Raw genomic sequence first — 142,648 nt, forward strand, 5'->3', positions numbered from 1 at the left:
AGGTGGTCTGGGCCGAAACCGGTTTGGCTCAGTGGAGCGTCGGCCTGCGGACTGAAAGGTCCCAGGTTCGATTCCGGTCAAGGGCATGTACCTGGGTTGCGGGCATATCCCCAGTGGGAGATGTGCAGGAGGCAGCTGATCGATGTTTCTCTCTCATCGATGCTTCTAACTCTCTATCTCTCTCCCTTCCTCTCTGTAAAAAATCAATAAAATATATTTAAAAAAAAAAAGAAGGTGGTCTGGTTTAATTTTTCTACATGTTTCTGTCCAATTTTACCAATACCACATATTGGACAGGTGGTCTTGCCTTCTTTGTCAGATATTAATTGACCATATAGATGTGGATACATTTGTAAGCTCTCAGTATGGTTCCATTGTTGTCTGTCTATTTTTATACTAGTACCATCTTGTTTTTATTACTATGACCCTGTAGCATAGTTTGATATCAGGTAGCGTGATACAGCCAACTTGGTTCTTTTTCTAAATTGCTGTTGCTATTTGGGGTCTTTTGTGGTTCCAAATAAAATTTGGAGTGTTTGTTCCAGTTCTGTGAAATACACCATTAGTATTTTGATAGGAATTGCATTGAATCTATAGATTGCTCTGGTGGTATGGACATCTTCATGAGGTTAATACTTCCTATTCATGACCATGACGGTATATGCTTTCATTAATTTGTTATCTTTTTCAATTTTTTTCTTTGGCATCTTATACATTTCTGAGGACAGGTCTTTTATTTGCTTGGTTAAATTTATTTCTAGTTATTTTTTAATGAAATTGTAAATGGGACTATTTTCTGGGACAGGTTCTGGGACAGGTGATATATCCTTGTGGTTTTAATTTGCATCTCTCTGATAATCAGTGGCATTGAGTATTTTTTCATACGTCTATTGGCCATCTGTATGTCCTCTTTGGAGAAGTGCCTGTTCAGGCCCATTGCCCATTTTTTAATTGGATTTTCTGTCTTCCTTTAGTTGAGTTGTATGAGCCCTTCATTATAGTTCATTATTGGTGCACAAAGTGTGATTAATTTCTAAATTTTTAAACTTATTTTGCTACTGTATTGAATTTATTTATTAGTTTTAGTAGTTTTTTACTAAACTCTTTAGGGTTCTCTATATACATTACCTTGTCATTGGCAAATAATGACATTTTTACTTGTTCCGTTTTTTTATTATTTGAATGCCTTTTATTTCCTCTTTTTGTCTTATTACTATAGCTAGGATTTCCAGGACTATGTTGAATATGATTCATGAAAGTGGACTTCCCCATGTCATTCTTGATCTTAAGAAAAATGCCTTGCCCTAACCGGTTTGGCTCAGTGGATAGAGCATTGGCCTGCAGACTGAAAGGTCCCAGTTTCAATTCTGGTCAAGGGCATGAACCTTGGTTGTGGGCACATCCCCAGTAGCAGGTGTGCAGGAAGTAGCTGATCAATGTTTCTCTCTCATCGATGTTTCTAACTCTCTACATCTCTCTCCCATCCTCTCTGTAAAAAATCAATAAAATATATATTTTTAAAAATGCCTTGAGTTTTTTTCCAGCTGAGTATGATGTGAGCTGTGAGTTTGGCATACCTGGCCCCTTAATATGTTGAGGTGCCGGGGTCCAACCCCAGCAGGTCCAGGGGTTCCCAAAGGCGTAGATGGAGTCGGCGAAGAAGGAATGACACGGAGACAGCGTTCAGTTGATCAGCAGCCTAGCCAGGATCTCCAGCCAAGTTCTGGTCTCGATCTCCAGAGAGGTTCTGCTGTTTATTGTCTTGTTACATCCGTATTTATCCCAGTTGATTTTAATCCTGTCAATTTCTATTACAAAGGTTAGGGCGTTTCTTATCTCCATTCCAGGGAGTAAAGATTATGTAGCTTAAGCATGATTGTTTGTAGTGATTAACTACCCGCCTGGCACTTAGTTAAGGAGTTTCATCCCCTCCCTGACTTCAGGGAAAAATTCCTACCTGGGGAAACAACCTTTCTCGGAGAGGTGACCTTGGTTAAAACACACAGCGCTGCCGAAACCGGTTTGGCTCAGTGGATAGAGCGTTGGCCTGCGGACTGAGGGGTCCCGGGTTCGATTCCGGTCAAGGGCATGTGCCTGGGTTGCGGGCACGTCCCCAGTGGGAGATGTGCAGGAGGCAGCTGATCGATGTTTCTCTCTCATCGATGTTTCTGACTCTCTGTCTCTCTCCCTTCCTCTCTGTAAAAAATCAATAAAATATATTTAAAAAAACAAAACAAAACAAAACAAAAAAAACAACAAAAAAAACACAGCGCTAAGGGGAGCAAACATATTAAGAACAGTATGCTATATACGCCAGGTCCCTTGAAACATATGCTGTGCAGATGTTTCTTTCCTGCAGCGACTGTGTCAAGCAGCAAGGATGGACCGGCTTCCGGCACTGAGGTATGTTTCATCTATTCCTACTTTGCTGAGAGTTTTTATCTTGAATGTGTGCTTGATTTTGTAATGCTTTTCTTGCACCTATTGATATGATCCTATGACCTTTGTTCTTCATTTTGTTTATGTGGTGTGTCATGTTAATTGATTAGTGTGTATTGTACCAAACTTGCATCCCAGAAATAGATTCAACTTAACCATGGTGTATGATCTTTTGAACGTATTGCTGAGTTCAGTTTGATGATATTTTGTTGAGAGTTGTGGCACCTATGTTACTCAGAGATATTGGCCTATAATTTTCTTTTCTTGGTAGTGTCTTCATTTGGTTTTGGAAGTAGAATAATGCTGGCCTCATAAAATGTGCGTGGGAATCTTCCCTCCTCTTGAATGTTTTGGAATAGTTTGAGAAGGATAGGTGTTATTTTTTCCTGGAATGTTTGTGAAAACCCAGCTTTGAAGCCATTCAGGTCAGGACTTTTGTTTGTTGAGAGATTTTTTTTTTAAATTATTATTACTGCTTTGATTTCGTTAGTTGTAATCAGTCTGTTCAGATTTTCTATTTCTTCTTGATACAGTTTTAGCAATGGATATATTTCTAAGAATGTATCCGTTTCTTTCAGATTGTCCAATTTGTTGGCATATGGTTGTTTGTAATATTTTTTTAGTAATCTTTTTTGTTTCTGTGGTGTCTGTTGTTACTTCTCCTTTTTCATGTCTGATTTTATTGATTTGGAATCAAAACTTAACATTACAGCAAAGGAATCCAGCAAGAGAAAATAAAAAGGAATTCTTAAAAGCCAGAAAACAATGGACAAAATGGGAATGGTAAATCCATAACTATCAAGGATTACCTGGAGGGGGTCAATGGGGGGAAAAGAGGGACATATGTAATACTTTCAACAATAAAGAAGTATTTAGGAGAAACCAAGATGGCAGCATAGGTGAACACCGGAGTTTGCTGCCTCGAACAACCACTTCAAAAATACAACTAAAAGTCGGAACGGACATCATCCAGAACCACAGGAAGGCTGGCTGAGTGGAAATTCTACAACTAGAAGGAAAGAGAAAAGCATACCGAGACTCAGAGGAGGCGCAGTGTGTAAGTAAAATACTAAGGTACAGAGGCGCACAGGGAGCAGGCTGGTGGCTGAGGGCACGGTTTTGTTTTCAATCAGGAGGGAGTCTCAGGCTCTGGAGACCCAGACTCATACAGGAGAAGCGGGACTGTCTGGCATCAGTCAGAACTCGAGGGCAGCTTTCTCTCAGAGGGGCTTGCAGCAATTTCTGGGACACTGAGAAGTGGGGTCTCTGAGAGCAGCCATAACTGCTAGCCCCGCTCTGTTGATCCCATGGGACCCGCCCCACTCAAGCCCTTCAGGGAGGCTTTTGCTGGATAGCCTAAGGCAGAGGCTAGATTAGCACCTCCCTAGAGATCCAGGAGCCAGTGTGCCCAGTGGTCAGAGTGGGACCACCCAGATTGCAGCTCCATGGAACCATAAAGGACACACTCAGGGGGCAGACTCAGTGAGCACCAAAGCCCCACTGAAGCAAATCTTGCCCCGGAGGGGTGTCTCCAGCACAGAAGTTCTCCTACTGCAGACACAGCTGATTCTCACAGCCAATTGGCCTGGAGATCAATTCCTCCCAGTGATACCTACAACAATCAAGGCTTAACTACAACAAGACTGTGCACAAAGACCACAAGGGGGTGCACCAAGAGTGTCCTCCTCAGGTAATTGGGGAGGCTGAACGACTGGGAGGACACTTAGCACAGAAAACCACTTTATCAACACAGGGAAGCATAAAAAATGCAGAGACAAAGAAAAAGGACACAAATAACAGAAATGGAGGAAAGCAAACTACTGGATATAGAGTTCAAAACCACACTTTTAAGGTTGTTCAAGAATTTTCTAGAAATTGCCGATAAACTTAATGAGACCTACAAGAAATCTAATGAGACCCTCGAGGTTATGATAAAGGACCAACTAGAAATTAAGCATACACTGACTGAAATAAAGAATATTATAAAGACTCTCAACAGCAGACCAGAGGATCGCAAGAATCAAGTCAACGATTTGAAATACGAAGAAGCAAAAAACACCCGACCAGAAAAGCAAAATGAAAAAAGAATCCAAAAATACAAAGATAGTGTAAGGAGCCTCTGGGACAGCTTCAAGCGTACCAACATCAGAATTATAGGGGTGCCAGAAGATGAGAGAGAGCAAGATATTGAAAACCTATTTGAAGAAATAATGACAGAAAACTTCCCCTACCTGGTGAAAGAAATAGACTTACAGGTCCAGGAAGCGCAGAGAACCCCAAACAAAAGGAATCCAAAGAGGACCACACCAAGACAAATCATAATTAAAATGCCAAGAGCAAAAGACAAAGAGAAAATCTTAAAAGCAGCAAGAGAAAGACAGTCAGTTACCTACAAGGGAGTACCCATACAACTGTCAGCTGATTTCTCAACAGAAACTTTGCAGGCCAGAAGGGAGTGGCAAGAAATATTCAAAGTGATGAATGCCAAGAACCTGCAACCAAGATTACTTTATCCAGCAAAGCTATCATTCAGAATTGAAGGTCAGATAAAGAGCTTCACAGATAAGAAAAAGCTAAAGGAGTTCATCACCACCAAACCAGTATTATATGAAATGCTGAAAGGTATCCTTTAAGAAGAGGAAGGAGAAGAAAAAGGTAAAGATACAAATTATGAAAAACAAATATGCATCTATCAACAAGTGAATCTAAGAATCAAGTGAATAAATAATCTGATGAACAGAATGAACTGGTGATTATAATAGAATCAGGGACATAGAAAGGGAATGGACTGACTATTCTTGGGGGGGAAAGGGGTGTGGGAGATGCGGGAAGACACTGGACAAAAATTGTGCACCTATGGATGAGGACAGTGGGTGGGGAGTGAGGGAGGAGGGTGGAGTGGGAACTGGGTGGAGGGGAGTTATAGGGGGTAAAAAGAGGAACTAATGTATTAATCTGAACAATAAAGATTTAATTAATAAAAAAATAAATAAATAAATAAATAGACTGGGCATGCCCTGCCTGGTGTGGCCCAGGTGGTTGAGCATCAAAAAAAACACAAAACAAACAAAGAAAAACAAACAAACAAAACAATAAAGAAGTATTTAAAAAAATAAATACAAGACCCATTTATATGCAACCTAAAAGAGACTCCTTTCAGACTGTATGCTGTAGGCATAAAACATCCTCCATGAGTAAACATGTAGTCACAAAAGCAAATGTTTATTTTCTGAGTACATACAGACCTTTAACTCAGCGTGTTTCAGTGTTAAACATTTCACAACACAGAATCACTCCTGCTCATAACTCGGAGAAATTGTAGAAAGGATGTAAAATTCATGCCTCGGAGTTATCTATTGGCCTCAATACATTAGCGAGCCCTTCTGATAGAGCAGCGGTTCTCAACCTGTGGGTCACGCCCCTTTTGGGGGTTGAACGACCCTTTCACAGGGGTCACCTAAGACCATCAGAAAACACATATATAATTCCATATTGTTTTTGTGATTCATCACTATGCTTTCATTATGTTCAATTTGTAACAATGAAAATACATCCTGCATATCAGATATTTACATGACGAATCATAACAGTAGCAAAATTACAGTGATGAAGTAGCCATGAAAATAATTTTATGGTTGGGGGGTCACCACAGCATGAGGAACTAACTGTATTAAAGGGTCTCAGCATTAGGAAGGTTGAGAACCACTGCAATAGAAGATTAAAAGTCTTGGTTGACCCACCTGAGTCTTAGCTCCCAGGAACAAGTAAACTCCTGGAAGGAGAAAAATCAGGCAAGGAAATCATTACGAGCTCATTTCGTGTTAAAAGACTGTACACGTTCTGCCCAGACCTACACGTGGGAACATCAGACACACTGCCAGTCATGGGTAGATGTGGCCCAGACATTTTCAACGGACCAAAGAGAGCACAAATCGAACCTGACTCTCTTAGAAAATTGCCAAAAGGAAGTTAAGATGAGAAAGAAACCATCAGCTGGATTCATGGACAAGGGCGACATGGCTGAGATGACAGTGTCTTTAATAGGTCACAGTGCCACCCAAGGCTGATGAATGTAGGGCACGCTCTCCCTCCTCCAGGAACCAGCTGGATAAAGGAGACCATCAACCTGCTCCACACCAGGGTGGGTCCCAGCTGGGCGCCGTCTGTGGTCAGCTGGGGCCGTTCACCGTGTGTGGAGACCCGGGCAGGGCTCGAACTTACCAAGCAGCAGCAAGACCCATGCTCCTACACCTCCCACCTCCCCGTGCAGCTCTTCCCCAAGTCACCCTTCACGTCCAAGGCCAAGGTGAGCTCACTACGCAATGTCCTTTTGGATCACTCCGCGGGCTGTCCTGGATTCCCGCATTTTAGACCACGGCTAACATGTGACTCGGTAAAGTGAGATGGTTTAAAACCTTGTTCCAAGGTACAGTGCCCCGAGCACACTCGGTCGGTAGTTAACCAGCATTTGTATTTCAGGAGAAATGAAGGATTGCCACCCATCTTTTGAATATATATATTAGAAGCCCATTGCAGGAAAATTTCTGCAAGAATAGGGGTTCCTCGGGTCAATCGCGTCGCCAGGCCCCACCGCCCAGGGCCACACACGGGGGTCCTGGCTCAGGGCGGGGCTTAGGCGGCACACGGGGCGCGGATGGCAGCTCGTGCTGGCCCACCCTGCCTGCAGTATGCAAATTAGCCGCCATCTTTGTTGATGGTTAATTTGCATATCGTGCTGATTAGCCAATAAGAGGCGTAGTGAAGGTATGGTCAATTACCATCTTTGTCTATTATTCGATAGGGTAGATATTTTTTAAAATATATTTTATTGACTTTTTACAGAGAGGAAGAGAGAGGGATAGAGAGTTAGAAACGTCGATCAGCCACCTCCTGCACACCACCTACTGGGGATGTGCCTGCAACCCAGAATCGAACATGGGACCTTTCAGTCCACAGGCTGACGCTCTATCCACTGAGCCAAACCGGTCAGGGCCAGAAGGGAAAGGGAAATCAGTGGGACTCTTTCCCCTCCCCACGTGGGAGTCTGTCCTTGTTCTTCAATAAATCTTCACCTTTGCTATACTACCTTCTGTCCGTGGGTTCATTCTTCGATTCCGGCGGACAAAGAATCCGGGTTCCAGTCCAAAAATTCCGTATCGGTGGCAGACACAGAGATCACCACCGATAGGAGATCGTATGCCTCACGTTTTCCGAAATCAGGGCACCCACCCCTCCAGGCAGGGCCACCTGCAGATGCACCCGGTTGGGTCAGGAGGCAGAAAAGAGTGAGGGGGAAGCGTGGTCTTTATTTTGTTGCGTTTCCCTGGGCCAGTGGTTCTCAACCTTTGTAATGCCCTGACCCTTTAATGCAGTCCCTCATGTTGTGGTGACCCCCATTTTCATTGTTACAAATTGAACATCATTAAAGCATAGTGATTCATCACAAAAACAATATGGAATTATAGATGTGTTTTTCCGATGGTCTTAGGCGACCCCTGTGAAAGGGTCGTTCGACCCCCAAAGGGTTCGCGACCCACAGGTTGAGAACCGCTGGGGAAGGTCAGGTAGGGCAGGGCCAACAGCTCAGGGTTCACTGGTGTGAACAATGTTGGCCGACAGGGCGGGATATGGGGGGTGGTCTCTGCTGCCGCCTAGTGGAAGCCTCCCGACATTGCATTGTCACTGAGGAAAGTAACTCAACTATCCCTTCTAAGCCACAATTCAGAGGAAATACTAGGGGTGTTCACATTTGAAACCCAGCTGGCCCTGTGTTGATTTAGGACAGGGAAGGCCTGGCCGGTGTGGCTCAGCTGGTTGAGCGTGGTTCCATGCACCCTGAGGACACCGGTTCGATTCCCGGTCAGGGCACATGCGTGGGTGGTGGGCTCGATCCCCAGTGGGGGGTGTGCAGGAGGCAACCGATCAATGATTCTCTCTTATCATTGATGTCTCTCTCTCCTTCTCCCTTCCTCTTTGATATCAATAAAAATATAAAATAAATACAAATCAACAAACGACAAGTGCTGGAGAGGATGCGGAGAAAAAGGAACCCTCGTGCACTGAAGATGGGAATGCAACTGGTGCAGCCACTATGGAAGACAGTATGGAGTTTCATCAAAAAACTAAAAATGGAGCTCCCATTTGACCCAGTGATCCCACTTCTAGGACTATAGCTCAAGAAACCAGAAATACCAATCAGAAAGGATATATGCACCCCTATGTTCATAGCAGCACAATTCACCATAGCTAAGATCTGGAAACAGCCTAAGTGCCCATCAGCAAATGAGTGGATTAAAAAACTGTGGTACATCTACACAATGGAATACTATGCTGCTGTAAAAAAGAAGGAACTCTTACCATTTGCCACAGCATGGATGGAACTGGAGAGCATCATGCTAAGCGAAATAAGCCAGTCGGAGAAAGATAAATATCACATGATCTCACTCATTTGTGGAATATAATAAACAACATAAACTGATAAAGAAAAACAGATCCAGAGACAGAGAAGCATCAATCAGATGCTCAAACCTAAGAGGGAAGGTAGGGGAAGGTGGGGGTAAGAGGGAGAGATCAACCAAAGGACTTGTATGCATGCATATAAGCATAACCAATGGACACAGACACCAGGGGGGTGAGGGCATGAGTGGGGAGATGGGGGGAGGGCCCTGGGTGATAAGGACACATATGTAATACCTTAATCTATAAAGAAAAATAAATAAGCTGAAGCTGGTTTGGTTCAGTGGATAGAGCGTCGGCCTGCGGACTGAAGGGTCCCAGGTTCGATTCCAGTCAAGGGCATGTGCCTGGGTTGCGGGCACATCCCCAGTGGGAGATGTGCAGGAGGCAGCTAATCGATGTTTCTCTCTCATCGATGTTTCTATCTCTCTCCCTTCCTCTCTGTAAAAAAATCAATAAAATATATTTTTAAAAAATAAATAAATGTTAGTGGTGATTGCACATACCTATGAATAGATAAAGCCATGGAATTGTATACTTTATATGGTGTCTAATGATAATGGTGTACAACCTCAAGAAAGCTACCCTTTTCCAAAGGATGTTGTGGGAGGGTGAACGTCCGGTGGAAATTGCTGACACCCTTCTCCTTCCCTACCCAGCAACCACCTGGATGTCGGAGATCATCCACTGAAGGGAGGGCCCAGCCGGGCACCCTCTGGTGTCAACCAGCCTCAATAACCATAGATAGAAAATAAAAAAAATAAATCCAGGCCGGAACATGTAAAGAATCAGAAAGGCCCATGTTCCCGTGCTCACATCTCTCCATTCAATTTTTCCCCGAGTCGGTTTTTTTTTTTAATCCTCACACTAGGATATTTTTCCATTGATTTTTAGGGAGAGTGGAAGAGAGAGGGAAAGAGAGAGAGAAACATCGATGTGAGAGAAATGCATTGATGAGTTGCCTCCTGCACACTCCCTGACCAGGGCCTGGGCAACGGAGGTACATGCCCTTGACTGGAATCGAACCCGACGCTCTATCCACTGAGCCACACCAGCCAGGGCCCCAGAGTCATTCTTCAAGTCCAAGTCCCAGGCCAAGGGGAGCAAATCATGCAAGGCCAGTTTGGATCACCCCTCGGGCTGCCCTGGACGCCTGTGTGTGAGGGACAGATTCAAAACCCGATTCATTCAGTGAGCATGTTAGGAAAGTTTATCCAAAGCTACACATTCGCGCACTACATCGTCTCCTGGGTGTGGCTCCCCAGAATGAGCAGATTTCATGCGCTACGTGGACCTCTGCTGCCACCTAGTGTCCGTCGCTGGGGAGAGCAACTCGACTGTCCATCCTAACCCCCGATTCCGAGGACATGTGGGGTGTTCACATTTGTTTTCTGTGTGAGTGTGTATGTAAAAAAAAAAAAAAAAGCTCTATTTAATAGAACTTAATTTCTTTTGTTAATGTATATCTTTTTTATTGATTTCAGAGAGGAAGGGAGAGGGAGACAGAGATAGAAACATCAATGACGGGAGAATAATTGACCGGCTGCCTCCTGCGCGCCCCACACTGGGGATGGAGCCCGCAACCCGGGCATGTGCCCCAAAGGGGAATCGAACCGTGACCTCCTGGTTCATAGGTCGACGCTCACCACTGAGCCACACCAGCCGGGCACGGTTGTTTGCATTTGAAACGCATCTGGGCTCCTCTGGCGGAGACCTCTATGGTAGGGCGTTTCCTTGCCAATCAACAGCTCCACACACCTCTGATGCATAATCCCAGGAGTGCTTCGCTATAGGAGGGAGATATTCTCACTTTGAATATCCCTAGGTGTGTGGATCCAAGTCGGTACTCCTCTTACTTTAAATGATAGGACATAAAGCAAGCTATCTAAATTACACGAATCACTTCCCATCCATCTTACGTGCTGTGGTGGTGGATGGATGGCGAAAATATCCGTATATCACAGTGTGTTATGGGTGAAATATGTTACCTGAATGCGTCATCCTATATAATAAAAGGGTAATATGCAAATAGACTGAGGGGTCGCTATAATGTGCACTGACCACGAGGGGGCAGATGCTCAGCGCAGGAGCATCACACTCGGGGCTGATGGTGGTGGCGGGAGCCTCTCCCACCTCCATGGCAGCGCTAAGGATGTCCGACTAAGCCAGTGATGGCGAACCTATGACACGCGTGTCAGAGGTGACACGTGAACTCATTTTTTTGGGTTGATTTTTCTTTGTTAAATAGCATTTAAATATATAACATGAATATCAAAAATATAAATCTTTGTTTTACTATGGTTGCAAATATCAAAAAATTTCTATATGTGACACAGCACCAGAGTTAAGTTAGGGTTTTTCAAAATGCTGACACGCTGAGCTCAAAAGGTTCACCATCACTGACCTAGCCAGTATGGCTCAGTGGTTGAGTGTCGACCTATAAACCAGGAAGTCACAGCTCGATTCCCGGTCAGGGCACATGCCCTGGTTGCCGGCTCGATCCCCAGAGGGGGGCATGCAGGAAGCAGCCAATCAATGATTCCCCTCATTGATGTTTCTATCTCCCTCTTCCTCTCTGAAATCAATTTTAAAAATCAATAAAAATATATGTATTTTTAAGAAGGAATTCTTTTTTTAATATATTTTATTGATTTTTTACAGAGAGGAAGAGAGAGAGAGAGAGTTAGAAACATCCATGAGAGAGAAACATCAATCAGCTGCCTCCTGCACATCTCCCACTAGGGATGTGCCCGCAACCCAGGTACATGCCCTTGACCGGAATCGAACCCGGGACCCTTCAGTCCGCAAGCGGACGCTCTATCCACTGAGCCAAACCGGTTTCGGCAAAAATATATTTTAAAAAGCCCTAGCTGGTTTGGCTCAGTGGATAGAGCGTCAGCCTGCAGACTGAATGGTCCCAGGTTTGATTCCTGGTCAAGGGCACATGCCCAGGTTGTGGGCTCCATCCCCAGTAGGGGGCGTGCAGAAGGCAGCTGATGTGTAACCCTCTCCCTCTCCCTTCCTCTGAGGAAGGAAGGGAGGGAGGGTGGGAGGACATTTTTAAAAAATGTTTTTATTGATTTTTAGAGAGAGGAAGGAAGAGGGACAGAGAGAGAAACATGGATGAGAGAGGAACATCATCCATCAGCTGCCCCCTGCACGCCCCCTACTGGGGATCGAGCCCGCAACCCAGTGATACCGAATTTTTGGACAGGAACTCGGATTCTTTGAGGGAATCGAAGAATGAATCCTTGGACAGAAAGTGGTAGAGTAAAAATGGAGAATTTTTTAAGGACAAGGACAGACGCCCACGTGGGGAGGGGGAAAGGGTCCCACTGAAGTCCTGTTTCCATGGCTTTTAAAGGCTGCAGAACCTGGTGCCCCCATATCCCCTCTGATTGGTCACTATTTCCTTGGACTGGTTACTATAGTAACTCCTGGGCTCAAAGGTTGAATATCACATGGGACATGTGAGGCTCTCCCCTCCCTCCTTCCTTATTGTTTTCCTATTCCCTTTGGGCTTTCCTCTCCTTCTGGATGAAGGGCTTCCTTCTCTTTATTTTGTAAATATAGACTTGGTCTACTCCCAGTTCCTTTGTCTTATGGAAATAGATCTGTTAATGCCTCCTTGTCTTATGGAGATATGACTGCACCTGGCTTCCTTGTGTGATGGAAATATACCTTCTCCCAGTGTTTTTTACCATGGACCCCAATTCTTAAAAAAATATCCCTAAGCCTGCCTAGATCCCCCTAAAATTCGTGCTTCGCCAGGAATCGCACCAGGCACGTGCCCTGAACGGGAATCGAACAGGTGGCATCCTGGTGCCTGGGTGGATGCTCAATCGCTGAGCCCAGCAGCAGCAGGATAAATACTTTAAAAATTCTCTACAGGTTCCAACGTTCTTGCCATTTTGCAAAAGCGGACACAAACACCCACAAAAAAACCCCAAAACAAACAAAAAACACGCCCACAAGGCCAGGCCGGGCAGCACCCCACTGCTCTCCCAGACGCACGATCTCACAGCCGTCGCCTGACGCGTCGCCATGGCAACGAGCCGCAGGGAATCCTGGGAAATGTAGTTTCGGCGCCGCTCAAAGAACTCTAGGCTCCTCGATGGATGAAGGCGCCAATGAGATTCCACCCCGGGCCTGAGGACCATCCCTCCGCCCCTCTCCCGGGCCAGTCCGTCTCGGGGAAGAAGAGATCGCAGCCCGCGTCGCCCGGCTCTCCCCACCGCACGCCAGGGCGTGGCCGCCCGGAGCCGCGCGGCGCCCCGGAGGTTTCTGGGAGTGAGTGCGCAGTGCGCATCCGCGGGTGAGCGCGGCTCCGAGTCCCGCGGATTCCGGACCGGGACGCGCAGGTGCGGAGGCCGGGACGGGCGGCGAGGCGGAGGCTGGGTCGGGTGAACAGACCAAGGGCGGGCCGCAGCGCCGGAGAGCGTGTACATGACTTCACCTGGGAGTGCGGCCCGGGCGGGGCGCGCGGCCGGCCTTGCGTGCCACGTGGGTTGGCGCGGAGGCGGCGACGCCCCCTGGACGGCGCTGATCGCGTGCGTGCTGGCGTTTGCGGTTACGTGAGAAGGGCGGGGCCTCCGGCCTGCGTCCGTAGGATGTCCCGGGAGTGTTGGTTGCGGAGGGGACCCGCGTGGCTTTGTTTAGGGGCGGGGCGAGGAGGCCCTGGGGCCAGTCCCGCGCATGAGGGGGCGGGGCCTCGCGTTCCTGAGGCGGTGTGGGGGCGGTCCCGGAGCATGAAGGGCGGGGCCTCGCGCTCCTGAGGAGGCGTGGGGGCGGTCCGGGGCGTGAGGGGGCGGGGCCTCGCGTTCCTGAGGTGGCGTGGGGGCGGTCCCGGAGCATGAAGGGCGGGGTCTCGCGCTCCTGAGGCGGTATGGGGGCGGTCCCGGGCGTCAGGGGGCGGGGCCTCGCGCTCCTGAGCTGGCCTGGGGGCGGTCCCGGAGCGTGAGGGGGCGGGGCTGAGTTCCCGGAGGTGAGTACGCAGGCGCGCAGGGAGCGCGGGGGTGTTGGCGCCGGAGTCAGGTGGGCGCCGCTGGGAAGCGACCCGGGAGGACGCAGGTGAGCGTGTGTGGGCGGGGTCTGTGCTCCCGCTCCCCCGTGGGGTCGTGAGGCTGCGTTGGGAGGGGCGGGGTCCTGCGCCCCAGCCTGTGTGCGGCTGTGAGCCCGACGCTGCGTGTGAGGGGAAGGACCGTCACGGTGAGAAACGTGTGATGGCGTCGGTGTGCGGTGAGGAGAGGATACGCGTATGTGTCTGTGTGAGAGACGGAGCCAGCCGTGGGGGCGTCCCCGGTGCGTGGGGTCCCCGGTCCGTGTAATTTTACTGTGGTCCGTGCTCTTCACCCGGGAGAGCGGTGCCCGCACCCGGAGGGGCCGGGAGCGGGCCCCTGAGGGGGGCCCTGAGGATACGTGTGCTCGGAGCGCGCATGCGCGGGAGGCAGGCAGGTGCGTTCACCTGTTGCCTGGGCGACTGAGCGACCCGGCGTCCGCGCTTCTGCCGGGGCCAGTGTGCGTGGTGCCGCCCGGGTGCGGGCCCCGGTGATACCGAATTTTTGGACTGGAACCCGGATTGTCCGCCGGAATGCACGGACTCCCACGTGGGGAGGGGGAGGGATCCCGCCGAGGTCCCCTTCCCTGCGGCTGAGAAAGGCTGCAGACCCTGGTGCCTTGATGTCCCCTCTGATTGGTCGCTGTTCCCTTAGGCTGGTTCCTATAGTAACTGCTGGGCTCAAAGGGGGAAGCTCACATCCACATTGAGGTTCCACCCCCCCCCCTTCCTTATTGTTCCCCTATTCCCTTGGGGCTTCCTTCTCTTTATTTTGTAAATATCGGCCTTTCTGGGCTACTCCCAGTTCCCTAGCTCATGTAAATAATGCCTGTTGGCGCCTCCTTGTCTCATGGAGATGTGACTGCACCTGGCTTCCTTGTGTTACGGATGTGTACCTTCTCCCTGTTTTTTTTTTCCACGGACCCCAATTCTAAAAAAAAAATCCCAAAGCCTGCCTGTGTTCCCCCCAAATTCCTGCTTCCCTGGGGAAGGCAGCCCGCGTTCGACTGTGCGAGGCTTCCCTGGGGGCCGGGAAGTTAAGCAAGCGGGGTATCGGGGTGAGACCCCCAGCATTGTGCTTGCTGAGCCCTGTGGGGGGCTGGGTGTCGGTGGTGATGCCCTGCAGAGGCTCGGAGGCAGGGGTGCCGTGGTGATGCTGAGGGGTGTCCTCCTCGAAGCCCAGGGTCTGACCTCCCAGTTGAGCAGCGGCGCCCCAGTCGTCGAGCTGCAGCTGGTTGTCTGCCTTTGAAAGGAGGGTGGCCCCAGCCGGTGTGGCTCAGTGGATAGACCTTGGGCCTATGGACTGAAGGGTCCTGGGTTTGATTCCTGGTCCGGGCACTTGCCCAGGTGATGGCTTGATCTCAGTAGGGGGTATGCAGGAAGCAGCTGAGCAGTGATTCTCTCTCATCATGGATGTTTCTATTTCTCCCTCTCCCTCCCCGTCCCTCCGTCTCTGAAATCAATAAAAATATATTTTTTAAAAAGCAGAAGAGAGGAGGCTGGGCGCTCAGCGTGGCCTCTGGATCCCTTGGCACTTGGACGCTGACTCTGGCTTAGTCACTCGCTGGTTGTGTGACTTTGGAAAAGGTCACATCCACGGCCCTCGGTTTCGCACCCAAAATCGGAATGAAAACGCGAGCCCTAAGTGGACACCAGCCGTGCGTGAATGACAGTCGCTCTGTCAGTGACATCATAACGGGAAGGACGCCCAGAGAGGTTCTGAATTCCCTCGCCTGGGTTCCGGGAGGACAGAAGCAGGGTGGCTTCCTGGGTGGAGGTGACCCTTGGGACCCCATAGCACGGTCTGGAGGCAGCTCTGAGTCTAGAGCCAGTGGCCAGCAAACTGCAGCTCTTTGGCCCCTTGAGTGTGGCTCTTCCTAAGCCTTAGAATCACCCTAATTAAGTTAATAACAATGTACCTACCTATATAGTTTAAGTTTAAAAAATTTGTCTCTCAAAAGAAATTTCAGTCGTCGTACTGTTGATATTTGGCTCTGTTGACTAATGAGTTTGCCGACCACTGGACTAGGCCAGTGATGGTGAACCTTTTGAGCTCGGCGTACCAGCATTTTGAAAAACCCTAACTTAAACTCTGGTGCCGTGTCACGTATAGAAAAAAATTTTTTTAATATATTTTATTGATTTTTTTACAGAGAGGAAGGGAGAGGATAGAGAGTTAGAAACATCGATGAGAGAGAAACATCGATCAGCTGCCTCCTGCACACCCCCCACTGGGGATGTGCCTAAAACCAAGGTACGTGCCCTTGACTGGAATCGAACCCGGGACCCTTGAGCCCGCAGGCCAATGCTCTATCCACTGAGCCAAACCAGTCAGGGCAGAAATTTTTTGATATTTGATAGTAAAACAAAGATTTATATTTTGATATTTATTTTATATATTTAAATGCTATTTAACAGAAAAATAAACCAAAAAAATGAGTTCGTGTGTCACCTCTGACACGCGTGTCATAGGTTCGCCGTCACTGGTAGACCAATACTCACTATGGGTACTTTGGGCCAGATAATTGGGGGGTGGGGGTTCCATGTATTGTAAGATGGCCCCTGGCCTCTACCCACCAGATGCCAGCATCACACACCCTGCCCTGGGGGTGAAAGCCAAATGTCCCCCGATGCTGCCAGGCATCCCCCAGATGGACAGCAGCATCACCCCAGTTAAGAGTCACTGTGGACAGGCCGGTGATGAGGGCACCTGATGGACAGTCCCAAGATGGGAGGCAAAGGAGGAGAGGAGGGGCCCGGAGGGGAGAGGCGCTGAGGGGTGACGTCCCCAGAGGTGAGGGCGGGTGTCTGTGGCCTGCAGCCCTGAGAGGCTCTAAGAGGCAGTTACTCATTCAGCAGGCACCTGTCTGCCATGGCCAGGTCCCTGCAGGTCACGGACAAGACAGACCAGGCTCCTGCTCAGCTGTGTTAGAAATGAGGTGAGCCCCCAAGTCAGGGGTCCTGGTGGAACACAAAACACTCGGGAGCCAGGCAGCAAGGGAAGCATCTTTTTTCCGCCCCCCGCTGTCAGCTATTTTATTTACTTTTAATTTCTTTATTGATTAAGGTATTACATGTGTCCTTATCCCATTACCCCTCCACACACACACACACACACACACACACACACACACACACTCTCATACACTCATGCCCTCACCCCCCTAGTGTCTGTGTCCATTGGTTGGGTTATATGCATGCATACAAGTCCTTTGGTTGATCTCTCCCCCTTCCCCCTGCCCGCCCCTGCCTTCCCTCTGAGGTTTGATGATGCTTCTCTGTCTCTGGGTTTGTTTTTGTTCATCAGTTTATGTTCATTGTATCTCACAAATGAGTGGGATCATGTGATACTTAATCTTTCTCCAACTGGCTTATTTCACTTAGCATAATGCTCCCCAGCTCCATCCATGCTGTTGCAAATGGTAAGAATTCCTTCTTTTTTTTTTCTTTTTTTAAAATATATTTTTATTGATTTCAGAGAGGAAAGGAGAGGGAGAGAGATAGAAACATCAGCGATGAGAGAGAATCATTGATCGACTGTCTCCTGCAGGCCCCCCACTGGGGATTGAGCCCCCAACGCAGGCATGTGCCCTTGACCGGAATCGAAACTGGGACCCTTCAGTCTGCAGGCCAACGCTCTATCCACTGAGCCAAACCAGCTAGGGCAAGAGTTCCTTCTTTTGTACAGCGGTGTAGTATTCCATTGTGTATATGTACCACAGTTTTCTAATCCACTCATCTGCTGATGGGCACTTAGGCTGTTTCCAAATCTTAGCTATGGTGAATTGTGCTAAGGCAAACATGTTTACTTCTACGTAAAAGGGTGGGCACACATGGTCTGGAAGCTGCCCTCATGGAGCAGTGGGCTGCTTGGTTTATAATCCCTGACGCAGGTGACCTGTCCTTTGCTTTTTTTTTTTTTTTTTTTTTTAATTTATTTTTTACAGAGAGGAAGGGAGAGAGCCAGAGAGCCAAAAACATTGATGAGAGAGAAACATCGATCAGCTGCCTCCTGCACACCCCCCACTGGGGATGTGCCCACAACCAAGGTCCATGCCCTTGACTGGATTCAAACCTGGGACCTTTCAGACCACAGGCCGACGCTCTATCCCAGGGGTCCTCAAACTACGGCCCGCAGGCCACATGCAAGTACAAATATGGTATGTGTTCCCGTTTTGTTTTTTTACCTCAAAATAAGATCTGTGCAGTGTGCATAGGAATTTGTTCATAGTTTTTTTTTGAAACTATAATCCGGCCCTCCAATGGTCTGAGGGACAGTGAACTGGCCCCCTGTTTAAAAAGTTTGAGGACCCCTGCTCTATCCACTGAGCAAAACCAGTCAGGGCTGTCCTTTGCTCTTGATTGGAGCTCAGGTGCACAGTCTTTCCCGATTGGCTAATTCAAAGGGAGGTTGGCCTTTGCTGTGTTAATGTAAAAAAACACACAACATTGAAACCTGTAAAGAGTTTTTCTGAGTTTTTTTGAGCCAAACTGTTGACATATGCCGGGAAGCAGAACCTCAACGAATTGAGCTAATGCTCCAGAGAATAGCTGGGTTACATTTGTATTTATACGTTGCAATCAAAGGAGGAACATAGGTGGGTTACGTGAAATTCATTGGTGACAGATTTAAGGAGGGGGGATAAGCAAAGCAGGGAAACGCCTGGGATTGGATAAAAAATAAAACGATGGACACACACTTAGGTGGGTGCAGGATCAGTTAATATGATAATGAAGGAATCTGTGGTATCTGTCCTGGGACCCAGCACATTTGGTTGTGCCCCAGGGGCTCCAGATAAAGGGAAGTTACAAGTCACCCAGACATTTCACAGGGATGTTATCATAGATGCAAAAAGACAGACAGGCTCAGTTAAGGCAAAGGTTGACCTGGTCAGTGAAGATACTGGCCCAGGACGTAACTGCCCACCATCACTGCTTTAGTTAAAGTTTAATTTCAGACCATCCTTTGTGGTGACTTTAGGTCTCTGAGTTTGCAAGACCCCCATGCAGGCCTCCCCTGAGCTTGTCAGGTCAGCATGTGGCCCCTTCTGTCCACAGCTGTTTGAAGATGGCGGCGGTCTAAACTGCTCTTTGACAGAAAAGATGACTTGTTTGTTCTCACACCTGGAGCTTGCATTTAGCAAGGAGACCCGGGTTAAACCTGTAACAGGTGGCTCAGTGGCTGGGCATCGACCTAGGAACCAGGAGGTCGCGGTTCGATTCCCGGTCGGGGCACATGCCCAGGTGGTGGGCCCGCTCCCCAGTGTGGGGCCTGCAGGAGGCAGCCGATGCATGGTTCTCATCATGGATGTTTCTCTCTCCCTCTCCCTTCCTCTCTGAAATCAATAAAAATATACTTCAATAAATAAATAAACCTATCACAGGTGACAGTGAGTATTTTGAAAAGTAAAGTAGGGTCCGGCCAGTGTTGCTCAGTGGTTGAGCGTCCGCCTATGAACCAGGAGGTCGAGGTTCAGTTCCCAGTCGGGGCAGATGCCCAGGTGGTGGGCTCGGTCCCCGTTGGGGGGCAGCCGATCAATGATTCCCTCTCATCGTTGGCGTTTCTAACTCTTCCTTCTTCTCTGAAATCAATAGAAAATATTTTTAAAACGAAAAGTAGAGTAGATGAAGGGATTATGGGATGGCAGTAGGTGCTGTGCTCCGATTCAGCGCCCAGGATCCCCGTGGGCATCCCGGTCCCTCCAAAGCGGGAATGGCCACCAGCAGTGGCTGCGAGCCCTTGGGCCGAAGTCCAGGCTTCCACAGAGGGAGGTCCCATCTCCGGCCCCACCTGGAGGCCCAGAGACTGAGGCTGGGGTTCTGGACCCTGGCTCCGCCTGAGCGTCACCTTGGGAAGCTTAAAAAAAAATTAAAAAGAGGCCCAGGTTCAGTCCTCAGAGATTCTGTTCTGATGGGCCTGGCGTGGGGCACAGCTGTCACCAGTCATTAAGCAGCTCCCAAGGGATTCTGGGGCACAGACGGGCTCCGCCCGGGCATCTGGCTGTGAACGAAATGAATCTGCTGGAGGGGGGGCGGGGGATGAGTGGCCGGTGCTTTCGGGATCCGATCGGGCAAAGGCAGCCTGACCCTGCGTCTCCCCGTGGTGGGGACATCCCCAGCCCCAGCCCGCAGGCGCAGGCGGGGAAGGCTCTGGGAAGGAGAAATGGCAGGGCCCTCCTCCACGTGTTCTGTCGTAGCGGGACTCGGGCCTGTAGAGAAGTATCTGTGCATGTCACTGGATACTTCTGGGCCCCGGCTGCGGCTGCGAGGAAGCCAGAGGCTGCCTGTGTGAAGGGACGGGGGTGGGGGTGGGGGTTGGCCACGTGCCAGGAGCCGGGAGCCAGCTCAGGTCCATGCCTAGCAGCCGGCGGAGCCAGGCTTCCTTCACCCCATCGCGCAGATGAGCAAACTGAGGCCGAGTCGCTGCCCCACAGCGGGCCGTTGGCGGGGCGAGCTTCGCACCCGCATCCCCTGCCTCAGGCTGCTGCTCTCTCCTCCCCAGCCCTGCTGAGGTCCTCGGAGAACTTCGTCTTGTGGACAAGAACGTGCTTCTCCAGCGAGGGCTGCCGGGTGCGTGGCCATGAGCAACCACAGGACAGCGCTGCTGGGAGCAACCTCTTCCACCTGAGCAGCGCAGGGCGAGCAGGCCATGTACTCATCCGGTGAGCAACTTCGAGCGCGATTCTTTTCTCTTTTACCTTCACACGGATCAGATTTGTCAGGATGCAGAACATGAAACAGAAACCACCAGCACGAGTTTTCCTGCTGTGAGGCAGCCGGGCAATCTGCCGCCTCTGCTGTTGGGGGATGTTTGTCACAAGGGTGCGGCCTCCCGGCCCAGGCTCCCAGGCTCCCAGGCTCCCAGGCTCCCAGGCTCCCGGCCGTCCCGGGGTCTGAGGAAGGAGCCGGGAGGCCTGGTGCCATGTTGACCACAGCCCTGGAGAAGGACAGCCAGGTGTGACCACTGTGTTGTCAGCTGTGTGACCTTGGGCCAGTCACTTAACCTCTCAGTGCCCGTTCCCTCCCCTGTTAGACAAGGACCACACGGGACTGCGCCCAGAGTGGGGCGGGTTAGGTAAGAGTCTGTGTATGACGTTTGGCCTCCCATGTGCTACGAGTCTGGGCCCTACAATATCCCCTCGGGACCTCACGGCTCTCCCCAGCCTCGGTTCCTCCCTTCCCCTCCACCTTCGCTCTGGTCTCACCTTCTCCAAGAGGCTCACCATAACCATTCTTTTTTTTTTTTTTTTTTTTTGTATTGATTTCAGAGAGGAAGAGGGGGGAGCGAGAAAGAAACATGAGAGAAAATCATTGATCAGCTGCCTCCTGCACTGGGGATGGAGCCCACAACCAGGCTTGTGCCCTTGACTGGAATCAAACCTGGGACCCTTCAGTCCACAGGCCAATGCTCTGTCCACTGAGCCACACCCGCCTGGGCATCCCCATAACCATTCTACTTACTGGTGCCACCGGCCTCTGCCCGCCCACCAGTCCCGAGCTTCCTCACCCAGCCCTCACTGGTGTCTAAGACGCTACGTGTGTAACAATAGGGGGGGAAAAACAGGTTATCTGCCCCTGGGTCCAGACTCGGGGCTCCCCACGCGTGTAAATTCCTGAGTGGTAAGAGGGTCGTCTCTTCTAATGAGGAGACTCTGGGTGCTCCCGGGTGGGGGCTGTCCCCCCGAAAGACCAGCCACGATTGGAAGCTTGGCATTACCAGCACCCCCTTCTCCGGAGAGCAGGGGAGGGGCTGGAAGCAGTTAGTGATCGAGCACACCTGTGTGACCCCTAAACTGTGGGGTTCAGAGAGCTCCTGGGTTAGGAACACTTCCACGCACCAGAGGCTAAGGCACCCCAGCTCCCCGGGGACAGAGGCTCCTGTGCCCCGGGCTCTCCCAGGCCTCACCCTGCGCACCTGCTCACCCGTGTCCTCTATCACAGCCTCTGTCATAAACCGCCGCACGGAAGGCACTATTTCCCAGAGTTCTGCGAGCCATTCCAGCAAGTTGTGGGCCCCAGGGAGCAGGTCGTGGGAACCTCTGACTGGCCGCGTGGGACAGAAGTCGTGGGTCCCCTGGGCACCGGCGACCGGTGTCTGGTAGGATGACCCCTAACCTGGCGGCCTGCCGCTGTGTCCAGGTAGCAAGTGTGAGAACAGGGCAACACTGCAGGCCACCCCTCTCCCTGGACACATGTGTTCACATCACACACACACACACACACACACACACACACACAGGATGAGGTCAGGACCTCGGGAGCACCACAGCTCAGCTCACAGTGTGGAGAACGATTGAGCTCTTCCCCAAACGCCGTGTAATTTGCTGACTTACTGTGTCTGCTGCTTACGGTCTGTCGGCATTAACTCAGGTGCACACCCGTGAGGGCGAGGCCCCGTGCACCCCCAGTGCCCTGGCCCGGTGCCAGAGTGAATACAGCTCTCTCTGCCGCGTCTTCACGGAGCCGTCCCCATCTGAGACGTGTGCCGGTGCCATGGGGGAAACTTGTGGCCTCTCCTGTCCTCTCCGGACACTGCGAGCTGACCTCTGGTGCTCCCCGTGTACCGACCTCCTGTCCTGTCCGTGTGCGCGCCTGTGAGCACGTGTGTCCAGGGCGAGGGGCTCTGGGCTCTCAGCCTCGAGACTCCAGGACAGCCCAGAAGGCCGGCCGGCCTCCTGACCTCTCTTCTCCCGCAGCCCCACCTGCCCTGCGCGCTGCCCCTCCCCAGATGAGGCCTCTCCGAGAGGGGGTAAGGATGCCAGCCACACGGGTGAAGCCCAAGCCCAGGGTAAGCAGCCATCGCTCTTCCTTCTGAGACCCGGACCGTGTGCTTTCCCTCCACGACCGTCCTGCCTCCTGAGGGCCCCGCCCAGACCTGCTCCCCGGGTCCCTGCCGTCACCACAGAGGGGGAGCCTGAGGACCCCGCCCAGACCTGTCCCCGGGTCCCTGCCATCACCACAGGGGGGAGCCTGAGGAGGGCCCCGCCCAGACCTGGTCCCCGGGTCCCTGCCATCACCACAGGGGGGAGCCTGAGGACCCCGCCCAGACCTGTCCCCGGGTCCCTGCCATCACCACAGGGGGGAGCCTGAGGAGGGCCCCGCCCAGACCTGGTCCCCGGGTCCCTGCCATCACCACAGGGGGGAGCCTGAGGAGGCCCCCGCCTTTGTTTCAGAATGCACTGATCGCTCCCATTCCTTACAACCCATTTTACAAGAAGGAATCCTCTCCGACTTTGACTCCCATGACTGCTCAGGCCGCGTGCGTTAGCGGCGGGCCGTGAGGTGGTAAGGCCAGGTCTGGAGGTGGCAGCGCCAGCCCCCTGGGACCAGCTGGCTTCGCCTCTGAAGTGATTGTGCTGACTTCTCCCAAAGCCTCTCACCGGCAGTTTCTCATTCCCAGCAGCTCCGCCCTCTGAGCTGTGCATTGGTTCCCTGTGGCTGCACACGGCACCACTAACTTGCCAGCAGGATCTGTTATCGCCCATTCCTACCTGGGAGCTGGGCTCGGCCTGGCCTGTGTCTCTGGGGCCTCTGCTTTGGGTCCCACGCTGAAATCCGGGCGTCGGCCGGCTGCGGCCTCACCTTTTCCACTCCTTCCTCTGCTGTCCACGGGGCCCTTCTTCCATCTTTGAACCAGCAGCCGCAGGCCCAACCCAGCTCCTGCCCAGGTCTCCCTGGCTCCCCGCCCGCTTCGCCTGTGATGGGTGGAGAGGAGCTGCCTCTCGGGGCCTGCGAGTCCATTGGCCGCCTAGGCAGCCCTGGCAGCCCCCTGCTTCAGACGACTGAAGAGGGAGACCTTGGTGACCTCTGCAGAGACCCTTCTGCTGAGGGGGATGTACTCACGGGCCCTTCAGTGAGCAAGTACTTGGCCAGGAGCCAAGTCAGGCTGCCCTGCTCCATGCAGGGTCTGTGAGAGCGTCACTCAGTCCCCTCCCCCCCTCCCTCCCCTGGTCTGTCAGTGCTGCGATCCTCTTGGCAGTGCCAGGCCACATCTACCGTGAGCGCTAAGAAGGCCAAGACGTACGGGTAGGAGCCCAGGAAGATGCGCGACTCGGTGCCCAGAAGTCCAAGTTAACATGCCTTCTGTGCAAGTCTTTTTTTCTCTCCATATATTTGTATTAACTTCAGAGAGGGAGGGAGAGAGAGAGAGAGAGAGAAACATCAATGCTGAAAGAGAATCATGGATCAGCTGCCTCCTGCACGCCCCCTCCCGGGATTGAGCCTGCATCCTGGGCATGTGCCCTGACTGGAATCAAACCATGACCTCCTAGTTCATAAGTCAACACTCAACTGCTGAGCCACGTAGGCCAGGCACACAGTCTTTTATTTTTAAAATCTATTTTATTGATTTTTTTACACAGAGGAAGGGAGAGGGATAGAGAGTAAGAAACATCCATCAGCTGCCCCTGCACGCCCCCTACTGGGATGTGCCCGCAACCAAGGTACATGCCCTTGTCTGGAATCGAGCCTGGGGCCCTTCAGTCCGCAGGCTGACGCTCTATCCACTGAGCCACACCAGTCAGGGAAGGCACAGTCTTTAACATCAGGCCACACTGTGTCGTCTTGTGTTAATACTCCTGCCCCTTTGGGCTCCTATCTCCAGATGTCCCGAGTAGGTTCCTGGCCACTGCATCTCCCGTTTGGGACAGGTCCGCTGTCTGCTCCAGGTGTGTGGACACACGAGCCCACTGTGACCGTTGTGGGATTTTCCCTTGCAGGTGGTGACGTTCGGGGACCTGGCCATCTACTTCTCCCAGGAGGAGTGGGAGGGACTGAGCCCCGAGCAGAGAGGTCTGTACAAGAACGTCATGTTGGAGAACTACCAGACCCTGGTCTCTCTCGGTGAGCCCCCGCCCCGCTGGCCCTGAGGGACGGGAACCTGGCCGTCAGTCGTCAGGGAAACAAGCCACCCCAGTGAGGGTTGGCTTTGTTTTAGCAGCTTTATGGAGATATGACTCGCACACTGTACATCCTCCTCCCTTAGGAGGGGTATGCTCAGGGTTTCTGTTCTATCGACGGGTGTGCATCCATCGGCACAGTCCATCTAGGACCCCTTCACCCCGGGAGAAACCCAGGCCCTTCGCACTCACTGTCCCTGTCCCCACCCACGCCCACTGAGCCCCCCGCTTGTCAAACACTAGTCCCTCTCTGGCCCGAGACCTTGCCAGTTCCTGCCTTTCATGGACATGGAGTCACACAGGACGTGATCCTTGGTGTCTCCTTCTTCCACGGGGCACCGTGTTCTCAAGGTTCATCCAAGCTGCAGTGGGTGACAGCGTCACAGAGAAACCGGACGAGAGCCAAACCACACTCTGAGAGTTTGGAGTTACACTTTATTCACCGCGGTGGGCCTAGGGAAATGAATCAAATTCTAAGCAAAGCTACAAGCAGAACTTCCCTTTTTATGGAAGAGCCAGCCCTTTGTGCGCTCGCTGGCGGCGGCCTTGAAAACTATACAGTTCCATCCAATTAAAAAACGCACCTGGCATGGCATTGGGTGTATCTAGTGCCTGGCCTGCAAGGTCAGACAGCTTAGTTTTTCTCCCATTATTCAAGCAGGCTAGAAAGCAAAGCTACTTTTTCAGAGTTAGAGGCCGTCCAAAGGATAGCAGAGAATTCCGAACGGAAGTTTTCCAGAATCGGGTGTGCCTTCACAACAGAGCGCCCACAGCACGGTCCTCTTTACGGCCCACTAGCAGCCCGTTGTACAGGCCACGTTCGTGAATCCATGACGGGCACCTGTGCTGTCTCCACCCGACAGCTCTTAGGAATATGCCTCTTGACCTTTGTGTCTGAGTGTTGTGGGGGGCGTATTTCCATTTCTCTTGGAGATGCAGGTACCTATGAGCGGAATTGCTGCTCACATAGTCGCTGTGTATGTAACCTTCTGAGGACCTTGCTTGTGTTGAGAGAGAGAGAGAGGTGTCAGGAAGCCACCTAACAGGCGCTGTTAAAGGGGCACAATGGGCATGGGTGACACAGAGATGGCACTGCAGATGCAGCCACCGCCCAGGGCACAGGGAGAGGCTGGGCTCTCAGGACTGAGGGATGCACTGCCTGGCATTGTACTCCTGGAAGGGCAAGAGAGGGCCAGCTTTGGGAGTGGATGGGGGAAAAAGGAATTGAAACTACAGAGACCCTGCTGGTAGACCCTCTTGGGGAGCGGCTGGCACAGGAAGGGTGCGGAGTACAGAGCAGACAAGGATGGGGTCGGGAGCCACAGGCAGCAGCTTGACCATCCTCGTGCTCTTGCTCCAACTTCCCAGGAAACCGGTTGGCTCTGTAGTTAGGAAGAACGGCGGGTGTACCTGAGCCTGCCTCCTCCGCGCTCCCTTTGTGCCCGCGAATCCCCTTCCCATCGGCACGGGCCTTGGCCCCGGTGCCGCGGTGCCCACGTCCTGCTCAATCCCATGTTTTCCTGTGTGCAGGACTGTGCTGTCGGAAGCCAAGTATGATCGCCTTGTTGGAGAAAGGACAAGCACCCTGGATGGAGAGATTCGTGAGGATACCCTGTGGCCTGGGTGAGTGACGGCCAGGGCCTGGGACCGTGTACAAGCACATGCCATAGGGAGGGCCACCTGCAGGCTGACCCTCGAGAGCCCCTCCCCCACCTCGTGGCCCCAGGATGACCATCCCCCACGGGGAGAAGAGTACCATTTCCTAGGCCCTTCCTGGGTGCAGGCACTCTTCCCACGGCAGGCTCTCCCCGCACTGCTGGGAGGCAGGCACTGTTACTCCATGTTAGGGATGAGGACACTGAGACCCAGCTAGGGAGTGGCCGAGGGCTGGGTGTGAGCCCCCGCTTTTAGTCTCAGAAGCTCGGGTTTTAACAGCCTTGTCCCTGCCTCGTCGGTCACACTTCCCTCAGAGAAAGCGGATTCTCACTGATTTCATGCTAGCACTCTGGCGATGACGTTCCGCTGCAGCATTGTCCTCAGTCCTTTCAAAAATTAAAAATCTTCTCCATACTGTTCATTTTGACACCTTGGTAAGAACTCAGTCCCTTATCTAATAGGTTCCTCTTTGGTTGATCAAGTTGTGTGGGATTTTTTTTTACACTTCTCTGAGGCTTTTTAGTTGTGGTAAAAGTACCCTATATGATAAAGAGGTGATGTGCTAATGGTTGTCACGCCCTCACGTCGTAACTGCCGATCACCAGGAGACTGCAAGAACAGACGCGTTCATGGCAGAGCTGCTTGCCCGCCATGGAGGGAGGTCCCGCGGCAGAAAACGGCTGAAGAGCAATGTACCTCTGAAGCTGAAAGAAGGCGGCGTCAGCGACAAAATTTATCTGAAGAGCAACTGTTGGCACGACGTAGATCTCAAGCCGAAAGAAGCCGGCGTTATCGACAGAAAATGTCTGCAGAGCAACGTGCCTATGAAACTGAAAGAAGGCGGCTTCGGCGACAGAATTTTTCTGAAGAGCAACTGTTGGCATACCGTAAATACGAAGCCGAAAAAATACGGCGTTATCGACAGAATATGTCTAAAGAGCAACGTGCCGCTGAAGTTGAAAAAAGACGGCTTCGGCGACAGAAAGCATCTAACGGGGAACTATTGGCACAATGTACCTCATTAAATGTGAGGCTAAGCGTGCAGTCATTTCTCAAAAAAATGAGCAGTTTTAAAAATTAAATGAAGAAATTTTGGATGTACTCAATGGAGATTTTCACACATATTTGAGTGATGATTCCATTGATTCAACAGGTAGTACTGAAAAGGAAAATTTTCCCATTGAATTTCTTACTAGTATTACTCATTCAGGAATGCCGTGTCATAAATTAAAATTGATAGCATTACAATCATGGTGCTACTGAGAAAGCTCAATAGTAAATAGGTCTTTATAATGGTCCTCAATTTATTATTAAAAGATTGTGACCTAACATAATCAAAGCAGAAGGAATAACAGAATCTGCAGAGAGGGAGGTTGCTCTGAGGTTGATGTGATTTTTGCCCCTCTGACACTGGCCTCTCATTTAAATTGATTCAAATACAGTTTCCCGGGATGCCAGCATTTGGGATGACTATTAAGGACAAACTCTAGACAGAGTAGAAATATTCCTACCTGAACTCGTTTTCGGACATGATCTGTTATTTGTTGCTTTCTCTCAAGTTCAAAGGGTGTGACGTTGAAGTTCTAAATACTTCAGCACAAGGGAAATTAGTCACGTACTCTGAAAGTATTTTCACTCTTAATGTGGTGTACAGGGAGATATTGGAATAAGTTTAATCATTTTATAACTTGTTTGTATCAGGGTTATTTTTCTATCACGTTTTTGGTGTTTTTAGATGATGTTTTCTATATCGTTATTGTTTTTATATCATGTCTTGTTATATCATGTTATTTATTAATAAACATACATTATTTCATATACATTTTACTAATTCTCTTTCATCTCTAACACTTCCATTATAGAGAAAGGGCAAATAGCAATATTAACACATTGTTTGCGGGTAGTTTTTATCGCACACTAACAGGTGGTGCGGGCCATTTTTGCTAATTTTGTGCGCAAATGGCAATGTTCAGTAAAATTACGATAACTTTAGTTTACGTATTTATACGTTACCCGCATTCTACCGCTAGTCTATAAAAAACGTATTAATACGTGTCCCGCGCTCTACTACACTGGTAGAACATATAAATACATTTCCCGCATACAATGTGTTAAAATATTTCCTCTAATTCCCTTCTAATGTGCATGAATTTCATTCACCGGGCCACTAGTGACATTAAATATACTATCCTAACCATTTTTAAATGTGCACTTGAGTATATTCACATTGTCATGCAACAGATCTCTAGAATATTGTATCTTGCAACACTGAAACACTGCCTTCTAAGTTTTTTTTTAACAGATCTCATATCTATTCCATTTCTTTTTTTTTCTTTTTTTTTAATATATTTTCTTGATTTTTTACAGAGAGGAAGGGAGAGGGACAGAGAGCTAGAAACATCGATGAGAGAGAAACATCCATCAGCTGCCTCCTGCACACCCCCCACTGGGGATGTGCCCGCAACCAAGGTACATGCCCTTGACCGGAATTGAACCTGAGACCCTTGAGTCTGCAGGCCAATGCTCTATCCACTGAGCCACACCGGTCAGGGCTGCCCTATAAGTTCTGGTCCCCCTCAGCCCCTGGCAGCCACCTTCCTGCTCCGTCTCTGCAATTTGGATGATTGTAGCTATTTCATAGGAATGGAATCACACAGTATTTGACCTTTCTGACTGGCTTTTTTTACTTAGCTTGATAGCCTTGAGGTTCATCCACATTGTACCATGTGACAGAATTTCCTTCTCTTTTTTAAAAAAATATATTTTATTGATTTTTCACAGAGAGGAAGAGAGAGGATTAGAGAGTTAGAAACATCGCTGAGCTGCCTCCTGCACACCTCCCATGGGGGATGTGTCTGCAACCAAGGCACATGCCCCCAACCAGAATCTAACCTGGGACCCTTGAGTCCACAGGCCGACAGACTCTAGCCACTGAGCCAAACCAGCTAGTACAAGAATTTCCTTCTTTTTAAGGGCATAATATTCCATTGTATGCATACAAATTCGGCCTTCCATATCCGTTCTACATTTGTGAATATAACCAACTGTGGATTGAAAACATTTGGGGGAATGAGGTGATAAGGACACATATGTACATATAAATATTCTATCTTTTACCACGTTCAGTGTGGCTAGGCTAGAACACGGTCCAGATCTTAAGTAGGGACAGCTGGGCATTGAGAAAATGAAAGAAAAAGACACAGAGATAGAAGGGAGAAGCTGGGGCTAGGTGTGACAGCTGTCCTCTGATGGAGACAGTGCGTTTATTTTATACAGTAAGATACCAGGAAGTTTTACTAAAGTTTAAAATAAAGGAAATTATGTGTGTTCTTGTGGCTTCTTTGTAATCATCACTTCTGGCTAGGCACGGATAATTGTGTCCGTTCCGGGCTGCTGGGGGTCTTGTCCAGCACCTAGAAGGGTTCAGGAATCTGGAGGAAGGGCTGTGGTAAATTATTAAAGAGTCCAGAAACAAAACATAATTTTGGAAGGCATTTTGGGGAGCCAGAGGAGACTTACCTAAAGAAACCAAGTTGCCCTAACTGGTTTGGCTCAGTGGATAGAGCGTTGGCCTGCAGACTGAAGGGTCCCAGGTTCGATTCCGGTCAAGGGCATGTACCTTGGTTACAGGCACATCCCCAGTAGGGGGTGTGCAAGAGGCAGCTGATCGATATTTCTCTCTCATCGATGTTTCTAACTCTATCCCTCTCCCTCCCTCTCTGTAAAAAATCAATAAAATATATTTTTTTAAAAAAGAAACCAAGTTCTCTTGAATCTCTGGATCCCTTGCTCTTGATTAACACAGAATAGAGGCCTGGTGCATGAAATTTGTGCATGGGATGCAGGGGGGTCCCCACAGCCCAGCCTGCACCCTGTCCAATCTGGGTCCTTCTCACAATTCTGGACTGCTGGCTCCTAATTGCTCACCTGCTTGCCTGCCTGGTCGCCCCTAACTGGCCCCCTGCTGGCCTGATAGCCCCTCACTGCCTCTGCATACTGGCCTGATCGCCCCCAGCTGCCCCCTCCTTGTGGGACTGGTCACTCCTAACTGCCCCCCTTCCCCCCACCGGCTTGGTTGCCCCATGCAGCCTGCTGTTCAATCATTTGGTTATCCCTCACTAACCCCCCTGCCAGCCTGGTCGCCCCATGCAGCCTGCTTTTTCGGTCGTTTGGTCATCCCTCGGGCCCACCCTGGGTTGCTGGGCAGCCACCATCCGAGGCTTGCCTGCACCTCAGGCCAGCCCTGGGCAGCTGGGAGGCTGAGGGGACTGGCAGACACCAGAGCAGGCTTGGCTGTGGGGACTGGGCACCAGCATCTAGTGGCTATGGGCGCCACCATCTTTGTGACAGCGTGAGGATCAGTTAACATATTCCCTCTTTAGTAGATAGGATTGTCCTAAGGCAAGGTAGATATACACATCAAACACCAAGGTTTAGTATACAGAGACGTTGTTGGGTTGGGGGAACTGCCTACAGCTGTTCAGGTGTTTCGCCAGTAGGAGGCAGTAACATGTAGACTGAAGTGCCCTCAACTGTCTGGAAGCAAGCAATCAATTATGCATCCTTTTCAGGTATGGGGAAATGCCCTTAGCCATTCCCAACAGGCAATAACATGTGATTTTTTTCCAGCCCTTGCTAAAGGCTCAAGGTCCACCAACCTTTTTTTAAAAATATATTTTACTGATTTTTTTACAGAGAGGAAGGGAGAGGCATAGAGAGTTAGAAACATCGATGAGAGAGAAACATCGATCAGCTGCCTCCTGCACACTCCCCACTGGGGATGTGCCCGCAACCAAGGTACATGCCCTTGACCGGAATTGAACCCAGGACCCTTGAGTCCACAGGCCAATGCTCTATCCACTGAGCCAAACCAGTTAGGGCAGTCCAACAACCTTTTGATGAACTTGGATTTATGACCTGCTGGAATTAGCTTCCAGCACTGGTGCCTGGCTGAACTTAGATCAGGAAACCCACCCCCTGGTGCCTGAGCTAAAGGTCAGGCTGACAACACACCTGCCTATGGCAAGGTATGTTTCCAGGTCATGGCTCTGCCAGGTGCCAGTGGATTCAGATGACAATCACCTCAGGAGCCTTTCCCAGCTGCTCTTTACATGTAATACCTTAATAAAGAAAAAGGAAAAGAAAACATTTCGGGGTGGGGAAGGTTAATGTTGCCGGCGGGTACTATGTAATTAAGCCTACAGTGGTTGCATCTATACCAGCGGTTCTCAACCTGTGGGTCGCGACCCCTGAAAATACATCCTGCATATCAGATATTTACATTACTATTCATAACAGTAACAAAATTACAGTTATGAAGAAACAACAAAAATGTTATGGTTGGGGGTCACCACAACATGGGGAACTGTATTAAAGGGTCGCGGCATTAGGAAGGTTGAGAACCACTGATCTATACTAAATGTATACATTTTCCCCCCTTATTATTCTCTTAACAATGCAGTATAGTAACTATTTATACAGCGTTTACATTGTTTTCTTTACGTATAATAAGCATTCTAGAGATGATTTAAAGTTTATGGATGGAGATTATGTTGCAAATACTATGTCATTTTATAGAATGGACTTGAGCATCCATGGATTTTAGTCTCCATGGGGATCCTGGACCAATCCCCCGAGGATATGTAGGGATGACTCTACCACGTTTTTAAAATTCATTCATCTTTTTGTTTGTTTTTTATGTATGTTTTTTATTGATTTCAGAGAGGAAGGGAGAGAGAGAGAGAGAGAAACAGCAATGATGAGAGAGAATCATGGATCAGCTTCCTCCTGCATGCCCTCCACTGGGGGGGTTCAAGCCCGCAGCCCGGGCATGTGCCCTTGGCCAGAATTGAACCTGGGACCCTTTAGTCCACCGGCCGACGCTCTGTCCACTGAGCCAAACCGGCTAGGGCTCTATTCATCTGTTGATGGACCTGTGGGTTTCTTCCGCCTCTTGGCTACTGTGAATAATGGTGCTATGGACACGTGAGCACAGATGACACTTTGAGACCCTGGTTTTAATTCCTTTGCATATGTACCCAGAAGTGGGATCACGGATCATATGGTGGTTTTGTTTTTTAATTTTCTGAGAAACCTCCCTACTGCATTCCACAATATCTGCACCATTTCTCATTTCCTCCAGTGGTGCACAAGGCTTCCATCTTGTCAGCAGTGGTTGTTTTCAGCTTTTTGTTCTGTTTTGTTTTTGTGGTAGCCATCCTTATGGGTGTGAGGTGATATTGTGGGCTCAATTTGCATGTCCCCGATGATTGGTGATGTTGAACATCTTTTCATACGTTCATTAGCCATTTGTCTATCTTCTTTGGAGAATTAGTAAAGTCCTTTGCCCATTTTCAATAGGATTGTCATTCCTTGTTTACTTGTAGAATTTCCTTATATATTCTGCATTTTAGCCTCTTATCAGATACTAGAGGCCTGGTGCATGAAATTCGTGCACAGGGAGCAGGGCGAATCCCTCAGCCTGGCCTTCACCCTCTCCAAACTGGGACCGCTGGCTCCTAACTGCTCACCTGCCTGCCTGCATGGTTGCCCACAACTGCCCTCCCCTCCCGGCCTGATCGCCTCCTAACAGCTTTCTCCCCTGACAGCCTGATCTCACCCCTAACTGCTTGCTCCCCTGCCGGCCTGATCACCCCTAACCACCTCTGCCTCGGCCCCTACCACTATGGCTTTGTCCAGAAGGAACCTGGATATCTGGAAGATGTCTGGTCCACCTGGTCTAATTAGCATATTACCCTTTTATTAGTATAGATGTGATTTGCAAGTATTTTCTCCCATTCCTCAGGTTGCCTTTTCACTCTGTCTTGGTGAGTATTCCAGGTGAGCTTGAGAATAACACCATTCTGCTGTTGGATGAAGTAGTCTGCAGATGTCAGTTATATATTGTATAGTTGCATGATGGTGTGGTTGAGTTTTACTGTGTCCTTACTGATCTTCTGCCTGCTGGCTCTGTCCGTTTCCTAGAGGGGGGTATTGAAGTTCCCAGCTGTGATAGCGGATTCGTCTAGTTCTCCTGGTAGGTCGATCAGTTTTTGTCTCAATTAGGTTGATGCCCCGTTGTTAGGCACACACATAGGAATTGTTATGTCTTCCTGAAGAATTGACCCCTTTATCATCTTGTAATTCCCCTTTTTATCTATGATAACTTTCCTTCTTTTTAAGTCGGCTATGTCCAAAATCAATATATCCACTACTGCTTTCTTTTGAATAGTGTTGGGATGGTATATTTTTTCTCCTTCGTTTACTATTAATCTCATGTGTCTTTATATCTAAAGTGGATTTCTTACAGACAGCATATAGTTGGTTCATGTATGTTTTTTGATCCACGCTGACAATTTCTTTTAATTGGTGCATTGAGACCATTTACTTTCATAGTGATTATTGATATAGTTGATATGCAATATCAGAAATAATATGTAGTAACCATATTTGTTGCTATTCTCTATTTATTGCCTTTATTCTTTGATCCTATTTTTGCCTTCCACGTCTTTCCTGCCTTTTGTGGTTTTAATTCTTTTTCTATTTTTCTTTAATTTTTTTTCTTCATTTTACATGATTCCATTTTGCCTTTTGCAACATATTACTTATACTTTAAAAACGTTTTCTTTAGTGGATACCCTAGAATTTACAGTATATATTTACAACTAATCCAAGCCCACTTTCAAATAACACTGTACTACTTCACGGGTAGCATAACTACCTTATAATAACAAAGTAAGCCCTAACCGGTTTGGCTCAGTGGATAGAGCGTCGGCCTGAGGACTGAAGGGTTCCAGGATCAATTCCGGTCAAGGGCATGTACCTTGGTTGCGGGCACATCCCCAGTAGGGGGTGTGCAGGAGGCAGCTGATCAATGTTTCTCTCTTATCAATGTTTCTAACTCTCTATTCCTCTCTTCCTCTCTGTAAAAAAGCAATAAAATATGTTTTTTTTAAAAAAAAGAGTTCCCAGTGACTCTTGCAAAAATGAGCAGTTAAAAGCCAACCCTGCCGCCAATTTAATCAGCCTAATGAAATTCAAATTTCACAGTATTATTTTTTCTTAACATTAATTCTGGGAAAATATCAAAAGGTGTTCAAGTGTTATAGAAGACGGGAGAAAAACCAAAACAATGCTTAGAGAAATGGAGTTACACAGCTTTATTATGCCGGCGGTCTTAGTGGAGTCACCTCCAAAAATCTGAACAAAGAAATTCGGTGGAAGCTTTTCCTTTATACATTTTTTGGCTTCTTTGTTCCCCAAGTATGGAATGGACCTTCCGGATCTTTCGGGGGCTTTGCAAAAAGTCCCATGTGTGGGGCTGGAGGTCATGATACCCGACCTAAGGGCCTGGTCTGGCGCCAGCACTGACAGTCCTCTCCAGGGGTTGTGTATTTTACGATTCATGGCCTCTGTAACATGGAGCAAACAGACAAGAAATCTTGGCTAGCCCAGACTGCAGGAAAAGGCAGTAGGTTATATTTTCCCATCTGGGTTAGATTGTTCTGCTTGAGGAAAGTTCCCTTAGAGGGAACCAGATGTTGTAGAAAGAATTAGCCTTTAGCCTCTTCTCATCCCACCTCCCCCTCCCCTTTGTCCCACAAGCTTTTCTTAGCCTTGTGGTACAACAACTATGGGGTTTTATGATGAACAGGCACAACGACCACTCTTAGGTGCTTCCTGCTGATAAGGGATAACGACCAAGGGATTAGCCTCCCGTTTCTTCCTCTCAGAGGGGTTTGTAGGGAATTCTTCTGGTTTGTAGGACCATTTGAAGTTTAAAGGCATCTAGGCGAGATGAGATAAAGCAAGTTAAGAAATTTAGAAGACATTGTCCTAAGGTTACGGCTATGAGTAGCATTAACAGTGTTCCTGTCAATGGGAGAAGCCATTTCTAGATTACTCCCCCACCCCCACCCAAGCAGACCAGGACTCGTACAGCTCCTGTCTTCTTTTTGCTGCTCGTTCAGTTAGAGCCTTAGCCTTATCTCTGACAATGCCTGACTGGTTGGCATAAAAGCAGCACTCTTCTCCTAAGAAGAGGCAGATTCCACCTCTTTCTGCTGTTACTAAGTCTAATCCTCTTGTATTCTGTAGTACTACTGTGGCGAAGGACTCAACTTGATCCTGCAAGGCAATTAGAGTCTCAGCCTCTCTCTCTATATCTTCTGAAAATTCTTGGGTTAAAACTTGATAAGAGGAGATAGAGTGAGCTATTCCCCCTCCCCCTTCCCCGGCTCCTATGCCTCCCGCAACTCCGAGTGCTATTAGAAGGGGAATCACTTGCAGAGCTCTTTTATATCTAGTTACTGCTTTTAGAAGGGTTTCAAAGGATTGGTTGTTGGGAATCATAGACATATCTGGGGTTAGATAGGCAGGAGTGCACACTCCCGTCCAGTTTGCAGGCAGGCATGGGTAAGCAGTGGTCCCACACACGTTGAATATTCCTGCAGGGGGGCACCAGGGGGAGGTGGTATTTTCAGCCTTGAGAGTGGAGTTGCCTAGATCATCTGGGAGGCAACCTGTTGGATGTTGGCCCTGTGTACTGTCCAGTAGACCTGTCTTTTCCGTATACAGAGCTTAAGTCCAGTGTAGCAGTAGCTCCCCTGATAAGAGGAAAGACTTACAATAGTGTCATCCTGGGTTCTGGTTAAGCAGGGGCAGGATGGATATGTAGTTGCAAGGGAGAGTGGGAACATACAGTCTATAATTAAGGGAAGTATGTGATTCCCCCTGTTCCTGTTCACTGGGGGTCCACAGCAGTGAACCACTGGAACGGAGAGTAGTATAATAAATATTCCTGCAAGGCAAATGTAGCCAAGGATGGTATGACCAGGAGTGGTCCAGCAATTCATGATGAGGCCTTCGTTTCCTTGCTGTGGTGCAGCCGGGGAGGATTTTCAAGATCTGGGGTCACCTTCCACTTGGACTGATGGCATAAGTCTACTGGCAGTGAATTCTCTCAACGCTTGTTTGTCTGAGAAAGTCTTTATTTCTCTTTCACTCTTGAAGGATATTTTCACAGAGTATAGAACTTGAGGTTAGTGGTTTCTCTCTTCAAAAGAGAGGTCCCAGTGACTCTTGCAAAAATGAGTATTTAGTTAAAAGCCAACCCAGCCTCCAATTTAATCAGGCTAATGAAATTCTAATTTCACAGTATTATTTTTTCTTAACATTAATTCTGGAAAAATATCAAAAGGTGTTCAGGCAGTTTTAAATTTCTCTTCTGATGTTTTTCACTTTTCACTACTCCTTTAGCATTTCACAACGCAGAGTACTAACCACTATACAATCACAGAGAGCTGCCGGAGCCTTTCCTTTAGCATTTCAAAGAGCTACTTTAGTCATTTTAAATGACTGTTTTGATACTCTTAAGGGACATGTACATTTCAGACAATGGGAAAAATCAAAGTGAAGGAAAATAATACTGCAATCTATTGTCCCAGAAAAGACACTTTCGATTTAGATGCACAGCTTTCAGATATTTTCAACATTAAAAAATGGGATTATTCTTGTGGTAAAGTTTGATGAATTTTTCGCTTATACTCTAGGAAATTGTCAATTCAACTTAGCTTCTTACATGATGATTTAAAAAGAAAAATAAGAAAACAGATGTTTAATTTGTTGATGTCTTTCACACTCAGGGTCTAAATGTGAGACCAACAAGTTACATCCCGATCATTGCAACAAACCTGGGCAAAGCATCTACCAGAAACCAGTTTCTGCAGCACGAAAAGGTCCCACAGGAAAGAGAGGCTGCACGAAAAATTCACTCCTAAAGAAACCCAAGAAAGTGCATCCAGGGAAGAAGGCTTTAAAATGTAATGACTGTGGGAAAACCTTTAGTCATAGCTTATCTCTTAAACTTCATCAGAATTCCCATACTGAAGAGAGACCTTATGAATGTAGTCATTGTAGAAAAGCCTTCAGGCAGGTCTCATCCCTCCTCCTTCATCAGAGAATTCACAATGGAAAGAAAAGCCACGAATGTGATGAATGTGGGGAAAGCTTCACACAAAGAACCACGCTGCTTCTACATGAGAAAAGTCATGGTGGAAAGGGAACCTTTGACTGTGGGAAGGCCTTGAGTCCGTGTCCAACCCTCAGGATACATCAGAAAACTCTCCTTGATAAAAATGCCCACCAGTGCAGGAAACGTGGGAAATCCTTCATTCGAAGGTCATCCCTTTCACTTCATAGGAAAATCCACAAGGGAAAGAAAATCCATGAATGCAGTAAATGTGGGAGAGGCTTCCAAAAGAAATCAGCCCTTGTTCTACATAAAAGAGTTCATACTGGAGAGAAAACTAATGAGGGTGAGAAGGCCTCGAGTCAGCAGAGCAGCCACCATTTAGAGAATCCTTATAAATGTAGAAAATGTGGAAAATCTTTTAATAGGATCTCATCCATCATGCTTCATCAGAGAATTCATGCTTCGGAGAAACCCTACAAATGCCCTAAGTGTGAGAAGGTGTTCCAGCGGCTTTCAACCCTTATTCTACATCTAAAAATTCACAATGGAGAGAAACTGTACAGGTGCAATAAATGCGAGAAGGTCTGTCATCGGCATTCATCCCTTATTCAACATCAGAAAGTTCACACGAGGAAAAAGAAACTCTTTGAATGTAAGGAATGTGGGAAGATGTTTTCTGAAACTGCCAACCTTAAAATACATCAGAACATTCATTCTGAAGAGAAGCCTTTCAAATGCAGCAAATGTAGTAAAGTTTTCGGCCGCCAGTCATTTCTCATTGAACATCAGAGAATTCATACTGGAGAAAAACCGTACCAGTGCGAGGAATGTGGGAAAGCCTTCAGTCACCGAATCTCTCTTACGCGACATAAGAGAATCCACACTGAAGACAGGCCGTATGAATGCGATCAGTGTGGCAAGGCCTTCAGTCAGAGCGCGCACCTTGCCCAGCACGAAAGGATCCACACTGGAGAGAAACCGTACATGTGCAAGACCTGCGGGAAGGCCTTCAGTCAGCGCACGTCCCTTATTCTACACGAAAGAAGTCACACAGGAGAGAAACCCTATGAATGTAATGAGTGTGGGAAGGCCTTCAGCAGTGGCTCAGACCTCATCCGGCATCAGAGAAGTCATTCCTCAGAGAAACCCTACGAATGCAGTAAATGTGGGAAGGCGTACAGCCGGAGCTCATCCCTGGTTCGACATCAGAATTCCCATTCAGAAGAAAAAGCCTAAGGGTGTTACAAAAGCAAAGACTGAGTCCCAAAGGAGCAGATGCAGAGGCAGGGGGGAAGTGCATTGGTCTCTAACACACATTTTGTAGAAATGGGGCCGTTTGATGATGCTTCCCCCTTTGAAAGCCAAAGGGCAAAAGTCCTTGATGACTTTGACCTAAGAATCTGAAGTTAGCTGAGGCAGAGACCTTATCATAGGTCTTCATTAAGCTCAGATGGTTGGATTGGTCCTTTTTCATAAAGACAATTCTTCATTTGATAAGAATCACTGATATTTTATTCCCAATGTCGTTTTCCTTTATATGTTTTGTTTTTTTAAATATATTTTTTACTTCAGAGAGGAAGGGAGAGGGAAAAAGAGATAGAAACATCAGTGATGAAAGAGAATCATGGATCGGCTGCCTCCTGCACGCCCCACACTGAGGATCGAGCTCACAACCCAGGCATGTGCCCCTGACCGGGAATTGCACCATGACCTTCTGGTTCATAGGTGGACCCTCACCCAATGAGCCACGCCAGCAGGGCTCCAATGTACTTTTAAAGTTATTTTAAAGTGGAACTGTCCATTTTTTGGATGGGGCTTTGAGCCTGATTTAATGTCACATGAAGAGTTTGGGTTGGTCCCTGTAGAATGAGAACTATCACATGTAAGGAAGGGACTTTCTGGAAAACCAGGGTACCACTTTCAGCTGATGGACATTTTTGGGTGATCATAATGAAGAGTGAATCCTAAAGTAGATAAAGATGACACAGTTAACAAGCCTCACGGCTAATGAAGGAAAGGAAGACATGACATACTGAAGAATGAGGAACTTCAGAGCAGAGAGAAATTACTTGTTTTATTTGAAAAAAAAAAACTTGACTATATTTATATGAATAAACATCAGTATTTTCATGTAAGAACACTGGTGTGCAATAAGTAATTGTTGGAGAATGGCTTCTCATGGGCGGAATGTGTCTCCCCCCAAATCCATATGTTAAAGTCCAACCAAACCCCCAATGTACTGGTTTTTGGAAATGGGGCCTTTGAGAAGTAATGAGGGTTAGACAAGGACAGGAGGGTGGAGCCGTCATGACAGGATTTGTATCTTAACCCTTTGTGGTCCAATTTTATTTTTGGAATTCAAACGGTCTGGTCCAAATTAATTGACGGTATTGAATGTTGAACTTTTTAATGTTCTTATTTTAAAGTTTAAACCAAAAATTCACTGGTTATATTATTAAGTATGTTCAATCAAAGAGTTTATGCTTTAAAACATTTCATAGTGTGGTATCTTTTGAAACATTTCCCCACATGCAACCCAGCACCTCACTGACAATGCATATAATCGCAGTGGTTCGCGGTGTCGACCTCAGCTCCACGTTGGACCTGCTCCTAGCTCCTGGTCTGTCGAGTCAGCCTGGACGTTGGACCCAAAAGGGTTAAAAAATAAGAGCACCAGGGAGATTTGCTTTCTCTCTGCCAGGTCAGGAGGAAAGACCAGAGTCTACAGCCAGGAAGCATTCCACCATGCTGGCTCCCTGATCCAGGACTCAGCCTCCTTGAACTCTGAGGAATGAGTTTCTTTTGGTTGAAGCCCCCCAGTCTGTGGTATTTTGTTATGGCACCTTGAACAGACTAACACATGGGGGAAACCCTGGATTTCTGTACCAGGCTCCTCCTGGGAGCTGTTCACCATAATGGCTTTGTCTCCTTCCAGCTTGTGCAGCATACCTAAGACAGAATCAGAGAGAGTTCTTTCTTGTAAATTGGTCATATACAGTTGGATGCTTCTCTGTACATTTTCCCTCTGCAAAAGCTGTGTTTTTCTTTAAAAAAAAAATGTTTTATTGATTTCACAGAGAGGAAGGGAGAGGGAGAGATAGAAACATCGACAAGAGAAACATTTTTCCCTGGCCGCTTTGGCTCAGTGGATAGAGCATTGGCCTGCAAACTGAAAGGTCCCAGGTTCGCTTCCTATCAAGGGCACGTGCCCAGGTTGGGGCTCGATCCCCAGTGGGGGACTTGCGGGAGGCAGCCAATCCATGATTTTCTCTCATCATGGATGTTTCTCTCCCTCTTCCTCTCTGAAATCAATAAAAATATATTTTAAAAAAAGAGAGAGAAACATCTGTCAGCTCCCTCCTGCACACCCCCTACTGGGGATTGAGCCTAAAAGCCAGCCATGTGCCCTGACCTGGAAGTGAAACAGTGAATTCCTGGAGCATGGGACAATGCTCAACCAACTGAGCCAAGCCGGCCAGGCTGCAAAAGCTATTTTTGAAAACACCCACATATTGTTACCTTTATGGGATGTGTGAGCAGATGGGGTAGGTCACTGTAACTTGGATCACAACTGACAGAAAACTACATTTGTGAAGGATGATTTTTTAAAATTTAAACTTGTCACATCAGTTCTGTAAAATAAGCATAAAATATCTCCAAGATTGCTCTCGCTAGGTGGCTCAGATGGTTGGAGCGTCATCCCATACACCAGTGGTTCTCAACCTGTGGGTCGCGACCCCTTTGGGGGTCAAATGACCCTGTCAGAGGGGTCACCTAAGACCATCAGAAAACACATATAATTACATATTGTTTTTGTGATTAATCACTATGCTTTAATTATGTTCAATCTGTAACAATGAAATTGGGGGTCACCATAACATGAGGAACTGTATTTAAGGGTCGTGGCATTAGGAAGGTTCAGAACCACTGCCATATACCAAAAAGGTGTAAGTTCAATTCCCAATCAGAGCACACACATAACTAGGTTTCGGGTTCAATCCCCAGTCAGGGCACTTACGGGAGGCAAATGATGGATGTTTCTCACATTGATGTTTTTCTCTGCCCCGTCCTCTCTCTCAAATCAACAAACATACCCTTGGGTGAAGATAAAAAAAATCTCGCAAGATCAATTTTTTTTATCTTTATTATTCCATTTTTATGCTAACCCGGGTGTTTATTGTTCATTTTCTAAAGTGTTAGGGTGGAAATTGAAGTCGCTAATGTGAGAGTTTTATACCTTAGCAATTAGTGCTATATTTCCTTTTTAGTACAGTGTTAAACCTTTTGATATTCTGTGGTTTTTCATTCAAATACTTTCTATTTTCCCATTCTGCTATCTCTTGACTGATGGGTTGCTAAAAATTGGGCTATTTAGGTCCAAATATTTGGGGATTTTCCAGTTATGTTTGTTATTGATTGCTAATTTAATCTGTTCTGGTCACTAAAACATTTTGTACAACTTGAGCCCTTTTAAATTTTAAAGCCTACCATATGGTCTGCGTCGGTCAACGTGCTTTGTGCATTTGAAGAGATTGTATATTCTGTCCTTGGGTGGAATAGTTTCAAAGTGCCCATTAAGTCAAGTTAGCACGTCGTGTTGTCTAGGTTTTCCGCATCCTTGCTGACTTTCTGTCTCCTTGTTCTGTTGAGAGATGCATGTCAAGGTCTCGTCATTGTGGATTTGTCTATTTCTCCTTAGAATGCTGTCATTCCTTTCCGCAACTTCAGGTGATTTCCACGCACACACGTCCTGTTCAGGATTCTAGCTAAAAACTAGAGTTCTTACTCGGGTAAAGATGCTGCAGGTGTCGGGGTTGTTTTTCCTGTAAGAGCCCTGAGGCACTTTATCCTGTGAACTCCAACCACCTCAGCCTCTTGGTCTCCCAGCGCCATCGCCTCCACTCAGAGACCACACACAGCCTTGGAAATGCCACATGTGGTTCCCTGGGGGAATCATAGTCCCGTATTCCCCTCACTCATTTCCCACTTCCCATGGGCCTGTTTCGTTGCCCAGTGACCAGTCTCTTCAACACCAAGGTTTTATAGATTTTGTTAGTATTTCAGGTGGGAAGGTAAACTATTCCCTCCAATTCCATCTTCACCGGAAGTGCGGATCTCATAGAGCATTTAGCGAGGGCAGGGACCACTGTGGGTCTAGGGTTTATATTTTTTTTAAAAAAGTGTTGCGATTAACATTCTTCTACATACGCTTTTGTAAGGTTTTACCAATATTTTTTGGAGGATAAATTGGTAGATCACAAGATAGACGTATTTTAACAGATATTGCCAACTTGCCTTTGCTCTTCAGACGAGGATCTGGAATGAAGGCTTCTTAGAGGGATTGTAAGCACCTTCATCCCACCATGTTGGGTTATATTAGTCTAGTTTCTCAGAGTTCCTTCTGCCTACGTTTTCTCCATTGTGCTGCTCTTATCAGAGGGTAGAGTTCGCCAAAGATCCTGGCATGTTCTTTTAGTGTGGCCCCAACTGCTGATTCTGTGTTCTCCTTTTCATAATTGTGATATGAGGTGGTATCACTTCCTATTTCAATGATGCTGGCATGTTTATTTTAATTTGACTCCCCCCCCCTCCTTTTTTTTAGTAGAGGAAATTGGGTAAGACGGACTCTACCAGTAATCCATAGAGCCTCTGCAAGGCTAGAGTTTTAGTTTTGGAATGAGTAGAGTTCTATCTGGTCTAGCTGTTCTTCCTGACCCTCTCTTTTCTGCTTGTTTGGTGCCTTAGCCATTGTTGGGAGATACACTGTGTGCTCTTTGTTAACTGCAAAAGAAATTCTTGGTTTGGCCCAGGAAAATTCTGGTATCGACAAGTTGCCGTTCACAAAAAGTTCTGTAATTCATTTTTCTTCACTCAGCACATAGAGCATCTCCTCTCATTTGCTTTTGCAGTGTAAATAATTCCCTGGCTTAACTTGTATTTCTTCTGATCCTACTGAGATTCAGTACCTACCACATGTTCATCAGCCACCTGTTGCCTCTTCGTACCCTTTGCCCATGGCGGGAGGAAGTGCCATTTTCTAAGTGATTGTAGGAGCACTTGTGTGTTAAGAATATGAATTTCATGGGTTAATGATTCCCTCTAATTCTGTTTAAACCTTTTGTTTATACTGTCTTTGACTCTATACCTAATAAAGTTCTTACACCATCAAACCTAGAATCTGTGTGTGTGGCTTCTGGATCTCATGTCACTTAGGAAGATTGTTCTCTATAAAGTATGTTTCCATGTCCTTTAGTCACTGTTTCACGTTTGGATAAAAAAAAAAAGAAAAAAAAAGAAAAAGAGGGGATAAAAGAATGAGGGGATCGTTTTGTGCAGAGTCAATTTGACCAAAACTGTTAAGCCACTGGCATGAAATATCACCTTTATTATGTATATCTTTATATGTATATCTGTTTGAATGTATATGTGTATGTTCACAGAGACAATCTTTCAAGCCTTAAGAAATTCTTATTAGGATTTCGTTAGGTACAAGGAATCTGTGGGTGAATTTGGGCCTACTAACATCAGTGTAACACCGAGTCTTCCCCTGCACAAGGATAAATGTCAGCTCAAGCCTTCTTTCACCCTCTATTAAATTGTTGGCGGGTAGTTTTTATCGCATGCTAACAGGTAGCACGGGCCATTTTTGCTAATTTTTTGCACAAATGGCAACGTTCAGTAAAATTACGATAACTTTAGTTTACGTATTTATGCGTTACCCGCATTCCACCGCTAGTCTATAAAAAACGTATCCAGCGTCTATAAAATACGTGTCCCGCGCTCTACCACCAGTCAACGTAAAACGTATAAATACGTTTCCCGCATACAATGTGTTAACTTTCATCATTTTCTTTGTACCTGTATTCATGTGAGTTGGTTAATGCATTGACTGTATTATGAAATTTAAAACAAGTCAGATATAAGGGAACAGGGAGTGGTTTGAACTGTGGTGAACTGGAAAACACATGCCCACCTAAAGGTATTCAGATTCCTTTTTAGTTTAATGCATACCATCCCTGGCTGAGTAGCTCGTAGCTCAGTTGGTTAGAGTATAGTCCTGATACACCAAGGTTATGGGTTCTAACCCTGGTCAGCGCACATACAATAATTAACTAATGAGTGCATAAATAAGTGGGACGACAAATCAATGTTTCTCTTTTAAAAAATCTATAAATTAAAAAGAAATACTTGATGCATACCAAATCAAACATGTTTGTAGACAGCCAGTTTATGAGTATCGATCTATATAGTGTTGGTTTCTTTCCCCCTCCAGTCTTAGAATTACAGCTTAGAAGCTCAACTTTTTCTATTTTAAATGGCATAGATGTAAAACAATGCATCCTCCTGGAATTAGAAGCAGGGGTCAAACTTAACCTTTATTTTTCAAGTTTTCTTTTAACTATCTTTTTGCCTTTGTTTAAATGGAAATGAAGACTGCATCTCAGTAAGTAAATTCTACTAATCACAAGTTGGTTTTTAAAATCTGACTGCTATTCTAAGCAGTCTAATTAATATGTAATTAATATGTAACTGCTATTCTAAGCAGTCTGTAATTAATATGTAACTAATTACATATTAATCCTATAATATGTAATGAAGTTAATTTTTCTTACCAACAAAGTCATATTCCTAGTCATGCTGAAATAGCAGCCACCATCTTACTCTCTATTATCATGTACTTGAACATCAATCCTACTGTGTTAGATACCCAGGTCACCCACCCACCTTTAGAACAATGACCACTGTTCCTAATCAATAATCTCTACAACCTGAGACAAGCTGCTGCATTTGCTCTTTCTCAGCTAATCATTGTTAAGATGGTCATGTTTTCTTTGAATACCACAGTATCTTTTTATTTTACAGTTTATTGAGAGACTACTTTATGCTAGGCTATCTGCCGGGCCATTTACATGCATTATCTCATTTAATGTTCGCATTAATATTTTTGTTGTTAATTCTCACCCAAGGATATTTTTTTCCATTGAGTTTTAGAGAGAGTAAAAGGAGAGAGAAACATAAATGTGAGAGAGACATTGATTGGTTGCCTCCCACACATGCTCCAATTGAGGCTGGGGATCAAGCCTGCAACTGAGGTACATGCCCTTGACCAGAATTGAACCCACAACCTTTCACTCTGCAGCCCAATGCTCTAACCACTGAGCAAGCCGGCCTAGGACCCATTAACTTCCGAGGTAGTACCATTATTACTTCTATAATATAAAACTGAAGCCCTAACCAGTTTGGCTCAGTGGACAGAGCGTCGTCAGCCTGCAGACTGAAAGGACCCGGGTTCAATTCCAGTCAAGGGCATGTACCTTGGATGCATGCACATCCCCAGTGGGAGGTTTGCAGGAGGCAGCTGATCAATGTTTCTCTCTCATCGATGTTTCTATCCCTCTCCCTTCCTCTCTGTAAAAAATCAATGAAATACATTTTTTTAAAAAAAACCGAAGCTTACAAATGACAAAATGTTTCTCCAAGATTAGAGGGCTAAAAAAGGGAAGAGCAAGGATTAGAACCAAGATCTATTTGATGCGGGCATGAATTCTTAATTCTGGGTAAGTCTTCAGAGAATGAGATGGATATTGGCATGAGATGGGGCTTTGTAAGGTAGGCTGGAACGAGGTATTGGGGGAAGTTCTTTTAGGCTATTTTGAGGACTGTGTGCTTTAACCTAAGAACTATAGTATGCCAGGAGGGGTTTTAATGAGAGTGATATGATCAAACTATTTTTAATAGGTTTGTCTGCAGTGTGACAACTGACAAAGTAAGTGGTCAACACAGTAATCCAATTAGGAAGCTATTTCCATAGACCATGTCAAGTAGGTTATTGTGCACTGGATGAAGATGATGGAGTGGAAATGATTAAAGGAGTGAGATTCAAGGCATATTTAGGAGATAAAACCTATAGCTTTTGGCAAATGGCTGGACATGGAGGGTGAGGAAGAGGAGAGACTCAAGAAAGACTCCATAGCGTGAATTCTCTTGTGATGAGCCAAGTGTGCACGCTGCCTGAACGATTTCCTGCAGTCCTTACATTCGTAGGGTCGCTCTCCAGTGTGAATTCTTTGATGCAGGGTAAGAGAGCCACTGTAGCTAAAGGCTTTCCCACACACGTTACATTCATAAGGTTTCTCTCCAGTATGGATCCGCTGGTGCTGGGCAAGGCCTGCATTCTGGCTAAATGTTTTCCTGCACTCCTTACACATGTAAGGTTTCTCTCCCGTGTGACTCCGCTGGTGTTGTGCCAGCGACGAACTATTGCTGAAGGCCTTCCCACATTCAATGCATTCATAGGGTTTCTCTCCAGTATGGACCCTCTGGTGCTGATCGAGGTATGCGATCTGGCTGAAGGCTTTCCTACACACCTTACACTCATACGGTTTCTCTCCAGTGTGAACTCTCTGGTGCTGAGCCAGGTGCGCATACTGGCTGAAGGTCTTCCTGCATTCCTTACACTCGTAAGGTCTCTCTCCGGTGTGAATCCTCTGATGCACGATTAGGTAACCACGATGGCTAAAGGCTTTCCCACACACATTACATACGTAAGGTTTCTCCCCTGTATGAATTCGCTGATGCTGAGCAAGAAACGAACCGTTACTAAAGGCCTTTCCACACTCAATACATTCGAACGGTCTCTCTCCAGTGTGAACCCTCTGGTGTTGCGTCAGGTGTGCAATCTGGCTGAAGGCTCTCTTACACTCATTACACTGGTAAGGTTTCTCTCCAGTGTGAACTCTCTGGTGCTGAGCGAGGTGTGCGTTCTGGCTGAAGGCTTTCCTACATTCCTTACATTCGTAGGGCTTCTCTCCGGTGTGTATTCGCTTATGTTGAGCCAGGTTTGCACTCTGGCTGAAGGTTTTCCCACATTCAACACAGGCATAGGGTTTCTCTCCGGTATGAATTCTCTGGTGAAGAGTAAGGGATGAGCTCTGGTTGAAAACTTTCTCACACTCATTACATTTCAAAAGTTTCTTTTCTACATAGACTTTCTTAGGCTTCATGTCCACAGATTTTTTGCGGTATTTTCTCTTTTGTGGCTCATGCTTATGTGTTCTTTCTTTGGTGGGAAAACCCTGTTTTATAGCAAATATTGCATCCTGGTGGAACGTTTGCCAAGATTTAGTACATTCACTACTTTGAGCTTCAGTAAGGATTTCCTTATGCGTGATGATCAGTTGGCTAGGATGTACCTCCTTACTTTGCAACTTGTTGTTAAACCAGTCCCCACTTTCATAGTCTTCTATCAAACTGGGGCAATCAAGGCTGTAACTAAGATGGCTTCTTCCTGTTGTCACTACTTTGGATGATTCTTCATAAATAACTTGCTTTGATGAAAATTCACTGTTTTTAAATGCATACTCCCAATCTAAAAGATAGTAAGAAAATAGTGTGTGTTTATGCAGAAGAAAAGAACTTTTAAAACAAAAATCAGCCCTAACCGGTTTGGCTCAGTGGATAGAGCATCGGCCTGCGGACTGAAGGGTCCCGGGTTCGATTCCGGTCAAGGGCATGTACCTTGGTTGCAGGCGCATCCCCAGTGGGGGGTGTGCAGGAGGCAGCTGATCGGTGTTTCTCTCTCATCGATGTTTCTAACTCTCTATTCCTCTCCCTTCCTCTCTGTAAAAAATCAATAAAATATATTTTAAAAAAAAATCAGTGAATAAAATACATAAGAACTTAAGAGAGTTGATTAAAACATAAATTCTTCATATATAGTCAATAAGGTAACTATTAGAAAAAATAAATATCCCAGGAATGCAAGGTTGGTTTAATATGTGAAAATCAATGAATGATCATTACATCAGCAGATTAAAGATGAAAAATCATATGATCATTTCAATAGATGTAGAAAGAGTATTTTACTAAATTTATTTGTAAAATTTATTAGCAAACCAGGAATAGGAATGAACTTCCTAAAATTGAGAAAGGGCATCTAAGCAAACTAACATCAACTTAATGGTGAAAGACTGAATATAGTTCCCCTTAAGATTGAGAACAATGCAAGTATATGTGCTCTTACAAGTGGTACAATTCAACATTGTACAGGAGACCCAAGCTATTATAATAAATCAAGAAAAGGCATAAGGACCAAAAAGGAAGAAAGAAAACTGTATTGGCAGATAATCTGATTGTCTCTGCAGAAAATGCTCAACTACTAGATGAATCTAGCAAGGTTGTAAGATAGTTCATATAAAAATCACTTTACATTCTTACATACTACCTGCAAACAAGATGGGAGTTTTTAAGAATTCTATTTATAATTATAGCACACAAAAATAAGACTCAGAAAAATGTTTTTAAAATTTTTTAAACCACTACACTGGATGACTATAAAATATTGCTAAGAGAAAGAAAACCTTAACAAATCGCTAAAGAAACCATACTCATGAACTGGAAAACTCAATTATGTGAGGATGTCAATTCTTCCCCAAGTTGATGTAGATGTATCGTAATCCCAAGTGAAATCCCAGCAGGCTTTTTGAATAGATTATCTGATATCTGAAAGCTACAGATAGCAAGACGATATGGTACTGGTGAAAGGATAGATGTAGATCAATGGAACAGAGTTCAGAACTAGACTTCTGCATTTATGTTCAACTGCTTTTCAACAAGGGTACCAACAAAGCAATATAATGGGGAAAGGAAAGTCTTTACAACAAAGAGTCCTGGAATAACTGAACATCTGGAGGGGGGGAAATGAACCTCAATATTTATCTCACCCAAGAAATTAGCTCAATGGATCATTACCCAAATGTAAAAATTAAAATAGAACATTCCTAGGGGGAAAAAAATAGAAGAATACGTTGGTGACCTTGGGGTAGCAAGAATTTCTTAGAGATGGCACAAAAGCACCAATCAAGACAAATAAATTGGACTTTATGAAAATGGAAAACTTTGAATGTTCAAAAGACAACAGTAGAAAAACAAGAACGCCAAACCACAATTGGCATCCGTATATCACAATACATACAAATGACACAGGATTTGTTCTAAGACCATCTAAAGAAAGAACTCTTACAACTCAGTAAGTAGAAAAACAGCCCTAACCGGTTTGGCTCAGTGGATAGAGCATCGGCCTGCAGACTCAAGGGTCCCAGGTTCGATTCTGGTCAAGGGCATGTACCTTGGTTGCAGGCACATACCCAGTGGGGAGTGTGCAGGAGGCAGCTGATCGGTGTTTCTCTCTCATCGATGTTTCTGGCTCTCTATCCTTCTCCCTTCCTCTCTGTAAAAAATCAATAAAATATATTTAAAAAATAAAAAAGAAGAAGAAAAACAACTCACTGAAAACCTGGGCAAAAAATTGAACACTTCACAAAAGATACATGAGTGGCCAATACGTTCATGAAAAGATGCTCAACATTGTTAGTAAAATAATGAAAAAAGAAATGAATCAATCCTTGAACCAAAAAGAAATGAGTGGCAAAAGGGAAAGTAGAGGCATTGCTGTGTCTGGATATTTTCATGTGTTGGAACGACTTGTGCAAAACTCAAAGGTGAGGACAAGGAGACCCTGTGAGAGAATGTATAGAAGGAGAGTAAGTTGGAGAGCTCATGCTAAAAGATGCTTCAACGTGTGTCCCAGGCCTGGAGCCTTTAAGGAAGCCACCCAGACAATACGTGTAGCGAGCTGGACCTTTCAGAAGGGCGGAGCTTCGTTTTCCTGCAGTGGCCTCTACCTCCCTAGTTCTCTATCACTCACCAGAGCATGTGCCTTCTGTCCTGGCCTTCGTTGCCATCCAGGGCTCTCTTCCTTGCTCCAGAAGTGAGATCACCTCTGGCTTCGAAACGGAAACTCCTGCATAGAAGAAATAAAGGGGAAATTAGCCAGGCCCTGAAATCAGATCAAGCCCTTGGTCCTCAGGCGGTGGGGGCACTATAGGGAGAGTTAAGGAAGAGGGAGTGTTTTGAAAAAAGAGGAAGTTGTAGGGATTGTCTAATGAAGCTGCCAATTCTACAAAACTCAGCCTATTTGGGGGAAGCAGCAGGAAGAGAAATGCAGCGACGTATATCAGAGGCTCCCCAAACATTATGTGAGGGAGCAGCCCTCTGGGGAGATTCTGAATTACGGGGAGATCTTACCCAGCAATTCCAGGTTCCTGTAGTTCTCCAACATCACCTTCCTGTACAAATTCCTCTGAGCAAGATTTAGCCATTCCCACTCCTCTTGAGAGAAATCTATAGCCACATCCCCAAATGTCACCAAATCCTGAAATGACATAAACATATTTTTGTCCGACTGGTGTTCTTACCCTCACACGGGTGTAGTGTGAAGAGCTAAATCACTTTACTGCTGGAGAGAAATATTACAAAGAGTGAAATTTCCTGGTAGCATCTTAGGTTCTGAGCAACACATGTCAAGTAACTGCCGGATGACTTCTCTGTGCTTAGTGTTGATGCTGCCACGCTAAGTGGACGATTTCATAGTCTCTACTGATGGAGAAAAGACTTGTCACACGCAAAAATGTGCAATAACAACACTCAACAGTCAGGTGTAAAATAATGCGTTTTTCATACTAAATGGTAGGGCATTTCTCAATATGGAAAATCAAGATAAACTGTGGAAGTGAAGAAAGGCTTCAAGGGAAAGACAGGAACATGAGTTAAGCCTTCCAAGATGTAGATGGTCTAAACCAGCATTTCCCCAAACTCTACAGTGGAATGTTCCAGATATATCTATATATACATCCTATATATACTCATACATATCCTATCCTATTAATGCTTATAATTTTGATTTTCTAAAATAAGATATGTAATAAGATAGTAAACAAGTTTTATAGTCATTTTGCAAAAATATAACTTAAACCAATGGACGCCATCACAGAGAACAAGCAGAGGCAATAAAAGATTCCCTAACAGCATTTGATAATCCCACTGAGTCTCAAAGACAATTGGTAACGTATCTGCTACCTCAGAGACAACATAAGAGTAATTCTAAGCTCTGCTAATGAACTTAAATAGTGAAGGTTTCCAATGTGATCATGAAGTGCATAAAAAACACCCACAGCTCTCACTGGCGGGGCGCACACAGCTTCCCAGGAGCGAGAGAGTTTTGAATGTTACAGGACAGCTGGCTCGGCTACTGCATGTTGAATTAAGGGTCTTCTTTATAACATGGGACAAGACCTGATATGTTTCCTAAAAATTCAAAATGTACATCCTTCCTAAGAGACGCACCTGCTCCAGCCTTACCAGGGCTGGCTGTGTGGTCTCAGACATGCCCCTTAGGTGTGGCATGTCAGAGCCATGCCCGCTCTTAGCTGGGCTGACGGACGGATGGCACTCAATGGGGCGCATCTGGACTGAGCTGGCTGGTCAGGTGCTGAAGGACCACCACACAGGTCAGTACCGAGTCCTGCTGGCACCCGTGCCAGATCTCCCCTCAGCCCAGCAATGGACGGGGAGGCCCAACGTGGCAGCGGCCTCTGGGACCCCAGAGGAGTAAGTTCTGGGGTGTTTCCGGTCTTGGTGGTTGTCAAATACAAACCTCACTCCTGTTCTTCCCATAATGTTCCCACTGAAGATGTATTCCAGCACATCAGTGATTTTACACAAACATGGAAAAAAATGAGTCGCTATATGAGCCGCTACTGCCTGGGACATGGACAGAAATGTTAAGCAGCCTATAAGGGAAACCAAAGTATGACTCCAAGCAACATAGATGCACCAGCTCCCACCTCTACGACGCTTCATAACCAGGGAGATCGGGGAGTGAGGGAGGCTTTAGGAAGGGAGGGAACACAAGTCGGGTCCGAATAGATGAATCTTGTGCTAGAGAGTGTGGGCCTGTCAACCAGCATCTCCATAAAAACCGGACTTTTGATACAAACTCTTCAAAATTTTGTGCAAAAACAAAAAAACCTGTTCCTCACACGTCATTTCTTGTGTAGATGGCGGTGAGCTGAGGTAGGTTTTGCTGGATAAAATCCTTAGGAGACGTTTTTACGCTGCACATACAAACTCACGGATTCCAGGTTTCAGGGGTCCTACTGACATCTTTCTCCTGGCCAATGAGACCTGACTGCCTTTCAAATATTTTTATATTTATCTTGATGTGATAAAACAATTTTTGCACAATTGTGTCATCATTAAGGAAACTTAGAAAATAATATTCAGTATTTCTACCTTCAGTGAATTTTTTCCCTTTTTAAGTTCAAGAATTGGAAGTCCTCCAGCCCACACACACACCAACCCACTGTGTCACCCTAGAAGCCATCAAAAGTTACAGTTACTAGTTTTGCCAGATGGATAATATTATAAAGTATAAACATGCCGCCATATCTTAGCTACTAACCCTTGATAATCTTCAGTTTTTTGAACCTTCATTTTTCACTCTGATGCTACACTGTCTCTCTTAAGATAATTTCTAGACTTTTTCTCCCCATTGAATTAGGATTTCCCAAAATTATTTAACCTCAGAAAAAATTTTTAAATGACCCTACTGTGACCCAGCAAGAATAGGAGCTAATGAGAAACCATTCAGGCCGGGAGTCAAGTATTGACCTGCATGCAAAGAAATACCCATAGGGCAGCGGTTCTCAACCTGTGGGTCGCGACCCCTTTGGCGGTCAAAGGACCCTTTCACAGGGGTCGCCTAAGACCATCCTGCATATCTGATATTTACATGACGATTCATAACAGTAGCAACATTACAGTTATGAAGTAGCAACGAAAATAATTTTATGGTTGGGTCACAACATGAGGAACTGTATTTAAAGGGCCAGAAGGTTGAGAACCACTGCCATAGGGGTTCTTTAGGGAGAAGATGGAAGTGGAAGCATAAACACAGGAAGAAGTTAAGAGCCCCAAGGAGTGACTGTAAACCATGTATAACATGTACTAGTCAGATATCCTGGAGTAAATCCACGGTCGGGGACCTGCCTTGTTCGGGAAGTGGAATGCACTAATTATAGGACAGTGATGGCGAACCTTTTGAGCTCGGCGTGTCAGCATTTTGAAAAACCCTAACTTAACTCTGGTGCCGTGTCACATATAGAAATTTTTTGATATTTGCAACCACAGTAAAACAAAGACTTACATTTTTGATATTTATTTTATATATTTAAATGCCATTTAACAAAGAAAAATCAATCAAAAAAATGAGTTCATAGGTTCGCCATCCCTGATCTAGGGGGAGCGAATGCAAAGATTCGGAGACAGGGAAGAGCCCAGGACGTCTGAGCAAGAGTAAGTGGCCAGTGCGGCTGGAGCGGAGACGCACACATGCACAATGAGGTCTGGGAGCGCTGGGGCTGGGTCACAGAGGGTCCTGCAGGCCCGGATAAGGACACTGGGATCTCATTCCAGGTGGAGCGGGGGCCAGGGACAGTCTGGGAACAGGAACGAGATGAGTGCTCGGTCGTCACGGTGGGCACACAGCTCCACGGTGTCCTCCTCCCTCCACCCTCTTCACCTCCTCACGCCCCATCATCCGTGTTCCTGACCCTCAGCGCACACGACCGCTCCCTACAGCTGCACAGTCGCTAACCAGTGATGGGGACACGGGCTTTCCTCCCTGGCGCTCTCTTTCCTCATCTGTGCAGTAAGAGATTCGGACAGGCTCGTCCTTCACTTTCTTCCTGGCTATACTGTTTCTTGAGCCTGGATCTGTGCTGTCCAACACACCAGCTGCTCACTGCATGTCGCTATTTACATGTTGGTCAGGTAACATTGAGAGTCCAGGTCCTCAGTCACGCCAGGCCATACAAGTGCCCCGCAGCCACGGGGAGCACCTTTCTAGTCAGTCGGTCACCCCAGGAAGTGCCACTGGACAGCGCTGACTCGTGCTTCCGGCCCAGCTTCCTCTTTCCAACCTCTTCTCTATGTTTTCCCTTAGCAGTTTGCATGGCTTTATGGTTTAGATTTAACCTATACATTGTAAGGAAGAAATTTAGTTATTTATTTTTAAATATATTTTTATTGATTTCAGGGAGGGAGAGGGAGAGGGAGAGATAGAAACATCCATGATGAGAGAGAATCATGGATCGGCTGCCTCCTGCACGCCTCCGACTGGGGATCAAGCCCGCAACCCGGGCATGTGCCCTTGACCGGTATCGAACCTGGGACCCTTCAGTCCGCAGGCTGACACTATCCACTGAGCCAAACTGGCTAGAACAGGAAGAAATTTTTTTTCTCTAAATGCATAACCCATCCTTTCTCCACTAATTTCACATCATTACATTATACACCGAGTGGCTAGATTATTAGGACCACCCCATCAGTACTTCACTGACACTTCCAAAAATACTGAATATTGAAAACTTCCTAAGCAAATACTCTCAAGGTTTTATTATTATTATTACTAGAAACCCGTTGCACAAAGATTTGCGCGATAGACCTTCCTTCCCCTGGCTGCCGGCACTGGTTTTCCTCCGGCACCCGGGACCCAGGCCATTGGTCCGGCCGCAGCGGAGAAGCCAAGCCTCTTCAGTCTTCACTCCCGCCAGCCTTCAGTCTTTGCTCTGCGCCTGCGTATGCAAAGTAACCGCCATCTTTGTTGGGTTGATTTGCATACTCATCCTGATTGGCTGGTGGGCGTAGCGGAGTGACACCAATTTGCATGTCTCTCTTTTATTAGTGTGGCTTTGCACAACCACTTCATTGTCCTGATGGGGTGGTCCTAATAACCCGGCCACTCGGTGTACAGTCAACAAACTGTAATCACGGACACGTGGCCTCCTGAGAGCCATAGGCGGCACTGAGCTATTTCTTGGATAAAGATGAAAATGCTGAGAAAAAGGGGACGCTCACTGGGCTTCGGGGGACCCCCTGACACTGGATTGGAGGATAGGAGGGCCAGGTCCCGCATGGAGGAGACACTGGTAGGCTGGTCTCAGGAGAAAACCAGACTGTTCGCACACAGCCTGACAAGCAGCGCAGCCTGGGAGGGAGGAGAGATGGAGAGATGCTCCTTACCTGGGACATGGCTTTCGGAGCCTGAGGACGGATGGCGGCGCTTCCGGCCCCTTCCTCAGGCTCCTCCCCGGCAGAGGCGCAGCGTCTGGGGAAAGGCCAGCTGCGGAGGGAGAAAGGGACCCTGCGTCACCTGGACAGTCCCTCTCCCACCCGGCCACTGCAGACGCAGATGAGGGGTTCCCTGAATCAGTCGCTCCCACGCGTACAACTCTTTCCCCCTGCGCTTTGTTTCATTTTTTTTTTTAAATATATATTTTATTGATTTTTTACAGAGAGGAAGGGAGAGGGATAGAGAATTAGAAACATCGATGAGAGAGAAACATCATCAGCTGCCTCCTGCACGCCCCCTACTGGAGAGGTGCCCGCAACCCAGGTACATGCCCTGGACCGGAATCGAACCTGGGACCCTTCAGTCCGCAGGCCGATGCTCTATCCACTGAGCAACACCGGCTAGGGCGTCCTGTCCCATTTTTTAAAAAAAGAGTTGTTTGCCACTAACCCCTCCGCCTTGGAAGGTAAGGCCGCTCACTCAGCGGTCAGAACCGGGTTTGGGGTCACAATGCCTCCCACCCCTGTGAGCACCGCCCCTCCCTGCGGCTGGGGACCCGCCGCAACCTGCTCCCCACCAGCCGCGGGCAGGAGCGTGGGACCGACTCACCGAGCACCGAGCCTGCCCGCCCGTGTGACCATCAACGCCGGTCACTCCAACAGCGCACAGTAGGTCTCCCTCCCGCTCCGCTGCCTTCCCCGGCGGAGGGAGGAGGAGGTGGGGGGAGGACCTTCTGCACCGGAGGCCGCGGTCCGCAGCCGGGCCCCTGGGGTGCAGCCCGAGGCCCGCCCGTGCTCCTCCCCGCCCCCAGCCCCACCCCCGCCCTCCCCGCTCACGCCCATCGCCCCTCCTCTCTCTGCCCCCCGCCCCGAGGCGGTCCCCCTCACGCGGGTCACCGGGGCCACCGGGCCCGCTGTCACGCTCACTGTCACCCCGCCCCACGGCCACCCCCTCAGTCACACACACACACACTCACTGACACACACACAGGGTCCACCTGTTCACACGGTCACACACACACACGCGCCCTCACGCCGTCACACGCCTCGTCACAGCCTCACGGGGGCCCCGCTCCGTCCCCGCCCCCGGGGGACCGCTCACCGCCTCCTCCCCGCAGGCGGGCGCCTCCCTCCGCGCGGCGGGACGGGACCGAGGCCGGGCGCCCCGCATCTCCGCGGGCCGGGCCGTTGCTGGACCCGCGGACTCACAAAGGGACCGCGGCGCTCCGCGAGCAGCTGGCGCCGGCCGCAGGGACCGCTGGGAAATGGAGTCCAGGGAGGGACGCGGCGCAGTGCATCCTGGGACCGCAGGCTGGGGGCGCCTCCACATCCTCCTTTAGCAGGGTCTCGGCCCGGGACACCACCTCCACCCCCGCCCGGCCCCGCCCACGCCGAGGCGGCGCCGGACTGCGCAGGCGCCCCTGGCCCGGGCGGTGCCCCCCACTTTGCTGGACTGGCCCAGGGCCGTCCCCCAGGTCCCAGCCCCGGAGGTCAGCCTCATGGCTGTTTCCAGGGGGCCTCTGTGACGTCACGTCTTGTCTCTGAAGGTTCTCCCACCGCCCAGCGCGGAGGCAGCGCGCCCTCCAGCCACAGGCACAGGCCTGGTCCCCGCTCCGCCCCCCAATCTCCGTCACCCCAGGCTCCCCAAACTGTGTCGCTGGGTGTCAGCGGCTTGAGGTCCGGAATATGCCTCCCGAGAGAAAGCCACTGCAGTTCTTCATTCCCCTCCTCTCGGGGATCGGCGCTGCCCGGCGTCCGCAAAGATTAGTTTATTACAGGTTACTTAGTTTTTTGTTTTTTGTTTTTTAAATATATTTTATTGATTTTTTACAGAGAGGAAGGGAGAGAGATAGTTAGAAACATCGATGAGAGAGAGTCATCGATCAGCTGCCTCCTGCACATCCCCCACTGGGGATATGCCCGCAACCAAGGTACATGCCCTTGACAGGAATCGAACCTGGGACCTCTCAGTCCGCAGGCCGACGCTCTATCCACTGAGCCAAACCGGTTTCGGCAAGTTTTTTAAAAAATACTTTTTTATTGATGTCAGAGAGGAAGAGAGAAGGAGAGACATAGAAACATCAATGAGAGGATCATGGATCGGTGGCCTTCTGCACGCCCCGCACTGGGGAATCGAGCCCACAGCCCGAGCATGTGCCCTGACGGGGAATCGAACCCGTGACCTCCTGGTTTCTAGGTGGACACTCAACCCCTGAGCCAGGGCGGCCGGGCCCCATTACCTGGTTTTCTGTTGAGAGCAGGAGGGCAGCTTCCGTCCAATGACACCGGCAGAGCTGGAAGCAGGGGCTCCCCCACCCCCTGCTGTTTTCCCCACTGTCTTTCCCCCTTCAAGCTTGGCTGCCACCATCAGACACAGACAGAGCGAGGGTCCTTTTTCCTGCATCTGCACGGGTCCCGGGTGCTGCGTGAGCACTTCCCCTTCTGGCTCCAGATGACCATCCTCAGCGTGTCTATTTCCACGGGGGACCCTGCGCGTGGCTCCAGGACAAGCCGCCCCACCTGGTCCTGGGAGGGACCAGGCATCATCCCGGGGCCTGATGCACATCAGGACCCGGGGACACCCGGCCACAGGGAGGGACCAGGCATCACGGGGCCGGAGCATCCAGGACCCGGGGACACCCGGCTACAGGGAGGGACCAGGCATCACGGGGCCGGAGCATCCAGGACCCGGGGACACCCGGCCACAGGGAGGGACCAGGCATCACGGGGCCGGAGCATCCAGGACCCGGGGACACCCGGCTACAGGGAGGGACCAGGCATCACGGGGCCGGAGCATCCAGGACCCGGGGACACCCGGCCACAGGGAGGGACCAGGCATCACGGGGCCGGAGCATCCAGGACCCGGGGACACCCGGCCACAGGGAGGGACCAGGCATCACGGGGCCGGAGCATCCAGGACCCGGGGGCACCCGCCCACAGGGAGGAACCAGGCATCACGGGGCCGGAGCATCCAGGACCCGGGGGCACCCGGCCACAGGGAGGAACCAGGCATCACGGGGCCGGAGCATCCAGGACCCGGGGGCACCCGGCCACAGGGAGGAACCAGGCATCACGGGGCCGGAGCATCCAGGACCCAGGGACACCCAGCCACAGGGAGGGACCAGGCATCACGGGGCCGGAGCATCCAGGACCCGGGGACACCCGGCCACAGGGAGGGACCAGGCATCACGGGGCCGGAGCATCCAGGACCCGGGGGCACCCGGCCACAGGGAGGGACCAGGCATCATCACGGGGCCGGAGCATCCAGGACCCGGGGACACCCGGCCACAGGGACCACGCCGCTCGGGATGTGTGGATCCAGGGCTCCCCTCGCTTCCACGCAGACGTGAGCTGACGGGGGCGGAAGGGGACTCGGCCGAGAGGTCACCCCGTAACAGAAAACTCCTCGACGTCTCGTGTAAAACGTTTTTGCCGATCTGGCATCCCCATGCTCGACATTTATTCCAACACAGATCCCATGCTTACAATCGGTTATCAGACAAACTCCTTGGGCCTTTTTCCTCCCTCCAAGCCTTCGGGGGTCATGGCTGCTCCACGGAAATGCTGCCTTAATGGCGGAGGCAATTTTTTTCGCCCAAACGTCCTTTTACTCGTCACACACAACCGTCGAACGGTCCCCATCAACCGCCGGGTCGGAACCAAACACGACGTACACCGTCACAAACAGCGCCGCACCCGTGGTCACGGCCCCTCACACACTCGCACCCGCAACCAGAGAGGCGATCGCACGCACACTGCACGCTCCACGGACCGGTTCTCACACAGCAACTCCCACCGCAGAACGCACTCCGTCGGGTTCCCCCGACGGGCGCACACGGGTACCGCCCACTGCGAAGCATCGCGATACCGGGCCTCGCGGCGCGCGGCAATCTTTACAGCCTGGAGACTACGTTTCCCAGAATACACTGCGGCGCCGGCCCAATCGCTACGCCGCATCGGCGCGGCTTTGTGCGTCTGCGCCATCTTCCGGCTCCAGGCGACGAGTTCGCCGGTACCGACGAGAAAGCTCACCTGGGACAGCGAGGGGGGGGCGCAGTCTCGGTGGCACTCGGACCCGAGAAGGCGGCAGGTGAGGGGATCCGGAGTTTCCCGCGCGCTCCGGGGCCAGTGCGAGAGTGGGCGCCGCGGCCGGGCGGGTCTTGGGCCTGGGGGGAACCGGAGCGTCTTTCCTTATCATCCGTCTGCGGCTTCTCGGGCTCCGGACTACATTTCCCATCGGCCCCCGCAACGCACGCCCGGCCGGCGTTCCGTTTTTGCGTCACAGCTCATCACCAGGGCCCCAGACCCCTTCGGTGGGTGTGGAGGGGGTCCCCACCCCTGAAATTGCTTGCGGGTATTTTGCATGGAGTCTTTTTTTTTTTTTTTTTTTTTTAAATCTAGGCTGAAATCTTGTTCCATGACATTCACCAAGAGTTGCAAGGCCCCAAAAGATTTAGAAGCAGAGGCTTAACCCTTGGGGACATTTTAGATGATTTTGTTCAAAATCTGTGACCAACAGTGGGGAAAGGGTTGAGGAAATCCGGGGCCATTCATGCAATAAAATATGACAGAGCATGCTAAAACGGTGCTCAGAGGAAGGAAAAATTCCCGTTACATGATTCCCAGGAACAGTCATAATTATCTCATCTACGCATTACTTGCAATGAAATATTTGTGAAGAAGAAAAAAATATTAGTCATGTGCCGGGCACTGTCCTAAACTCCTTTATAAACAGCTCAAGAAGTGGTTAAGTGAGGTCACTCTTAACACTTGGATGTTTTCTATTCCAATTTCTTTTTAGGATTTTTACGCCCCCCTCCCCCCATGTGTCCCCAGGGGGGTGGGTTTGACTTATTTTGCTGAATGTTCTTAGGTTGTACAAAGGGTCCAGTTGTGAATGTCATTCATTATGCTGCACCAGCACAGCCAAGGGTGAGCCTGAGGAGGGGCGGTGAAGAATTGAAGAAAAGACAAAGAGAATACAGCTGGGGCTTGGTGTATCTCCCATGCCTGGATGAGGACACAAAAGGCCCAGCCTGCAAGCTGATGCTTTATTTTACAGTCTGATTCAAAAAACAAGGGCAGATTAACATGTATACAAATGTTCTTGTCTTGGCATCACTTGGGTTTGGAAGGAAGGAATTAGGGAGGGCTACAAGGTCAGGCTTAGTTATGCTAGGACAGTGGTCGTCAAACTCATTAGTCAGCAGAGCCCAATATCAACAGGACAACGATGGAAATTTCTTTTGAGAGCCAAGTTTTTTAAACTTAGACTATATAGGTAGGTACATTGTTATTAACTTAATTAGGGTGCTCCTAAGGCTTAGGAAGAGCCACACTCAAGGGGCCCAAGAGCCGCATGTGGCTCACGAGCCACAGTTTGCCGACCACGGTGCTTGGAGAGCTCTGCCCTCCCGGCTGGGACTTGTTCGTGGCCCTGCCACAGGTCAGCCCCAGGCTTGAACCTAGAGCCGCTCCCGACGATTATCTGTGGGCATCGACCATCTGGCTGGGCCCAGATTGACCCGACCACTTGCCTGCTTGTGGCCTGTTCTGAGCTAATTTTCGGTTCTGTTTTCCAGCTTATGTTTCTGTGCACACAGCTTCTCACGCTGTGATGTCTGTGCAGCGGCCTCTCTATGAGCTGATCATGGAGCGTGGGACCTGCTTCATCTAACTGACCCCCCGCACTCACACTCTATCTGTGGACTCAAGGTAGGGCCCACGGCGTGGTGTCCACCGGGCCTTCAGTAGGGCTGTGGGCTCTTGGTGAACTTGGAAGTTGGGGGAAGTGCCCACGAGACTTCTGAAGGTGTTCCATTGTGAGCATGAGAGTCGGATGGTCTGGTTTTGGGGAAGACGTGATTCTTGGCTGGGCGGATCCGGATCAGGCCGGCTCTCTGGGGCTTTCTCTGGCCTGAGGTCAGGCTTCCTTGTCTGTGGGATACCCATGGTCTTAGTCACTGGACCGGGTCTGAGCATCCCCATCTCGGATTTGCACCAGTGACGTTCTCGGGCTGTTTCGGGGAAACGGGAGAGAAAGGCCACTGGGTCCCTGTGTCCTCGCAGCCGCTGGAGCTGGGGGTCTCTTGGAGTTGGGTGAGGGCCCCAGTTTGTCTTGTCTCCCTCGGATTGGTCGGGAGGTGGGGTGAACGGGATGGGGACTTGTAACCAGGGCATCCTGGGAGCTGCCAGGCAAGCCTGGTCTCTCGTGTTCACTGTTTCCTCCCCCAGCTCCGCCCTCTCAGGACTCTGGCCTTCCCCGAGAGGAGCCCTGAGGAGGACCCCTCAGCCCATGACTTTCCGAACGTCATGTCCATGGTGAGTTTCTAGATCCTGTAAACACTCGCTTTCCTGTTCCCAGCGCTTCCTTCCCACCTGGGCTCCGTCCCAGAGACTCCGGTTGCTCAGAGCTTCCTGTTCTCAGGAGTGAAAAGACCGGGTCGCCTGTGTCCTCTCCCGGTTCCCTCTTCTAGCAAAAAATTCTTGGTTTGGGTTTATTTTTCTTTGATTCCATCGAAGTAGGAGTTCTGGGTCGCCCCTGGAGAATTTAGTATGTGACAGGGTCAGAGTAAGTCACCGTTGGGAACACTCCACGCAGCTGGATTTTAATTTTCACCCCAGATCTGTGTACCAGAGCTTTGGTGAGTGTAGTAAAAAAGAACGTCCAAGAACATTTAAACCCCAGCTGGTGTGGCTCAGTGGGTAGAGTGTTGGCCTGCGGACTGAAGGGTCCCGGGTTCCATTCTGGTCAAGGGCACATGCGAGGGTTGCGTGCTTGATCCCCAGTAGGGGACAGCCAACTGACGTATCTCTCATTCCCTCTCCCTTCCTCTCTCTCTAAATATCAAAACTATCTTTTTAAATATATTTTATTGATTTTTTTTTTACAGAGAGGAAGGGAGAGGAATAGAGAGTTAGAAACATCGATGAGAGAGAAACATCAATCAGCTGCCTCCTGCACACCCCCTACTGGGGATGTGCCCGCAACCAAGGTACATGCCCTTGACTGGAATCGAACCCGGGACCCTTCAGTCCACAGGCCAACACTCTATCCACTGAGCCAAACCGGTTAGGGCTCAAAACTATTCTTTTAAAAAAAAACAAACATATTAGGCCCTCGCTGGTGTGGCTCAGTGGATAGAGCATTGTCCTGGACTGAAGGGTCCTGGGTTCCATTCTGGTCAGGGCACATGCCCGGATTGCAGGCTTGATCCCCAGTAGGGGCATGCAGGGGGCAGCCGATCCATGATTCTCTCTCGTCATTGATGTTTCTATCTCTCCCTCTCCCTTCCTCTCTGAAATCAATAAAAATTTATTTTTTTAAAAAACACAAGAAAATTGTTTTTAAAAAAAAGAACATTGAACTCACACCCGTGTTCTCCCGTCATCTGCTCGCTTCAGAGGCCCCAGCTTCAGCCTTTTCCTGCAAAGACTCCCTCCACCTCCTCTCCTCCCACCGAGAGAGGTTCCCGTGAGGTTTGCATGTAACACACCTGCCCGTTGTTGCAGGGGTCAGACCTGTTCAGGGATGTGGCCGTGGTCTTCTCCCGGGAAGAATGGGAGTGGCTGGCACCTGCTCAGAGGGACCTGTACAGGGACGTGATGCTGGAGACCTACAGCAACCTGCGCTCTCTGGGTAAGGGCGCCTGGTCCGGTAGGTCGGAGGGGACCCGTGGGTGGAGGTGTTCCTGCCTTGTCAGTGTGAGGGGTTAAAGGGCAGCTCCCTGGGCTGAAGCTACGTTGTCGCCAGGCCTCAGGTGACTGTCAGGTCGTCCGCTGTGCCTTCCCACTATGACCTCTCATCCTGAATGACCAGGTCCTGGGCCTGAGCTCTGGGGCCGCACCATCACCGGGCGTCGTGTCTTTTCTCGCGTTCAGATCTCGTCATTTCCAAGCCTGATGTGATTGCCTTCCTGGAGCAAGGCAAGGAGCCCTGGAGGGCGGAGGAGGCAGTGGCAGGAGGCCTGTGCCCCGGTGAGTGAGGCGTGAGGCGCTTGCAAGAGGAGGGAAGCCAGCGCAGGTAACCGTCCAGCAGCAGGGGAGGAAGCCGGCCCTTTGAAGTGGAAAATAGTTCCTCTGAGTCGCCAAGCTCAGAGGTCAGGCTGAGGAGGTACCTTCGGTGGCTTGTCAGCAGCACTTGACAGATGCTCCTGCCTGGAGCATCTCCTGCCTCTTGCCCCTGTCACTCTCTAGCCCCCTCAGCCCCCTGTGGTGGGTCCTCTCACTGTCTCTAGGTTTCAGGCTCAGACTCGGCCTGTTCCTTCCTGTTCATCTCCCTTCCCAGGACCTTCTCCGCTGCCAGGCCAAATACCACCCATGCTGGGCTCTCCAGGATGGCGCGGCTGGTGCCACACGGCCATTGACATTTAAATGAATTACAGTGAGCCCGGCCGGCGTGGCTCAGTGGTTGAGCGTCGACCTATGAACCAGGAGGTCACGGTTCAATTCCCGGCCAAGGGCACATGCCTGGGTTGCAGGCTCCATTCCCAGTAGGGATTTAATTTTTTTAGTAACCTCCATACTGTTTCCCAACGTGACTGCCCCATCGTACGTTCCCACCAGCAGGGCATGAGGGCTCCCATTTTTCCACATCCCTGCCAGCTCTTGTGACTGTGTTCTTTGGTGTGTTTTTCTTCTTTTTCAATAGTGGCCGTCCTCGTAGCTACGAGGTAGGATATCATAGTTTCTATTTGGATTTGTCTAGCGATTGGTGATGTTGAGCATCTTTTCATATGCTTATTGACCATTTGTGTATCTTCTTTGGAAAACTGTATGTTCAAGTCCTTTGCCCATTTTTTCATCGGGATGGGTTGCTTTTGTCATTGAGTTGTAGGGTTTCTTTATATAGTCTGGATATGAACCCGTTATCAGATATATGATTTGCAAATATTTTCTTCCATTCTGTACATTGCCTTTTCACGCTGTTTCCTTTGATGCCCAGTTATTAAGTTTGATGTTGTCCCACTTGTATATTTTTGCTTTTATTGCCTGTGCTTTTGGTGCCATCTCCAAGAAAGTATTACCAAATGCAGTGTCATAAAGCTTTCCCCTCGCCGAAACCGGTTTGGCTCAGTGGATAGAGCATCGGCCTGCGGACTGAGGGGTCCCGGGTTCGATTCCGGTCAAGGGCATGTGCCTGGGTTGTGGGCACATCCCCAGTGGGAGATGTGCGGGAGGCAGCTGATCGATGTTTCTCTCTCATCGATGTTTCTAACTCTCTATCTCTCTCCCTTCTTTGTAAAAAATCAATAAAATACATTAAAAAAAATAAATAAAAGCTTTCCCCTGTTTTCTTCTAGGAGCTTTATAGTTTTAGATCCTGTGTAGGTCTCCTATTCATGTTGAGTTAATGTTTGTATTTGGTGTGAGGTAAGGGTCTTGCTTCATTCTTTTGTATGTCGATATCCAAGTTCCTCAGCACCATTTATGGAAAACACTGTCCTTTCTTCATTGTGTGGTCTTGGCACCCTTGTCAAAGATCATCTGACCACACGCGTGAGGGTTTATTTTAGGGCTCTTTCTTTTGTTCCGTTGGTCTGCATATTTGCCTTTAGGCCAGTGCCACACTGTTTTAATTGCTATAGCTTTGTCATATGTTTTGAAGTCAGGAAGTGTGAGACCTTTGTTCTTCCTTTTCAAGATAGTTTGGCTATTTGAGATCCCTCAAGTTTCGTATAAGAAAACCAGAGCATTTAATGCTAAGATGATACATAAGATTTTTAGACACTCTTTCTTTGGTTGTCCAAATAATTAACTGTAAAATACTGTGTCTAGGCCTTGGCCAGGTAGCTCAGTTGGTTAGAGTGCCATCCTGATGCATCAGGATTTCAGGTGTGAGCCCCAGTCAGGGCACATACCTAGGTTCTGGGTTTGATCACTGGTTGGGCACGTATGGGAGGCAACCAGTCAATGTTTCCCTTCCTCTCTCTCTCAAATCAATGAAAATATACCCTTGGGTGAGGAGGGGGGAAAAAAATATATATATATATATGTATATATATGTGTGTGTGTGTGTATACATAGAGAGAGGCCATTTCCAAGCACTACTCTTACAACCTTCTTGATTACCTCCCTCTTCTCATTTATGGCATTTCCTCTTTCTCCGTACGATTTGCCCAGTTCCTCGGTAGCCACATTCAGGAGCTTGTTGGCATTATTTTCAGTTTTTACTAGACAAGTCCCCTTTTCTGCAAAAGGAAAAAAACAAGAAGCATACTTGCTCTTTCGTTCTTTTTCAGCCTCGGAGGCCAGGTCTGAGACTAAGGTGTCACCTCCAGAGCAGCCTGTTTCTGAAGGACAGTGGCCGAGACCGGAAAGCCTTCCGAGTTACGGTCTCGAGTCCTCGAGTCTCCCAGACAACTGGGAGTGCGGAAGCCAGTTTGACGGACAGCGGGGGGATCCAGATGAACGTCTGAGTCACGTGATCGTCAGGCCTGAAGAAATGCCCCCTCTCAGCCCGCAGGCATCCCTTACTTTCTGTGGGAAAGTCCATCCAGGGGACGAGCCCTATGGATATGACGCATGTAGGGAAGCCTTCTGGCCAGAGGACTTCCTCATTCGCCGCCAGGGAATCCACACCAGCGAGAAACCCTATCAGTGTAAGGAGTGTGGGAAGGCCTTCAAGTACGGCTCGCGCCTGGTTCAGCACGAGAACATTCATTCTGGCAAGAAACCCTACGAGTGCAAGGAGTGTGGGAAGGCCTTCAACTCGGGTTCAAACTTCATTCAGCACCAGCGGGTCCACACCGGCGAAAAGCCTTACGCGTGTCAGGACTGCGCCAGGGCCTTCGGCCGGAGCTCCCAGCTGATCGAACATCAGCGCATTCATACCGGCGAGAAGCCCTATCAGTGCAAAGAGTGTGGGAAGGCCTTCAATCGGATCTCGCATCTGAAAGTCCACGGTAGGATTCACACGGGGGAGAAGCCCTACGCCTGCAAGGAATGCGGGAAGACCTTCAGCCACCGGTCCCAGCTGATCCAACACCAGACTCTTCACACTGGCAAGAAGCTCTATGAGTGTAAGGACTGTGGGAAGGCCTTCAATCAGGGCTCCACGCTCATCCGGCACCAGAGAATCCACACGGGTGAGAAGCCCTACGCATGTCAGGCCTGCGGGAAGGCGTTCCGGGTGAGCTCACAGCTGAAGCAACACCAGAGAATCCACACGGGAGAGAAACCCTACCCGTGCAAGGCGTGCGGGAGGGCTTTCAAGCGGGTCTCGCACCTCGCCGTGCATTACAGGATCCACACGGGGGAGAAACCCTACGTGTGCCAGGCCTGTGGGAAGGCCTTCAGCCACGGCTCCCAGCTGACTCAGCATCAGGTTGTTCACACCGAGGAGAAGCCCTATGACTGTAAGGAAGGGGGGAGGACTTTCGATCGTGGTCCCGCTACTCTTCGACATCGGACAAGGCAAAGTAGAGAAACACAGGTGAATGTGATAAACGTAGAAAAGCCTTCCATCAGCGCTTATCCCTTGTTGATCATCAGAGAACTTATGTTAGCAAGCAGCCATAGGAATGGAAGTAATGGGGAGAGCCCATTGGCTTAGGCTAGTCATGCAATCAATGAATGGAAGTAATGAGAAGAGCCCATTGGCTTAGGCTAGTCATGCAATCCATGAATGGAAGTAATGGGGAGAGCCCATTGGCTTAGGCTAGTCATGCAATCCATAAATGGAACTAATGAGGAGACCCCCATTGGCTTAGGCTAATCATGCAATCCATGAATGGAAGTAATGGGAAGAGCCCATTGGCTTAGGTTAGAAATGCAATCGATGAATGGAACTAATGAGGAGACCCCCATTGGCTTAGGCTAATCATGCAATCCATGAATGGAAGTAATGGGGAGAGCCCATTGGCTTAGGCTAGTCATGCAATCCATGAATGGAAGTAATGGGGAGCGCCCATTGGCTTAGGCTAGTCATGCAATCCATGAATGGAAGTAATGGGAAGAGCCCATTGGCTTAGGTTAGTCATGCAATCCATGAATGGAACTAATGAGGAGACCCCATTGGCTTAGGCTAATCATGCAATCCATGAATGGAAGTAATGGGGCGAGCCCAATGGCTTAGGCTAGTCATGCAATCCATGAATGGAAGTAATGGGGAGAGCTCATTGGCTTAGGCTAGTCATGCAATCCATGAATGGAAGTAATGGGGAGAGCCTATTGGCTTAGGCTAGTCATGCAATCCATGAATGGAAGTAATAAGGAGACCGCATTGGCTTAGGCTAGTCATGCAATCGATGAATGGAAATAATAGGGAGAGCCCATTGGCCTAGGCTAGTCATGCAATCCATGAATGAGGAGACCCCATTGGCTCAGGCTGATCACAGCTTCCTCCTTTCATCTTGCAGAAAGGCGAAGAATACAACAAGCCAGAATGCCTTCATTCAGAGTTGTCCTTCCTCCCGACTCATAAATTTCATACTGAAGAACATTTTTTATGGGTATAAATTGTTTAGATCGAGATTATCAATGAAGCAGGGAAATTTTGGAAAACGTTTTGTCTCTCATACATTCTTGATTCACCTTTTCTAACTACCCGTGTAATAATTTTAACATTAGCCAAAGGTTTAAATTGTATTGGAAACTGAAAAGAAAAGAAAAAGGAAACAGCCAAATGACTCTTGGGTTAACAAGGAAATAAATCTTGCAGTTATAATAAATGGCAAAGAGAAAAATGGCAATAAGAGGTTGGCCAGGTCACTCAATTGGGTGGAGCATTGTCTCAATAAGCCAAGGTTTCAGGTTCAATCCCCTCAGGACACATACAAGAATCAACCAATGAATGCATAAATGAGTGGGGGGGGAATCCATGTTTCTCTCAAATTTTTTAAAGGATGACAATGAGAGTTTTTTTACATCCCAACAGACTTTAAATATTGTGAGACATGAAAACCTGTAAGATTATACTCAAATGTATTAACTGTACTATTCAAGAAGCCAGAAGAGAGGACAACAAACATCACTATGATGAAGGAACAAATTATTACAAGAGGATGAAGTAGAAAATGGTCGTCTTACAATAATGTGAGTTTTTATTTCTTCCTGACCCTGGAGTAAACTAATTTTAGGCGATGGTGTCTTAGTTCCCACCTCATTTGATTGTTTGGGGTTATTTTTATACCTTCTGTCACGGACGGAGGGGTTGGTGGCCTGCCTAATAGCCATACTCATTTCCCCTTCCTATTGGCCCATCTGTGTCTTGGCCTTAGAATCTGAAGGTGTCAGGTGCCGATTTTCAGCCTCTGCAGCTCAGGATGGTCTGTCTATTCCAGGGGCCTGTGGGTCCTGGGAAGGATTCTCCTCCTTCAGAAGAGACGTGGATTAGAAAGACTCCCTCTCCTCTCACTTCTACTCTTAGACATTTTCCTCTAAGACATGACGCCCAAAGCTACTGCAGCCATCTTGGGACCAAGAGACAAAACAGAGAAGCTGACTCAACAAACCTGGCAACACTGGGCAAGGAGACCACTTCTGAGACTTTCTTTGATGCCTTGTTCTGTGAGGAAGAGAAACCTTTTTCTGCTAAAGTTGATGGGTAACTGTGGCCTAGAAGTCAATACCTACTTTTTAAATTTTGACATTTTTCTTTATGGCTAAGTACGAGTTGATTTCTGTATAGTTCATAACACTCGTAACACACACATACACACACATTTATTGTTAATCCTTACCCAAGGATATTTTTCCATTGCTTTTTAAAAAAATATATATTTTATTGATTTTTTTACAAAGAGGAAGGGAGAGGGGTAGAGAGTTAGAAACACCAATCAGCTGCCTCCTGCACACCTACTGGGGATGTGCCTGCAACCAAGGTACATGCCCTTGACCGGAATCGAACCTGGGACCTTTCAGTCCGCAGGCCGACGCTCTATCCACTGAACCAGACCGGTTAGGGCTCCATTGCTTTTTAGAGAGAGTGGAAAGCAGGAGGAAAGATACAAAAAAATTGATGTGAGAGAGACTCACTGATTGGTTGCCTCCCGCAGGCACCCTGACCAAGGTATGTGCCCTTGATGCAATGGAACCCAAGCCCCTTCAGTCCCCAGGCTGACGCTCTATGCTCTGTCCACTGAGCCAAACTGGCTAGGGCTTTGTGTGTGTGTGTGTGTGTGTGTGTGTGTGTGTGTGTGTGACATAAGATTCTATTTATGCCTGTAAGTTATAGTGATAAATTTTCCCTGGTCTTGTATTATTTGAAATATTGTTTCAGAATTCCCTAAAATTGAACTTTGTTTTTTATCAAGATCATGAGTTGCCAGAAATTTTTACTTTTTAATTTATGTTTGACTGTTACTTAAGCTCTATTTATGAACCATACCATTTATCATTATGTCATATCCAATTCTGCCAGGTATAGTGGTCAACAGACCAAGTCTGGCCTGCTGCCTGTTTTTATAAATAAAGTTTTATTGGGACACAGCCATGCTCATTTATTTAGTTATTGTCTACAACCGGCAGAGCTGAGTGGTTGGAGGAAGACTGGCCACGAAGCCTGCATTTGCTGTCTGGCCCTGAAGATAAGTTCGCCACCTGGCCGGGGTAGCTCTGTTGATTGGAGCATTGTCCCATACACCAAGGTTGCAGGTCCAATCCCTGGTCAGGGCACCTACAAGATTCAACCAATGAATGCATAAATACGTGGGACAACAAATGGATGCTTCTCCCTATCTCTAAAATTAAATAATTATTGTAATCATACCTTAAAAACCACATGAACATACAATGTGGAATTTGGATGTTTCCCTTTTTTAAAGTGTGAACTAAAATGTCACCTTGGAACGGGAGTGGAAAAGTTTCTTATTTCTCTTACTACCAACTAATCGATCTGCCACTTTCCATAGGTAACCAATTCCTTCCATTGCTAAGGCTCTATCACCCTGTTACATATGAAGTACACATTCATCTCTGATCTTGGGTTTCATCCACACACAGAGACTCAGTTACCCATTTCAAACTACACCTCAACGCAAGTGGCTCCTTGATCACAAATGTGTCTCATTTCCTCACAAAAGGATATGATTTTATTGATTTTCAGGGATGGAGCGAGAGAGGGAGAAACATTGATTGGTTGCCTCCCATATGTGCCCGACTGGGCATTGAACCCAAAACTCACGTATGTGCCCCAACCAGCAATCCACTCCAACACCTTTTGGCTTACGGGACGATGTTACAACAGAGCCACCTGGCCAGGTCTCCTTGCTTCACTTTTTATCAACTGTGACCAAGTTTAGAAAGTAAACACCACATTGACTCCCGCATATCAAAACCACCTACCCTGAGCCTTCTAATGATAGTTCTACTTTGCACAAGGTTTATGGGAGCCTGTCCCAATTCCCCCACTCAAATGTAAAATGGTTGCAAGTTTCTACACTTTAAAAAAAAGAACTTAGAGCCCAGCCGGTGTGGCCCAGACGTTGGGCATCAACCTATGAACCAGGGGGTCACGGTTCCATTCCCTGTCAGGGCACATGCCTGGGTAGTGGGCTCCATCCCCAGTAGGAAGCGTGCAGGAGGCAGCTGAACAATGATTCTCTCTCACCGTTGATATTTCTATCTCTCCTCCCTTCCTCTCTGAAGGGAGACACATCCCCAATAGGAGATGTGCAGGAGGCAGCAGATCGATGTTTCTCTCTCATCGATATTTCTAACTCTCTATCCCTCTCCCTACCTCTCTGTAAAAAATCAATAAAATATATTTACAAAGGGGGAAAAAAAAAAAAGGCCTTCTCGCATTACTGGCTCTTAACCGAACCAGCCTTGGTGTTTCCAGGAAACCAGTGTTGGTGTTTTGTAAGGTCTGGTCTGAGGCAAGGCTGATGTGACTCTGTCCAGCCCTACTCTGCCACCTAACCCTAACCGTATGGGTCTGGGTAGCTGCCTCCATCGGCAGACAACATCAGCTTTCGTCTTGGCCGAAACACAAGGAATCGGGTCCAGTCATTTCAGGGGAACCTTAAAAAAATAATAATAAAGGCCCCATTGAGAAAGTAGCTCCTTAGGAGGCAGAGAAAGGGGTAAAATTTTCCTGAAAGGGTGGCTCTCACTCTTTCATGTAGAACTGAACTGCCACTCACCCCTGAATATACTAGTATTTTCATTTGACCAGCAAGGCCTTTTGGGTCCCTTAATTTTTTAAGAAATATATTTTATTGATTTTTTACAGAGAGGAAAGGAGAGGGAGAGAGAGTTAGAAACATCGATGAGAGAGAAACATCGATCAGCTGCCTCCTGCACGCCCCCCACTGGGGATGTGCCTGCAACCAAGGTACATGCCCTTGACCAGAATCGAACCTGGGACCCTTCAGTCTACAGGCCGATGCTCTATCCACTGAGCAAAACCGGCTAGGGCTGGGTCCCTTGATTTCTAATCATTCAGTCTGAGTTGACTTGCCCTTGAGCGGGGATGACAGGGGGAAGGGGAATAACTGGGGTGGAAATCTCCGTTTCCAGGACATAGAGCTGTTGTAGTTTGTGCTTCTGTCCACACGATGGCGCTGCTGCATCAGGAAACAGCCTCTGAGCACCGGGAATGGTGATTTTCACCAATATGTTATTTTTTTTTTTCTCTGCCTTCCTCCCTCCCTCCCTCCCTCCCTTCTTCCTTTTTCTCTTTAATCCTAGGATTTCATAGTGTTTTTCATTAGATCACCCTAGAGGGGACAGGGATCGCCTCTACATGTGGAAATCTCAGAATAGGAGAAGCTCCTCTGATTTCTGGTGGGCATTTATTTACAGGTCAGGCATAAAACACGTCCACTTAAAAAAAAAGTTCAGCCCTAGCTCGTGTGGCTCAGTGGATAGAGCGTCGGCCTGCGGACTGAAGGGTCCCGGGTTCGATTCCCGTCAAGGGTATGTACCTTGGTTGGGGGCACATCCCCAGTGGGGATTGTGCAGGAGGCGGCTGATCAATGTAACTCTCTATCCCTCTCCCTTCCTCTCTGTAAAAAATCAATAAAATATATATTTTTAAAAAGTTTAGCTGGTTTGGCTCAGTGGATACAGCGTCAGCCTGGGGACTGAAAGGTCCACGGGTTGGATTCCAGTCAAGGGCACATGCCCAGGTTGCGGGCTCAATCCCCAGTGGGGGACGTGCCAATCAATGATTCTCTCTCATCATTGATGTTTCTATCTTTCCCTTTCTGAAGTCAATAAAATATATATTTTTAAAAATTCATCCATTCCACGTCTACTAGTATTGATTGAGTTACTCGCTCTGTGCCAGGAGCTGTTGTAAACAGAAGTAAGACGAACAGAAGTATTCCCACAGAGCACACATTTTTAGCAGGGGAGTTAGATGATAGACGAGCAAATAAACACAGAATGTTATTTCAGACAGCGCCGTGGAACACAGCGCCCCATGGGCATGCTTCTTTATGGTTTAGGTACAGAAACCCCAACCTGGATATGAAAGAAAAATATGGACTAACCTACAAGCCAAACATGTTAATAGTTTTTCTTAAATGCATTTTTTAAATTTTTATTTTATTTTATTTTTTAAAATAATATATATATATATATATATATATATATATTTACTGATTTTTTTTTTTACGGAGAGGAAGGGAAAGGGATAGAGTTAGAAACATCGATGAGAGAGAAATATCGATCAGCTGCCTCCTGCACACGCCCTACTGAGGATGTGCCCGCAACCAAGGCACATGCCCTTTGTCAGACTCGAACCCGGGACCCTTGAGTCCGCAGGCGGACGCTCCATCCACTGAGCCAAACGATTAGCACTGCACTTTTTAAAAATTGATTTCAGAGAAGAAGGAAGAGGATGAGAATCATCAATGACGAGAGAGAATCATTGATCCACTGCCCCCTGCACGCCCGCACTGGGGATCAATCCATCAGAGTCCCTGCGTTGCCCAGCGTCCCTGTTCCCCATTCTGTCGACAGCCACACCCCAATGGAGGCCTGAGCCCCCCACCCCTACCTGCTCAGGCCCGCCTTGTGTCCATTCTCCTGGCCGCCCAGCCTAGCAACTGCCCCAACCAGGCACCGACCCCCAGAATCCCAGGGGCGCGGCTCTGTCACTCGGGGTGCCCTATGGTTCCGGTCTGTCCCGGCCCAGCCGGCCCGGGGGGGCGGGTCACTGAAGGAGGTCACGCCACCCCGGGTCGTACCTCCCCGTCTGTCTGCATTCTGCCGGTGGCCTTTGCCACCTCGCGGGACTACATTTCCCAGAGGGCGCGGCGGCGGAGGACGCGCCCACTTCCGGCGACGTCGCGCTGTCGGCTCTTGCGCGCCGTGCGTGGTGGTGGGATGGGCGGGGGCAAAGGCGGGGGCGGTGCCGCTGTGGCCGGTGGAGCCGGAGTGGGCGGGTGTGTCCGCGGGGCCATGCGGGGGGCGGCGAGGACGGTTCGGGGCGGCGTCCCCCGCACAAAGCCAGGTCCCGGTCGCGGCCCGACGGCGGCAGCGACCCCGGCCCCCCGGGTGCGCCGGGGCCCGGGAAGGCCGCGCTCCCGGAACGGCCTCGCCTCCCCGGGCCAGCGACGAGCGGCGACCCCGGGGCCGGAGGACGGAGGTGAGGGGGCGGCGGGGGCCTGGCGGGGTGGCCGGGGCCGCCTTCATCCCCTCGGGGGCGGGACCCTGAGGTCTGGGCGGTGAGCGGGAGTCCGAGCAGCGGCCGCGGTGGGTGCGGGGGGACGGGGCTGGCCCCGGGGACACCTCGCCAGGCACCCCGTTCCCGTGCTCCGGGGGACGGACACCCCGCCCCGCCCGTGGCCGCCGCACAGCCGGCCTCATGCTGCTGGTGGGTTCTCCGCCTGAGGAAGCCGTTTTGTTTGTTTTTTTAAACATATTTTATTGATTGTTTACAGAGAGGAAGGGAGAGGGATAGAGAGTTAGAAACATCGATGAGATCGGCTGCCTCCTGCGCGCCCCCCCTTGGGGATCGGGCCCACCACCCGGGCCTGTGCCCTGACCGGGAATCGAACCCTGACCTCCTGGGTCCTAGGTCAGCGCTCAACCCCTGAGCCGGCGGAAGCCCTTTCTGCGCGCGGCTGGAGGAGGACGCCCCCGGGCCCCGCGTGTGCAGGCTGGTGCTTCGGGACCTTGTAGACCTGACCGCTCCTTTCTCTCCCCCTCCCCGCCCCCCAGCTCCGCCTTCCGGGGACCCCGCCCCTCTCCAGCCGCGGGGGCTCCCGCAGGAGGCTGTAGGGACAGGAAATGGCCCCCGAGTCACGTCCCAGGTGAGTGAACAGGTCCTGTTTCCTCGCTGAAGCGCACCCTTGCTTTCCTGGACTGCGAGGCAGAGCAGTGATGGCGAACCTTCTGAGCTCGGCGTGTCAGGATTTGGAAAAACCCTAACTTCGCTCTGCTGCCCGGTGTCACCTATAGAAATTTTTTGATCTTTGCAACCGTAGTCAAACAAAGACTTATATTTTTGATATTTATTTTATATATTTAAATGCCATTGAACAAAGAAAAATCAACCAAAAATAGGAGGTCGCCCGTCACCTCTGACACGGGTGTCATAGGTTCGCCATCACTGGCGTGGTGTTTATTTTTTTTAATTGTTGAGGTCTATTTTTCACTGTATTTTTCAGTGACAGTTGATGTACTCTATCATCTTGCTTTCAGGTGTACAGTGGCAGTGATTAGGCATTTATGTAATTTACAAAGTGACCCCCCCCCCCACGCACACACACACCATGCATAGTTGTTATAATATTATTGACTGTGTTCTCCATGCTGTACTTTATTTTTTTCTTCTTCTTTTTCTTAAAAACATATTTTACTGATTTTTTACAGAGAGGAAGGGAGAGAGATAGAGTTAGAAACATCGATGAGAGAGAAACATCAATCAGCTGCCTCCTGCACACCCCCTTCTAGGGATGTGCCCACAACCCAGGCCCTTGGCCGGAATCGAACCTGGGACCCTTCAGTCCGCAGGCCGACGCTCTATCCACTGAGCCAAACCGGTTTCGGCTTTTCTTCTTTTTTAAACTTATTATCTGTTTGTTTTTCAACATTTATTTTTATCCTCACCCGAGGGTATTTTCCATTTATTTTTTTTTAAAAAATGTATTTCATTGATTTTTTTAGAGAGGAAGGGAGAGGGATAGAGAGTTAGAAACATCCATGAGAGAGAAACATTGATCAGCTGCCTCTTGCACACCCCCCACTGGGGATGAGCCCACAACCAAGGTACATGCCCTTGACCGGAATCGAACCTGGGACCCTTCAGTCCTCAGACCGGTGCTCTATTCACTGAGCCACACCGGTCAGGGCCATTTACAATTGTTTCTCGCCAGTACCTCCTTTCACCCACACAGATGTGCCAGTCCCCCAGGGGCAGGGGCGGTCTCCGTATCTCTCTCTTTTCTCTGGGGTTGATGACATGACACTAGATTTCCAGATCAACAGCTAGTATTCCTCCTGTGTATATTCTCTCATTGGAACCAAGAGAAGGCAATCCTTCGATCCCAGGTCCGGTTGTGAGGGCTCCATGGCAAAGCACCACAGGTCGGGGGCACCTACACATCAGCCGTTTCTTCTCTCCCGGTTCTGGTGGCCACAAGTTCAAGGTCAAGGCGTCCGCCGGGTTGGTTCTCCTGGGGCCTCCTTGCTCAGTGTGCAGGCGGCCCCTCTCCTGCCGCCTCTGCTCCCCCGTTCCTGGTGCTGCTTCCTCCTTTTAGGAGGACACCGGTCAGACTGCTTAGGGCCCGACCACGTGACTGCGTTTCACTTTTCCTCACCTCTTCTAGGGCCCTGCCTCCACAGGCAGTCACACTGGGGCGTCCTGGGGTTAGCACTTCCACCTTCGAATCTGGGGGACACCGCATAGTCCGTAGCAGCCCCGTCATGAGGGGCCAAGCAGACATGTGGTCTGTCCTTCCAGATCGCAGTGACGTTTGGGGACGTGGACGTCGCTTTCTCCCAGGAGGAGTGGGGCTGGCTGAGCTGCGCCCAGAAGGCCCTGTACAGAGACGTGATGCTGGAGAACTACCGGAACCTGGTGTCGCTGGGTACGGGTCCCCCCCTCGCTCCCACCTCCCCTGTCCGCTGCGGGCCGCCCTCTCCAGCCCTCTCCGCTCACAGCACGACCACCTCCCGCTTCTCTCTATTATTCAGGGCTCTGCCGCTCTAAGCCCGATGTGATCTCCTCCTTGGAACAGAGGACAGAGCCCTGCATGGCCAAGACAGGAGGCCGGTGCCCAGGTGAGCGTGGGAGACCAGGTGGGGGCCACTCACTGGGGGTCACAGCTCAGCCACCTCAGGCAGGCGGGGTCATCAGGAGGCTCCTGAGCTCAGGGCCTGGAGGGCAAGGAAGACCCCCTGGAATGGACGCCCCGCGCTTTCATCTGCCGTCGCTGCTCTCCAGCTTCGCCCCGTCCCTCCAACACAGCGGTTCTCAACCTGTGGGTCGCGACCCCTTTGGCGGTCGAACGACCCTTTCACAGGGGTCGCCTAAGACCATCCTGCATATCAGATATTCACATGACGGTTCATCACAGTAGCAACATGACAGTGATGAAGTAGCAACGAAAATAATTTTATGGTTGGGTCACAACATGAGGAACTGTATTTAAAGGGCCAGAAGGTTGAGAACCACTGCTCTAACATAACCACACTCCTCTGCTCCGGCCGTCTTCCCTAACTCCCTCCCACCCCTTGATGGTCAGACTCACGTGGTCCTCTGGTCTTTAAAGCATGTTTGGCCGACGCTGGTGTCATGTTCACTATCTTATTCCTCTTTGATTAAATGACTGGTTTATGGACTTTTTAAAAATGATTGTTACTGCTCACACTTCAGAGGAACAAGCGATGCTGACAGGACAGGCGCCCAGAGGCATATGTTACGGTGGCTCACGGGGGCCCACATGTGGCTCAGGAGGGCTAGGATGGTGTGTTCCTGCAAGGGTTCCACTGAGCATCCATGTGTATTAGTACTAACTTTATTAGTAATAAAGCAGGAGGCTGGTGAGCTGGAGAAGACATTTTTGCTGAATAAAATGGAGAAAGAGTCACAGTGAGTGTTGCTGAGTAACTCAAGTAAGGATTAGACGGCATTTCCTCCTGTGGCCTCCCTCCCGCTGGTCTGTCCCCCCACACTGCATCCTAGATGCCAGGCTGTGAGCTCTCTGAGCTGACCTCCCAGTGCTCCCTCCCTCCCTGCTGACAGCGTGGTGTGTCAGCGTTGAGGTGAGGAGGCTCACCGTCCTGCAGGGTTAAAGCTCCAGAAGCGAGGGGACCTCAGTGAGGTTGGTTAATCAGAGAACAGCTCTCACAGTGGTGCTCCTCTGAGGATTGAGTCCTCTGGTTGCCCGGTGGGGTGTTCGTCACCCTGACCCCCAGTGCAAGCGCCGCTTCCTGTCGTGATGTCTTTCAGGCGGGAAGGCTGTGCCCGCGGAGGAGGGGCCGTGTGAGGAACAGCTGTCCAGACCAGCGCTGCTGCACAGACGGGCCGGCTGCCGCCTGCAGGGCTCCAGGCAGGGGCAGCTCTGTGATGGCGAGGCTCTGCTCGAGAGGCAGCCGGTAAGTGGGGCCTCGCATGGGGGCAGATGGCGTGTTGGTGGGCAGCTGGCAGGAGGTGGCATTGAGGGAGGCAGAGCAGTGGGCTCCCAGGCACAGCCTCCTGTTTCAGCAGTGCAGGCGGGCAGTTCTCGGACCCAGAGAGACAGCGTCCTGCGTGGGAGGAAGGAGGCCGTGCCTGCAGTGAGTGGGGGACACGCTCTCCTTTGCTGTTTTGGTTAATCCTTGCCCCAGGATGTTTTCCCATTGGTGTTTAGGGAGCATAGAAGAGAGGGCAAGACAGACAGAAACAGCGACGGGAGGGAGACACATCGATGGGTTGGTTGCCTCCTGCACACACCCCGACCAGGGCCCGGGCTGGGGAGGAGCCTGCAACCAAGGTGCGTGTCCTTGACCGGAATCGAACCCAGGACCGTTCAGTCCGCAGGGTGACGCTCTACCCACTGAGCAACACCGGCCAGGGGAGAAGCTCTCCTCAGAATGCAGTGCTGCCTGCAGACAGGCTCTGCCCAGAAGGAATGAGCAGGTGTGATGCTCAGAAAAGTGGGAACTTCAGTGCGATGAGTCACAAACATCTGCTAAGTCGACACGTGCAGCCTGTGCTGCTGTGAGGGAGCCTCCAGCAGGCGCTCCCCTTCCTCTCAGCTGAGAGGAAGCCCCCCGAGTCACCCAATACCCGAGCTGGGGGGCAGCCTTCAGTCGCGGGAGAAAGTCCACGCTGTGCGCTCATCCTCCTCCACAGAATCACACATTTCCCACCGCAGAGCAGGCTCTCCTGTTTTCTCCTTCCCCCCAAACGTACACGCTGTCACTTGGTCCAGCCCCCACTACCTGCGTCACTCGGGAGCTGAGCGAGGATTCCTGGACAGACGTCTCTCCCAGGGTGTGGGCCCGGCGCCTCGCCAGGCCGCTGCGGGCCACGGGGATGGCTTCACAGCCCGTCCGTGCCGTTTCAGGGCTTGGCGACCAGCACGCGGGTGGCCAGCGACTCCTCGCAGCAGCCCGGCCCGGCTCAGGGGAGTTTCCCTAAGGATGTGACGCGGGGGAGCCCGGACCTGGAGGCAGGTGAGGCGTCGCTCCCAGCCTGACTTCCCCCCTCGGTGCTGAGGTGTGTGCGTGTGGTGGGCGCCCTGCGGTGTCGGGCTGAGGTTGCTGTGGTTTCTGAGGAGCGTTTGCTGCTGCTGGAGTGGAGAGCCGGCGTCTTCGTTGTGCGTGAAGCGCTCTGCGCTGTCAGGGCCTCCTCACTCTTCTTCCTGCTCCTCCTGTGCTGGCCCTTTGCTCCCGGAGCCGAGGGGCTGGCTCTGCAGAGGCCACGAGCGTGACGGACCCCTGTCCTTGTCCACGCAGGGCGCCGTGTGTCCCGGCCGCAGTGGCCTTCTCGGCTGCATCGCGGGAGGGAGCCCTGGCTGGCGAAGAGAGAGCTGGCGGGAGGCCTCTTCTCAGGTGAGCGCGGGAGGCGGGCATGGAAAGCCTTCACCTCGGAGGCAGAGCTGCCCTGGAGGCCGCGACCTTGCTAAGGCACAGGGGTCAACGCTGCCCAGGCCTGTGGGGCTGGAGGGAAAATTGAGGCCTGCCTCTTCAAAGTCCTCCTCCTCCTCCTCCTCCTCCTCCTCCTCCTCCTCCTCCTCCTCTTCCTCCTGGGTGGTGACTTGTGTCGGTAGCCCTCCTCGTGTTTCTGGCCACTCGGACGTGCATCAGCCACTCTTTTCCTCAAGTGACCTTTCCTGACCCCGGGGCTTTTGCGCTGCCTTCCAAAGGTTTCCTCCTCCTCGGTCAGAGGCCCATTCACTTCATGTGCGTCCATTCCTCTGAGAACCACCAATCGACAGTTGATTGAGGGGGCCACTCTGCTTGGCATTGGCAGGTGTTGGAGAGAGACGGAGTTTGCGAATACGTTACTCAGACCATTACTCTAATAATGGGAGGATAAGACATATTCATGGATAACTGGCATGAGGTAGAAATTGCAGAATTTCCCATAAGGCATTGCAGGGGCAAAGGAGAGGATCCCGGTAGCGTTCTTGTAGTTGGACAGGGTGGGCGGAAGTCGGATGGCAAGAAGGCGTCAGTGGTGGGGGGGTCTCTTCCTTGTTTGCTATACAAGGGAAGGCGAAGAAATTTCTTTGACAAATAATGGTTTGTAGAAAGTGTAATCCTATCACCTGTCTGGATGACCCTGTAAACACAATATCTTATCAAAGCAACTTTGACCCCTTTCAAGTCATGATAAACACGTATTTTGAACATAGTGGGGATTGTAGTGTCACACAGTCAGTCGTGCACACAGATACTTTCACACGCCCTCCATGTTGCACATCTCCGGTTAGGTTATTTCACATCTATTGTTATGGAAAATGTGCATACAATAGGCATCCTATGGAAGGGGAAACCAGGTGCTTTGGGGATCGCTGTGTTCCTGGACCTGGACGTCTGCTAGGCTCTGAGAGCTGCTTTGCTTTTAGCAACTCTAGCGATGACCAGGAGTGTGGGTTTCATTGTGTCTTCAGCACACCGGGTATCTTGATGAAAATGCTTACTTATTATTTGAAGAAAGATTATGGCCGCAAGTTACTCTTTTATTATGAAAACATTCGAATACTTTCCCTGAATTTGGTTATTCTCTTTATCCTTTTATAAAATGTTTCTCATTTACACCCACTTATCTGTTCATGTCTTTTATAGTCTCAGGGACTTTTCTGTAAAGCATACTAGTATTTTTTATATATATATATTTTAATGATTTTTTTTACAGAGAGGAAGGGAGAGGGATAGAGAGTTAGAAACATCAATGAGAGAGAGACATCGATCAGCTGCCTCCAGCACACCCCCCACTGGGGATGTGCCCGCAACCAAGGTACATGCCCTTGACCGGAATCGAACCTGGGACCCTAGAGTCCGCAGGCCGACGCTCTATCCACTGAGCCAAACCGGCCAGGGCAAGCATACTAGTTTTTTGATGTTCTGTCTCAAACTATTTTCACATCCTATATAATAAAATCCTGCAAACGGCAGAACGACCAGAATGCCTGGTTGACCAGTTGCTATGACGTGCACTGACCACCAGGGTGCAGACGCTCAACACAGGAGCTGCCCCCTGGTGGTCAGTGTGCTCCCACAGTGGGAGCACCGCTTGGCTGACCGGGATGAGTAGCGCTCCCACAGTGGGCCGATTTCCGGAGGCCACGCCCCCCACCAATGCACGAATCCTGTGCACCGGGCCTCTAGTTTGGTAATAAGAGTTTTTGTTTTAAGTAGACCTTTTAAAAATGTAAAACTTCAGAAATTCTTACATAGTCTCATGTATTCTTTTATAACTTCTCCTTCTGTTTATGTCTTTAGAAACTTGATACATGTAGTTCTTTTTTTTTTTTTAATGGCTATCTAATATTACAGTATATAGATACAGTTCTCTTACCTGACTTACTGTTGAGAATATTTGAACATTTAGGTCTTTTCCAGTTTTTAAAAAGTGGTCCCATTTGCACAGATCTCTTTGCATGATAAAGTACACATGTTTTTAAAGTTTCACGGATATAGTGCTAAACCATTGGTGAGAAACATCTCCCCAGTAGTATTTGGTTGGTTGGTGTGTTTTGTTTTCTTCCATTTTTGCCAAGCTGTTGAATGAAAATTGAGTTTTATTTACCATTTACTTCCCAGAAGCTTGTGATATTGAGAATGTATGCATTTAAGTCCATTTGGAGTTCAGATTCTGTTAATGGTGTCTTTATACTCATTACCTACGTTTCTATTGGGTCCTAATTCCTTGCCTTTATATAATATGAATATAAGTCCTGTTTAGTGAATATGATACATTTTTTTTCTTAGTTTTGTGTGGTCTCTAAGTTTGCATGATGTTTCTTGTTGTACAGTAGTTTAAATTTGGTGGTATCTTCATTAATAGAAGCGTTTACTCTGTTGACCACTTTTACTCTTAGTTTTTCTTTTTATTAATAGATATATTAAATAATATACTTGGTTTCCTTTTTCTTTCTTTTTTTCCCATTTGGTCTCCTTTCTGTTGCTTCCTTAATTCTTTCTTGCTCTCTTCCTTTCCATGACAAATTGTTGAGTCTTCCTATTCAGGAACACAGGATGTCTTTCCATTTATTTAACTCTTCTTAATTTTATTGAGTAATGTTTTGTAGTTTTCAGCATCAGTCTTGCACCTCCTTGGGTAAACTTATTCCTAACTAATTTCTTCTTTTAATGCTATTTAAAAAAATATATATTTTACTGATTTTTTTATAGAGAGGAAGGGAGAGGGATAGAGAGTTAGAAACATTGATGAAAGAGAAACATTGATCAGCTGCCTCCTGCACACCCCCTACTGGGGATGTGCCTGCAACCCTTGACCGGAATAAAACCTGGGACCTTTCAGTCCGCAGGCCGACGCTCCATCCACTGAGCCAAACTGGTTAGGGCTTAATGCTATTTTTTATGGAATTGTTTTCATAATTTCCTTTTCATAGTGTTCATTCTGAGTGTATACAAATGTAGTGATTTTTGTGTGTTGCTCTTGTAACCTGCAATTTTGATTAATTAGCTTATTAACTCTGACACTTTGCTTGTGAATTCTTTAGGGTTTTCTGTATATAAGATCATATCATCTGCAAATTTGGATGCCTTTTATTTCTATAATTGTTCTGGCTAGAACTTCCAGACCAGTACTGAATAGAAGTAGTGAAAAAGGCATCCTTATTTGGTTTGATCTAAGAAGGAAAGTTTTCGGTGTTTTTTTATTATTTAAAAAAACAATATTTCCTTTTCCCTATCTTACCATCATCTTTTTTCAAACATTTGTCTCTCTGCATCATCTCCCAATACAAATTTCATCTATGTATATTTATTTATTAAGATACAACTACATATGCACAATTTTGAGTATATACTAACTGATTTAGCAAAAGGATTTCAGATATATACATTCCTCCCTATAACCTGAAAGTGTGGAATAAAACATATATTTTTTCAGTAGTACATCTGAGCATAAGTAATTATAATATTAAGACTCGCCATTATTATAAAAACAATCTCCTCAAAATGAGACATTAAATTGCAAGACCCCATCCTTATTAAATGGCCAGGAAAGAAGCGAAGATTTTATCAGGCTCATGGGAAGTAAACAAATAGGTTCACAAATGTAAAAATGATTCAATGGGACTACTGAGCTTTGGCCATCAACTGGTAGTGTTGCTTTTGTTGAAATTACTCAAATAAAATATGGTTTACAGAAGCATTATTTCCTGGTCGTAGGGCAATAATCAGGCTTTCAGATACTATTAATGCACATTACAGAGTGCAGTCTCTTTTTGTGCGTTTGGCCTGTTTCTTAGAACAACTTTTGTGATGTGATGACTGCCGTGGCATCCAAAGTCAGATAGAGAGTGAAATAATTGAAGTCAGTGAATGTCATAGGTATATTTTTAGGTGGTGTGATTGCAGAACATTATTTTCAACTCCCACTCTTTTGATATGTAACCAGTCCACATATATATTTTCTTCTCATGTCTCCTCAGGTTCCTGTATGGATTCAGTCTGGGGTCTCTCATATGCATTGTAGGCTGCATGTTTAAATGCAATAGCTTTTACAAATGCATTGTTTATGTGGTTTAATTCACCCTTTAGTGAACCCATTTACAGTTTTCTTTTTAGCATATTTTTTTCTAGTCCATGATAAAGGAAATATTTGTTTTCTTGATATGTTTCAGGCCAACAATCTGTACATGAGACCCAGGAATTATTTCCAAAGCAGGATTTATTTGCTGATGTGCTAACAGACAGAACTTTAAGCACTAATCTGGAATGTTCAACTTTCAGAGAAAATTGGGATTCTGAGGGTGTGTTTGAAAGGAAGCTGGTAGGCCGGGAGACACAATTTAGACAAGAAACAGTCACTAATAGCAAAACCCTCTCTAAAGAAAGAGAGCATACGTATAACAAATCTGGAAGATGGTTCCCTTTGGATGTTTCAGAAGAGAGAGTTCATAACCATGATTCAGTTAAGAAAAGTTTCCCCCAAAATACAGTGGTGATAAAACATACAGGAATCTGCACCGGAAAAAAGCTTTTCAAATGTAATGAATGTAAGAAAACTTTTACCCAGAGCTCATCTCTTACTGTTCACCAGAGAATTCACACCGGAGAGAAACCCTATAAATGTAACGAGTGTGGAAAGGCCTTTAGCGATGGCTCATCCTTTGCCCGACATCAAAGATGTCACACTGGCAAGAAGCCCTACGAATGCATTGACTGTGGGAAAGCCTTCATACAGAACACATCCCTTATTCGTCACTGGAGATACTATCACACTGGGGAGAAACCCTTTGAATGCATCAACTGTGGGAAAGCCTTCAGTGACCACATAGGACTTAATCAACACAGGAGAATTCATACTGGAGAGAAACCCTACAAATGTGATATGTGCGACAAGTCCTTCAGGTATGGCTCATCCCTTACTGTTCATCAAAGGATTCATACTGGAGAGAAACCATATGAATGTGATGTTTGTCGAAAAGCCTTCAGCCATCATGCATCCCTCACTCAACATCAAAGAGTGCATTCTGGAGAGAAACCTTTTAAGTGCAAAGAATGTGGGAAAGCTTTTAGGCAGAATATACACCTTGCTAGTCACTTGAGAATTCACACTGGAGAGAAGCCCTTTGAGTGTGGGGAATGTGGCAAATCCTTCAGCATCAGTTCACAGCTCGCCACTCACCAGAGAATTCACACTGGAGAAAAGCCCTATGGGTGTAAAGTTTGCAGTAAAGCCTTCACCCAGAAGGCTCACCTCACACAGCATCAGAAAACTCATACGGGAGAGAAGCCATATGAGTGCAAGGAATGTGGGAAAGCCTTCAGCCAGACCACACACCTCATTCAGCATCAGAGAATTCATACCGGAGAGAAGCCCTATAAATGTGTCGAGTGCGGGAAGGCCTTTGGTGATAACTCCTCCTGTACTCAACATCAGCGGCTTCACACGGGCCAGCGGCCTTATGAATGTATTGAGTGTGGAAAGGCATTTAAGACAAAGTCATCCCTGATTTGTCATCGCAGAAGTCACACCGGAGAGAGACCGTATGAGTGCACTGCCTGTGGCAAAGCCTTTAGCCATCGCCAGTCCCTTAGCGTGCATCAGCGGATTCATTCCGGAAAGAAACCGTATGAATGCAAGGAGTGTAGGAAAACCTTCATCCAGATTGGACACCTCAATCAACACAAGCGAGTCCACACTGGAGAGCGGGCCTATAACTACAAGAAAAGCAGGAAAGTCTTCAGGCAGAGCACACACTTCGCTCATCAGCGAGTTCATGCCGGAGAGTCATCCGCACGCCCCTCCTTACCTTCCACGTCAAATCCTGTGGATCTTTTTCCCAGATATCTCTGGAACCCATCCTCGCTCCCATCACCATAATCTCAGTATCGCTCTTCCAGCTAGACTACTCCAGTCGTGTATAGACTGGTCTCTGCTCTTTTGTTTTTGTCCTCGACAAGGTTGTTTTTCACGTGGCAGTCAGGGTGATGTGGGTGTGAATGTAACTCGCTCACTTCTGATGTAAAAACTTGCGTTGAGGTCCTCTAAACTGGTTACTGCCTAAGACGCTCCTAGAACAGTGCCTCGTCCACACGAAGTGTGAGTGACTTTAGCTCCTTTAAAACATTATTTTGGGACATTGAAGCATTGCCATAGTTAGCTCTGAATAAAAATGGTGCATAACACAAGACCAGGCAGAACAAGGTTTTAGATTGGGAAGATGAGTTTGGGGAAGTCCATGAAGCTTTGCCTATGTCGCTTTAAAACTTGATTCCATTTTGCTGAGTTCGTGTTGTGGGTTTCCACCTTATCTGCATAAATGTAAGGTGCACTTGGTGAGAAAGTTTAGCTTTACATCTGACAACAGTCTTAGGAAGTGTGCAGGGAATATGGATGAGTAGGCCACCTGGAACAATCAGAAAACGCAAGCTTTATATGAATGAAGCTAAAACTACAGACATGTTGCTTGAGAATTAGAAAATTTGGCAAGATTTGATCTATTGAAAGTCACCTGGACTCATGAATGAGTTCTCTTAAACTTTCAAGGAACCATTAACCTGAGGTATACTCATCAAGAGTAGGGGTCAGCAGCTCTCGCTGACTTGGCTCATTGGAAAAAGTGTCAGCCTGAGGATTGAAGGGTCCCGGGTTTGATTCTGGTCAAGGGCCCGTACCTCAGTTGCAAACTTGATCCCTGCACCTGGTCAGGGCTCATGTGGGAGGCAACCTATCAATGTGTCTCTCTCACATCATTGTTTCTCCCCCTCCCTCCCACTCTCTAAAAACCAAAGGGAAAATATCCTCACATGAGGATTAACAACAAAAAAGAGTAGGGGTGAGCAAACTGACTCATGGCCAAAGTCTCACTGGCTGTTTTTGTATGGCCCATGACCTAAATTTTTAAAACATATTTAAATGGTTGGACAAGTTAAGAGAATAATATTTTATGACAACATGACTATTATATGAAATTTACATTTCAGTGTCTGTAAATAAAGTTTTATTGGCTCACAGCCACACATTTTTATTTTTTTACATATTGCCTTTGGCTGCTTTCATTCTACAAGGTCAGAGTTGAGTACCTGCAACATACAAAATACAGCCTGCACAACCTTAAATATTTACAATCCTTTTACAGAAAAAGTTTGACCACCCCTGCTCTAGCACAGAGAAGTAATATACAAAAGGTTCTAATTATTTCTTCAAGGAAAATACAACTTTTACATCAACATGAAAACTGTCAAGCAACTTCAAATAGAGGTGATGGGAAACTATTAAACCACATTGAACAATATAAAATGTGAATAAAAAGAAATATATTTTTCTAGATGAAACACTGGATACTATTAAAATATTTGTAAAGTGTTTTTCCCAACAGAGTCCCAGTAGGATATGTTTATTTTGACAGTTTTTTTTTAAAAACCACACGAGGAAAGATAATTTGTCAAGTATAGCCAGACATTTTAACAATAAGTTTCTTTGCATTTGAAATTTTATAAAAAGACTGGTTTTTAATGTTGGGGAAATGATATTTGACAGTCCGTTGTCTACTCTCCAAAAAAAAAAAACACCCAAAAAACAGCAAATTTACACCTTCCAGGGGAATGTAATACAATTGTATATAATACAGTTGGATTTATTTAGCAGAACATGGAGTCTTGAACACATTGGTAGAGAGTCAAGTTGGCCCAAATAAAGATGTAAAACTTCAGCATTGAGAAAGGCACCAAAAAGGTATAAAAGACAATTGATAGAAAATATATACAACTTATATGGGAAAACCAACAACCAATTATGTCCTTTAGGAACAAAGTGCTATTACACATACAAAGCAATGGGAAGAAGTTGACAGTGTATACCAACAGGCCTGTCACAGTTGAAGAATTCACATGAACAAAGAAAATTTGTGAAGTTCTTAGCCATTACAAATTAAAACAAATTGGCCTCTCAAATGGGTCAAAATCTAGAATTTGGATACCATCCAGCACTGGTATCAGTGGGGAGAACAGGCACTTGTTCATCATTAGCTGTGTGAGTGAGTCTCATACCTTTTTGGAAAGTAACACAACAAGACTTATCAACATGAATGTGCATTTCTCTTGAAACTCATTCTAGATCTGTTAATGTTATCTTTTTGGAATAAATAGGGAGATGTAAGTAATATTTATGGCAGATTGTTTTAATTATGACAAAAAGGATTTCAGTGTCCAGCCAAGCAGATTAAATTGTAATTATTCAGTCCTGTATTGTCCAGTCAGTATTAAAAGGTTAAGCTCTAGCCCTAACTGGTTTGGCTCAGTGGATAGAGCGTCAGCCTGTGGACTGAAGGGTCCCAGGTTCGATTCCAGTCAAGGACATGTACCTTGGTTGCAGGCACATCCCCAGTAGGGAGTGTGCAGGAGGCAGCTGATCAATGTTTCTCTCTCATCAATGTTTCTAACTTTCTATCCCTCTCCCTCTCTGTAAAAAATCAATAAATTAAAAAATAAAAAAATGAATAAAATAAAAGGTTAAGCTCTATGTGTGTTTCTATGGAGAGTTTTCTGTCCACGATCTATTAAATAAAATTTGTGGTTTGCAGAACCTTATGTGTAAAGTGATCTTGTAGTCATAGAGTCAAAATTAATACTGAATTGCATATATATATGTGTGTGTGTATATATGTATATATACACACATACATATATATCTTTGCATGTACATGTATCTGCATGTTTGTGTATATATTTTTCAGTATATATGTTGAAATCTATTTTTGTCTTTAACACACACACTTTTTCTAGCTCTTGTGTTGGCACTCTCACATTTTTCATTCTGTGTTCTGGTGAACTGCCAGTCACATGCTTTCAGTTAAGCCAATCGGATTTGTCATCCTCCGGATATGATTGGAGACACCACGACAGGAGCGGGGTCAATATCCGGCTTTCCATGTGGCCCGAGTGTGTGTTTTCTTTCGGTCAGTACTCATGTTGATTGGGGTCCTTATGGTACCCACTGTGAACTCCATGGAATATCCCTGCTGGACTGGAAGTAGTTGTAATTGAGTCGTCCTCTGGCAACAGCCTGAAGCTTTCTGCCTCTCTACCTCTCACTCTGAGCCATTAAAATGACTTCTTTCTCACATCCTAGTTTCGTCCTGTTCTTTAAATCTGCGAGGCACCTGGCATTCTTCCAATGTTTAACTTCCAGTTCTAAGTAAGAGTTACCATCTTTCGACCAAAGAAAGCTAGCTTGTATAGGAATTGGTACTACAGAATGATCAGACTATAGAGAAGCAGGATGTAGTCATCAAAAGTGTTCACTGTTGCCCTGACTGGTATGGCTCAGTGGATAGAGTGTTGGCCTGCGGACTGAAGGGTCCCAGGTTCGATTCCAGTCAAGGGCATGTGCCTTGGTTGCGGGCACATACCCACCCAGTGGGGAGTGTGCAAGAGGCAGCTGATCGATGTTTCTCTCTCATCGATGTTTCTAATTATCCCTCTACCTTCCTCTCTGTAAAAAATCAATAAGATACATTTTTTTATAAAAGTGTCCACTGTAGGACAGTGATGGTCCAAAAATGCTCTAGTGTGTAGTTTTCCTTGGCGTGCAAGACTTCTGTTATGGAGAATGCTCTGAGCTATGTCAAAGGGTTTACTTTTCCCACTCTCTGCCCAAAACAACAAGGTTCTCCCACACCTAGGTACCCTGATTTTTAGTTTGAGAACTTGATGGAGTTCCTGAAGGTAAAATCCATGCATCTTGCCCTAGCTGGCTTGGCTCAGTGGATAGAGCATCGGCCTGGGGACTGAAGGGTCCCAGGTTCAATTCCAGTCAAGGGCACATGCCTGAGTTGCAGGCTCAATCCCCAGTAGGGGGCGTGCAGGAGGCAGCCGATCAATGATTCTCTCTCATCATTGATGTTTCTCTCTCTCCCTGTCCCTTCCTCTCTGAAACCAATAAAGAAATATATATATATATTTATATATATAATTCATGCATCTTAGGGGACACCTGACGATATGCCAGATGCTTTTTTAGTTGGCGGGAAGACGGCCCTAAACAAGACAGAAGATGTGGGCCGGCCAGGGGGTGACGAAGCAGCCAGGGAGACTGAGTGACAGGTGACCTACCCACACTCCCAGAGTCACAAATCACTGCACAGAGCAGCAGGCGAAATCTAAGCCCTCCTGCCCTGCAGGCGCCATCCATCCCCTGGACCCGCCTTTCTGAGCCCCGCACTGCCCATCGAGGCTTTACCGGCCCAAGAGCCCTGTACCCCACTCGCCCGCCCGAGGCCCTGGAGCTGATGGCTCCCAGCCTCCGAGCCTCCCCGTGGCTCCCAGGAGCCCCCCCGCGCTTGGGCGGGGAGGGGGGGGCACCATGGAGGCGGTCCGTGCTTCGGGGACCCGGAGTCGGGGCTGAGCGGGCTCCAAAAGGTTCGATTCCGGACCAGGAGGCACCTGTAGGAGATGCTGACCACTAGGACCGGAGGGGAACCGTGTGCGACAGCTCCTTAGCCTGCTTCGCTGCCGCCCGGCGGGGACTACATTTCCCAGGGGGTGTTGCTGCGCCAGGACACGCCCACTCCCGGCCAGGGCGCGGAGCGTGCGCCCGTTGGGTTCTGAGGAGACAGCGGGAGGGGCGGTGGGCGTGGCTAACGTCGGTGCGTGCGCGTGCGTTTGTGTGCGCGCGGCTGTGAAGGGGCGTGTGAAGGGAAGTGTAGGCGCCGGCAGGGCGCGCGTCTGGGAGTCGGCGCGGTCCCAGCGGCCCGGGCGGGTTGGGGCGGGGCGGGCTGACGGGCTGACTGGCTGACAGGGCTGCGAGCAGGAGCCAACGCGGGGAGACCGCCCCCCTCGGACCCCGCCGCCCCGAGGCCAGCGTGGCGAACCGGGAGGCCGGCGAGCGGGGCGGCCCAGGCGTCTGAGGGCCGAGGTAAGCGCGACAGGTGGCGGGGGCGCGGCCGAACCGGGGCGGGGGTTGGAGGAGGAGGACGTCCGAGGAGCTGGATTGGGGGGCGCGGGGGGCGCCGAGGACCCAGGGGAGAGGGCACCCCCTGTGCGCGCGCTGTTGCTCTTGGGGGGCACCTCAGTCCTTAGGTGTTGGGGTCCTGCCCCGCGTCGCTGTGGGGCGGGAGGGGGGAGGGTGGGGTGTGGAGAACCTTCCTCCTGACAGGGGCCGTTTGGGTGTTTATGACGTCACGCCCGGGCCTTGGAGAATTCCAGCTTGAAAAGGATCCCCTGGCCCTGGCCTGTGTGGCTCAGTGGGTAGAGCGTCAGCCTGGGGACTGAAGGGTCCCTGGTTCGGTTCTGGTCAGGGGCACAGGCCCGGGTTGTGGGCTCGATCCCCAGTAGGGGGCGTGCAGGAGGCAGCCGATCCATGATTCTCTCTCATCATTGATGTTTCTGTCTCCCTATCTCTCTCCCTTCTGCTCTGAAATCAATAAAAATACTTTTTTAAAAAAGTGAGCCCCTGGCCGTTGTGCCTCGGTGGGTACAGTGTCAGCCTGGGGACTGAAGGGTCCCTGGTTCGGTTCTGGTCAAGGGCACAGGCCCGCCCGGGTTGCGGGCTAGATCCCCCCCTCCCACCAGTGGGGGGTGTGCAGAAGGACACCGATCCATGATTCTCCCTCATCATTGATGTTTCTCTCCCTCTCCCTCTCCCTTCCTCTCTGAAATCAATAGAGTAAGATAAAAAATTAGCCTGCCCCATTTGGTCAGACATGTAATTACCTCACCCCAATGCCTTGGCGGTGCCAGACCAAGTGATTTTGGGGGGCCTTCCGCACCCCAGGGCCGAACATTCCCCATTGCTGTCTAAATGAAGGAAAGTATCCCCACCCCTCCCTCTCTTCCAGGGAGCACAGCGAGGGGGAAGGAGTGCTGTCCCCTGGGCCTGATAACATCCGGAATGTCACCCTGACCAGTGTGGCTCAGTGGATAGAGCGTCGGCCTGCGGACTGAAGAGTCCCGGGTTCGATCCCGGTCAAGGGCATGTACCTTGATTGCGGGCACATCCCCAGAAGGGAGTGTGCAGGAGGCAGCTGATCGCTGTTTCCGACTCTCTATCCCTCTCCCTTCCTCTGGCATAAAAACCAATCCTATATAATAAAAGCCTAAATGCAAAGTGTCTGGTTGTTCGTTCAACCAATCCAAGTGTAATATGCTAATGATATGCTAAGGCCACTCAACCGCTCGCTATGATGTGCACTGACCACCAGGGGGCAGATGCTCCGACCGGTAGGTTGGATTGCTGCTGGGGTCCGGCTGATGGGAACTGAGCTAGACGGGCCGGACACACCCTGGAGCCCTCCCACAGTCCCTCTCCTGCTGGCCAACCTCCTGCGTCCCTCCCCGACCCTGATCATGCACCAGTGGGGTCCCTCGGCCTGGCCTGCACCCTCTCATAACCCAGGACCCCTGGGGGGATGTCGGAGAGCCAGTTTCAGCCCAATCCCGAGGCCAGGCCAAGGGACCCCACTGGTGCATGAATTTGTGCACTGGGCCTCTAACCCCAAACCTCAAAACAGGGTGACACGGGAACTGCCTTGTCTCCCCCTCACAGGTGAGGACGCTGAAGCCTGAGAGAGGACAAGTAACCGCTTCCAGGAGGAGCCAGGCTTCGGGCCCGGGGCCCGCGGACTCCAGAGGCCCCGCTGCACTGGCTCTCATGCAGTCCCCTCCACCAGGGCTGGAGGTGGGTGCTCTTAAACACTTTTTTTTTAAACACAGTTTGTTCTTGTATATTTTTTCTTTATTATTGTACTAGAAGCCTAGTGCACTAATTCGTGCATGGGTGGAGTCCCTTGGCCTGGCCAGCTATCAGGGTGATTAGGGCCTTCTCACCCAGTCCCGATCAGGCCAAGGGGCTGGGGAGGGACTGAGGAAGGGCCCCAGGGCGTGTCTGACCCCATCTGGCCCAGTCCCAATTGGTGGACCCCAGCAGCAAGCTAACCTACCGGTCAAAGCGTCTGCCCCCTGGTGGTCAGTGCGCATCATAGGGACTGGTCAAGCGGTAAACCGAACAGTCGACCGATCGGTGGGACACTTAGCATGTTATGCTTTTATTATATAGGATTGTTTTCCTTCTTTCTTTCTTTCTTTCTTTCTTTCTTTCTTTCTTTCTTTCTTTCTTTCTTTCTTTCTTTCTTTCCTCTCTCTCTCTCTCTCTCTCTCTCTCTCTCTCTCTCTCTCTCTCTCTTCCTTCCTTCCTTCCTTCCTTCCTTCCTTCCTTCCTTCCTTCTTTCCTTTCTTTTTTTTTTAGAGAGAGTGGAAGAGAGGTAAAGAGAGAGAAATATCGATGTGAGAGAAACACATTGGTTGGTTGTCTCCAACTAGGGCCTGGGCTTCCCTTGACCAGAATCAAACCCAGGACCCTTCAGTCCACAGGCTGAGGCTCTATGCACTGAGCCACACTCTTAAACACTTTCTGACCAATGAAGAAACCAATTCTGAGATGGGTTTGATAGCTTCAAGAGTTCAGATCCCCAAACCTCCACTGAGCTATTTATTTATTTATTTATTTATTTAATTTTGAGAGAGGGAGAGGGAGGGAGAGAGAGAGAGAGAGAGAGAGAGGGAGAGAAAACAATTGGTGTATTGTTTTACTTATTTATGCATTCTTTGGTTGACTTCCTGTATGTGCCCCGATGGAGTATCAAACCCACAACCTTGGTGTATTGGGACAGTGCTCTAACCAACTGAGCTACCTGGCCAGGGCCTCACTTTTTTCCCTGGGCCCTAGATTTTCTGACCCAGTTTCTCTTACATAAAATGGAGATGAGCCCTGGCTGGTGTGGCTTAGTTGGTTGGGGGTCGTCCTGTGCACCGAAAGGTTGCTGGTTTGACTCCTGTTCAGAGCACCTGCCCAGGTTGCAGGCTCTAGCCCCAGTAGGGGATGTGCAGGAGGAAGTCGATCGATGGTGCACTCTCATCATTGATGTTTTTCTTTCTCCCTCTCCCTTCCTCTCTATCTAACAATCAATAAAAACATTTTTTAAAAATATACATTTTATTGATTTTTTTTACAGGGAAGAAGAGAGAGGGATAGAGAGTTAGAAACATCGATGAGAGAGAAACATCTATCGGCTGCCTCCTGCACGCCCCCCACTGGGGATGTGCCCGCAACCAAGGTACATGCCTTTGACCGGAATAGAACCTGGGACCTTTCAGTCTGCAGGCCGACGCTCTATCCACTGAGCCAAACAGGTTAGGGCTCAATAAAAACATTTTAAAAATTAACATAAAAAATAATAAAATGGAGATGCTGCTATTACATACCTAATAGGACTGTTATAAGGGTTAAATGAGCCCATACCTGAAAATATATGGTGTGGCGCCGGCCACATAGAAAGTGCTCAACAAGTGTTCACTATTTTCTTTTTTTTTAAATATATTTTATTGATTTTTTACAGAGCGAAAGGGGAAGGAATAGAGACTTAGAAACATCGATGAGAGAGAAACATCGATCAGCTGCCTCCTGCACACCCCCCACTGGGGATGTGCCCGCAACCAAGGTACATGCCCTTGACCATAATCGAACCTGGGACCTTTCAGTCCACAGGCTGACGCTCTATCCACTGAGCCAAATGGGTTAGGGCACGAGTGTTCACTCTTATTATTATCATCGCTAGAGGCCCGGTGCATGGGTTCGTGCACTGGTGGGGTCCCTGAGTCTGGCCTGCGCCCTCTCGCAATCCGGGATGTAGTAGTGTATGAAGTGGCAGGCGGCCAGGGAGGAGCCCACGCGGGCCTGGCCTTAGCACTGAGGCAGGAGAGGCTCACACCTCCGTAGCCGTGCTCGCCAGCGGTGAGCCCGACGTCTGGCACCTGTAGGTCAGCTGAGCGGCGCTCCCGCTGTGGGAGTGCACTGACCACCAGGGAGCAGCTCCTGCGTTGAGCATCTACCCCCTGGTGGTCAGTGCATGCCATAGCGAACGGTCAAATGGTCGCTTAGGGTTTTAGATAAATAGATAAGTAGATGATGATAGATGGATAGATAGATAGATAGATAGATAGATAGATAGATAATTATGCTTTCAGAAAACTGTGGAGTTTAGAGGGAAAATACCAGAACTTTTCCTGATAGAGGAAGCTCGCCTCAGGGGAGGCAAGGGACTTTTTTTCAAATTATTGTTTGTCACAAAGCAAAATGAGAACCAGGGTCTGCTGACAGTTTTGTCCAGTGTCCCGCAAGCCACATAGACTCTTTCTGGGGAAATTGTTTTTTAAAAATATTTTATTTTTTAAAATATATTTTTATTGATTTCAGAGAGGAAGGGAGAAGGGAGAGAGAGACAGAAACATCAATGATGAGAGAGAATCATGGATCATCGCTGCCTCCTGCACGCCCCTCACTGCGGATCAAGCCCGCAACTCGGGCATGTGCCCTTGGCCAGAATCGAACCTGGGACCCTTCAGTCCATAGGCCAGCGCTCTATCCACTGAGCCACACCGGCCAGGGCGGGAAATCATTTTTTCAAGTCTCATAGAACCTATGCTAATCCTTGCTGGTTAGCTGCCCAGGAGGCGTGTTTACCGTTATATTCTGGTGTCTGCTTGGGCGAGAGGGTCAGGCCCACCCAGGTCAGTGACTTGGCTCCGTTATTGCCAAGCTGTGAACCTTGTGCAAAAGACTTCACGTCCCAGAGCTTTCATGGGTGAACTGGTGACGGCATTTTCTGTTTTCACTGAAGATCGTGAAGGTTAAATCAGGAGTGTAAAGATAGGGTGCCTCCCAAAATATGCATGCACACACTTTGAATGATTATAACGGCAATGTTTATTAAAATACGTTTCATTTTCAGAATTGAGCTTTCTGCTGTAAAGTGTGCATACATTTTGGGGACACCCTGTATATGCAGCCCACCTGATACATCTCTTGTTGATGAATGATTGGCTTTGGGGGGACGGGGTATAGGTCATACTCAGCCTAAAACTCGAGCAGAGCAGTACCCCAGCTGTACTGTCCTGGTCTCCCAGCGAATGCCTGGGCTGAGGGCAGGGTGGGTGGGAGTGAGAGAGTGAAAAGAGGGAGCTGAAGGCAGAGTTTCTGGGCTGCAGTTCTTAGAGCTGCTCCACCTCACTCCTCCTCTCTCCCCCCCCAGCTCTGCGCTCATGGGGTAGAGCTCGTCGAATGAGGAGCCAGGCAGAGGTGGCAATGGGCGTTGACCTTCTTACAGCCATGTCCCTGGTGAGTTAGCACGCCCCCTTCCCTCCTTACAATAGTTTTGCTTTCCAGGGTTTGGTCATGTTTGTTTTCTTCTGAAAATTGTCTGCCTCATAGTTCCACCCTGGGGCTGGGTTTCTGTTTCCTCCCTCCCTGATGAGTGCTGGGGTCACAGGGTCGGACTCCAACTGCCCCGTGTCTCTGGGAGCCGCCTTTTCTCCCTGTTTGGTGTTCACTCTTCATTGCCCGCGCTCAGCTGTTTGTACGCCGTCTGACTGCACAGCATACAGTCCTTAGAGGAATCGGAGAGCTGCCACCTGCTGGTTCCTATGTGCCGATCTGGCTCTCAGAGAGCCAGCAGCCTGCTGGGCAAATGAAAATGCAGCAAATATATAAATACTAGAGGCCTGGTGCATGAAAATTCATGCACTGGAGGGGGCGTCCCTCAGCCCTGCCTGCCCCCTCTCACAGTCTGGGAACCCTCAGGGGCGGGAGGCGACCTGGTGATCAGGGGAAGACAACGCCCCATCACACCTCTGCTGCTGCCACTGCCGGCAGCACAAGCCTCAGGTGGCCCTGGGCAGCTGGGCAGCCGACATCCGAGGCTTGCCTGTGCCTCGGACTGGCCCTGGGTGGCTGGGGGGCTGAGGGCGGGTCCAGCTGCACTGTGCGCCTGCTGCACCCCGACTTCCCCCCACCCCCCCGCGGGGCTGAAAGGACTGGGTGCCACCAGCATTTGTGATGGTCAATTTGCATATTCCCGCTTTATTAGATAGGATGTTTTTATGGATTTCAGAGAGGAAGGGAAGAGGAGAGAGAGATAGAAACATCAATGATGAGAGAGAATCATGGTTTGACCGCCTCCTGCACGCCCCCTACTGGGGACAGAGCCCGCAACCTGAGCATGTGCCCTTGACTAGGAGTCCAACCCAGGACCCTTCAGTCCACAGGCCAACGCTCTATCCACTGAGCCAAACCTGCAGGGCTGGGCACAGTTCTTAATACCTTAAGAACGTTAAGATTTCTTAGAATATGTTGTGTAGGTTGAAATGATGTTCGTCAGGTCGGCGTCCTTCCTTCAGACATTCCCTTGCAGTCCCAGAGCTCTTTAATTCCTCCATGTAGAAAGGTGATATAGTTTCAAATATAGATCAGATATTTAATATTTAATTATACTGTTTTTAATGCAGTCGACATTTTTTATAAATTTCATAGAATTGCTCCAAGAGCAGAGAATGGCTCTCATATATGTTTTTATTTTTCCCAATTTATACAATATAACTGGACAGAAAAGTTGTCCAGGAACTAACCCCCACTCCTGGGTCAATTAGACCCCCGTACAATTACTTACACACATTACCCCCTCGCCCCCCCAGAGTGTGAGCAGCAGAACCCTTTACCCTGGAGCCCCCCGAGTGGGGACGTGAACACCGGTTGAGCAAGACTGCATTTGTGTCGTTTCAGGACGCAGTGACTTTCCCAGATGTGGCCATAGACTTCTCCCAGGATGAGTGGGAGTGCCTGAATCGCGCTCAGAGGACTCTGTACAGGAAGGTGATGTTGGAGAACTACAGGACCCTGGTTTCCGTGGGTAAGAGTGCCTGCCTCCCTCACCTCCCCACAGGAATCTTCCCGCCTCGGCTGTCTCTCGCGGCTTTCTCAGCATTTTCCTACCGCGTCCCTCTTCTCTCCGTACCGTCTGGACTGGGTCATAATTCTGCAGTAGCCACAGCATAGCCCGTTTTCTTCTTTTCCTCTATGCAGGTCTTTGCGTGTCTAAGCCAGACGTGATCTCCTTGTTGGAGCAGGGTGAAGAGCCCTGGGTGACGGATGGCGAGAGGGCAGGAGGCCTGTGCCCACGTAAGTACAGGATTGCTAGCGCTGGGGAAGCTATTCTCAGGATGTTTCTTCTCTCTAAGACTTGTTGGCCAACAACTCTAAAAGCCCCTCTGAAATGGAAACATCTTGTTCTAACTCCATTAAAAAAAAGGTTATTGGAAAAAAAAAAAAGGTTATTGATTTTATGGAGAGAGATGATGCGGGAGGCGGGGGGATCAATTGGTTGTTCCACTTATTTATGAATTAATTGGTTGATTGTTGTATATGCCCTGCCTGGGGATCGAACCTATGACTTTGGTGTATCAGGAAGACACTTTTAACAACTGAGCTACCAAGTCAGGGCCTCTAACTCCATTTTTTAAGTCGGTCTCCTCCTCCTCACTGGCACGATGTGCCACCTGGACCTTCACTGATCTCCTGAAAATCCCATAGTCTGTGTCTGGACGCTCCTATGTTCCACTTATGTTGACCTCGTGCCATATTGTTACAATCATTCCTGACAGTCAGCATTTTTGGATTCCTCAAATTTGTGTTCAGTTGTTTAAAACTTTTCCTTTTTTTAAAACGTGTTTATTGGATTAACAGTAATTATAGCTGTGTTCTTCCCTCTACTTTTAATTATTTTTTCTTTCTTGTCCTGTGATTATTTCTTCTTGCTTTGTTGTTTATATATGGTTTTTCTCCTTTCACACCATCCCACCCTGTGAATTGGAAAGGTTTTCAGTCCCACAAGGTGTTACCTTTATGTTTTTATGTATTTTTGAATCTATATTTTATAATTCACATGAGACTCGGAATACCACCTTTTGATACCCACGTGAAAGGTGAACAGATCAGCTCACTAATGTTACCTCCTGCCTCTTTATCTTCTCCCACTTTTTTAAAAAATATATCTTTATTGATTTCAGAAGGAAGGGAGAGGGAAGGGGAGATAGAAACATCAATGATGAGAGAGAATCATTAATTGGCTGCCTCCTACACTTCCCCTACTGGGGATCAAGCCCGCAACCCAGGCATGTGTCCTTGACCGGAACTCAACCAGGGACCCTTCAGTCTGCAGGCTGATGCTCTATCCACTGAGCCAAACCAGTTAGGGCAATCTTCTCCCACTTTTATTGTCGTAATTAGGATTTGTGCCCCAGTTTATTTTCTTCAAACTTAATTATGTATTTTCGCCTGCCCTGCATGAAAGCTGTTTTTCTGGTTTAGAAAACGAGTTAACAGTGTATAAGATATACATTGCCTCCGTGAGATGGTTATAGTTTGTTCCATGGCTATAGTGTGGCTTTTTCCTGATATCAGTTATCATATTTCCAAGAAGAGGATTGTTGCCCTGGTTGGGTAGCATCGTTCTGAGACACCATGGTTAGGGGTTCGATCCCCGGTCAGGGCACATACAAGAATCAACCAATAAATGCATAAATACATGAAGTAATAAATCAGTGTTTCTCTCTCTCTCTCTCTCTCTCTCTCTCTCTCTCTCTGAGTAAATGTATTAGAAAACAGTATATATGAAATTAAATCAAATAGTTGTTTCTTTAGAAAACCAATAAAACATAAACTGTGAGGACAAATGAGAGAAAACACAAGAAAAGAAATAATAGTAAACAACTAACAGTACATAAGTTCTTAAAAGAATCATAGGAATCTATTTTCCTCAACTCTATAGATAATTTGAAAACTTAAATTAATTAAATGGATAATATTTTTGGAAAGCATAAATTATCACACCTGATGCCAGAAGAGAGAGAATTTCAACAGACCAGTTAAATAGAAGAAATGTAGACAGTCATCTAAGAACTGCCTCCCCGAAGAAAAGCAGCTACTCCAAATAATTACACAAATAAATTCTATAAAAGCTTTTAGGAAAAATATCATCAGCGTTGGTTCACATGTTCTGTGACAGAATAAAAAGAAGTTTTAAAAAATGTGTTAATAAAGACAGCATAGCATTGATACCAAAATAGTACCAAGAAAGGAAATTAACAGACAAATCTCAATTATAAATATTGGTATAAAATCTTTAATTAAAAGTCTTCTTGAAATAATACACCAGAGCCTGACTGGTGTGGCTTAGTGGTTGAGCATCGATCTATGAAGCAGGAGGTCACAGGTGGATTCCAGGCAGGGCACAAACCCAAGTTGTGGGCTGTGCAGGAGATAGTCAATCAGTGCTTCTCTCTCATCATTGGTGTTTTTATCTGTCTCGCTCCCTCTCCCTTCCTCTGAAATCAATTTAAAAAATTTATTTTAAAAGGAAGGTTTTTAAAAAAAAGAAATAATACACCATAGCCAAGGAGACTTTATTTGAGAAATGTCAAATTAGGTTGCGTTGCCTGACTTCGTCTAAGAACATTAACCTCTGTGGGCTTCAGTAACTGTTTGACTCCCCTGGTCTCATTTGAGAAGTTTCCGTTCTTCTAGCATTAAATAAAGGAGCCATTTGCTTTCTTACTACCTTTCAGACTCGGAGTGTGTGTGGATGACCAAAGAATTATCTCCAAATCAGGACATTTACGAAGAAAAATTATCCCAGGTAACGATAATGGGAAGACTTACAAGCTCTGATAATTTTGAGTGTTCCACATTAGGGGAAAACTGGAAATGTGAAGACCTGTTTGAGAGGGACCTGGTAAGTCAGAAGCCACAGTTTAGGCAAGAGACAGTCAATCATATAGGTGCGCTCATTGAGAAAAAAGACCACTCTAACAAACCTGGGACAGCTTTTCATCTGAATACATTTTCTTATGTAAAACACATATTTCCCATTGAAGAGAGAACATACAATTTTGACACAGATAAGGAAAGCTTAAAAACACAGGCATTTGTTAAAAAACACAAGCAAGTCTGCAGAGGAAAGAAACTTCTGAAATGCAAAGACTGTGAGAAAACTTTCAGCAAAATCTCTACCCTGACTCTTCATCAAAGAATCCATACCGGAGAGAAACCCTATGAATGTATTGCGTGTGGAAAGGCCTTTAGCCAGAGTGCCCACCTAGCTCAACATCAGAGAACACACACGGGAGAAAAACCCTTTGAGTGCGCCGAGTGCAGGAAAGCCTTTAGCCAGAATGCTCATCTTATTCAACACCAGCGAGTTCACACTGGGGAGAAGCCTTATCGGTGCCAGCGCTGCACCAAAGCCTTCAGCCAGCTTGCACACCTCGCTCAGCATCAGAGGGTCCACACAGGAGAGAAACCCTATGAGTGCATTGAGTGCGGGAAGGCTTTCAGCGATTGCTCCTCCCTGGCTCATCATCGAAGAATTCACACGGGAAAGAGGCCCTATGAATGTGCTGACTGTGGGAAAGCCTTCAGGCAGAACGCTTCTCTCATCCGCCACCGGAGGTACTACCACACCGGAGAGAAACCCTTTGGCTGCGCCGACTGTGGGAAGGCCTTTACAGACCACATCGGACTCATTCAGCATAAGAGAATTCACACCGGAGAGAGGCCTTACAAATGTGACACGTGTGGGAAGGCGTTCAGCCACGGCTCCTCCCTGACTGTACATCAGAGAATTCACACGGGAGAGAAACCGTACGCGTGTGCGCTCTGCGAGAGAGCCTTCAGCCACCGCGGCTCTCTCACTCTTCACCAGAGAGTTCACACCGGGGAGAAACCCTACGAATGTCAGGAATGTGGGCAAGCATTTCGGCAGAGCACACACCTGGCTCATCACCAGAGAGTTCACACCGGAGAGAAGCCTTATGAGTGTCAGGAGTGCGGCAAGGCCTTCAGCCAGAACGCCCACCTCGCCCAGCATCGCAAAACACACACGGGAGAGAAGCCTTATGAGTGTGAGGAGTGCGGCCGGGCCTTCAGCCAGATCGTACACCTCGCCCAGCACCGGCGGGTTCACACGGGCGAGAAGCCTTACACATGTACCGAATGCGGGAAGGCCTTCAGCGATGGCTCCTATCTGGTCCAACATCAGAGACTCCACACTGGGAAAAGACCGTACGAATGCCTCGAGTGTGGGAAGGCATTCAGGCAGAGGGCGTACCTGATTTGTCACCAAAGGTGTCACACAGGTGAGAAGCCCTTTGAGTGTAATGTGTGCGGGAAAGCCTTCAGCCACCGCAAATCCCTTACTCTGCATCAGAGGGTTCATACGGGGGAGAAACCTTACGAGTGTCAGGAATGTAGCAAAGCCTTCAGCCAGGTAGCCCACCTGACGCTGCATCGGAGAATTCACACTGGAGAAAGGCCCTACGGGTGTGAGGAATGTGGGAAGGCCTTCCGGCAGAGCGTACATCTCGTGCATCACCAGCGAATTCATACTGGAGAGTCCTCCTCCTCCTGCTCCTCCTCCTCCACTCGTCCCTCCTCCGCGCCCACGTGCCACCGAGTCCTCTAGTTCAGTCTCCCCCGGCCCCTAGAATCCACCCACACTCCCCAGTCTGTGTCCTGTCGGCCTAATCCAGGACTTTTGCAAATAGCATTACAGCCATTTTCCCTCTTGCTCCCCTCAAGTACATAGTTTTAACACTGTAGTCAGCTTAACCTCTTAAAAATTAAAATGTACTCATATTACTTTTCCATTCAAAACACAGGTTTTGAAGACTGTTAGGTGATCCATTTAAAGGGCTCAGCACATAATCCTTGGCACATAATTAGTGCCCTTAGAGTAAAAGTTGCCTTACAGATATGTCCACCTGCAAGGAAAACGAACCAGTAGGTCAAGATGACGAATCTGCAGTCTTCAGAGCAGACAGAGGGCTCTCGACTCTGCCTGTAGGTATGAAAGGTGAACACACTGGGAATTGAAGGAGTCTGTGATCCACAGGGTGACATGGCAGCTTACCGCTCCCTCTGTTTGAATAAATAGCACTGATGAGGAGGAGGCTCCTCAGTGCACTTAGAAGTGAGAATAGGCCAATCAGGACAAAGTCGTTTGGTAGAATGGAGGACTAGCCAGGGGAGAGTATTAAACACAAACCCAAACAAGCTAGGAAACTCAAATAGATTCATAGCATGGAACAAACTGGAAGAGGTAGTTCAACACTGACCGATTGAAATGTATCATGGACAATTCCTGAGATATTGATATTGTTCTAGAGCGTAAAATAAATATAAATCTTATCTTCCATGAAACTGAAGACTGATCCCAAAACAGAGAAACGTATACTGCAATCAGCGTATAAATGTACACGCTAACACGTAAACTTATTTTTTAAAGGTAGACATGTCTGTACAGAAAGACTCAGTCTGGCAAAGGTATTTCTCCCCACGTTAAATATGTAAATTCACTGATGTTCCAGTAAAAGTCCCTGTATATTGTAAAGGCAGCCATAGAATTGTGATAAAGAAGGAATGTAGTACTCATTCCACTAACCTTAATTGAGCACTTCCTGTTTCAGATGCTGAGGACACACTAGGGTGCAAAATGTACAAAGAGTTTTTGCTCTTACAGATCAGGTGGGGGAAGACACGAAGAAGTGAAATACACAGTATCTGATGAGTATGTGACATGTACCGTCATGAGAAATCTCAAGAAGGAGCTAGGGGCCTGGCTGGGTAGCTCAGTTGGTTAGAGTGTCATCCCGACATGCCAGGGAGGGTGCAGTTCGATCCCCGGTCAGGGCACGTACAAGATTCAACGAATGAATGCATAAATAAGTGGAACAGCACATCAATGTTTCCCTCTAAAAAAAACAGTAAATTTTTTTAAAAAGGAAGGAGCTAGGGCAGGGGTGGGCAAACTTTTTGACTCGAGGGCCACAATGGGTTCTTAAACTGGACTGGAGGGCCGGAACAAAAGCATGGGTGGAGTGTTTGTGTGAACTAATATAAATTCAAAGTAAACATCATTACATAAAAGGGTACGGTCTTTTTTTTTTTTTAGTTTTATTCATTTCAAACCGCGGGCCGTAGTTTGCCCATGGCTGAGCTAGGGAGTTCTGGGAAGAATGCCTTCCTATCCCCAGAACGTGTGGCAGTAGCAGCAGGGGAGAGGGGAGAGCAGCAGGAATTGTCAGACACAAAGGGCATAAGGAGAGTAGTCGTGATGGTCCAAGGCAGAGAGTAGAACCCTTCAGTGCTGCGGGAAGCGATGCTGTGTTCACGCTTTAGCAACAGTGATTGAGAGGCAGGTGGTGGGTGTGTTTCTGTAACAGCTTCGTTGAGATGTAATTCACGCACCATACAGTTCACCCACTTGAAGTACACGACGCTTGGACGTGGTCAGAGTTGTGCAGCCATCGCCACAGTTCCTTTTAGAACACTTGCTTCACCCCAAAAGCATGCCCGTGTCCTTTAGTAGTTCCCCCCGCCCTGGAGGAGTACTCTGAGCTCTCGGCTCTCTTGTGACTGCTGCAGTCCACTGGAGGGCCCTGTGAGGGGACCTCTTTTCTCTTTTCTTTTTTATTTATTAATCCTCGCCCGAGGATTCCATCAACTTTCAGAGAGAGTGGAGGGGAGAAGGAGAGACAGAAGGAAACATCAATGTGAGAGAGACATCTGCACGTGCCCAGACCAGGGCCAGGGATCAGATCGAACCTGCAACGGAGGTACATGTGCTTGATGGGAATCGAGCCCCAGACCCATCAGTCTTCAGGCTGGCGCTCTATCCACTGAGCCATACTGCTAGGGCGTGAGAAGCTCTCTTATCCAGAGGACATGGCCCCTCTACTTTGGCATAGAAACTAGGAGCACTGCATTCCTTGTTCTACAGGAGATGGGCGCGGGCTTCTCCCGCCTGTGTGGAGGGTTCAGACCCTCCTTATATATGTGTGATAAGAAGCATGCTCATTGCAGTGGGAGAATTGGAGCGACACTGAGCTCTCTGGGGAGACCGAGATCTCTCCCTGGCACACTGCTGAAGCTTGAAAGGTTAAAGATGTAAAGGTAAGATGTTAAGGTACCAGACAGAGTTAGCATATTCCTATCATCTTGCCCTGGGGCAGATCCTCTTAAGCACTGCGCACGACCCTGGAGCTGACGTTTATGCGGAAAACATCAGAGTCAACGTTAATATGCAAATGAGAGACCGAAAGGATATGTTTGCAACAAATGAAGGGTAACCCTGATACAGCTCAGTCATAGTCACTTCTGCAACTCGGTAGAAAAAGAAGCATTCTTTACTGCAGAGGGAGAAATGGACAAAGCTAACAGCCAGGTCAAAGAAGGTGAAATAAAACAGCTAATGAAAATTACACGATATCACTAGTAGGGAGAAAAATGCAAGATAAAGTGGTGATATATCCACTTTTTCCCAATAGATTGACTTTAAATCACAGAAGAGTGACAATACTTGGTGAAAGTGTGAAAAGACAATTCCATGGTCAGTTATACAAGTTGTCATATGTATATATTATTTGAATCAAAATTCCTCAGAGACCAAAGTGTGCAAAGGTAGGTGAACATATGATGGCAAAAAAATTTTTTAAGTGGTAAATTATTAGGGTAATCAGCATTGGTCGGCAAACTGCGGCTCGCGAGCCACATGCGGCTCTTTGGCCCCTTGAGTGTGGCTCTTCCACAAAATACCGACATCTGGGCCACGAAGTTTCAATCACAGTGTACGTGCGCACTCGCACGTGGTATTTTGTGGAAGAGCCACACTCAAGGGGCCAAAGAGCCGCATGTGGCTCGCAAGCCACAGTTTGCCGACCACTGGGGTAATGGGTAAGTGGGTAAGTTAATTATTGTGTATTCACTCAATAGCATTATGCAGTTTAAAAAAGAAATATAAATGTGTAGATAGGCATAGAGAAATAACTGTGCCATACTAAATGAAAAAAAATTTTCAGACCTATATTCTAGCATAAACTCATAATTGTGATATCAAAAATAAAACCTAAGTTATATATTTTTCTGTCTTTCTCTGCCTGTTTTTTCTTGCCCCCTTCTTACAATGACACCATCTCTCCTTTTCTTTTGCGTAACTGGCCAGCCCTGCCGTATGGTTCTGATGGACCTGGCTGATCGAATTTTCTGGAAACACCTTAAAGGTGTGAGGCTGGTGCTCTTTGGAGCCACCTGGGCTTTATGCTTTCCAAGGTTGTAATCCCTCAAACTACCCATCAGCCTTCCAGCACTTCGTTTCTGGCTCATATTCCTCACTTTACAGCAAGTAAACAAACTTAATATACTAGAAGAATCTGGTGGGAAGATGGGGGAATAGGCAATAGGATCTTTGGGAAGTTTGAGGTGTGAGGATTGCTTTGGGTTTGAGAAGGGGGAAGTGAGACTTCTGCTTCTTTTCTAGCCTCGGGAAGTCACACCTCCTGGTGTGGGCCCTGGGCAGATATCCGAGTGAGTTATTTTTCATGGGAGTAGCCTGAGAGGAACAGAGGTCGAGGATCCTGGATAATGACAGTTTTAAGAGGAAAAGGAACGCTAGTCCAGAGAGTGTAACTGATGCTGGTACCTCACTTCTCTGAGTAGTTTAAACGCCGCTCATGAACTTCTAGTATCAAGGCAAAAAATTTCAGCTAAGGGTTCTGTGTGATGTGTCTGACAGATCCTTACACTGTTTGAAGTCACAGGGTTAAGACTGCTCGAGCGCTGGCCGGGTAGTCAGGTGGTTAGAGCTTCGACTCAGTACATCAAGGTTGCAGGTTCGATCTCTGGTCCGGGCACATACAAGAATCTACCAATAAATGCATACATAAACGGAACAGAAAATTGATGTATGTCTCTCTCTCTCTCTCTCTCTCTCTCTCTCTCTCAAAAAAGAAAAAAAATTACTCTCCCACATCCCCCAACCCAAGGTAACCATCATACTGAATCCTGACACATCTGTCTCCCGTTTTCCCTTTTTTTTGGGGGGGGGGGGATGTACATCATTTTCCTACAGAAATGGTTTATAGATTCTGTTAATAGTTACAGTCAGGTTGTAGCAAGGCCCTGCCATCCTAAGAGCCAAGGCTGCCTCTTAAAAATGACAGTGCAGTTTTTGCCCTCATCGGCTTCATCTCATGCTCCTCACAGCCCAGAGAGCTTTGTTTCTAGGCAACAGCAGGGCGTATGGGTTCTTTGAAGACGTCAGAGAGAGAGAGAACTGTGCATTCTGCTTAGAGAGTCACCATTACAGATGGGTCCCCCAGTGAGGTTCAGCGCCATGGCCAGGTCTATGGGGAAAGGGTTCAGTACCACGGACAGCTCAGTCCCACCTGACATGGGTTTCAGCACCATGGACAGGTCCTTGGGCTGGGGGGGGGCGCGGCTCGGTCTGGCTTGGCTCAACAGACGGGTCTATCTGAAAGAGATTTCAGCACCACGGACAGTGTATAGGTGGGGAAAGGGGTGGCACCACCACAGACAAGGTCGATCCCAAAGAGGGTTCAGCGCCATGGCCAGGTCTAGGGGGGAAGGGTTTCAGCACCGTAGACAAGAGCCTTGAGAATGTGTTTCAGCCTTGCGGACAGGGCCGTGTGCTTCAGAACCATGGACAGTTCAGCAGCACACTCTCCCCCCCCCCCCCCCGCTAGACAGGCCTATGAGGAAGTGGTTTCAGCACCACAGGTCTGGGGGGAGTGGTTTCAGCACCACGGACAGGTCTACGGGAGGCGGTTTCAGCACCACGGACAGTTTTTATGGGGACATGGTTTCAGCACCACGGACAGGTTCTGTGGGGAGGTGGTTTCAGCACCACGGACAGGTCTATGAGGAAGAGGTTTCAGCACCACGGACAGGTCTATGGGGGAGGTGGTTTCAGCGCCACGGACAGGTCTATGGGGCGTTGTTTCAGCACCACGGACAGGTCTATGAGGAAAGTGGTTTCGGCACCACGGACAGGTCTATGAGGAAAGTGGTTTCGGCACCACGGACAGGGCTTAAAGTACATGCAGGCCTAGCTGTATGGCGTTCAGCACCGCGGACAGCCCCCCCAGGGCCCTGCTTTCCCAGGGGCCTCTCTAGCTGCCTGTGCTCCTCTGAGCAGATTCCTGACCCCACTCCCCACCCTCACCCCAGAGTCTTTGAATGCTGGCATCTCAGCCGTCCAGGCTCTCCTGGTGTGAACCTCAGAAGCACAGGCACCGAATGCTTACCATGCCCCAGAGGGAATCCTGGTTTTCTCCACGCACACACAAAAACCTCGACCCTGCTCAGTGCCCTGTTGGACACTCGGCTGCACAGGCTCAAAGTCCAGAAGTCTCCCCTGAGTTCTCCTTCCCACTCACCTCTCACACCCTGTCCATCAGCGAGTCCTCTCAGCTCCATCTCCACAGTGTATTCAAAATCTGTCCCCTGTGCCACCCCCTCATTCGGCCACCATCATTCTCTTTTTCACCTGGTTTATTGCAACTGCCTCCTACAGGGTCCTTCCACTGTACCCGTTGCCCCTTCGCGAGCCCCTTCTCCGGACAGCAGCTTGAGGATGTCAACCAGGTTATGTGACCCCCTTTCTCTGTACCCTCCCATCCATACATTCCCAGCGCACCTGCGATCACATTGTAAGATGTTACTGTGGCTTTCAAGACCCTGGATGCCTCTCTGGTCTTATCTCCCATCACCCCCTTTCTTGCGTGAACACTGGACACACAGGCCAGGAGAAAATACCTCCAGATGAACAGGCAAAGGATATTGATATCCAGGAGATTATATATATATATATATATAATCTCCTCCTATAAGTAACCGCTACACAAACCGATAGAATCATGCAGGGAGGGTATAAGCAGGCAATTCACAGATGAGAAGAGTAACCTGGTGAACAGACATGTAAATTTGCTCCACCTCACCAGTAAGCAGGGAAAAGAAAATATGATTATATAAAAGGAGATCTTTCCCTCATCTATGGCTTCGTAAAACATTTAAAAAATTTAATATATATGTTTTAATGTTGACAGTGTTATAGATGTCCCCTTTTTCTTCCCTTTTGACCCCTTTGCAGAGCCCCTACCCCACCCCACGCCTTTACCACACTATTGTCTGTGTTCATGGGTTATGCATATCTCTTGGTGAATCTCTTTTCGTCTCCCCCCTCTCTGAGAAAAACATTTAAAAATTAAAAAAATATGCCGAGGCCGGTTTGGCTCAGTGGATGGAGCGTCGGCCTGCGGACTGAGGGGTCCCAGGTTCGATTCCAGTCAAGGGCATGTGCCTGGGTTGCGGGCACAACCCCGGTGGGAGATGTGCAGAGGGCAGCTGATCAGTGTTTCTCTCTCATTGATGTTTCTGACTCTGTCTCCCTTCCTCTCTGTGGAGAATCAATGGAATATATTTTTAAAAAATGTGTTTTTAGTGCTCTAGCTGGTTTGGCTCAGTGGATAGAGCATTGGCCTGTGGACTGAAGGGTCCTGGGTTTGAGTCCAGTCAAGGGCACATGCCCGGGTTGCGGGCTAGATTCCCCAGTAAGGGGTGTGCAGGAGGCAGCTGATCAATGATTCTCTCTCAATCTTAATGTTTCTAACTCTCTCCCTTCATCTCTGAAATCAATAAAAATATATATTTTTTAAAAATGTGTTTTTATTGATTTTTTTAGAGAGAGAGGGAAAGGGAGAGGAAGAGAGATAGAAACATGGATCGGCTGCTCCTGCACGCTCCCTACTGGGGATGGAGCCAACAACCCAGGCATGTGCCCTGACCTGGAAGGAACCAGCGACTTCTCAGTGCACGGGATGATGTTCAACCAGCTGAGCCACACCGGCCAGGGCTTTTATTTTATTTATTTTATTTTATTTTATTTTATTTTATTTTGATGTAGCCTCCAGGAGAGCAGTTTGGAGGTAGTCGCTGCATTGTTCAAGGTGCATAATTGCGATAACAAGAGCCGCTATCAGCTAACAGCTATTGGCTATTAAACAGCATATAGGCATTATTTATTTATTTATTACCTTCACAGCAATCCTGCGAGGGAGTAAGGCATATGGGAAACTGAGGCACGGAGATGACAAGTGGCAACGACACAGTAGTGGCAAAGGGCAGAGCCAGCCCCTGACCCCCGGGTCCCCAGGCTGCCACGCTCCTGCCAGCGCCTCCCTCCCTCCCTCCTCCCCCACCCCCTGCCCTGATCGGGACCTAGTGGTTGCCTTAGTGCAGCGGTTCTCAACCTGTGGGTCGCGACCCCTTTGGGGGTCGAACGACCCTTTCACAGGGTCGCCTAAGACCATCGGAAAACACATATATAATTCCATATTGTTTTTGTGATGAATCACTATGCTTTCATTATGTTCAATTGTAACAATGAAAATGGGGGTCACCACAACATGAGGAACTGGATTAAAGGGTCGCGGCGTTAGGAAGGTTGAGAACCATTGCGGGCTTAGCGGGATGTGGACGTAACGTCCAGGCCCATCGGCGGGGGGTGGACAGCGCTTCCCACTGAGGCCGACCTCTCGGCCATCCCCACCCCCCAACCCCCGCGCTGCGGGCACGGCGTCACTGCTCCGCTCCCCTCCCCACACCCTCCCCCCTGCCAGGCGCAGGCTCCCGGCCCGGGAAGGAGGAGGGGACTAGCCGCCCACCCGCCCCTCCCTCCCCTCCCTCCCACCCCAGCCGCAGCCTCCGCGCCTGCGCAGCCGAGATTCCTGCCGCGCCATCTCTGCAGCAGCGCCTGGACGGGTCTGGTTGGGGAGGGTGAGTCCTTCCAGGGGCCCCGCGGGCGGCGGGGGCGGGGAACGGGGCTGGGGGCGCGGGCGGTGGTGAGGGGACCGGGATGGGAACGAGCGCGCCCGGGGCGAGAGGCCAGGGCCGCTGCAGAGGTGGCCGAGGGCTGGGTCGGGCTGTACCCCGGCCGGTGGGTTGGTTGCCCCTGAATTTCGGCCTGGACGCCGGGAGGGCGGGTGCCCTGCGCCGATGTCCCCGCGTCTGTCCGCGCGCGGTTTGCCGCGGGGGCTCCGTGTCCCGGTGCGCCCTCCCCGCGCGCGTGTGCGCCGGGCGTGTCTGGGTACGTGTGCCCCCCCCTCCCCCGCTCCCCGCAGCGGCCGGGCGTTCGGGGCAGGGAGACGGGGTTCGCCTCCCCGCCGGCTCCAGGGAGCCCTGCGGCCGGGACCGGGGCCTGCGCCCTCCGTCCGCACAGTGTCTGCCGCGGGGGGGCTCAGCCACAGGACGCGCGTGCGCAGCGCCTGGCCCTCCGCCGCAATGCGGACCGGCCGCCGGCTGCAGTTACTGTTATTGTCGTCGCTGTTGTTCCCGTCCCCCTGCCCCCGCCCCCCCCCCTCCCTCCTCCATCAGCAGATCCAGCTCCTTCCGACCTGGACCCGTGGCTCTCGGCTTCTCCCTCCGCCACCCTCCCCCCTGCATTCCCTGGGCTTAAACGCACGATCCAGGACGTCTCCCACCGAAAATAAAACAAAACCAGAAACGAAACAGCTTTCCATCCAGACCGATTAATTTCATTTTAGTTTAATTGTTGGCAGATCTCCCCCTCCTGCCCCCCTTTCCCCTCCTCCACCTCCCTCCCTCCCTCCCTCCCTCCCTCTGGCCTTCACTACACTGAAGTCTAGGTTTTCTTATTTATTTATGTGTTTATTTTTAAAAATATATTTTATTGACTTTTTACAGAGAGGAAGGGAGAGGGACAGAGAGTTAGAAACATCGATCAGCCGCCTCCTGCACACCCCCTACTGGGGACGTGCCCGCAACCAAGGCACATGCCCTTGACCGGAATCGAACCTGGGACCCCCTCAGTCCGCAGGCTGACGCTCCATCCACTGAGCCAGACCGGTTACGACTATTTATTTATTTCTAATCCTCACTCAGGGATATGTTTTTATTGATTTGAGAGAGAGAGGAAGGGAGGGGGAGAGAGAGAGAGAGACATGGATGTGAGAGAGAGAGACACCCATCAGTTGCCTTCCCGCAGTTGCCTGGACCAGGGTTTGAACCCCCAACCTGGGTATGTGAACTGACCGGGAATTGAACCCGCAACCTCTTTGGTGTAGATTAAGATGAGGAGCCACCGGGCCAGGGCTTGTCTGGGTTTCTTGGAAACTGTGTGCTGGTGGCCTCTCCCACCACCCCCTGCACCTCCCCAGCCCACAGTGACGGGCGCACTGCAGCCCAGGCCTAACCCAGCCCACCGCCTGTGCTCACTGGCTCCCAGACTGTCTTCCTTCTACTTTTAAAAAAAATAAATATATATATTAAATTTAAATATGTGTTTTAATTGTTGACAGCATTACGGATGTCTCCCATTCCCCCCCTTAGCCTCCCTCCACCTCAGGCCTTCACCCCACTATTGTCCGTGTCCATGGGTTGTGCATATGTGCACATAAGTTCTTTGGTTAATCTCTTCCCGCCCCCACCGTCCCCTCTGAGACATGCCAGTCTGTTGCATGCTCCTATGTCTCTGGCTGTATTTTGTTTTGTCCATTAGGTTCCACATATGAGTGAGATCATGTGATATTTGTCTTTCTCTTACTGGCTTATTTCACTGAACATGATGCTCTCCAGGTCCCTCCATGCTCTCTCAAAGGGTAAAACATACTTCTTTTTTTATTGTTGCATCGTATTCCATGGTGTAAATGTACCACAGGTGGGGTTTTTGGTTTTTGTTTTCTAATCAGTTCATCCCTAGAAGTGGGATCACTGGGTCAAATGGCAGTTCCATACTAAAAAATTTTTTAAATAGGATGTTTTTTTAAATATATATATATATATATATATATATATATATATATATATATATATATTTTATTGATTTTTTTACAGAGAGGAAGGGAGAGAGATAGAGAATTAGAAACATCAATCAGCTGCCTCCTGCACACCTTCTGGGGATGTGCCCACAACCAAGGTACGTGCCCTTGACCGGAATCAAACCTGGGACCCTTGAGTCCGCAGGCCGACGCTCTACCCACTGAGCCACACCGGTTAGGACCATATTTAATTTTGGGGGGTAACTCCATACTGTTTTCCACAGTGGCTGCACCAGTCTGCATTCCCACCAACAGTGCACTTCTGGGACGATATCCCAAGAATCCCCAAACACCAATCAGAAAGAATGTGTGCACCCCTATGTTCATAGCAGCTCAAGTTACCGTAGCCAAGATGGGGGAACAGCCCAAGGGCCCATCCATGGATGAGTGGATAAAGAAGCTGTGGGACATGTACACCATGGAATACGATGCAGCCGTAAAAAAGAAGGATCTCTTCCCCTTTGAGACAGCATGGAGGGACCTGGAGAGTATTGTGCTAAGTGAAATAAGCCAGTTAGACAAACCCATCCCTTAAACAAAGAAAATGTGGACATTTTCTTACAAACCTACACGGCCATTTCCACACTAAAAAAATCAATGAGAATTCCTTGATGTCACAGAGTACTCAGCCCAGAATCAAATTTCCTTGAGTGGCTCATTTAAAAAATTGGTTTTTACAGCAGGTGCCTTTGAACGAGGCTCCAGACATGGTCGCACAGGAATTTGATTGTTGAGTTGCTCACATTTCCTTGAAGTAGAGCATCTGCCTTTGGTGTGTTTTGTACTGATTTTTTATTTATTTCTTTTTTTTGAGAGAGAGAAAAACATCAATTTGTTGTTCCACTTATTTATTTAAATATATTTTTATTGATTTCAGCGAGGAAGGGAGAAGGAGAGAGAGAGAAACATCAACGATGAGAGAGAATCATGGATCGGCTGCCTCCTGCACGCCCCACACTGGGGATCAAGTCCACAACCCGGGCCTGTGCCCTTGACCGGAACCGAACCGGGACCCTTCAGTCCTCAGGTGACGCTCTATCCACTGGGCCACACTGGCCAGGGCTCTTCCTTTTTTTTTTTTTTCATGACAGCAAAACAGAAAACCAGGCCTGCAGAAGACTGGTGGAGGGACAGACCCTTTGCTCTGCAGCCAGAGGGATTCTGTGTGTGAGTGTCTCCCAGGAACTCCTGGCTCTGCCTTGGCACATGGAATGAGTGTGTGTGTGTGTCTGTGCATGTTGCTTTTATTTGTCTCCAGAGCACACATCATCATTCCACACACTGTCTATCTCTCTCCCCGCACTAGACCATAACCCGATGAGGGGAGGGCAGGGAGCTCTGCTCCGGTCAGTGCGTCCCTGGGTGCCCAGGACCAGCGCCCGGCACCCGTGGCGCTCCGTGCGTACTTGCTGGATGACAGAATGTCTGTTGGTCCTCAGGTTCCAAGCCTGTGCCCAGGGGACCGGACAGGACCTTTGGACCGAAGAGAAGACCACCTGGAGACATGCAGAGTCTGCGGCCTGAGCAGCTGCGGGGGCTGATGCAGCCCGAGATGACCCAGCTGCTGCTGCCGCCCTACGAGACCAGGGTGCCCTACGAGACCAGGGTGCCCTACGAGACCAGGGCCTGGGACCAGAGCAGGACCTGGGACCAGAGCAGGGCCTGGGACCGGCGCGCCGCCTTCCTCCAGGACTGGGTGGCGGTGAGGGTGCCCGCTGGTGCTGGTGACCAGAAAGGTGAGGGCGCAGGTCCCGCGGGAGGTGGCGGGGAAGTCGGGGCAGAGCCTGGGGAGGACGAGACAATCGTTGCTTCACTGACCCGTTCAACACATTTTTCAAGTGTTATTTAGTTACTAGAGGCCCGGTGCATGAAATTCATGCACAAGGAGGCAGGGTGTCCCTCAGCCCAGCCTGCACCCTCTCCAATCTGGGACCCCTCAGGCCTAAATCAGCAGTCAGATATCCCTCTTGCAATCCAGGACTGCTGGCTCCTAACCTCTCAACTGCCTGCCTGCCTGATCGCCCCCAACTGCCTCCCTCCTGCCAGCCTGCTCACCCTCAACTGCCCTTCTCTGATGGCCTGATTGCCCCCAACTGCCCTCCCCTGCTGGCCTGATGGCCCCTAACCGCCTCTGCCTCAGCCCTGCCACCATGGCTTTGTCCAGAAGGATGTCCAGAAAGTCTCCCGGAAGGTCTCCTGGCCTAATTAGCATATTACCCTTTTATTAGTATAGACTAGAGGCCCGATGCATGAAATTCATGCAAGAGTAGGCCTTCCTTTCCCCAGCTGCTAGCACCACCTTCACTCTGGCACCCGAGGGATCCAGGCTTCCCTCACAGTCTTCGTCCGGAAGGTTGTCTGGAAGATGTCCAGTCTATTTAGCATATTACACTTTATTATTATAGATTTTTGTTAGTCCTCACCCAAGGATATTTTTTCCATTGATTTTTATTTATTTATTTATTTTCTTTCTTTCTTTTCTATTCCATTGATTTTTAGAGAGAGTGGAAGGGAGGGAGGGAGGGAGGAAGGAGAGAGAGAGAAACATCAGTGTGAGAGAGAACAAGCAGAGCCCCCCAGCTGGCCTGATCTCTCACCCACGGCTCCTTTCTCACCCACCTCCCCCTCACACAGACCTGTCTTCTCAAGAGACCAGGCTCCCCCAGGAGTGGAAAGCGGTGGAAGATGACTCGGAGGAATCCCGGGTAAGTCGGGGTTCCCGCCTGTCACGAATGTCCCACCTGCGACCTCAGTGAGCTGTCTCACTCCCTTCCTGCCATTTCCCTGCCCCACAAACGTCTGTGGAGGGATGTGAGCCCCACGAGGTCGCCCACGGGAAACAGAACACATTTCTATGGCGGTCAGACATGGCGTGGAAGGGGTCCATGGGGTGTGTGTAACTCCAACCACAAATACCCTCAACTCTTCACTCATAAATTCATTATCGCTTAACCACTCATTCATCTACCCCCTCATTCAGCCACCCTAACTTTCATTTGTCTACTCGTTACACATCCATTCCAGCCATCCACCTGTCCATCATCCACCCATCTATCCATCCTCCATCCATTCTTCCAGCTATCCATCCATCCATTTACTTATCCATCTATCCATCCATCCATTTTATCCATCCATCATCCATCCATCCTATCTGTCCATCTGTTCATCATCCATCCATCCATCCATCCATCAATCATCCATCTGTTTATTCATCCATCCATCCATTCCACCCATCCATCATCTGTCTACCCATCCATCCATCCCATCTGTCCATATGTTCATCATCCATCCATCCATCATCCATCCATTTATTCATCTATCTATCCATCCAACCACTTATTCATCCATCCATCTATCCACCTATCCATTTATTAATTTGTCTGTCCTTCTGTTCGTCCATCCATCCATCCATCCATCCATCCACCCACCCACCCACCCACCTTATCTCTCTATCTGCTTCTCCATCCATTGACCCTCCCATTTACCCATTGAACATCCCCCAACCATTCAACTGTCCTCACCCGAGGATATTTGTCCATTGGTTTTTAAAGAGAGTGGGAGGGGGAAAGGGAGGGGGAGACAGAGAGAGAAACATCGATTGTGAGGGAGACACATCAATTGGTTGCCCCCTAAATGCGCTCCGACTGGGGCCAGGGATTGAACCTGGAGCCCAGGTACATGCCCTTGACCGGAAATCGAGCCCTCAACCCTCCAATAGGTGAGTTGGTGCTCTAACCACTAAGCAACACTGGCCAGGGCTGGGACACATCCAAAAAAGATGCCCGTTAGATATCCAAGTGAAGGTGGCAAGTAGACAGTGAGATGCATGCGTCGGGAATTTGGGAGAGGGGCTGGGTCAAGAAATACACACGCACAGGCATATGGGGGTCAGTAGAGTCTAGATCAGTGGTTCTCATCCTTGGCTGCACATTAGAATCACCTGGGAATCTTTTTAAAAATCCTGATTTCTGGGCCTCATCCTCCGGAAATTCTGTTTGTTATGGGGTGGGGCCACAACATTAGTAGCAAAGAAACAGAATTCCCGGAGGATGAGGCCCAGAAATCAGGATTTTAAAAAGATTCCCAGGCGATTCTAATGTGCAGCCAAGGTTGAAAGCCACTGGTCTAGAGATGGTATTTAAAATGGTGAGACTTTATCGCTTTGAAATTGTCCTCCCACGTTCCGATATTTCCTCTTCTGGGGCGTAGGGATGCTACGTCCGTTATCTTCCATCCGCCCCTGAATTCCATCAGCTCTTCCGTCCACATGCCGGTCAGTCCCGTGGCCCCGTTTTCCCGCAGGTAACAGCGGTGGCCCCTCCCTTCCCACTTTCATCCTTCTCTCCCCCTTCGGTTTCAGGGCGCCGTGGAGTGGCCGCGACCCCCCCAGCAAACGACCTTACTCCTGATCGTGTGCGGCCTCTTCCTGTTCCTGGTGTTAACGGGGATGCCCGCCGTGTTCTACATCTAAGCCCGTTCGGAAGGCGGCGAAGGAAGCGCCTGGATGGTCTTTTGAGAGAGAGAAAGAGGGAGGAAGAGAGAGAGAGAAACGTCCATGTGTTGTTCCACTTACTCCTGCATTCCTCGGTTGACCCTTGTGTGAGCCCCGACTGGGAACCGAACCCCCAGCCTTGGTGTATCCAGACAAAGCTCTAACCAACTGAGCTACCCAGCCAGGGAGGCCTCCCTGTCCCCAGTTTTGAGCACTTCATTCATTTACCGTTCCTTTTGACAAAACCACGTGCTATCCTAGTAGACGTAGTCGCACCGACGTGCTTCTAGTCCCAGCCGTGGCCACGTCGTGAGGTCCGATCATTCGTGTTCTGTTCCGTAGGTCGTTGTGCTTCGAAACTCGGTGATTGGGTTTATTTATCTGGTACAACCAGTGTTGTGTCTGTGACTTCCCGCACGGTGGACAGGGAACGTGGCCTGTGGCAACGTGTTTCCCACACCTTTCCAGAAAGCTTTCCCCGTGGCCAGAACGTGTCCGACGCTACCGCACGTCCCACGGGCACTTAAGAGGAATACGTAGCTTCTGCCCGTGGAATTGGAAACCCGGTCAGTCAGCTCGGTCTCACCAGTCGTGTTGTTCGGAGCCAGGCTCCGGGTCCTTGCGGCCTAAACCCGCAGCTGCCGGAAGCCAGGGAGGCCGTGCGGAAACCCATTGGCACAGGCCTGTCTGCCCGTGCAGTGTTCCTAGCCGTGTCTGTGTTCGTGTTCATCAGCTGTGTGCTTTGACGCCTGCGTGTAGCATTGTGACGTCCTTGCCAAGTAGATAAAGAACTCGTGGCCACCCATGTGTCCGGCGTTTAGGACGAGCTCAATAAACGGTAGTGAAAACCCGACTCGGCGTCCTCGTCAAATAGAAAAAGACCGTCTTTAACCCGCTGAATCCTTGGCCTTCAGTTCTGTCTTGTCGCATGACAGCCCTGGTTGTTGTTTTTTTGTTTTTTTTTTTTAAAAAAAGATGTTTTAATTGGGGCAACCAAGTTTGGGTTCCCTCCCTGCAGCAGGTAGCTTTTCTGTGCAGTGGTTCTCAACCTTCCTAATGCCGCGACCCTTTTTAAAAAATATATATATTTTATTTACTTTTTTTTATTGATTTTTTACAGAGAGGAAGGGAGAGGGATAGAGAGTCAGAAACATCGATGAGAGAGAAACATCGATCAGCTGCCTCCTGCACACCCCCCACTGGGGATGTGCCTGCAACCAAGGTACATGCCCTTGACCAGAATCGAACCTGGGACCCTTGAGTCCGCAAGGCAACGCTCTATCCACTGAGCCAAACTGGTCAGGGCATGCAGCAACCCTTTAATACAGTTCCTCATGTTGTGCTGACCCCCAACCATAAAATTATTTTCGTTGCTGCTTCATCACTGTAATGTCGCTACTGTTATGAATCGTCATGTAAGTATCTGATATGCAGGATGTATTTTCATTGTTTGCGACCCACAGGTTGAGAACCGCTGCAGGGAACTTGGCTTTCGCTCAAAAAACAAACAAAACAAAAAAGATTTTTAATTTTTTTTTCTTTTTGAGAGAGAGGAAGGGAGAGGGAGATAGTGAAACATCTATTGGCTGCCTCCTGCTTGCATCCTTCCCCTGCCCCCACTGGGGATCAAGACTGAACCCCCCAGGTATATGGGACGATGCCCAACCAATCTGGCCACAGGGGGCAGGAATATCGTCCTGATTTTTAAAATTCCTGTGTGTGTGTGTGTGTGGGTGTGGGTGTGTACGCATGCGTATTTAGAGTCTGCGTCATTTTTAAAAAAATGTGTGTTATTGATTTTTAGGGAGAGATGAAGGGAGAGAGATAGATGGAAACATTGATGAGAGAGGAACGTTATGGACCGGCTGCCTCCAGCACGTCCCCTATTGGGGACCGATCCTACAACCTGGGCATGTTCCCTGAAGGTGAATTGAACTGGGGACCTCTTGGTTCCTGGGTGGACGCTCAACCATTGAGCCACACCAGCCGGACTCATTTTTTAAATATACAGCGGGGCCTTGACTTACGAGTTTAATTTGTTCCGTGACGGAGCTCGTAACTCAAATTACTCGTATGTCAAATCAAAAAGTGAACGAGTGAGACACGTGATGCTGGGCTGATGCTGTGACGTTCACTGTGACGTTCGCTGCGCCAACTAGCGGTGGGGTATCTGAAGCTGGCTCGTAACCCGAATTTTAGCTCGCAACTCAAAGCAAAAAATTGGCCAAGAGACGGCTCGTATCTCGAAAAACTCATTAGTCGGGACACTCGTAAGTCAAGGCCCCACTATATATATATTACTGATTTCAGAGAGAGGGAGAGAGATAGAAACATCAATGATGAGAGAGAGTCATTTATCGGCTGCCTCCTGCACACCCCCTACTGGGGTTCGAGCCCACAACCCGGGCATGTGCCCTTGACCAGAATCCAATTCAGGACCCTTCAGTCCGCAGGCCGATGCTCTATCCACTGAGCCAAACCGGCCAGGGCCCAGCCGGACTCACTTCCACGGGCCTTCCCACGGCCTCACCGAGCCAGCTGGCGGGATTTGGGGTGCGTATCGGATCCTGTCTCCTCTTCCTCTCCTGCTGATTGCACTCAACAAGCCACGGCTGGCCCTTGTTAAAGGCATATGCGTCCTGACTGGCACATTCCTCGGGCTTGTATTGGTGGCAAATACAGAAGCTCAGCCAGGCCGGCGTGGCTCAGTGGTTGAGCGTCCACCTATGAACCAGGAGGTCAGGGTTCGATACCCAGTCAGGGCACATCCGGGGTTGTGGGCTCGATCCCCAATGGGGGGCGTGCAGGAGGCAGCCGATCAATGATTCGCTCTCATCATTGATGTTTCTCCCTCTCCCTTCCACTCTGAAATTAATAAAAAATATATTTTAAAAAATAAAATAAAATAAAATGGGGGGAGGGGGTCGGGGGTGCCTCTCTGGCTGCCAGGGGACCCTGGCTTGTCATTCTCCTCATGAATCCGCCCACTCCCAGGACGGGCCAAGGGCTGGGGGCCAGGTGCTGGGTGGCTGGGGGACGGGCCACCTGCTCCCCTTGGCTTCCCTGAAACCCCTGCGTTTCAAAGCAGCGGTTCTCAACCTGTGGGTCGCGACCCCTTTGGGGGTCGAACGACCCTTTCACAGGGGTCGCCTAAGACCATCGGAAAACACATGTATAATTCCATATTGTTTTTGTGATTAATCACTATGCTTTCACTATGTTCCATTTGTAACAATGAAATCGGGGGTCACAACATGAGGAACTGTATTAAAGGGTCCCGGCGTTAGGAAGGTTGAGAACCACTGTTTCAAAGGCTCCGAAACAAGGATTTGTGCGAACTCCTCCACCAGGGGGCGCAGCCTCGCACAGCAGGCGGACGGGCTGACTCCCATCACCCTCCTCCCCTGCTGCCGGGACCAGGGTCACAGTCGGGCAAGGAGCCACCAGGGGAGGCACCACCATCGGAGCAGCGATGCCCCGGGGGCAGCAGAATTCTGCGTGGGAGCCCTGCCCTGCAGACACAGCGCCGCCCCTGCGCAATAGCAGCGTGCGAGCCTCTGCGCCTGCGCACTGTGATCAGTCCGGCTCTCCTTGAGTGGCAGAGGCTGGCCCCGCCCACACCCTGGCTGACCCCGCCCATCTCCCCATCTCTCCCCCCGCCCCGCTGCTGGGGGCTGGGTTTCTCCTGTTCTCTTGGGTGATGGGACTGGGCCCCATGAATGTAAACTAGGATTCCATTTCACTCATTCATCCATTCACCGGGCATTCCCTGAGCACCTACTGTGCGCTGAGGCCCAAGCTGGGCGAAGTCTGGACCAGAGGGAGGAGCCAGACTGTGTGGTCCATGACCCTGAGGGGATGTTAGGGCTGGCGTTGAGGAATGTTCATCTATTATTCACATACCCGACCTATTAATTTATATCTCCTGAGCACCTACTGTGCGCTGAGACCGGAGCTGGGCCATGTCTGTGGCACAGGGAGCAACCAGCTGTATTGACTCCAACCCTAAATGACTCCAGGACGGATGCTGCGATGGACAACTATCCATTTGGTCACGAGGCACTTCTTGAGGACCTACTATGTGCTGGGGCCTGGGCTTGGCAAAGTTTGAGTCAGCGACAAGAACCAGAATGTGTGGTCTTTGATTCTGAGGGGATCCAGGGCTGATGCTAAGGAAGCTCACCTGCTATTTACTCATTTACTTGGCCTATTGATACCTCCTGAGGACCTACTGTGTGCTGAGAACTGCGATGGGCGCTGTCTGGGGCATAGGGAAGAACCAGCTCTGTTGTCCCCAACCCTGAGCAACCCAGGGCTGGTGGTGGGATGTGCAATTATTCATTCAGTAACCCAGCACTTCTTGGGGACCTACTGTGTGCTGAAACTTGTCCAGATGCTAGAAGTAAAAAAAAAAAAAAAAAAAAAAGGCACTCTCCTCCCAGGCCCTCACCAGAGGGAGTAAACCTTTTATTCATTTATCGAACAAATGCCTGCCCAGTCACGAAATCAACAATTACAAGGCCAGCCCCAAACCAGCCCCGCGACGTCCTCCGTGGGTGGCCTTGGGCAAGTCACGATCTTCTCTGAGCCTCGGTTTCCTCACAGGCAGCAGGGGGATGAGCCGGTGTCTCCCCACTCGTGCCATGAGGCTGGAGAGGAGGGGGCCCACGCACTGAGCACGGTGCCTGGAGCAGGAGGCCCCCTTACCCCTCAGCTCTGACTCTGCTGGTCCCCGGAGTTTTCTGCGGGGTCACTAGGGCTAACTGGCTTCTTCCCCCGGGGCGAGCGCCGAGGTCCAGTTGGGGGTGGCGGCTGTGCGGTGGGGTCCCCGAGCGGGCTGCGCTGGTGGGACTCCCGGTCGCTGTGCGTCCTCTGGTGGCGGGTGAGGGCGGAGCAGAAGCTGAAGGCCCGGCCGCAGCCGCCGCACTCGTAGGGCCGCTCGCCCGTGTGCACGAGGTGGTGCTGGATCAGGGAGCCGCGGTGGCGGAAGGCCTTGCCGCACTCGGGGCACGAGTAGGGCCGCTCCCCGGTGTGCGTGCGCCGGTGCAGCGAGAGCGCCGCGCCCTGGTGGAAGGCCTGGCCGCAGTCCCCGCACCGGAAGGGCTTCTCGCCCGCGTGGATCTTCTGATGCTCCAGGAGCGAGGACACGCGGCCGAAGGACGCCCCGCACTTGGGGCACTTGTAGGGCCGCGCGCCCGCGTGCCGCAGGCGGTGCTGCGCCAGGTGCGAGCGGTGGCTGAAGGCGCGGCCGCAGGCCCCGCAGGCGAAGGGCCGCTCGCCCGTGTGCACGCGCCGGTGCTGGCTCAGGTGCGCCCCCTGCGCGAAGGTCTTGCCGCACTGCGCGCAGGCGAAGGGCCGCTCCCCGGTGTGGGTGCGCAGGTGCTGGGCCAGCGACGCGCTCTGGCCGAAGGACGCGCCGCACTCGGCGCACCGGTAGGGCCGCTCGCCCGTGTGCACGCGCCGGTGCTGGGCCAGGTGCGCCCGCTGCGCGAAGGTCCGGCCGCACTGGCCGCAGGCGAAGGGCCGCTCGGCCGTGTGCGTGCGGCGGTGGCGCAGCAGCGCCGAGGGGAAGCGGAAGGCCTTCGGGCACAGCGCGCAGGCGAACGGCTTCTGGTCGCTGTGCACGCGCTCGTGCTCCCGCAGGGCCGCGCGGCCGCGGAAGGCCTTGGCGCACTGGCCGCAGGCGAAGGGCCGCTCGCCCGTGTGCACGCGCCGGTGCTGGGCCAGGCGCGCGGGCCGCGTGAAGGTCTTGTCGCAGTCGGGACAGGCGTGCGGCCGCTCGCCCGCGTGGGTGCGCCGGTGCGCCGCCAGGTAGGAGCCCTGGCTGAAGGCCCGGCCGCACTGGGCGCAGGTGTGCGGCCGCTCGCCCGTGTGCACGCGCAGGTGCAGGGTCAGGTGCACGCGCTGGCGGAAGGCCCGGCCGCACTCCGGGCACGCGAACGGCTTCTCCCCGGTGTGCGTCCGGCGGTGCAGGGTGAGCGCCGAGCAGTAGCGGAAGGCCTTGCCGCAGTCCTCGCACTTCCACGGCTTCCCCGGCCCCGCGGCCTCGGCACCCTTTGGGCGCTTTCGCTTTCCCTGTGCCGCGCGCCTGCGGGGCCGGCGGGGGGCCTGGGTGACCGGCGGGCTCGGTCTGGCTCCTGGGACCCCCTCCCGGTCGTCCGCACCGTCCTCGGCGGGGTCGTCTTCACGGGCCTCTGGCTGCAAACCGCGCTCCTGGTCTTCTTTCCGGTCCTTGACGCGACCCTCGTGCACCCGGGCTTCTCCCAGCTCAGGGCGGCGGGAGGCGGTCGTGGCCGGGAGGCCGTCCATCCCTGCTCCCCCGCTGCTGCCTTGATTTCTCTTCTCAGAACCGGATCTGGACAAGATAAACCAAAAAAATAAAAATAAAAATCAAAGAGGTTTGCCATTTGTCCTGCACTGGGAACGGCCGCGCACTGGGTCACAAACGGGCAACGAAAGGGCGACAGACATGCTCAGAGGCAGACAGACACACATCACATCCCACAGACACGCACGGAGTTACACACAATCACACCTCGGGGGGCAGTTACGGCACCAACTCAGCCTTGGCACGCCCTAACACGGGCCTCCCTGAGCTCTGGTACAGTCCTCCCCACGCACGGGAGGCGGGGTCTCGCGCACCTGCAGTCACCCTAGCACATGCACACGCAGCTACACACACGCGTGCGCGCGCGCGGTGACGCACACCGGCCTCCTCACGCAGAGTCACGCGCAGAAGGCACAGGCACACACCCAGAGGGCCCGGCTCCAGGCTGGCGGGCACACTGCACACCGACACACCCGTGGAACCACGCCCCTCTCGCCCAGGACAGCTGCACACGTGCCCAGAGTCACACATGGACAGAGGTCCCCACGTGCATGGACACACGCTCGTTGATGCACACCCCACGGGGATCAGGCGTGTGCAAACGCAAAGTGACACGTGGGCACAGGCTCACACGCCGAGGCTGAGTGACAGGGACAGGTTACACACTTGCACGGAGTCACGAAGGTGCAAACACACGGGGACACATGCACACGCCGCTGGAGTCACGGACATGAAGACACACACACAGGCGCGGGCACGCGCACATCCACTCGCGCGTGCGCACATCACGCGCCCCGCGCCCTCGCACCCCGGGACGCGCTCCGAAGGCCTGGGGCGGCTGCGCCGAGCCTGGTAGGTTCGGGTCAGGTTCTCCTCGGTCTCCGGCCCTGTCAGGCCCTCGCGGACCTCCGGTGCCCCCTGGTCCCGCGGTGGCGCGGACATGCAAGCCACACAGTTCAAGGTGGAGGTCGCCGCAGACCGGGCCCCAGGGCCAGGCTGGCGCGGAATGCGCGTGCGCACCGGGAGCGTACAGCCCGCGCACGGCTCCAAAAACTACAACACCCAGAAGGCGTCGCGCGCCTGTCTGCGCTGCGACTAGGGGCTGCAGCGCCTGGGTAAAGGAAACTGCAACTCCCAGAAGGCCTTGCACCTGCACAGGGAGCCTCGGAGGGGCGGGCGACTGAGGGTGGGGCTTAGACTCGTCAGGTTAGAGCTCCGCCCATCACGGCCTGGAAAGGGTGGTGGACTGGGCCAGTCCTACGGGGGCTGGACTCTTCTTCTTTTTTAAAAAATTTTATTTATTATTATTACTTTTTAAAGTATTTATTGATTTCAGACAGGAAGGAAGCGGGAGAGAGAGAGATAGAAACAACAATGATGAGAGAGAATCACTGATGGGCTGCCTCCTGCACCCTCCTACTGGGGATCGAGCCCGCAACCCGGGCATGTGTCCTTGGCTGGAATCGAACCCGGGAACCCTTCAGTCCGCAGGTCGGCGCTCTATCCACTGAGCTAAACCAGCTAAGGCTATTTATTAATTTTTAAAATATATATGTTATTGATTTCACAGAGGAAATCAATAAAATATATTTCGGAGAGGGAGAGAGATATAGAAACATCAATGATGAGAGAGAATCATTAATTGGCTGCCTCCTGCACGCCCCCCACTGGGGATCAAGCCTGCAACCTGGGCATGTGCCCTTGACCGGGAATCAAATCGTGACCTCTTGGTTCATAGGTCGTCGCTCAACCACTGAGCCACACGGGCCAGGCTGGACTCTCCTAACTCAGGAGGTTTCAGAGTCCAAAGGCTTAGAAAAAAACGTGTCTGAGGACCAGAGAGGCTACGTCACTTACCCCAAGCCACACAGCACAAAAGGGTGGGAGCTGGTGTTTGCAACCCACAGTTCAAACGGTTTCAGGCGGTTGTGGAAGCCTGAAAACGGGTGCGATTGCCCGGCCGGTGTTGCTCAGTGGTTGAGCGTTGACCTATGAACCAGGAGGTCAGGGCACATCCCCAGGTTTCAGACTCTACGGCCAGTGGGGGGCGTGCAGGAGGCAGCCGATCCATGATTCTCTCTCATTGACGTTTCTCTCTCTCTCTCTCTCTCTCTCCCTTCCTCTCTGAAATCAATAAAAATGTATATTAAAGATAAATAAATGATAAGGAAGTAGGCCAAACGTGAACCAAGATAAACACAGTGTTGATCTTCAGTCACCATGAAGGACACAGCGAAGAGAGACCCACGGTTCCTCCGAGGAGGCGATGTGGCCAAGGCGAGCGAGCCACCACCAGGGGGCGCTGTGGCACCAGGGAATGAAGAAAACCCGCCCAAACAGAGCCTTTTCCTCACAAAATAAGGGAAAAATGGAAGATTCCAGCAGGAGCCTCTGGGATCAGGGGAGGGTGGGAAGGCAAAGAGGTCACCCTGTGAGCGGGTTGGGGTCCCCAGTCCCTTGGGCCCAGGAAATGCGGGTTAAGGCCCCCCGCCCAACCCCCCAATTTTTTACAAACGGGCTCCGGAAGCACAAGGAGGAAACTTGAACCCGACACGGCTTTCCTGAACGCGGCTTTGGAAGCCTGAAAACCGGTGCGATTGCCAAAGCGCCCCGCGCCCCTGCCCCCTCCCCTCCCTAGCGCCTGGGTCCGGGAGTGCGAAGATAGCGTTAGCGGTTGCCATGACGACGGAGCAGCGTTGCAGGACGTCACTGGCGGTCTGACTCCGGTGGTGATGCCACAGCGGGGCCTCCTGGTGGTTAGAAGCGCCGTGTGCATCAGGGGACCCGGGTTCAAGTCCACCTCCCAGCTGAGCGTCTTGGACAAACTCTTTTTGTTGTTGTTGTTTTTTTTAAATTTTTTATTGATTTCAGAGAGGAAGGGAGAAGGAGAGAGAGAAACATCAATGATGAGAGAGAATCATGGATCGGCTGCCTCCTGCAGGCCCCCCACTGGGGATGGAGCCCGCAACCCAGGGATAGCCCTGGCCAGCTTGTTCAGTGGCTAGAGCACCAGCCTGCGCACCTGAGGGTCTAAGTTTGATTCACAGTCAAGGGCACGCACCTGGGTTGCAGGTTGAATCTCCCAGCCCCACCTTGGGGGTGTTCAGGAGGCAGCCAATCTCTCTCTCTCTCTCTCTCTCTCTCTCTCTCTCTCTCTCTCTCTCTCTCTCCTCTCCCTTCCACTCTCTAAAAACCAATGGGAAAAAAATATCCTTTCACCTCTTGGGTGAGGATTAAAACCAAACCAAACCACAACAAAAACCAGGGTAAAGAGAAAGGGGAGAAAATGGGGTACCAAAGCAGAGGGGGGGGGCAGGGAAAGAGGGGTTCTGAGTGGATTGTGAGACCCAGAGGGCATGTTGGCGGCAAACGGAAGACGCCTGCAGAGATGGGGGGGGGCAGTGGGAGGAGGGTCCGACTGGAGGGAGTAGGTCCCCAGGCTCACAGGTGAGGGACCCAGAGCCCTTGAGGGGGAGGGGATCCTCTCCTCCCAGCGAAATGGACAAAGCCCCTGATCCTAAACGTGGGGGCTCCAGGCTCCTGATGCTCAGCCAGCGACCCCAGGTCAACGGGGCTTGGTCCATGGAGTGAAGAGAGTGCAGAGTCACGGGGAGGGGCCAGGAGTGGAGCGCAGACGACAGAGAGAAAGGGCGGCCGGTGCTTCCACGGAGCACCCAAAGGTTGCAGGTTCGCTGGCCCGGCGGGTGGCGTGGCTCAGGGGTTGAGCATCAACCTAGGAACCAGGAGGTCACGGTTTGATTCAGGGTCAGGGCACATGCCCAGGTTGTGGGCTCCATCCCCAGTGGGGGGCGTGCAGGAGGCGGCTGATCAATGATTCTCTCAGATCATTGATGTTTCTCTCCCTCTCTCTCTCCCTTCCTCTCTGAAATCAATAAAAACATATTTTTTTAAAAAAAGGTTGCAGGTTTGACCTCGGTTGAGGTATGTTTGAGAGTTAACTGGTGATCTCTCTCTCTCTCTCTCTCTCTCTCTCTCTCTCTCTCTCTCTCTCTCTCAATAAACATATCCTCAGGTGAGGATTAAAAAAAAGAAATAATGCTACAATCTATAGATGCATTATAGAGCTGTACACCTGAAACCCATCTAAGTGTACTAATCAACGTCACCCCAATACATTTTTTAAAAGGCGGCAGAACGGGACACAGCAGTGGGTGTACACCCTGACCCCGGGCTCCTGTTTGGCTGTGCGGGTGGGGATGCACAGGTGGGGGCGCTCCGTGACCCCCCACATACACAAATACACGCACCTCTGCCACATGGCGAGAAAGGGAGGGACAGACTGGCCAGAGAGAGGAAGACAGAAATAGGGGGGTGGGTGGAGGAATAGGGGAGAGGAAATAAAAGAGAGGACGGAGAGAGATGGGGAGAGAACAGAATGTGTTTTCCCAAATTTTTGATAAAGCAATTCTCATACAAAATACCACACAAAACTAGAAAACTAGCCCTGGCCGGGGGCTCGGTTGGTTAGAGCATCATCCCTACACGCCAAGGTTGGGGGTTCGATCCCCGGTCAGGGCACATACAAGAATCAACCAATGAATGCGTAAGTGGAACAACAGATCTCTCTCTCTCCCTCCCTTCATCTCTCACTTTAAAATAAACAAATACAAATTAAAAAAAAAAAAACTAGAGAAAGCTGTCTAGCTTATTTCAGGCGTGGATGACTGTGATTGACAACTCGTCAAAAAATGAGGAGCTGACCTTCCTTTTATCAGGCATGGATACTCTTGATCCAATAACTTGTCCAAAATGGTCTAAGAAATGTACTGTTAAGAAAAGAGGATGACCCGGCCGGTGTGGCTCAGTGGTTGAGCATCGATCCGTGAACCAGGAGGTCATGGTTTTATTCCGGTCAAGGGCACATGCCCAGGTTGCGGGCTCCCCATTGTGGGGCGTGCAGTAGGCAGCTGATCAATGATTCCCTCGCATCATTGATGTTTCTATCTCTCTCCCTTCCTTTTTGAAATCATATATTTAAAAAAGAGAAAAAAACTCCACACACACACACACACACACACACACACACACACGCACGCACACGCACACACACGAATATCCTCAAATCCTTTATCTATGGACACTGACATTTGAATCTTATGTAATGCTCACATGTCACAAAATATTCTCTTGATCCCCCCCCCCCCCCCAACCACCTCATAATAACGTGAAGACCGTTTTTAGCAGTGGCCATAGTTTACCGATTCCTGATAAAGGGCAAAAGACAGGCCCCATAGAATCAGTGTCAGGAAGAAATTAATGAGGAATGCCAGGCATGGACTCTTAGGGTTTCTGGACCCCAATCCAATGTGAGATATTCTTTAAATATATATATATATATATTTATTGATTTTTAGAGAGAGGAAGAGAGATAGAAACATCAATGAGAGAGAAGAACATCATCAATTGGCTGTGTCCTGCACACCCCCTACTGCGGATTGAGACAGCAACCGGGGCATGTGTCCAGACCGGGAATGCAACTGGTGACCTCTTAGTTCCTGGATCCACGCTCAACCAATGAGCCACGCCGGCTGGGCAAGACATTCATCTTTTTTATGGTCACACAGATGTAATAGGTAACACTTTATATAGAGCTTGTTATGTGCAAAGCATTTTTTAAAAAAATACGTTTTTACTGACTTTTTTTAGAGAGAGGGAGAGAGAGAGAGAAAAACATAGAGTCCACAACCCAGGCATGTGCTCCAATCTGGGATCACGCTCAACTAAGTGAGCCACGCCTGGCCAGGGCTGTGCCACGCATTGTTTAAAAAAATCCTCACTCCACGATATTTTTCCATTGATTTTTAGAGAGAGTGGAAGAGAGGGAGGCGAGAGGGAGAGAAACATCAATTGGTTGCATCCCACAAGCACCCCTCTATCCTTCTTCCTTTCTCTCTCTAAAAATCAATAAAAACATATGAAGATAGTGTAAGGAGCCTCTGTGACAACTTCATATGTACCAACATTTGCATCATGAGGGTGCCAGAAGGAGAAGAGAGGAAGCAAGAAATAAAAAAAAAAACCTATTTAAAAAAATAATGACAGAAAACTTCCCTAACCCAGTAAAAGAAATAGACTACAAGGTCAGGAAGCATAGAGAGTCCCAAACAAGATAAACCCACAGACACATCATAATTAAAATGCCAAAGGTTAAAGACAAAGAGAGAATCTTAAAAGCAGCAAGAGAAAAGCAGTTAGTTACCTACAAGGGAGCATCCATACAACTGTTGGCTGATTTCTCAACAGAAACTTTGCAGACCAGAAGGGGGTGGAGAGAAATATTCAAAGTGATGAAAAGCAAGGACCTGCAACCAAGATTACTCTACCCAGCAAAGCTATCATTTAGAATTGAAGGTCAGAAAAAAAGAGCTTTACAGACAAGAAAAAGCCAAAGGATTGCATCACCACCAAAACCAGTATTACATGAAATGTTAACGGGTTTTCAAGAAGAAGGAGAAGAAGAAGAAAAAGAAGAAGAAGAAGAAGAAGAAGAAGAAGAAGAAGAAGAAGAAGAAGAAGAAGAAGAAGGAGGAGGAGGAGGAGGAGGAGGAGGAGGAGGAGGAGGAGGAGGAGGAATAAATGCATATCTATCAACAATTGAATCTAAAACTAAAAATAAATGAACAAAGAATCTAATGAACAAAATAAACCGATAAATAAAATAGAACCAGAGGCATGGAAACATGGAACAGACAGACAAATCTCAGAAGGAAAGGGTAGAGGGAGGTGGGAAGAGATTAACCAAAGAACTTTTATGCATATACACATTACCTATGGGCACAGACAATAGGGTGGTGAAGGCCTGGGGCAGGCTGGGAACCAGGTGGAGGGCAGCAATGGGGAAAAATAAGGGGTTATCTATAATACTTTCAACACTAAAGGTTTAAAAAATAACATGCAATGAGCATAAAGCAAAAAAAGACAAAAAAATGTGTTCCATCCACCGATGGAATATTACTCAGCCTTAAAAAGGAAGGAAATTCTGACAAATGCTGCAGACATGAGGACATTATGGGAAGTAACATAAGCCGGTCACAGGAAGAAAAATACTGTATGATTCCACTTAGACAAGGTCCCTAGAGTGGTCAAATTCATAGAGACAGAAAGTACAAGGTCTGGGGGCCAGGGTCTGGAGATGGGGAGTATGGAGAATTTGGTTTAATGGGGGCAGAGTTCCAATTTTCCAGCATGAATAGGTCTGTACACAGAAGGTGGTGATGGTTGTACAACAATGTGAATGTGCTTAACGTCTCTGACCTGTACACTTAAACACAGCAAAGAATTCCTGGCCTGTGTGGCTTAGTGGTTACCTGTCCACCCAGGAACCAAGAGGTCATGGCTCCATTCTCCGTCAGGGCTTATGCCTGGGTTTTGGCCCAGATCCCCAGTAGGGGGCGTGCAGGAGGCAACCAATTGATGTTTCTCTCTCTCCCACCCTTACACTCTCTTTAAAAATCAAAGGGAAAGCCGAAACCGGTTTGGCTCAGTGGATAGAGCGTCGGCCTGCCGACTCAAAAGTCCCAGGTTCGATTCCGGTCAAGGGCATGTACCTGGGTTGCAGGCACATCCCCAGTAGGAGATGTGCAGGAGGCAGCTGATCGATGTTTCTCTCTCATCGATGTTTCTAACTCTCTATCTCTCTCCCTTACTCTCTGTAAAAAATCAATAAAAATATATTTAAAAAAAAATCAAAGGGAAAAATATTCTAGGATGAGGGTTACCAAAAACAGCAACGACAACAAAAAAAGAATCCACCAATGAACGTATAAATAAGTGGAACAACGAATTGATGTTTCTCTTTTTCTCTATCTCTCATATAAATAAATAATAAAAATTGTGCAGATGCCCGAGCATGTGCCTGTTGTACTTATGGAGTGTTTATTGCCTGTATCAAGGGAAGCTCATCTTAGAAGGATTCCTGAAACCTCAGCTTGGTGACTGTATTATCCTGAAAGTTTGCTGTAAGTCCTTGGATCAGACTCGTCTCCTTCCCCAACCTCTAGTCCTCCTCTGTCTCCATATCCACCTTTGCCACAGACCATTGAAGTAGACATGAAGTCAGATATATATATTATTTTTAAAATATATTTTATTGATTTTTCACAGAGAGGAAGGGAGAGGAATAGAGAGTTAGAAACATGGATAAGAGGGAAACATCAATCAGCTGCCTCCTGCACACCCCCTACTGGGGATGTGCCCGCAACCAAGGTACATGCCTTTGACTGGAATCGAACCCGGGACCCTTCAGTCTGCAGGCTGACGCTCTATCCGCTTAGCCAAACAAGTTAGGGCTCAGATATATTTTTGTGTTCCCAGCATGGAGAACACATTCTAGCCCACAGTAGGGTGCCAATGAATGCTTATTGTTATGGCCTAAAAATGGATTCCAAATTAGGTGTGCCTTTGCCCAATAGGGATTCAAAAGGAAAAAAAATCTACCCATCTGTTCTTTAATTCCACAGAGATTGAGGAGCGAGGTCTCAGAGATTTTGAGCTTTGGTTGAAGCCAATTTCTCTGGCTGTGAGGACGGGAGGACGCAACGCGGTGGCACCCAGACCACACCTCAGTTCAGAGCATGCTGTGCGTGAAAGTGTGAGGCTGTTCTGGAGGGGGACTGCGTTTCAGGACCACGGACAGCGACCTCCAGGTGGGCCAAGTGCTCACACTCGTCTTGTCTTCTGGCTACTGAACCCTCGGGCTCCATTCCTGAAAATTCTATCCTTGAGTGGATGATCCGGCCACCCCGTCACTGACCAGAGACCCCAAGAAAGAAAGGGATCCAACTGTATCCATTCTGATAGACCCGTTTCATGCAAGTTTTCAGGTAAGGAGGCCGGTTAGCTAGCTCATTTGGGGGCCAAGGGAAAGGACTTCTCATTAAGATGGAAAGAAAGGGCCCTGACCGGTGTGGCTCAGTGGATAGAGCTTCCGCCTGCGGACTGAAGGGTCCTGGGTTCGATTCCGGTCAAGGGCATGTGCCTTGGTTGCGGGCACATCCTCAGTGGGGGGTGTGCGGGAAGCAGCTGATCGATGTTTCTCTCTCATCAATGTTTCTGACTCTCTATCCCTCTCCCTTCCTCTCTGTAAAAAAAAAAATCAATAAAATATTTTTTAAAAGATGGAAAGAAAGGAAATGGTATTTATAACACAGATCCTCTGAGTGCTGTCCTTGTAGTATCCCCTTCGATCCTCTCAATAATCCCATGGTACAGTTATATATATACAGCTCCCATTTGACAGATGGAGAGGTTAAATGTCAATAAGAGGAAGTACAAAATGCTTGATTTAAAAAAATGCTTGATTTTTAAAATTGGATGTTTTTACTTTATTTTATTGTTGACAGTACTGCAGATATCCCTCATCTCTCCTGCCCTCCCCACCACCCCACACTTTGCCCACCTCCACCCAGCCCCCAACCTTCTTCCTCTGGCCATTGCCACACTGCTGTCTGTATCCATGGGTTATGCACATATGCTCTTCGGCCGTCCCACTCACCTTATTTCATCCAGCTCCCCCTTCCGCGTCCCCTCTGACAGCTGTCTGCCTCTGGTTCTATTTCATTTGTCAGTTTATTTTGTTCATGAGATTCCACGTATTCATGAGATAGGTCTTATGCTAGTTGTCTTTCCCTGACTGGCTTATTTCACTTAGCATAATAATCTCCACATTAATCCATGCTGTCGCCAAGGCTAAGAGCAAAGCCTGAATTCACAGGAATAGGCAGCAGAGGATTTGGATGTGGAGTCCTGGTTCACACGATTCTGAGGAATAAATTCTTTTCTTTAAAAAATATATTTTGATTTTTTACAGAGAGGAAGGGAGAGGGATAGAGAGTTAGAAACATGGATGAGAAAGAAACATCGATCAGCTGCCTCCTGTACACCTCCCACTGGGGATGTGCCTGCAACCAAGGTACATGCCCTTGACCGGAATCGAACCTGGGACCCTTCAGTCCGCAGGCCGACGCTCTATCCACTGAGCCAAACCGGTCAGGGCTGGATTCTTTTTTTATTGATTGATTGATGAAAGTGAGATAGAGATAGAGAGAGAGATAGACACACAGAGAGAGCTGTTGTTTCTCTTATTTATGAATGCATTGCTTGCTTCTTTTATGTGCCCTGACCAGAATCAGATAGGTGAGCGTGGTGTATTAAGAAAACACTCTAACCAACTGAGCCACCCAGTTAGGGCCCTGAATTCTTTCTGTTACTCCAGGATGTCTCTCAGGGAAGATTGAAAAGGAAGGGCTGGGCCCTAGCCAGTGTGGCTCAGTAGATAGAGTGTAGGCCTGTGAAAATGAAAGGTCCCAGGTTCGATTCCGGTCAAGGGTAGATGCCTGGGTTGTGGGCTCGATCCCCAGTGGGGGACTTGCAGGAGGCAGGCAGGCCACGATTCTCTCTCATCATGGATGTTTCTATCTCTCTCTCTCCCTTTTCCTTCCTCTCTGAAGTCAATAAAAATATATTTTAAAAAAAGAAAAAAGAAAAGAAAAGTAGGGCTGGGTTGGGAGCTGAAAACCTGGGCTGAAGTTTTTTTTCTTTTTTTTTATCTTTAAATTCTTTATTAGTTAAAGAATTACAAATGTGTCATGATTCCCCCCATTAACCCCCATCCCCCCCCACTCATTCTCTCATCCCCCCGTTGTCCATGTCCATTGGTTTGGCTTATATGCGCGCATACAAGTCCTTTGGTTGATCTCTTCCCCTTACCTCCACCCTCCCCTACTTTCCCTCTGGGGATTAATAGTCTGATTGCTGTTTCTCTGTCTTTGGGTCTGACCCTGTTCATCAGTCTATGTTGTTCTCTATATTCCACAAATGAGTGAGATCATGTGGTATTTATCTTTCTCTGACCGGCTTATTTCACTTAGTATAATGCTCTCCGGTTCCATCCAAGCTGTTGCAAAAGGCTGGGCTGAAGTTTTTAGCTGAGTAACTTTGGCCAACGCGAGCTCACAGCTTTCTGTCTGTGCTGGTGCCATTTCTTCTTCCTGGGCTGCCCAACCCTCTGCTCATTCTCTGACTTTCCAATTTCTACAAATCCTCCAAGAGTCAGTTAAAATGTCAGATTCTATGTGAGGTTTTCCCAGTCCTTCCTTCTCAAAGTAAATACTCCCTCCTCTGGCCTCTACCCTGCCTTGTTGGTTGCATGATGGCCTTCTCCGTTAGAAAGGATTAGATTAACATGCCAGCCCTGAACTTGCTTGGAAGTCAGGCCAAAGCGTAGCGACACTGTACAGATTCAAACCTGTGGAATGTCGCCTCCACAGAGAGGCAGCCAAGTCTAGAAAAATGACCACTGGTTTCACAGTCAGACAGCCCCAAGTGTGGCGGCTGGATTGGCCCCTATCTATGTGGCCTCAGTCAAGTTTCTTCACCTCTCTGAGCTTTCATTCCTCTTCTGAATAAAATGTAGAAAATAAGAGTTCAATCACAGATGGTTACAACCTGGATTAATGAAATAATGTAGAGATCAGAGCCCTGGCTGGTGTTGCTAAATGGTTAGAGCATGGGACCACACACAGAAGGGTCTCAGGTTCAATTCTCCCTCAAGGGCACACACCTGGGTTGCAGGTTCGATCTCAGGTCCTGATTGGGTCACCTGCAGGAGGCAACTAATTGATGTGTCTATCTCACATCCCTCCCCCCCCCCCTCTCTCTCTAACTCCCTGCCACCTTCCCTCCCTCCCTTCTACTCTCTCTAAGAAAAAAAAAATCAAAGGAAAAATATTCTGGGGGAAAATTAATATCAACAAAAACAAAAGAAATAATGTACGTATCATAAAGATAGGTGTGAATGGCTTATCATGGGACAGAAACTTGGCACATGAAAACACCATAAGGAATCAAATTATCTCCAGTTTTCACATAAGGAAACTGAAGTGCTAGGAGGTCATGTAACTTGTCCAGGATCTCTGTTCAGGGAAAGATCCTGTGTTCAGAACCAGGGCTCTCTGAGTGGACATGGGTGGGCCTGGAGAGCAGTATGCTAAGTGAAGTCAGCCAGTCAGAGAAAGACAAGCACCATGTGATTTCACTCTCTTGTGGAATCTGATGAACAAAATGAGCTAATAAACAAAATAGAGACAGACTCATAGATAGAGAGCAGGCTGACAGCTGTTGGAGGAAGGGATGGGGGTGTGGAGGGATTGAGCAAAAAAGAAAAAAGAGAGCCCTAGCTGGATTGGCTCAGTGGATGGAGCGTCGGCCTGCGGACTCAGGGGTCCCAGGTTCGATTCCGGTCAAGGGCATGTGCCTTGCTTGCGGGCACATACCCAGTAGGGGGTGTGCAGGAGGCAGCTGATGGATGTTTCTCTCTCATCGTTGTTTCTAACTCTCTATCCCTCTCCCTTCCTCTCTGTAAAAAACAATAAAATATATATTTTTAAAAAAAGAAAAAAGAGAGAGAGAAAGAATTCATGGACATGGACAACAGTGTGGTGATTGCTGGGGGAATGGGAGGTGGGGTGCGGTGGAGGAGGGTATAAGTGGGGTAAATGGTGATGGATGGAGACTTGACCTGGGGTGCTGAACACACAATACAGTGTACGGATGATATGTTGTAGAACTGTGCACCTGAAACCTGTATAATTCTGTTAATCAGTGTCACCCCAATAAATTCAATTAAAACTATATATGCATGAAAAACAGTGGGGGTTATTACAGAATTTGCCATGAAGATAGTTACATCCATCTTTTTTTCTCTCAGAAAAGGCTATTGAGGGTCAGACAGGTGAAGTAACATGTCCAAGTTTAGCTACTAAGAAAGCATCAGATATGTGAAATAAGTCAGTCAGAGAAAGACAAATACCATAGGATCTCACTTATATGTGGAATCTAATGGGCAAAATAAACTGAGGAACAAAATAGGTCCAGAGGTATGGATACAGAATAACAGACAGTAGAGGGAGGGGGCGGGAAGAGATTAACCAAAGAAAATATATGCATATATGCATAGCCCATGGGCATAGACAATAGTATGGGGAAGGCTTGGGATGGGGCAGGGGTTGGGGAGAAAATGGGAGACATCTGTAATACTGTCCTCAATAAGAAAGCATCCTATAGAAACACAACCCCTCCCATACCTTGTCCATCTCAACGCCCCCTCTGTGCCTAGCTCAGTGCTCAGTACATTGTTCATGCTCGAGAAATGTCTATGGGACAAAACAAAACCCCTAAACAGTGACTGTGCGCCCTGACCCTCGGCTGAAAATTTCCAATGTGGCCTTTGGAATTAAACGGTTTGCTTCTGACTCAAGAGAAGCCATAACCACCTCTCCGGCACCGAAGCTAACTGACGGGCTGTGAGACTTCACAGCGGGGTTGAGTCTGGCCCAGGGACAGAGAGAGGATTTAGGAACAGAAGCAGGACCAGAGAGGAAGTGGGTCGCGGAAGAGCAAAGTCCGATGAGGGGAGGGAAACGCCCAGGGAAGAGGGCGGTGGGGGAGTTGTCCCTGGGAGCCCAGGGGAGCTCAGGCAGCAGGCGCGTTCAGCACCGCGGACAGCGGCCTCCGAGCGGGTGGGCCCTCGGCCAGCGGGGAGGGGCTCGTTTCAGCACCGCGGACAGCGGCCTCCGACCGGGTGGGCCCTCGGCCAGCGGTGAGGGGCTCGTTTCAGCACCGCGGACAGCGGCAAACGCCATTGGGCTGAAGGGGACCGAGATGAACATGGTCAGCGACTTTAGCCATTTAGGGAGAGACAAACATCGCAGGATCTCACTTATACAGTGGGGCCTTGACTTACGAGTTTAATTCGTTCCGTGACGGAACTCGTAACTCAAATTACTCTTATGTCAAATCATAAAGTAAACGAGTGAGACACGTGATGCTGGGCTGATGTTGTGACGTTCACTGTGACGTTCGCTGCGCCAACTAGCGGTGGGGTATCTGAAGCTGGCTCGTAACCCGAATTATAGTTCGCAACTCAAAGCAAAAAATCGGCCGAGAGACGGCTCGTACCTCAAAAAACTCGTTAGTCAGGACACTCGTAAGTCAAGGCCCCACTGTATGTGGAATTTCATGAACACGATAAACCTATGAATAAAATAGGTGCAGACACATGGATGCATAGAACAGACGGACAGATCTCAAAGGGCACGAAGGTGGAGGGGATGGGAAAAAACCAACCAAAGAACTTGTATGCATATAAGCATAGCCCGTGGACACAGACAATAGTGTGGGGAAGGCCTGGGGTGGGGTGGGGGCTGAGTGGAGGGGCGCAAGTGGTGGGGAAATGGGGGACATCGGTAATACTGTCAATAGTAACATTTTAAAAATGCTATTCAGGCCCTAACCGGTTTGGCTCAGTGGATAGAGCGTCAGCCTGTGGACTGAAGGGTCCCGGGTTCGATTCCGGTCAAGGGCATGTACCTTGGTTGCGGGCACATCCCCAGTAGGGGGTGTGCGGGAGGCAGCTGATCAATGTTTCTCATTGATGTTTCTAACTCTCTATCCCTCTCCCTTCCTCTCTGTAAAAAGTCAATAAAATATATTTTTAAAAATGCGAAAATTGGGGGCTTGAAGGCCATGATAAAGAACATGATGCTTATTCTAAAAACAATGGTGATGCCCTGGCCAGTTTGGCTCAGTGGATAGAGCATCGGCCTGCGGACTGAAAGGTCCCAGGTTCGATTCTGGCCATAGGCACATACCTGGGTTTGTGGGCTCGACCCTAGTAGGGTGTGTGCAGGAGGCAGCCGATCTATGATTCTCTCTCATCATGGATGTTTCTATCTCTCTCTCCCTCTTCCTTCCTCTCTGAAATCAACAAAGAAATATATTTTTAAAATATAAATAAAAACAATGGGGAAATCTGTCCATTTGAAGCAGGAGACAGGCACTATATGATCTACGATTTTGAAAGACCCCACCAGCTGTCACATGGATCAGTACTGTGGAGGGCAAGGATGGGAGCAGAGGAACCAGATACGGTTATTTCATGGACTCTGTGAGACAATGGCTGGATGTAGGGTGAGGCAAGGTGCAGAGAAATAGATTTGCAACCTCTTTTATGGTGTGTGTTTTTGGTTAATTCTCACCCGAGGATATTTTTTTCCATTGATTTTTAGAGAGAGTGGAAGGGAGTGAGGAGAGAGAAAGATTGATATAAGAGAGACAAATCTATTGGTTGCCTCCTGCATGCGCCCAGACCAGGGCCAAGGATCAAACCTGCAACCCTGGTGCATGCCCTTCACCAGGAATTGAACCCTTGAACTTTTGGATGGAGGGCTGACGCTGTAACCACTGACCTACACTGGCTAAGGGATTATGGGTGTATTTATTTCTCAGATGCAGAGGACCCCGGAGCTGGGCAACCTGACCCGAGTTCAGGAGTTTGTCTTGCTGGGTTTGTCCACGAGGCCAGACGTAAGGGACGTCCTGTTTGCCGTCTTCCTGGCCCTCTACCTGGCCACCCTCCTGGAGAACACACTGATCATCTACCTCGTCTGCGCTCACGGCGAGCTCCACAAGCCCATGTACTTCTTCCTGGGCCACCTGAGCTGCCTGGAGATGTGCTACGTGTCCGTGACCATGCCCAGCCTGCTGGCAGGGCTGCGGGGCAGACCCTGCCACGTGCCCTTCGAGGCCTGCATGACCCAACTCTTCTTCTTCATCACCCTCATCTGCACCGAGTGCACCCTCCTGGCCTCCATGGCCTACGACCGCTACGCGGCCATCTGCCACCCGCTCCACTACCAGGTACTCATGAGGCCCCAGGTCTGCCTGGGCCTGGCCGTGGCCTCCTGGCTGGGCGGGCTGCTGGTCTCGGTGGTCAAGACCTCATGCATCGCCAGCCTGTCCTACTGCGGCCCCAACGTCCTCAACCACTTCTTCTGTGACGTCTCCCCTCTGCTCAACCTGTCCTGCACCCACGTGGCCCTGACCGAGCTGGTGGACTTCATCTCCGCCATCGTCATCCTCTGGGGTTCCCTCCTGGCGGCCGGCGCCTCCTATGTGGCCATTGGGAGGGCGGTGCTCCGCATGCCGTCCGCCACCGCCCGCCGCAAAGCCTTCTCCACCTGCGCCTCCCACCTGGCGGTGGTGGGGATCTTCTACTCGGCCACTCTCTTCATCTATGCCCGGCCCAGCCGCATCGAAGCCACGGATCTCAACAAGGTGTTGTCTGTCATCTACACGGTGGTCACGCCCATGTGCAACCCTGTCATCTACTGCCTACGGAACAAGGAGGTCCAGGCAGCTTTCCGTAGAACCCTGGGCTGGCCCCGAGGCTGACCACCCGGCCTGGGCACGGGGGAGATCTCAGTGTATTCATACTTTTTATTTTAATTGAGATATTAGTGTCCCGGTGCACGAATTCGTGCACATGGAAAGGAAATTAATTAGAAGAAATATTTTAATATCGCTGTTCACATCTTGCTAATGAAAAGAAAATAGGCTCTAACCGGTTTGGCTCAGCGGATAGAGCGTCAGCCTGCGGACTGAAGGGTCCCAGGTTTGATTTCGGTCAAGGGCATGTACCTTGGTTGTGGGCACATCCCCAGTAGGGGGCGTGCAGGAGGCAGCTGATCAATGTTTCTCTCTCCTCGATATTTCTAACTCTCTATCCCTCTCCCTTCCTCTCTGTAAAAAAATCAATAAAAAATATTTTTAAGAAAATAGGATTCCACTGAGTCTCCTGTCTACCTACTCCAGGAGTTCTGTGAGGATCAAGTGAGATGAGGCACGGGAAAATGCTTCACAAAGGTTTGGTTAAAGTGTAAAATGTTTGCCCCTGGCTATAAAGCAAGTCGGGTTCCTGGGCTGAAGAAACTCCAAGGAAGCTAATCGCTAGGGAGAGGAAGCCGGGCGTTGCTACGTGACGTCATTACCCAGCACCCACAGCGACTGTTTCCAGGCTGGGATGTGGGGCTGGGCTGGGCTGTGGGCCACATTTTGTGACATTGGGTCTTGGCAGCATTGGCTGTGAATTGGTGGGTTATTGCTCTGGGGCGGTGGCGGGACCTGTGAGCCACTTGGGGGAAGCCGAGTGTTGGTTTGTCGGCGTCAGGTTCGCGGTGCTGTTTATTTTTAAATGGCCACTGCACATATGGCAGCTCCTGCACTGAGTGTCTGCCCCCGGTGGTCATTGCGTGTCATAGCGACCAGTCAGATGGATGGACGGATATATATATATTTCAGACTAGAGATTTGACTCTTTAAAAATGTACAATTTCGGCCCTGGATGGTGTTGGTCAGTGGTTAGCATGTTGGCCCAAGTATGGAAGGGTTACAAGTTAGAGTCCCAATCAAGGGCATGTACCTGAGCTGCAGGTTCAATCTCTGGCCCAGGTTGGGGTGAGTGCAGGAGGCAACAGATTTCTCTCTCTCTCTCTCTCTCCCCACTCTCTCCCTCCCTCCCTTCCAATCCCTCCATCCTTCCTTTCCACTTTCTCTGAAAATCAATGGAAAAAATATCCTCAGGTGAGGATTTTTAAAAACTAAAAATAAATTTTAAAAATAAACATGTACATTTCTGGGGCGTTTTTGGATATTCACAAAGTTGTGCGAGCATCACCGCTATCTAACTGCACATTTCATCGCCACCAGAAGAAACCGGTACACATCAAACGGCACTACCAGTCCCCTGGCCCCTGGCCCTAAGAACCCACAAATCTTTCTGTCTCTGTAGATCTGCCCGTTTCGGACATTTCACATAAACGAAATCATATCACACTGGGCCTTTTGCGTGGCTCCTTTCACTTAACATAATGTTTTTGAGGTTTGCGCGTGTTGTAGCGGGTGTCAGTACTTCATTGTTATGGCTGCATAATATTCCGTTTCATGGATGCGCCATGATCTGTTTACCCACTCATCAGTCCATGGATATCTGCGCTGTGTCCAGTTTTCAATCTGCTAGGAATAATTGGTGAGACTCAAGGACATGTTTTAGCACGCTCTGTTGTTTTAGGAGGGTTTTGTTACATGGCATTCTTGCTGACTGATACACTGTAGTTGACCCAAATCAGGCTCATTTGTCCACCACTACCAAATAATTGGGACTGAGGACGGAATGCCAGAACCGACAGGTGGACTCAGGTCCACCAGGACTGGAAGAGGAAAAATGATGGTTCCTGGAGGCGGGAGGGGGGGGGGGTGGGAATCAGAGTGCCAAACCCCATGTTTGCACATAGATCCTGAGCAAAAACAGACACCAACAATTTCTGACACTGAAAAGTGGTCCTGAAGAGGTTACTCGTGGGGTGCGCCCCCACCCACCCACCCACCCACCCATCCTGCCTCCGTACCACACTCCCAAGCGCGGCCTTCATCTCCTCATTCCCCAAGCTGTAGATGAGCTTGTCGAGGTGGGGGAGGGTCCCCAGGGTGTAGAAGAGGGACACCACCTGTTTGCTCGCCCAGAATCGCTGGCCTTGGGTGGCCAATAACCATAACAAGCTGGAAGGCACCTGTGGGCAGGGCCTCGTGGTGCCCAGTGGCCCACGGTATCTGCAAGGTGGTGGCCAGAACCTTGGCGTAGGGTGTGGACATGGGACAGAAGGTGACAACCATGATGAGCACTGTGGCCGCCAACACGTGGGCCTCGAAGACCCTGGAGTCACGTATACCCCAGGCCCAGCAGAGGGGAGATGTCACAGAAGTTGGTGGATGCCACGGGCCAGATGGTAAAGGCCAGTGACGCTGAGAAGCCGGCCGGCCAGCAGGTGGCGGCCAGCAGGTGGCGCACTCAACACGACGCCACAGTGAAGGGCCCAGGGGATGGCCACATGGCAGTCCCAGGCCACGCCCTTGAGGAGGAAGCACTATGTCGGGGTTCAGGACACCACCGGGAGCACCTGCTGTGCGCAGCGAGGGGGGGTGGGGGTGGGGGGGACACGCTGTGCCTGGGCCAAGGCGGAGTGAGCAGCAGGTGCCCAGCGAGAGCCGCGTCCCCATCGGGGCCCATGGGCGCAAGAAGACGCACAGGGGCGCATGCAAGACACACAGGGGCGCACGCAAGACACACAGGGGTGCACGCCAGACGCACAGGGGCGCACACAGGGCCACAGGAGCTCACAGGGCCGCAGGGGCGTGAGCAGGGCCGGGCCCAGCGCAGGGAGCAGAGGGATGAGCACGCGGCTGGCGCAGCCGGGGCAATTGCTCGAAGCCCAGCAGCGGGAAATCGGTGCGCCCAGCTCTGGTTGGCCTGCGAGGGGTGCCCAGGGCCTGCGGCGTGGACTCACGGGTGCAGGGGACGTGCCCAGGGCCGAGGGGCCTGGGGAGGGAGGAGGAAAGGAGAGGGAGGAACAGGAGAACGGAGCCCGGACTCCCTGTCCCCCAGCACAGGCAGGGCCTCCTGGAATGCCCCCCAGGAACCGGGCATGAACCTAGAGGCCTCCCCAAGGCCCGGGGCACCTCTGTGACCTCATCTCCCCTGAGCTGCGTCCACAGGGCTTGTCCTGCCTCAGGGCCTTCGCGCTGGCTGTTCCCTCCCCTGGAAATGCTTTTCCCTGGGCTCTTCCTATCGCCCTTTCCCTCTGACAGGTCCTGCGTGGACTGGTGTGGGGCTACCTCTCCGTCACTCCCCTTTTTGATCATGCTCACTGAGTCCTCCCCCAAAGATCCTGCATCCCCCCCCCCCCACCATACACACACACACTGTATCCTCCCCTCAGGGCCTTTGCACAGTCCCGTGCCCCCAGCTGTTGGCATTGCTGGGCCTGTCTCACTCCCTAGGTCTCCATTCAAATGTCCCCTTTCAGGACCCCCTACCTTGAGGGCCAGAAAGAAGTGACCAGCCGCCCTATCCGGTTTGGCTCAGTGG

The 142,648-nt window shown here is 49.4% G+C and overlaps 6 protein-coding genes across 6 annotated transcripts; 4 read left to right on the plus strand and 2 right to left on the minus strand.

Moving 5' to 3' along the window:
• Positions 1-13,341: 13,341 nt before the first annotated feature.
• Positions 13,342-28,323, plus strand: LOC308530740 (uncharacterized protein; the record flags this gene model as incomplete). The annotated part of the gene is made up of 7 exons (XM_081107423.1): positions 13,342-13,469; positions 13,892-13,965; positions 20,454-20,613; positions 22,648-22,739; positions 24,670-24,793; positions 26,380-26,472; positions 27,111-28,323. 7 exons carry the CDS (start codon positions 13,342-13,344, stop codon positions 27,187-27,189), a joined length of 750 nt encoding a protein of 249 aa, XP_080963549.1. The 3' UTR covers positions 27,190-28,323.
• A 10,523-nt stretch (positions 28,324-38,846) lies between these two features.
• Positions 38,847-56,634, minus strand: ZNF583 (zinc finger protein 583). The gene is made up of 5 exons (XM_081107197.1): positions 56,550-56,634; positions 55,400-55,499; positions 50,564-50,690; positions 50,184-50,279; positions 38,847-47,846 (listed from the first exon to the last, which is right to left on the minus strand). The coding sequence occupies exons 2-5, from the start codon at positions 55,406-55,408 to the stop codon at positions 46,369-46,371; spliced, it is 1,710 nt and encodes a 569-aa protein (XP_080963323.1). The 5' UTR covers positions 55,409-55,499; positions 56,550-56,634; the 3' UTR covers positions 38,847-46,368.
• A 4,970-nt stretch (positions 56,635-61,604) lies between these two features.
• Positions 61,605-69,872, plus strand: ZNF582 (zinc finger protein 582; the record flags this gene model as incomplete). Its single annotated transcript, XM_081107424.1, has 6 exons — positions 61,605-61,642; positions 61,696-61,768; positions 62,960-63,086; positions 63,329-63,424; positions 65,689-66,881; positions 67,807-69,872. 6 exons carry the CDS (start codon positions 61,605-61,607, stop codon positions 67,903-67,905), a joined length of 1,626 nt encoding a protein of 541 aa, XP_080963550.1. The 3' UTR covers positions 67,906-69,872.
• Positions 69,873-92,108: 22,236 nt separating this feature from the next.
• LOC308530529 (uncharacterized protein) lies at positions 92,109-117,393 on the plus strand. The gene is made up of 8 exons (XM_081107241.1): positions 92,109-92,150; positions 95,560-95,645; positions 97,086-97,212; positions 97,386-97,481; positions 109,908-109,988; positions 113,488-113,784; positions 114,683-114,753; positions 116,409-117,393. Exons 2-8 carry the CDS (start codon positions 95,589-95,591, stop codon positions 116,517-116,519), a joined length of 840 nt encoding a protein of 279 aa, XP_080963367.1. The 5' UTR covers positions 92,109-92,150; positions 95,560-95,588; the 3' UTR covers positions 116,520-117,393.
• A 3,585-nt stretch (positions 117,394-120,978) lies between these two features.
• LOC308530526 (uncharacterized protein) lies at positions 120,979-123,852 on the minus strand. Its single transcript, XM_081107238.1, has 2 exons — positions 123,677-123,852; positions 120,979-122,895 (listed from the first exon to the last, which is right to left on the minus strand). Exons 1-2 carry the CDS (start codon positions 123,808-123,810, stop codon positions 121,251-121,253), a joined length of 1,779 nt encoding a protein of 592 aa, XP_080963364.1. The 5' UTR covers positions 123,811-123,852; the 3' UTR covers positions 120,979-121,250.
• A 14,322-nt stretch (positions 123,853-138,174) lies between these two features.
• Positions 138,175-139,119, plus strand: LOC308530743 (olfactory receptor 6Z7-like; the record flags this gene model as incomplete). Its single annotated transcript, XM_081107425.1, has 1 exon — positions 138,175-139,119. One exon carries the CDS (start codon positions 138,175-138,177, stop codon positions 139,117-139,119), a length of 945 nt encoding a protein of 314 aa, XP_080963551.1.
• Positions 139,120-142,648: the final 3,529 nt, after the last annotated feature.

This window comes from Myotis nattereri (genome assembly GCF_964212035.1).
Source record: "Myotis nattereri genome assembly, chromosome: 15".
Taxonomy (NCBI): Eukaryota; Metazoa; Chordata; class Mammalia; order Chiroptera; family Vespertilionidae; genus Myotis; species Myotis nattereri.

Coding starts and splice junctions, on each gene's coding strand:
- ZNF583 (XM_081107197.1), bottom strand. Junction 50,280..50,563: donor CAGGAACCTGGAATTGCTGG/GTAAGATCTCCC, acceptor TCTTCTATGCAG/GAGTTTCCGTTTCGAAGCCA. Junction 47,847..50,183: donor GACAGAAGGCACATGCTCTG/GTGAGTGATAGA, acceptor ACTATCTTTTAG/ATTGGGAGTATGCATTTAAA.
- LOC308530529 (XM_081107241.1), top strand. CDS start 95,589: ATGAGGAGCCAGGCAGAGGTGGCAATGGGCGTTGACCTTCTTACAGCC. Junction 95,646..97,085: donor TTCTTACAGCCATGTCCCTG/GTGAGTTAGCAC, acceptor GTGTCGTTTCAG/GACGCAGTGACTTTCCCAGA. Junction 97,482..109,907: donor GGCAGGAGGCCTGTGCCCAC/GTAAGTACAGGA, acceptor CTCCCACCCCAG/CCGCAGCCTCCGCGCCTGCG.
- LOC308530526 (XM_081107238.1), bottom strand. CDS start 123,810: ATGTCCGCGCCACCGCGGGACCAGGGGGCACCGGAGGTCCGCGAGGGC. Junction 122,896..123,676: donor CCTTCGGAGCGCGTCCCGGG/GTGCGAGGGCGC, acceptor TATCTTGTCCAG/ATCCGGTTCTGAGAAGAGAA.